The sequence below is a fragment of the Tauraco erythrolophus genome, chromosome 4, assembly GCF_009769465.1.
Source record: "Tauraco erythrolophus isolate bTauEry1 chromosome 4, bTauEry1.pri, whole genome shotgun sequence".
Taxonomy (NCBI): Eukaryota; Metazoa; Chordata; class Aves; order Musophagiformes; family Musophagidae; genus Tauraco; species Tauraco erythrolophus.
Window position 1 is genome coordinate 42,519,834 of NC_141468.1, and position 118,815 is coordinate 42,638,648.

At 38.7% G+C, this 118,815-nt stretch overlaps 1 protein-coding gene across 1 annotated transcript; it reads left to right on the forward strand.

The window, feature by feature from the left end:
- Positions 1 to 13,278: 13,278 nt before the first annotated feature.
- LGR5 (leucine rich repeat containing G protein-coupled receptor 5) lies at positions 13,279 to 107,766 on the forward strand. Its single transcript, XM_086609976.1, is given in 25 exon segments — positions 13,279 to 13,496; positions 53,730 to 53,801; positions 68,623 to 68,694; positions 70,332 to 70,403; positions 82,591 to 82,806; positions 85,543 to 85,614; positions 88,170 to 88,238; positions 91,277 to 91,348; positions 92,161 to 92,232; positions 92,338 to 92,348; positions 92,351 to 92,405; positions 92,540 to 92,555; positions 92,557 to 92,598; positions 92,600 to 92,613; positions 95,540 to 95,556; positions 95,559 to 95,604; positions 95,816 to 95,887; positions 96,829 to 96,851; positions 96,854 to 96,899; positions 98,858 to 98,983; positions 103,506 to 103,651; positions 104,651 to 104,734; positions 106,678 to 107,085; positions 107,088 to 107,294; positions 107,297 to 107,766. Coding segments are annotated over 25 exon segments (2,718 nt in total).
- The last annotated feature ends 11,049 nt before the right edge of the window (positions 107,767 to 118,815 follow it).

Sequence of the window (118,815 nt, forward strand, 5' to 3'; positions counted from 1 at the left end):
AGATGGTTCACAAACCCAAAGGAATATTGTCCCGTTTCTGTGTACCACTACTATCATGCCCACTTAAGTATCAAAAGGATAAAAAATTACAGATGTGTTATAACTAAAAGTATTTTAAGTAAATGTACATCACGCTACAAAGCAAATCTAAAAGCAATTGTGACTTCTCTGTTGATAACATCTAGAAGGTGTTACAATAGCATCTGGAAAGAGTGGCAATATCAGCTACACACCTTCCTTCACTCTTCTGATAGGCTCAATCAGGGGCACATGCTGGTACTACCATTAATCCTTTGGACTACATTGTACATTCAGCATTTTCAGTAAGTATCACTGAACAAAACAACCTGTAAATCATACACTGACTTCAAAGATAGTTTTGCCAATGATATTTTCAATGTCAGCTCTTCCTGGTAAAACAGAGGGGAAACTTGTAAAAAGAATCACATGAGGCTTCTCCAGGTTATCTCCGTAGCTTCTGATTAGGATTTTTTTCTGTTTCCTGAAAAACTGTCTAGTGTATCAACAGTATTTTGACCAGGGAGGACTGACTGGGGACACAGTCTTTTCGTCAGGACTATCATCATAGAACTAACCTGGGTGTTTTTTAACCTTCCTCCTCATATAACTTATGTTGTAGTTCAGTTCATCACTGCTAACATGTGACTGATTCAGTCACCTTGTTTCTTAAAAATTTCACACTGTTCCTTCAGAATTGCCCTTTGTAGATTGAGCTTTAACAATTCAAAAAAAACCCCCCGTCTCCATCTTGAAATATGTGCCATAACAATTCTGGTATCATGTTTGTAAAAGCAGTTTTCCAGAAGAGTAGAAAAAGCATAGTCCTTTTTTTGACCTTTTACTCTTAACTGAAATCACAACACAGGCCCAAACAAACCTTTGTCTAACATGTTCACGGCAGGATGACGGGAACCTGTTGTGGCAAGTTGATTTCACCACTTTTTCACATATAATTCAAACTTGTCAGATAACAAACAAACTCCATATCCATCCACAGCCTAAAGAACTGAGAAAATCACACTGGACACTGGAGTGAGAGAAGGAATTTCACAAAGGTTTAGTTTAGCCTCCAAAGACCAGACTTGCTAGGCTACTTTCATTGTTGTTGGAAGGAGATAAACTGTACTGGGGAAAAAGTCTAGAATGCCTAGATTATGGCTTCTACTCTGAACCATCTTCTAAAGAAGCCTCTCTCTTACGAATATTTTGTATTTCCCTGCTTTCCTCTGGCACTGTAAACTTCTTTCATATAACCTATATACTGCTGTTCAATACTTTGAGGAAGGATGGAGCGTTCACATTCATCCACTCTCTCTCCCATGCAGTGAATGGTTGTGTCAAGCAGCTCTGTTGTAACTGTTGGTCACAACACAGAGGAGTTAAAAACATTCTCTTATTTTCATATAGCCTGTGCAGCCTTCCCTTATTGTACAGGCGTGTCAGAGACTATCACCTGAACCCTCAGTCTAAGAGACAGTGTCCAAGATTCCTTTTGAAATGAGTTGTATGTGGTTTTCCACAGCTTTCTTAATAGCTATTAGTTGGTAAAGGGGACATGCAGCCATTTTTCTTAATGCCTGAGGAGCTCCCTAATCTGCAGCCTTGTACTCTGCACCTGTATTACACTTCCCCTCTTGCAAAGGCCTGCTGGCGAGCAAAGAGTGAAAGGGCAGAAACTGGATACAGGACCCTCTCTTTACACAGGTGGAATGCCATTTCCTACCTTGGAATATAAAAGGCCTTTCAAGATGAATATGGGGTTAAAGGCTACATTACACAAACTCTTCTAAGTTTAACCTTTCTCTCACATTTGGGACAGAGACGTAGAACTGTGTATGCTGGAAGGAACTTACAGAGATATCTGCTTCAACCTCCAGCCCAAGGCAGGACCAAATTCAGTTCAGGTTGCTCAAGGCCTTATCCAGTCCAGATCTGAAAAGAAATCAAAGGGTCTTGAAATAAATATGCCCCAGACTCTGGGGACAGCTAAAAATAAGTGAGAGATGGGTATGAGTTCTCTTTCGAGCTTTACACAAGAGTTAGGATTGGTTCGTCTGCATCCTCACTTCTCTTCTCTTTCCATCTCTTTTAATATTTGAAATCACAGAAAGTAAAACTTTTTTCTGCCTAGTATTTTCTTTTCTGGTCTGTCCAATGCCCTTTTACCATAAAACTATTATTACTTCAGAGTGTCTAGGCATTTCAAATGCAAGTTTTATAGTGCTGTTGTATTTTAAAGGCTAGGTTAAATATATTTTAATAGTCACTTGATTATATTTTTGCCTCAAAGCGTAAAATTCTTTAAAATAAGCTGCAATTCGCGTGTCTTCTCAAGTCCGTTGTCGGGAGCGCCCGCGGACTGTCCCGGAGAAGGGCCCAGAGCAACACCAGCAACCAGCAGAGGGAGCGCGAGCTTTGGACTTGGTCTTGTCTGCGTGGAACAGCCCAGCACGGCGGGAAAGCCGAGTTAAGCGTACAGCTCCCCCGCAGATGAGCTCAAGGGTTGGTAAGAGGCGGTACCCAAGCTACTTTTTGATTCAGGCACAAGTATCTATCTCTTGGGTGTGCATGCTTTTGGCAAAACAATAGATAAAATCCACGCCTTCCAGCAATAAGCAGTAAAAATACTGTTTGGGGAGAATACACAAATGCATAGGAATCTATTCAACTTCTACACAGATCAGCTTGGAGATACAGCTGGAATCTTTTAATTAACCCTTGGCCTCATATGCCTTTTTGCCTGTCACTACTTTTTCGAAAGTTAAAACAATGTCTTCATCTACTGCTTCATCTTCTTCAGTTCGACCACTGCGTTAGACTCCGGCCTTGCAAACAAATATATACACTTACTTCGTCCGTATGAAGAGCTTCGGAGAAGTTGTGTGATGTACAAGAAATACATTTATAATATACACCTGTGACTTTTCCAAAGAGTATTTTGTCCTTTTAACGTCCTACTGAAATCTAATTGTTTGGGTTTGTTTGGGTTTTTTTTTTTCAAATAGCTCTGTCATAGCTCATGTTAATTACTCTTTGAGTGAAGGCATTAATAAGAGGTACCATATTTTTCATATGTTATGGGTATGTTTTTACAGAAATTTCTCTGAAAAGTTGCAACTCACCTGAACACAATTCTAAACTTGTTAGATTATACTCTGGCAAAGTACTGAGATAGAAATAGGAAGAATAGTCTTTTATGCTAAATGCAACAGAACTACCACAAAATCCTCTATTATTTGGACGTATCACAGTAGATAAGTTGTATCTGAGAAACACCTGTGTACCTGATAATACATTTTCTTTGTATCTAGCAATCCAAAGCAATAGTAGAGATGAAATAACTTAGTCTCACCAGATTAGTGAATCTTCTGAACTTCTGAACCTCAAAAGAATTTAATGATAAAATTAACTTAATGTTGAATTTAATGCTGTCTCTCAGATATGTATTCTCAAGAAATATAGAGTTCTTACTGCATGGAAAAAGATTGTTTTAGAAACTACACTGCCAAAAACTTTGCCGATATACTGCTGGACAACTGTAAAACTGGCAGAAATTCTAATCATTAAAGCTCCAAAGTAAAATACACCATAAACAATCTTATTTGATCATCATAGAAAATCTGAATTTAACATTTCAAAACAGTCTAACTTTTCAAACTGTTTTTAAGCTGTTCTCCATTAAGTTATGCAAAGTTAGGACAGCAAAAACTACTAGTGTCTCAAAATTAGCAGTTACATTTTGAAAAGGTAAATAAATAGAAATACCGCTTTCTGAAGATTTCTGGGCACAAATGAGCATTGCTAAACAGTAGTATCTGATTTGACTCAAATTGACCTGTGAATAATATGATCCTGTCCTAAAAGAAGAAAAAAAAAAAAAAAGCTAATGTATACACACATACATATACATAACAATGGATAATCTGAAAACTGTATGGAAGGGTCAGATTTTGTTCTCTGTTACAAATGAGTCAAGCTGCAAGTTGTTGAAAGAACAGAAGTTTGAATAAAAATAAAGAGGACAGCTGAATTCTGCCTGGCCACCCATGAGCAGCACAGCATCCCTTACAAAGTCTTCTTCTCTCCTCAAATCATTTCAATTGTGTTAACTTCCCATGTTCAAAGAAATAATCCCTAAAATCATCAGCCAGCAGACCTGACAGCTGTGACTTCTTGCCATAATAACATTTTCTAAAATTCTGTATAAATCATTATTATTCTTAACATGAAGTGCATCAAGTATGTATTTGTTCTACAGATGAAGATGTGTTCCCTGAAAAGGAAAACCTATGAGGAAATGAAAGTGAAAAAGTACGAATACGTTGCTTTTGACTTGGTGCTTTTGAAATCCGTTTCAAGTAGTCAAACTTAAAAGTAATTATTTTTCAATACAATGCATTGCTTTCTCCTTTTGTCATTTTCTTTCTCTTTGTATATTTGAAATTCCATCTGTTTTTACCATAGTTCACAGAAATATTTCAGAGGAAAACTAAACTTGACCAAATGCTGCTTTCTATACCACTGCTGCTTCTGACAGATTCTAAGTAGCCTTAGACCAAAATGATTAGCACTCATATACTTTCAACCTCTTGTTTCACCTATCTCAGGGGCTCATATATTGAGCCAAATGCAGATCAAAAAATGTACATAAACAGAATATACTAAGCCTCGGCTTTTCATATTAGTTCTTGTTTGCCAAAGTTTCCTCTTTTCTGCATGTAACTTCTCAGGACTTCCTTCTACTCTAGCAGCAACTCTAATCATAATCAATGCAAGGATACTTTTGCATAGCAACCTTGATTTAACTATCCACAACACAGAAGATAATTACTATAGGTGCTTTGAACCACCTTTTGGATGAGTCTATTACTCTTAATCAGCTTCAGAGAGATGCCTGAGAGATTAAATTTGGGTGGTATGAACACTCTCTCCTCATCTCCTACTGTCTCCATTAATTACTAAAGAAAAGTAGCCAAACCCTCAGAGGCCTGAGTTATTAACAGAAATAAGCATATTAGCTTCCATGAAACTGTACTGATTTTGTACTGCTGAGAATCTTGCCTTTTCAGTTACTGCAACAAAATGAACCTTACTCTGGATTTGCAAGAGTTTAAAAGATCTGAACCAGGTCTATAAACTATAAATCTGAACTTCTTTCAGACAGTCTTTAAAAAAGAAAGTTCTGCAGCAACAATACGTTTGGAAATTTCAGTGCTAACAACAGCAACTGGAGGGATATTCAAGCCATCCAGCATGGGCAACTGTATTAGCCTTGTAAGAAGCTCTAAGATTCCTTTGTGTGATCTCAATGGACAGAGAAAAGACTTCTCTCAGCCTGAAGACAGGGGCCAGCAAGTGCCTTCTGTAGGTACCTCTTTGTCTTCAATGATGACAGATGAAGTCAAACGATGCAACACCCTGTTCCCCACTTTTGTAAAGATGTGTCATGGGTCTATACTGACGCTCTGTTAAGGTGGGGTTTATAAATACAAAACTCGTTCAAATAAGTTGCTTGCCTCAAAGGCAAACATATCCCAAAATAAATGTGCCTGCCCTAAAGTCAGCTAACCAGCCTTGGCAAGGAACAGAAGAGCAATTCGATGCATGTTATAAACATGTTAACGTTATATAAGGCCTTGATTCTGATATTTAGTTCAAAAATCTATCTCTGTATCTTTCAAAAGCATTTAATGCAAATACGTAGCAATTCATGGAGTATTAACACTATCGGGGCAGTGTCTGTAGACTTCAAACTTCAGAGTTCTGTATTTCAACTGTCTGAGTTTATTGCAATTACAAAGACTTCTTGCCTATTTGTCTTGCAAGTTTTTTGTGGGCCACCTTCTCCTCTCTTCTCTGTAAAGACCTCCCTATCATTCCTGAGCTCTAAACCTCTTATTAGTTCTGAGTGTCCTCATTCTTTTTTTTCAAATACAAGAGTTCCTCCAACTCATCCACTCTCATCTTCCTCTGTGCTGCAATCATTCTTCCTCCCTTTGCTTCATGCTCCCCTGCATAAAGCTCCTTCCACCTTCAGCTCTTTGGCAGCTGTAGGCACACCCTTTCTGCTAGTTGCTCTGCCAAAATTCTTGACCAGTTCCCTTCCTCCACCTACAGCAGGGGCCTCACATGACTGCCAGCCATGCAGAAGAAATAGCATTTCTGGTACATCCATGTAGGCATTCTTATCTTCATTGGGATCTTCATTGAGATCAAGTGCACCCTCAGCAAGCTTGCTGATGACACCAAGCTGTGTGGTGTGGTGGACACACTGGAGGGAAGGGATGCCATCCAGAGGGACCTTGACAGGCTGGAGAGGTGGGCCTGTGCAAACGTCATGAAGTTCAACAAGGCCAAGTGCAAGGTCCTGCACATGGGTCGGGGCAATCCCAAGCACAAGTACAGGCTGGCAGAAGAACAGATTGAGAGTAGCATGGAGGAAAAGGACTTGGGAGTGCTGGTGGATGAGAAGCTCAACATGAGCCGGCAATGTGCACTGGCAGCCCAGAAAGCCAGCCCTGTCCCAGGCTGCATCCAAAGAAGTGTGGCCAGCAGGTCGAGGGAGGTGATTCTGACCCTCTACTCTGCTCTTGTGAGACCCCACCTGGAATACTGCATTCAGCTCTGGAGTCCCCAACACAATAAGGACATGGAGCTGCTGGAGCAAGTTCAGAGGAGGGCCACGAGGATGATCCGAGGGCTGGAACACCTCTGCTATGAAGACAGGCTGAGAGAGTTTGGGCTGTTCAGCCTGGAGAAGAGAAGGCTCCGGGGTGATCTTATTGCAGTCTTTCAGTACCTAAAGGGGGCCTACAGGAAAGCTGGAGAGGGACTTTTTACAAGGGCTTGTAGTGATAGGACAAGGGGTACTGGCCTTAAACTGAAAGACGGTAGATTTAGATTGCATATAAGAAAGAAATTTTTCACTCTGAGGGTGGTGAGGCACTGGAACAGGTTGCCCAGAGAAGTTGTAGATGCCCCATCCCTGGAAGTGTTCAAGGCCAGGTTGTATGAGTCTTTGAGCAACCTGGTGTAGTGGAGGGTGTCCCTGCCCAGGGCAGGGGGTTGAAACTAGATAATCTTTGAGGTCCCTTCCAACCCAAACCATTCTATGATTCTATGATTCTACACGACCTGTGTCACAGGCAGGCTCTAGTAGAGGTTTTGTGCACGTGTTGAAGGTCACAGACCTGTATTTTGCTCCTTCCCTCCCTTTGTGTCATTTTGCATTACTACAGATGGGGCCACATCAACTTAAAAGAGTCAACAAAGGTGAGTAATGTATCCTGCCAGTTTATCACTGTGGTACAAAGTGAGGATGAAGCATGTCGAGCCACAGAAACACGGACAATTCACATCTGTTCTGACTAAGCAGATACTAAAAAGCTTTGCTGATTAATTTTGCACTGGGTAATATGCAAACAGTTTTCAAAAACTCCTTGAAAAATTAAGTCCCATAAGGTATTTCTTGTTTGATTTTTCCAAAGTCCTAGTTCAGAATAAGAAAACACTGCTACCAAGATGATAGAGATGTTTGAAATCTTTCGGTGTCACTAATGAAAAAATCTTTACTTCCTTCTCTGCAAAGAAATCTTTTGCTTCTCTGCTCATACCTCAGAAAACAAATACACAGAGACAGAAATAAAAATACAGACCCTTCCCCCCTTCCAGAGAGGAATTTACAGGAAAACAAGGTATTACACCACATCTAAAGCCTTCCAACAATTTGTCACAATTAGGTGTTTCTTTTTCAGATACATTTCTTCCTTTTGCATGGCAGCTGATCTCCAAATGACTAAAACTATTACAACCACCACAAAAAAAAAAGAGAAAAAACCATCATTGTGACCTCCTTCAAACAACTACAAAACAAAGTAATCACTCATTATACAATATCATGCAAATACACTTCAAAAACCACAGGAACCCCAGGGTGTTTGCCACACAGACACAGTGAGAGAAGGAAGGATGAAAGAATTGGACAGAATTTCTATATGAGCTGCTAAATTAAGAAATGACTCTATGCATGCACATGGTATGTATCAACTCTTGTCTTTTACCCAGAGAAGAATGCAGATCACCACAGCACGTAGAGGACACAGAAATACATCATGCATCTCCACATGCACACATATTCAAAGGTTTTATGTTTTACAAGTGTTAAGGAAAAAAAAAAAACACCCTGCAACCCTCTGTGAACTGGAGTTAACTTCCTCACAGATGTGGAGATATTGACTTTCCATAGGAGTACTGAACTTTTTTTGCACTAAGAGAACAATATATTGGAGATCTTCCTCAAAGTCTCACTGACAAGCACCACAGAATGCATCTCTCTCTGGACTTACTACTGTACTACGATGCACAGTAAAGCATTTTAAAATATTTGGCTCTGACACCTGCTATTATATGGAACAAGTAGCTATTGATTACTTTTGGGGGGAGAGAAAGTAGAGCCCCAAGACTGTGCAATTCAAGAAACGGTCGAAGGGATTCACCCATCACAACATCCTTCCAAATTTCACGTCCTTCTTTCAGTCTTTTCTGACAAAGATTTGAGCCCACTTTCCATTTAGACTCAAACGTACTATGTGTTTTCCTGTGCGTGTAAAAACAAGACAAATCAGTTCAGAGACCTGTCGCAATGATTTACGGACTCTCAGAAGGCACAGTTAAGACCACAATGTAAACACTTGACTAGAGGAAGACTACAGTCAATTTGACCTGCCTTGCTGCCACACTCCCATGTGTCACAGCTCTTAAGAAACTGTATTGTAGCTGTTGATATGATTCTCTAGGGTTACAAGTGAGACAAGCTTTGATCGGGCAGTTAGATATAGCTTGTGAAAAAAGACTGATGAGCCAAATGGAGAGCTCTTGTCTGTTTTCATATATTAGTTGTTCTGATAAAAGGTATTACTCCTCATTTCCTCTAATGCTTTACCATTCTTCACGTACCTATAGCTTACGTGTTCTCCTCCTTCTCCTTTTGGCTTTATGTGAGACGTATAAGGATAAGGTAACAGATCAGTAAATGTTAAGAGTTAAAAAGCATCATTTAAAGTATTGTTTAAAGGATATAGTTCCTATGTTGGTGAAATATCCACTTAATGCTTTTGCAGCCTGGCTGTAATTCCCTAAATGAAGTCACATCCATCTCAACTCAAAATAATAGGAGGTTCTCTTCATATAGCTTATTTCCACATCTTCACTCTCACACATGGATTTTATTTCCTAAACAGAGAATTACTGTAATGGTCAGCTTTCATTCCCTCCAAACAAACATTCACTAAATCTGCATCCTATGAATTTACATTTTTTCCTTCTTTCTTTTCCCAAACGTCTAGCTATTAAAATGTGCCTGGATAATCCTGACTTTTCCACTAATACTGCATGCTTTACTATCAGATATTTTCAGACTAAAAATAATGTTCATGTCAGCATGGATAAGTCAACTGTCACTGTATGAATTGTAACAGTAATAATATATCATTTTGCTATTTTTGTCCCCTCTTCCCATCAGCAACTTGACTATTGAAGGGTATTTCACGTGAACCCAAGTAAATCTTACCTGTCAAATGTTTGATCTTGCTCCTACCATCACACACACTACAGAACTGTTATGGGAAGAGCGCAGCTAGGTGGCAGTGTGCCAAACAAAAGAATCAATGTAAAAAGACGACTTCTAAAGATGCATGACATGAAATGCATTAAATAGAACGAAAACCTAGACAGAAACAAGTTGATGTCACATAATCCATTATATTATTGGGATTGACAGGCTGCAGCCATGTGGTGAATTGGGCCAAGGTAATTAAAACTCCTGTATTTCTTTCTGGTTCTAGGAGCGACTCTGCCCTAACCATCCCACATTTGGGGCACCAGCATTTATCACTATGTAAAACAGAAATGGTACTATCTGCCTTGGTCTGAAGGACATTGCATGGCTTAATAAAGTGATGTAAAGATCCTCAGTGAAACATGATAGATACATGATACAAATGAACATGAACGTATACTGATGGGTAAACACAGCCTATAAATAGCCTTTTGCTGTATGTATAAAAACCCTATACTGTGATAAACCTTAAGAGACATGCACCATTCACCAGGGCTTGGCAGAATAAAAGGACAAATCCGGCGTCCTGGAAAAAGGAAAGGATCCTTCTGCGCAGATCACTGGGCAGGGCTGGTGGAGCTTCACACTTGCCTAATAGGCCATTTCAGTGTAATGACTTCCACATAGCTAATGAAGAATTGCTTCTCCAATGGACAGAAAATGAAATCCCACCCTGCATAAGAGCTCTATTTTCTCCACAGCCAAACCACACAGCTGTACTGCCTTCTAGGTACTTACCCTTCATTCACAGACAGGAAAGGGAAAAACAAGCTACATTCAACTGTAAACTTGCCCTTTGCTGCTGTGCTTTTTTCTATGGCGCTGTACTGGACCTGCCTTAATATTTAAGCACTAGCTGCAAGATGTGTTAACGTTTCTGCTTTAAACTCCATTTTGGCTGGGACAACTGACCGTTTCAGGATTCAGCATAAATTTCCATTATTCAATGCTTTAGCCCCACTCTTTTTTCAAAATCAATTCATCCAGTTTAAGCTTGCAAAACAGAAATAGCAGTGAATATTTTGGATGTCTGATTTTCTTTTCACAGTCCTGTATTTTAAAATCAGATTTCACATGAATTCTAAAACCTGGCATGCTGTAAATAACAATCTAAAAGATGCATGTCAAATATATATCTGCTGTGCATTCTTGACATATGAATTGGTATGCTTTTTGTGTGCTAACAACACCTAATGCAACATATCGAGTTTTTTATTCACATGTAACACTCCACGAAGATATCTTTTATACTGATAAACCTTAGGGTGGAGGGTCGTCACATTACACATCACATTCCAAAGACAGGTTTTTTTTGCCTGAGTATGAGGAAGACAGGAAAAGATTCAAGAGCGCTCTGCTGAGATCCCCACAGGGTTTGTTTACTACCTGAAGAAAGCTGAATACCACTGATGGCTGTACCGTGGATGTCACTCCGAGTGACCAGGACATTATGCTGAGATGTCAGAACCTGCACTAAATCTTACAGTCTCAGTGGCCTTTTGGAACAGTAACAGCACCTCCCAGAGACACTACCAAACTGAGAGATGCTTTTTCTTTTTTATATATGGAGACCCAGAGACCTGTGAGAAACATGAAAATAAGATAACTGTAAAGCCTAATTTAAATGTACAAAGGTAGGAATTATCCATATCCATTCCTAGCAAATCCTTCTCTTCTTTCAAAAAATCTCTAAGTAAAATTAAATAAAAGTACATTAAATATTTCAAAGAAAGTCACTAGCTGAAAAAAATGTATTCGTGCAAAATAAACAAGATTCAAAGGAGGATTTTCACAGTTAAACCCTTGCTACTAATTAATCTATGTCTGTCTAACTTCAGATACCTTGCGCGAGCTGATGAATGCTCAACAGCAAATGAACAAACAGCACACACCTTGCTTTCTAGAGCAAACAAAATACGTGTGCAATAGCTTCAGGTTATATAAATAGTATTTAACAACAGTTATGAAAAATATTTACTTATTTGTTAACTACAACTATTCTGATGTTGTTTGGCAGCACATGTTAAGGGCTCTAGCTAGTATCATGCAGTAGAGATGCCTAATAGAAACTATTTCACTCTAGAAAAAAAGTATTCACAATTTATCAAACCATTAGCATGTACCTATTCAGCACAGCTCGGAACTTCTTAAAAATCATGAAATTCAGTGATGAAAATAATGCTGCTTCAGAGTGATATTAGACATGGGTAAGAAACAGAGGTTTTGGGAGAACAGGTCTCCTGGACAGATATCATGGTGAATAATGAAAACTGCTTCCTGCAGAATTTTTCTCCTCAGGCGTTTCTTCTGGACAATCTATGCTTTCAACCACTGTTTTTATTAGCTTAGGACAAGGTGATGCTTGGGGAAAAGGCCTAGATTTACAAAACATTCTGGCCTAATCAGCCAGACAGCAGATTCCTTTTTTATTATTTTAAATAAAGCACTTGAGCTCCAGTACAATATCCTTCTGCAGCTCAGATTACATCAAATGATGGTCCAGAGGTGGGAACAGGGATTATAAACTAGGTAGAATAAAAAAGCATGTATTTTGCCGGCCTTTTCATTACGCTCTCATTTCAGACTTAATTGTGGACTCAAAGACAGCGTAGCAGAAAACCTTTAACTAATGCTCTCCAATGCATACCGAGTAGCATGACCAACAATTTAGTCACCAGTTTAAATAGGAATTGGGCTGGGACTAGGTTATTAAACTGGTAGCTGGTCTCAGGTCTGGAGCTCGTGGTCAATTTCGTTCACACTGAAAACTGATTTGCAGGAAAAAGGTTTTAAAAAACCGCCATCCTCACCTTTCCCTCACCAACGGCTTTGGCATACCCAGCCACAGAAAAGCAGCGCGAAGGCCACTTCTCCGCACAACCTGAGGAGGGGAAACCTCTGGCAAGAAGCCGGGTGAGAGACAGCTCAGGAGCCTTTCAGGGCAGCCTCGCTGCGAAGTCAGTTTCCCTTGGCAGCCGCTCTCCTTTACAAAGCTGCTGCCTCTTGGCACGCCTGCCATTTAAATCCAGCGGGAGCGAGGGAAGCGAGCGGATCCCAGCTCCGAACAGGACCCTCGCTCGGTCTGCAGTTCGGACCGCTCGCCCCCCAGCAGGTTTCCCGACCGTAACGAACACCCGGGTTACGGCTCCCTGCCAGCCGCAAGGAGCACCCGAGCCTTCCCCCCACCACCCCAAAGACCCCCCGCGACCCCCGGATCACGCCCCGACCTCCCCAGCCGCCCCCAGCCCGCGCCGACCGACGCTCCGGAGGCGAATCCCGAGCCGCGGCTGCCGAGGGCCCGGCGGGAGGGCGGGCGGGGAGGCGGGAGGGGTTCCCCTCCCGCCTCCCCGCCCGCCCTCCCGCCGGGCCCGCGGCCGCCCCCGCCCGCCCGCTCGCACGGCGGCGCGGGCAGGGCCCGCCGCGCTACGGCGGGCAAGGCTGGGGCGGCGTCAGCGGGCGCGCAGTGCCGGCTCCAGGGCTTTAAAGCAGCGTGTAAGCTGAGATGCTACCACAGGCAGCGGCGCGGCTGCGGCGGCCGCAGCAGCTTCCCGAGCCCAGGCGGGCGCTCGCCTTTCGCCCCCGCTGCGCCGCGGGGCATGAGAGCGGCCGCCCCGCGGCTCTAGGTACCCCCCCCGGGCCCCATGGCGACGTCCCGCGCTGCCCGCGCCCTCCCCCGTCTCCTCCTCCTCCTCTGCTGCCTGCCGGGGCTGCGGCGGGGGGCGCGGGGCGGCGGGCAGCGGTTGCGGGGCTGCCCGGCGCCGTGCCGCTGCGAGCAGGAGGGCATGCTCGTCCGCGCCGACTGCTCCGACCTGGGGCTCACGGCGGTGCCCGCCAACCTCAGCGTCTTCACCTCCTACCTGTAAGTGCGGGCAGGCGGCGCGGGCGGGCCGGGGAGGTGGGCACCACCGGCGGCCGCCCCCGCGGCGGCAGCGGCGGGGCGGCTCCGCGGGAGGGCCGGGGCCGGGGCCGGCCCCCGGTGGTGACGGGAGGCGCGCGGGGCCGGTGCGCTGCCGCGCCGCTGCCTGTACCAAGCACCCGGCTTCGAATAAGTTTCTAATAGCTTTTTAATCGGCGGGCGGGTCGTAAAGCGTTTACGGGCATCTCGCTGTCTCGGTGCCCGGTCGGGCGCCTGGGGGATCTCTGTGTGATGTGCCGTTTAGAGGGTGATTAAAAGCGATTGCGACAGCAGAAACTCGATTAGATCTGCGGGGACGTTATCTTCACCTTCGCTTCCCGGGACAGGGCTTTGAACTGCGGTCGCAGCTGATGTAATCTTTAACAGATCTCCCCTCGGGCTGAGGAGGGGCGATACGCATAAAGCGAGCTCCGCGGAGGCGGGCGGCGCTCGCAGACCGCGGCGGTGCTCGGGCGGCCCCGCGCTGCCGCCGCGGCGGGCAGGTGCGTGTGCCCCGAGCCGGGCCCCGCCGCAGCCCCCCCTCTGCATCTCGGCGTACCCGCCCGCCGGACCGGGCATCCCCGCCGGGCCGGGCCGGGCCGCGGTGCTTGGAAACTCCTCTGCATCTCGGGCGCGCTGGATTACAGGGCGCAGGGACAGGGACGGCGAGAACGGAGAAACTTTGTATTAAAAAAAAAAAACAACCAACCCCGTCGCCAAACCGTGGGGAAACTTTTTCTTTGTTTCCTTCTTTTCGGCAGAAGGGTCATCGTTTAGCCTCTGTGTGTTGAAAGTGTTGGTGCGCTAAAAGTGTTATTTTAGTTCCCTCCTTACTGGTTTCATACAGTTCTTTGGGGCTGCATGTCCGGTAGTTTGTGAATTTAGTACTTATCATAACTCCGTATCCAGCATACAGTATGTGTGTTTCTGAACGTGTCTGTCCATCTGCATGTGTTGACATGCTGTTGACGTGCTTGCTACTATGGTTACTGTAAAAGATGCTTTCATTGTATTGTGTTGGGGAGCTAAAGTGGTAATTCTGAACTCGCTTCTCGGTGAATACCATACTTCAAAGGACATTAAACGTATGTTGCATCTGAGAAAGTAGATTAAACTAAACTAGAAACATCCTTTCGAGAGAAGTACAAACATGACAACATAGGCATAGAAATGACGTGCAACTCAAAAAAACCCCAAGTACTAAGCATATGTTAGGAGAAAGCTTAGTCTGGTGAAAATAGCGTTGGTTTAGGAAGAGGATGTGAAGCCGAAAGACTTTTCTAAATATTATGCATGTAAATACTGTTCTGAAATTTATCTTAAGGTCAGTTTTAGCTTATTTTATCATAAACATTTCAAAGTCAAAGCTATTAGTAATGTTAAGATGCAGGAGTCAGCATTACTGAATGACCATTTACAGTAGAGCAGAACTTGGACTCCCCGTAATAAAGATACAGTCTTTAAGATATATACAAAGTCTGCCACTGGCTTCAAAAGTAGCAGGTCAGGATTTGGGTAAAGACACAGTGTTTTCTGGTGCTTTGGAAAGTTGTAAGCAGAAAGATAGGTAAGGTATAAAGGCATACTGAAGCTATACGTACCCTGTGTCAAGAAGTAGATGTAAATTCTTGGTTGCTTGGAGGAATGCTAAAACTGGGAAAACATTGGAGAGCCCAATGTTTGACTGTTTTATGAAGAAAAAGAAAATATAAATATGCATGATGATGCCAAAATACCACTGCTGTGGTCTTCTGCTGTTGAAAAGATACGTACCTCCGGTAACCTGCTTCTCAGTAGGATTGTGTTCTGGTCCACGGTTTTGTTTTTAAATCCTGTTGCCCTTCAGCAGGGGAATGTCTTTCTCTGGTCAAGAATTCTGTGCTGTTCAGTAGCATACACCCTGAAATGAAAAAAACCCTGCTGTGGGACAGGCAGACTTTTAGATGACTAAGGCTGCATGCAGGGAGTATAATAGTGTAAAAGACATGCAGTATAAGAGCATGAAGACTGGTTCACACACATAGGCAACTACATTTACTTTTTTCTAAATTTACCAGGCTGTTATCCTTGGATTGATTAATTATTGCCTAATTATGCAGAGTTGTAGCTCTCGCATGCCTTCCATAAAGAACTGTCAAGTCTCATTTTCTGTAGATGGCTAAGCAATAGCAAATTTTAAAACATGCCTGATTTTTGTAGAATTGTTTGCCTCCTTGAGCTTAGTAGTGACCAAGCAAATGCTCTTTGATTCCACACCCAACCCCACCCCCCCCAAAAACCAGAAATGTCTTTTTGCGCCGTGACAGGTTTTACTTCAGATCAAAGCAGGAGATTAAAACTGCGTACTCACTTTCACTTTAACTCTCTTTCCTGAAAAAAACCCACCATCTTCTCTAGTCAATTCTATTCTTGCACGGTAGACATATTTGGCCAAAAATGGTCTGTGGTACTATCTTGTGTTAAGTTTGGGCTTTTAAAGTGTTTTTTTTTTTTCCTAAATTTCAGTCATTTTTGTCTTATTTGAACACTCTCATAGAAAAAAAAAGGTAAATATTTCTCTGGTGTGCATTGGAAATTATGTGAAAAGTTGAAATGCTGAGGCCGTTAAGGTTTGTTTTATGTTGGGACAAATGCGTACAGAGCATGATATTTAACAGTGACCAAATTTTGCATGATTTTTATGATGGTGCTTTTGCAGCAGAACTAAATGTAGTCTACAGATGGACCTGCTACACATTCCTGCATTCTCATTTATATTTCCAGGCAGCAATTCTTGTCTCCCATCAAAAATCTTTTTATTTATGATTATGTGTCTGCTGCCATGAACTGTTAGACTTTTTAAGAGCAGACAAGGAGAATCCAGAAGTTTCTTTCCATTCCTTTTTCTTCATTTACTTTTAGGCTAAATAATGTACTCAATGTATTTAATGCAATTCCTGTTGACATAAATGTGAATTCCATGTGCTGATGAAGGGCAGCACTGAGTGTCTGTTTCAAATTAAAAACATGTCACTTTCCTATCAGTACACAGTGAAAAGAAGAAGCCAGGATCTACAGGTCTTTTGCACATGGGACCCTCATTAATTCTCAAATCAAGCCTGTGAGTTAGTGAAATGTTGTTACCATTTACTATGATGTGGAAAACTGAGGCAAAAAGAAGGGCTTGCTCCAAGTTAGAGGTAAACTTTATGACAAAGCCAGTAATTAAAGCCAGAATGCCTTATCCTAACTCCATTCTTTAGCCACAGGCTTATCCTACTTCTCCTAAATAATTACTCATTAAAAATAGTGTAAAATCTGGCAACTCCTATTCAAGAATATTTAGTATGATGAGGATAAAAAAGATCTGTTTTCATATCTCATGTGATGATAATATAGAAAATAGCTCTTAAAGATTTTGAGGGTCTCTGTTGTGTCTGGATAGCACAGAAAAGTAAATTGATGATAAATGCTAGGGCTGTCTAAATCAGAGGCTGTGTTCTTTGTGATCAGAAACTCTCAATGATAAACTTAGTGGAATATTCTAAGTGGAATATTAAGTGGAATATTTTCGTAATGTTGCCATCTTGGATTGACATAGACATGCAAGCATCCGTGTATAATTGTATATTCCAGTATATAGCATGTTAGCTTTTACGTTGCAGTTTAGTTAATGAGTTATTTTGGGATACGTGTTATTTGCATTACAAAAGTTAAATTTTGAGTACACTGTAAATACATATAGTAACATTTTGGAAAATCTGGTTCATGTAATGGTTAATTCTTCATAGAAATAATTGATTAATAATTTTTTTCAAAAGTGTGATAATTGATAGATTTACAGTAAAACCTATGAAGAAGAAATCAGTGCATATTTTAAGGTTCCTAACATATTAGTCTTAAAAGAAATTTTGGCCTTCCAGTTGACTCATTGCCATAATATTGTATTTGATGATAAATATTCCTGCAGAGCACAGTCAAAACTCTATAGGGTATCTGAAAGTTTTTAAGACTACTAAACAGAAAGGAAAAAAAAGGACAAAGAATCTGGAAGAAAAAAAAATATTTACTTTTCGAAGGTTAAAAAGTATATTCCCAGAAATTAACTACACTTCTGAAATGAAAAAGGTAGCTGTTTCTGTGGGAGGAATACTCAAAAACATTAACAGCAACCCTTTGAGGTAAATTTTCACTATTTTAGTCATTTGGATCTCACAGTGCAAACTCAGGTCTTGTCTGTGTTTGCACCTAAGGTATCTTGGGAATGACCATAGTTTTTTCAATGAGATCAAACAGCAAAGCATCTTCTTATGAAAAAGTAAGATTATTATAAAGTCTCTTACAACTTCCAGGTCCCTTGACAAGATTTAGGTGTTAGGTAGTTAGTAAAATGTCTGCCTTTTCTTTAGAAAGTACTTCTTTACATAGCTGCAAACTTCATAAACCATTTTTGCGCCTTCCTAGTTGAAATAAATTAAGTGATTGCCATATGGTTTCAGTTAATAATGTGAGTCTTGTCCCAGTTAAGGATGAAGGTGAATCCAGGTTCTGGATTTAGAATTTAGTGTTAAATCCTCCTTTCGAAAGAAAGCAGAGAATTTCATCTCTACTCATGGCAGTAGTAGGTATGCAAAGGTAAAATGTACACATCGATAAATTAGAGGTACATAAAAACTGAAGAAGTAACAAACTATTTAAAGTTCATATTTGCCGGTTTTCAAAGGATTTGCTACAACTTTCAAAACATAATATGTCAACCGAAAGTTAGTTTCTGTATGAAAATTTTGGATTAAAAATGTATTTAAGAAGAGAGAGTCACTCTTAGCACTTGAGAATGCAGTGCTAAAAATAACTTTTTACACTGCTTCCTAAAGAGCCTTGTGCTGCTCAGAAGGTGGGGGGGAAGGCACTCACACACTACCTCTCTGCTTTGTAGCATTTGCTCCGTGGAAACACTGCGTAAATTGACAGGAAGAAGGAAACTGTCTTTAAGCGCGTAGAATATAAGGAGCTGGCAGGGTGAAGGCACCTTCAGTTTGGGTTGGTATCTGAAGTGCACAGGACAATTGGCTGGGCAGAGGGAGCCTGACTCCAGCTGAGAACGTGTGCACTGGGCTGACCTTCCCAGTCAGCATGCCAGTGGAGATTAGGCTTCCCTCAAGTGCTCCCTTGTTAACCCAGTCTTGTCTCCGATGTCATTTGTCTCTCAAATGCTTAAAATTGCTACCAATTTTGCAGCAGTCCAGACTGCTTTTTTTCATTTTGTTTGTTGGCCCAGATAGTATTTCGTCTGCATGCACTGCTTTCTTAATTCTCTATTGGTTATTTAAATGGTCTCGATTAATACCATTTATTGTATTTTCCCTGACTTCCTTCCTTGAACTGTCCAGCTGATCTGATTCTTTTCCCAGTAAAAATCACGGTAAATAAGGTGTGGCTCCTTTGGCTCCAAGTAAACTGACTGAGGGCAGAACATGATGTGGTGTTTTTGACATACCAAAACAGCTTTAGACTTCAGTTAGAAGAAAATACCCGAACGTCTTTAAAAGGAATGGGATGTGATCAAAGCATGCTTACTCCTCAGAGATTTAGCAATTCATGTGGCAAATCCTTATGCTGCATGCTCTGTACTGTTTTCTGAAAAGACCTGCGAAACTTCTGTACGATTTTACTGATCAGATGTGAGAAATCTAATGCCTGGAGAATTATAAAAGCAATGCACGTAGTTGGGGAGGGATGGGGCCTGAAATGATGTTAGTGTTGCTTATTGAAGGAGTGCTACCCCCTTCTCTCTCTTGGAATTAAAGTTTAAATGAAAAATGCACAAAGCTAAGACAATGAACAACTTCAACTATAAATGACAGTAACTCATGGTACTCCTGGTTTTAGTCCCAAGAAGCATGCTGCTTTCCTAAAAGCCTGTAGACAAGAGCTTGGATTTTTTTGAATTAGAGACCTTGGAATGAGTATTAAAGCATCAGCACCCAGTAGAAATACCATCCTGAAGTGTCTTTGCTGTTTAGATGAAAAAAAAAAAAAAACAAACGTAAGCTGCTGCTTAGAGAGGTGTGATCACTCAAGCTTAAAGAGCAGAAGCCAGCTGGTACTGTACTAGGCAGCAGCAATACCTGGAACTCCAACCAGGAATTAAATGGGATAGCAGTGCAGATCCCCAGGAGCTGGTATAGGATGTCCCCAGCTTGATAAGGTCTTTGCTAAGACAGGGCATTCTGTATCACCTTCCAGTTTTACTATTTTGCTTTGTTTTACTAAGTTTTAGCTATGAGACTTTTGTTTTGGGGGCAGTGGCCACAGCACTAAGGTCCCTCCCAGAAAGGACTAGTTGTCTTTTCATGCCTACACACTGCTGCAAAAAATAATTATTCTCAAGTGTGGTGTTATCCAACAGTGATAATTATAATAATCAGCCACTCCCAAATCAAGGTTTTATTAGTAACAAATGGGCTCTTATTTTGGGCCCAATTGTATGATTTGGCTCCAGTCCTGCAAATACTTATCCAGATACTTTAGTGTCAGGAATGGTTCAGCTGAAATCACATGTTCAAATGTTTGTCAGATCAAGGTCTTCTAAAACAACTATCCCCTTCCCCAGTTAACAACTCATTTGTGTGCAATAGTTTCACTAAGATGTTCTGCTACACTGTCTCATTACACAGCCTAAAGCATTATGTGTATCATAAATCGTTTAAAAGCCTTTCTTTCAATTTTTTTCAAAATCTTATGTAAAATGAATGTTTAGTTTAATCTGAAACATACTGTCTTTCAACAGTATTAAGTTACGTAATTGCAATTAAGTAATTTTAAGGACATGTTCTGGATAAAAAAAAATTCCTAAAACTTTCTGCAGTGTAGTATAGAAGTATAGGATTTTTCTACAGGAGATATGATATTGTGTGTGTAGAGCTGTGTGTGTATAGATAGGCTTTGGGCAAATGAAAAAAGTGTCTGTCAGCCTAAAGCAGTGCAAACAACTATAGCTCCCACCACACAAAATCTCTCCCCTTTTGCAGGCACTTGAATAAATGTTTTCTTTTTATTGAGAGTAACCATGCTTACGAATGTTACCAAACTTGAGCATTAAGTACTTAAGAAATGCAGAAGTATTTGCTGGATTGAAACTTAATTTGTGTAATGATTCTGTATAAATTTAACACTTAAAGTCTTAGGATTTTTTTTGTGCTTGTGTCATGCAACTTTTCCCATGAAATATTTACAATAATTTGATGATGGTATTTGTGGAGGAAAGGTAGGAGGTAGAAGAGTAAAGATGGTGTTTAGTACTACTACTTCTTTATTTTCTTCAAGTTTTTTGCTGTTAGCTCCCTTACCAAACACTTCAGTCTGCTTTGCTTGAGGATGGAATAGTTACACCACTGGTACTGCACAGAAATAAAACTTTCCTAAACTTCCCTAGCCCTTTTTTTCTGCAGCGGTAGGCATCTTATGATGCCAGTTATACCATGTCTTCTGGATCCTGTGATAATATAAATGCTAGCCTAAGTGAATGAGAGAGCAGATGTGAGATGATGTCAGCATTAAGGGAAGTGTAACTGCACTGATTTGGCATTCAAAGAGTTTGTAAATGAGTCTCTGTGTACCCTGAGGGGAGAAGTAGGTCATAGCTGGCAAAGGAAGCAAGATAAGACAAAGCTCTCTCTCACCCAACGCTGAGAGTTACCTGTTGCGAACCACCTTGATGAGACACTTGCCTTTGGGTCTTTTATCCTTGATCAGTTTGGCATGGAGGCTGCCTCAGAAATTAAATCGTTCTCCTGTTGGTCTCACACATGATGAAGTTGCAATTATGTTTGGGGGGGGGGGGGGGGGGGGGGGCAGACCAAGTTGTCCAGTGTCCAGAAATGAGATTCATCCTGATGAAGGCATAGAAAACAAAGTTTCTTGAACACCCTGGTTCACAGAGATTGCCATTTTGGAAGCATGAGGAAGGGGCAGGAACTGCTTCTGGGAATAGAGTATGATCAGATAGCTGTAGCTGGGATCTAGGTAATGAGACTGAGTTCTGCTCCTGGATACTGTAATAAAGTAGTTTACAAATTTAAGCAAATCATACAACTTTTCTGTAGTCTTACTCTATACATGTGGTGGCTGGGACAGCTACCTACATCTGAGTTTGGCTAATTTGATAGTGGCTGATAAATGCTGACAGAATGTAGATTAAAAACACTTAATGAGGTGCTAATTACGAGTATGACATGGTAAAATAAGGTGAAATCCTGAAGGATTTTCTTCCTCTTCATAAGGCCTGTATTTCTACCTTTAGGTTTTGCTCATGGCTGTCTATGTGGGCTGAAGTCTGTGATACGCAAGATTCTTATTGGAACAAGTGATGACTGTGCAGGTGTCTGAAAGCAGTGTTTGACCTGCTGACGAGAAAATACAGGATCCATATGCTTGGTGCAATATGGAAGTATTGCCTGCACTCGTGCTGAAGTTGTGCAAAGACAAGGATTTGGAAGAGGGCCTAAAAAAGTGCAGGTTCAACCTTGTGATCTGGCGAGTGTCGGGGAGTAAATTCCAGTCCTACAGTGTCCCTGCATAAAGCCTCACTATATTGACTTTATCCTGCAACAGGCACACACAATTACAGGCAGATTAACAGAGAAGCAAAAAATGTGTTGTGAAGAAAGGGGTGGCAGGTAGCTTGGGAATCCGTCTGTATTGGTGCTATAGAGTAGTGAAATGTGGCTCTCATCAGGCAGCTCAACTGATTTTAAACCCTCAGAAGAAGTGGCAGTAGTGCAAATCTCAGTTTACATTTGTGCCATGTGTTTGCAATAAGACTTTGTAAGGTACAGTTATCTTGGCGTAGTGTCAGAAACGTTTGTGACTACTTGGCCGTAGTGGAGATAACACCTAAGTATATAGTTGTGGTGGGGTAAAGACTAGGGGTTTGCAGTACTGCTGCTGTTTTTTTAAAAAAAAAATTGAGTGTGGGGCACTGTGGAAGAGTGAGTGGTAGCATAATAAGGGGTTCACATGGTATTACTTAGACCTAGCACTGAAAAAGGACAGTGTGAAAACTCACGATCTTAAGATAGCATCTGGAAAGGCTGTATGTTCCTCAGCATATGGAGGCTTCACGTTGCCTTTTACCCGTTGCCTCTATATATGTAGAGTACTATGAACTGCCGAGTCCCAGAACTTCTTTCTGGCCAAGACAGAAGATGTGAAAAGAAAGGGCAATACAAGCATCTTGGAACGTCCTATCTGCCTGAAGGCCAGAGGCAGTATGGAACATAGCTGAACACATTCTTGAAATCTTGAAGTACATGTTTTTAGAATAAAACAAATGCTTCCTGAATACTGATAAGGCAAAAAACTTTCACCTAGAATAGAAAAAGCCATTGTATGGAAACATATATGTGGAAGAATATTGTAGAAGAAATACTTCTTAGGTTATTTGGATGGAGTATTTAAATCATTATAGGGAATGGAAAAAAAAAAGACCCAGTGCCAGATTCATCTCTGCATGTCATTCCATGTGTGTAATTTAATAGACTTATGCCAAGAAAGACTTCAGGTAGTTTTTGCTTTGCTTATACTAATGGAACTAACTTAATTCTGTGGAGTTGGTACCGCTTAAATAAATTTAATTTGAAAAACTTGAAGATTTTGGAAAAGCATTAATTAATGTAATTAAAATGAAGCATTCACTTCAGTTTTAATGTGCCAACTCTCGACAGAAAAGCTTTTAGAAAAAAAAGATTTTAAGCGTACAGCCAAGTGATCATTATTGTAATATTTGTGTCAGGATGTAGACTCTGGCAGGAGAGTTGTGTTGTGTTAGGGAGTTGTGGTCAACTGTACAGACTTTCCAGCAGTTTGAGGAAAGAGGGATTTTCTTTTGTTTTTCAGTCTTTTTGTTGTTGTTGACAGCATTCAGTGAAAAGAGTAACAGATTTTTTTGGAGGATGCTTACACAGCGCTGTGATACATTCGTTCCATTTATCAAAGACGGAAAGAACTATCACACCAAATAGAGTTATCAAAATCACATTTCTGTACATATTGGTGCCTCAGCTGTTCTGCCTTCAATGGCTATCTCTGGTCAATCTGTGAAGAATCCTGTAAACCTGAAGCCAGACGTGATCTGTTTTCTGCATTTATCGTCAATCATGGATTCAGTATCTTGCAGTCATGTAGCTCTATGTTCCTGCTTGTGTGTCCATAGAGCAGTGCTGTAAGAGCATCAGATTTCACAAGGAATTTGTAATATCCAGATTCACTGAATGGTATTATTTACAGTGTTGTAGCTCTGTGTGAGAAGTATATAGTGCAATGCTGCATGATCTCAACATGCTGCTAGTTTAATCTATTCTGATAAGGGTTTGTGGAAACTAATTATGAGCCAATTTGCTTCCCAATGAAGCTAGAACTGAAACTCGTTTTGATGATATGGATTGAGTTCCTGATATGTCACAGCTAGTTTTATTGTAGAGGGTTCTGTTGGGTCATGGTGAGTCTAATCTAAAGGAAATTACTCACTCTTTATCCAAATATCATCCTATGTTGAGTACACAAACAGATTTGATGTTCATATTTGGTGAATGACTAATTACCTAAGTACACAATGATAGTAATTAATTGTAAATTACATTCATTAGTGGTTTTGATTATCTTAGCATGGAGAGCTTCCATTAAAGTGTTCACAGCTTTTATAAGGCAGCATTAAGGTGGTTGTTCAATAAATATGTACTGATCAAGATTAGACTGAATGAAAATAAGCACTCTGTGTATCATCATGTAACAATGTGAATTTAGTAAATGGATGGATGTCCTAGCCACAGGAAGATAATAACAGAAAGACATAAAGGAAAAAAATACTCCTTAGCAGCAAAGCATATCTATATTCTTTCAGTCAGTAATGTCAGTAATATCACTACTAGCATTAAAGATAAATAAAATACATATCTAGCTGTAACAGCGTGTAACATAATCAGATATGAAATAAGCCTTCTGTTTGTTGTCTATCTGTAAAACGGTGTTGTTTATCAGAAACAATTCCAGCAATTAAAACATTTGGTAATCTAACATTTGTTAGGTTTAGACATTACTATGATTGTTCCTCTGTGCTGTCATGTCTGTTCACAATGAAATGCCTTGAACTGGTACTAGCCAATGTGACTCTTCAGAAGATGAGTCTAAAAAGTTGACAAAGCAACTAGCATATTTGTATGTTTTTTAACTCATGGAGCAGCTCCTGGCTTATTAGACAAACTGAGGTCTTCAGTGTGACAGGCAAATGCCCGAGTCAGTCCACTTGGGTGCAATTAGAGCAGTCCTGTTGCTACTGCAATGACCTTGGGTGCACTTCGGGAATGCATGGTTCAGGATTATGTAAACTGACCTGAAAGAAACAGCCCAGGGCTGCAGCAGGTGGGAAGGATGACACAGAACAAAGGGAGATCAAAATTTTTCTTTATGCACTATGGCACCATTCTTGATGAAGATGAAATATGAGGTGGAATTTCTCAGTAGTGACAGTATGAGAAAGAGGCTTTGAAGTTGCGTACTGAGATGATTCTACAGTGCTGTTTCAGAGCATATAGTTCTTGAGTAAGTATTTTGATGACGCAATGTATGTTTTTCACTTCTAGTTAAAAAAGACAGTTTTTGAATATTTTGTCATGTGTCAGGGCAAGTATAAAGAAATAACTGCACACAGACTGATCTCAGTGCACAGAGATTTCAATGTGGAGAAAGAAACCCCAACAACATTCAGATATCTGTCTTTCCTTTTACATCATCGTCCATCAGAATAGATAATGCAGCTCAGGTAAAATCAAGAGTTTTATTTCCTATGATTTTTTTTTTATTTCTTTCGTATTTATAGTAATTTTATTGACAGGGTTGTCTTTGACTTCCAGATTTAGTAAAAGTGCATAATTAAATATTCTGATAGGCAAGATTATGGTTAGGTTTACTGCTGGTATTAGATCATAAACTAATTTTAAAATTGTGGTAAAGCACTTGGAGCACAGATTGCATTAGCGTAATATATAAAGTATTAACATAAAACTCAATATTGATGGATGAAAATTTAAATTACACACATGCAAGTACACATTAGACAATGAAATAATGTTGTCAAATGTATGGCATGGAATGAATAGACCTGCTATTTTCTCTAAATAAATAACACTTAAGCTTCCCGCTGTAGAGAAACAAGTTTGAGATGTCACCATGTAAGTACATACATGAGGCTGAGTGATACTAAAATGAGTAAAAGGTTTATTTTTAATACCTGTTCTGTACCTCATGCTACTCTCAGTATTTCACAAAGCACATGATGCAGTTGACTTTGAAAGATACTGATTAAGAAGAATTCAGTAAGGGTTACTGAAGTAGAGTTTATGCTGCTTCTAAAATCCAGGCCTGGCAGGCGTAACTAGAGGTACCTTTTGACATTTTAAAATATTTTCCTTTATAGGTTACTTAGGACAGCAACACAGCTCACAAAGATAGTAGAAAAGACCTAAGGCTGCTTTTTAGAAAAGTATCAGCTGATAGATATCCTGGGAACTGTCCTACTAGTCAGAACTATCAAGTAAAGAATTTAAGTGTCCTCCTCTGGCTTCTGAGGAGATTTGCCATATACTATTGTCTGCCTTGTCCTGAGAGGGTTTCTTAAAGGCAAGTGAGCCCATTCAAACAGATCCATAGCCGAGTCAGTGAAGCACTGTTCCTCAGTTGTGTGAGAAATGATGAAGATATGTCAGAACTGTCAATTTAGTTCAGTAGTTGAAATCATTGGCTTTTCTTGGATCTTAAGAAAACTTACATTTATGTTCTTCAACTTTCACATTTAGAAGACTTGACAATATAACTACAAGCTTTACTAGTTTTAGTCCAGTAAAGGTCTCTGGTAAAATAATTTGGTTTATTATACATATTATGTTTTCTGAAGACATAAACAAATGCAGGCTAATGCAAATGTGTGCATCTTCAGGCTAATGATTTCAACTGCAGTGCTTGTCTATAGTGCAGAACCTCCATACACTCAGTAAGTCTTACCCTTAGAGTGTAAAATATATCAAGATGTAGAAATTCGCGTATTCTTTCTCAGTATTTTAATCTCTCATTCTGTCAAAGTGGAAATACTTCTGAAGTTCTGTTATACATTGAATTTTTCCTTGGATACCAAAGTACTCTGTATTCATGGGAGTTTGACAATTATATACTTTTGGGCACAGGGGCAGACGTAGCTGTTTTGTGTTTGGAAGGAAAGACAGAGCATGGTGTGGCACCAGGCAATCCAACTGTGGGGACTATTACCTCAATATTATCTACTCAGTGCCTGATCCCTTCCTAGTAAGTCTGCTGTCTGCACATCTAGGTGCCTACACAGCTTTTAAGATCTCTGTCTTTATCATCTTTAAGCTATTGAAGTAAAAGAGTTGCCTTACACTGGAAAACAAAACTTTTTCAAGCTTCTCAGCTTACTATTCCAGATCTAGGAAGACGTTTTTCATAAGATTTTTCTAGCTATTGAGTCTGAATTACCTCTCACTTTTTCAGACATTAACTGATAAGATGAAGAAGATAATTTCCTTTCTAAGTTGCAGTCGGTAGAACACATACAGATACTGTGTGTGCCTGTATACAGGCTGAGAAAGAGGTTCTGGCCAAAATTTGGGCCTTAGAATATTTATTTTTACATTAATTTTTATGTACTATATCATCTAATTGTGCCTGGCAGTCATTTTGGGAATCTGCAAGCCTATACAACTATGTTGATTAACAGCAAGAGTATGACTGCAAGTGTACTGGCAGTAGAGAGTAAGACGCCTGTCTAATTTTGATCCTCAGATCACTGACTAGATTTCTGTGACGTTCCTAGGTCTGTCCTCTTTGTGGAAGTAGTTATTGTCAAATAATTATCTAACAATTGAGTGGTCTTGTTATCACAGTGACCTGTGTAAGCTCTGATAAAATAGAACTAAATTTTTGAGTCTACAAATTATAAAGCAATTAAAATGGTGAATATCAGAGTTGAATTATTAGGCAACTTATATGCTGAAGGGCAAAACAAGAAATTGCAAAATGGACCAGACCAAGGTGATTGAATCTGTGTCTCTAACAGCAACCACGCCTAGCTGCTTTGGAATATATTTAACTGCTACCTTATAAGTGAAAACAAATCTCTGTGTTCCATGGTATTTTAATATACTTGTGAATATTCTTATGCCTGAGAGCACACTGACCCTTTCTAAATGCTGTCAAAATACTAATGCTGCCTCAAGACAACAGTTTTTACAGATATAAATAGAGTGCTTTTTAAAGTATTAAATATTGATAGCTTTATTATTGCAGGAATCTTTTTATTATGAAGAGGATTTTTTCTCATTTTGAAGAGGATATATATGTAAAGTCTAATCATTGGATTAATCCTCTCTAAGCAAAACAGCCTTAATCTTTTTTTTTTTTTTTTTGTATGCTGTTATGGAAAGTTTTTAGAAATTCCTTCAAATTAGAGTTCTCAAAATAAATAGTGAATGTTCAGTGAATACAAAATTTCTTTTTTAAAAAAATTCTTTGCTTAGCAAAATTTAAAAATACAGAGTAATCAAAAATCAGTGCCATTGCAGAAGCCAACGTTGAGATCCATTGTTCTTCTTTGCTATAATTACTAAACCTGAAAGTACAACAGATGAGGATGTAGTGGGCATATTGGGATTGGTCCAAAGATTGTACTTGAGAGTAAGTCATGAAATCTTAAAACATTGACAGTTTAGTGAAAAAGATGAAAAAGAGGGCAGGAAAAGCTTGAATACATGCTTTATTTTCTGATACGTATTTTCTCTACACTTTCTTTTCTGGTCCTGTCAGCACAGAATCTCCTCGTACAAAAGCATTAGAAACCAAAATGGACTTTTTCTCCAAGCTGTGAAAGGTAACAGATTTAGGACTTGCTAGATCGATGAGGAAAAACAGCTTAGGAGATGTAGACCACTAAAAGTGAACTTCCAAGTTGCCAGCATGAGTGCTGACTCCTGATGCTCCTGGCTCAAGTGCAATTGCAGATTTCACTTAGTAGGGCAGGGCACTGGGAAAAGAACTTGCTTTCTTGCAGCTGAATTTCTTGAGTAGGAGCTGCTTGTCTTTGCTAACCAAGTTTCTGAATTCACAGAATTGAAAGAAAATAGTGCTCAGAATTTTCTGGAAGATTGAATTTGGATAGGAAACTCAGAAAAAATGTGCTTCCATATTAAGAGTCTCTCTGCAACAGAGACAGTTTAAGATGTTCGTGTTGGCTTTCCCTGCGTCAAAGCCAGTTGTTTCCACCCTCCTGCCGTAGGCTTCATCTCTTTCGGCTGTGCTGACTCAGCTGTTTGTTGGGCTGTGCTCCTAAGCAGATCTGTGAAATAATCCAGTTTAAAAAGAAACACATTTCTGGTCTTTGAAAAATATATATCTCATTTCATTGATCTGTTTTAGAATGTAGCTACAGAAACAGCCGAACCAGCGCAGCTGAAGGGACAAGGACAACTTATTGGGAGTACAGTGGGCAGCGGAAAGGGAGTGGAAAACTTTCCAAGTACCCTTGTAGCATTGCCGTTTCCAATGAGAAAATGAACATACAGAAAACTGTAGGGATGAGATTTTCTTATTTTTGATTTTGGTTGTAGTCATGTGCTCGCTCATGAGCTAAAGTCTTTTGCCTTGATTAATTTGGTACAGTTGATAAACATAGCATTTTGTAAAAACTCCATTGGAGGTCCTTGTAACAGGCACAATATAAATTCTTCAGACTATTCCAGATGAGGCTAGAATTCAGCGAAACTGAGCAGGTAAACATTCTCAGAGAACTTGAGTTCATTTACAGTGGTTCAATTTAGTAGTCAACAGGGAGAATATTTTTCGCTCAGACATAGATCTACAAAAACAATTGCACAGAGCAGTTCCTGAATTTGTGAGTCAAATAAATATGAAGTTTATACCCCAACTAATTTCAAAATAATGACTGGATAAAAAACTTTTCCAAAATTGGAAAAACATATCCCCTCCACTCCATATCAAAGTACACACAGGTAAAACACTTTGTCTGCTTAATGGCAGACTTCACCTAAGATATATATATCCTTAGAGTATATACCATGTGAGACCATGTTTAAGAGAGTGAAAGAAGACTCATCAGATATGACCTTACAGTTGAAAATGCCACCTTACTCTGAAATAGCTATGAAATATATCATCCAGAGCAGAACTTCAACAAATTATTAGCAACAAGACTCTAATAATTATTATTAACTCTTTGGAGAGTAGTAAGGCTTGTGTGTATATACTTGACATCTTACTACAAGAATGTTTTCATTCCTTTAGACACTGTAGCACTATTACAATGCAATAACAGAAAAAAAAAAGCATTGTAAGAAGTGACGGCAGCAGCCAATTTAAAATATATTTGCTGGTTTTACCTTATTCCGTATGCAGAAAGAGAATGTTCTTTTCTGCCTCCAGCTGCCATTGCTTGCTTTGAAAATCAAGCCAAATTCTGCATCCCCAACCAATGCTCAACCAGTAAACCAGATAAAAATACCGCAGTCACATTTAATAGGTTATCATCTCATTTATCACTTTACAAATAAAACAAACCCAAAAGGTAAACATATTTATGTTTCTAAAAAACTTAAACCATTCTCCAATTTTGTTTCACTTTTCAAAAATTCAGGAATGTAAGAAGTGGTACACTTGGACCACTAAAGAAAATGTACCTTTATTACTATGAATCATCTCATTGTGTGTCTGTTACAGTAGCCAGAGACTGCACTTTACATAACATGTACAACATGATGACAATGATCAGAACTTTTTTTGTTATTAAGGTTTGTATTTTAACACTTTCAATCTAGTTCTGTATTTCTTGATTACCAAATAGCAAATCCCCCAAATATGTTTTATTGTATTTTAAATTCTATTTTAAAACCTTTCTTCTACATAGTGTTTAAGGCAAAAAAAAACCTGTTATATATACTTCTGTAGAAAGTGTTTCTTAAAATTGACTTTATTTGTTTTACAGTTTAGAAAACTCTGCAGGTAGCCTTAAGAGCCTGTTCAATTCATTATCATTAAATCAACGACCGGAGCTTCTTTCTGCCATTCCTTGGCAGGATTAATGGATTTTGGCATGATTTGTGCTTTTAACAGTGAAAGCTCTTGCTGGGTAAGCTAGCAAGCCTGACTAATTCTCAGTTGTGCTAACTTCATAAACCCCTTTTAAGGTTTTAACTTTGGCTAAAGATTAAAGGTAATGACTTCATGCTGCTACCTTTGAATATATGATACTCTAATACGATTATGGTTAATAAGTGTAAAGAAAATATTGAATATATATTGTATGGTACACATGTGAAAATATCTATGTCATGGATATTTTACAACATCCTCTAAACTGTCATTTTTGTGGTTTAAAATTAAATTCCACAAAACAATTGATGTGTTAATGGTAAAACACCTGCATATATTTAAATGCTTGAAATACTGAATTATACACAAAATTAATAAACTCCATAGCAGGAACAGATTATTTGTATTTCAAAACAACTCACACTTGAATCAGAAAAGTGAACAATTATGATTTGGTCTGATTTAAAGCTGACTTGCTCAGCAAAGCCATTTTAACCTGTAAAGCATTGCAGTTGGTATTGGTTTTTTCACCTTTCCAGACAACTCTAGAGTCAGTATTCAGAAAAGCCTAAAGAAAGGAGAAAAAAGAAGAAAAAAAATATTTTCAGCCTGTCTGACAAGACTACATAAAAAGCTCATGATCAAAGGGTCTTAAATACACATTACTGGTGTGACAAACAACATTTTTGTCCTTTTATTAGATTTATTTTTCTTCTGAAAACTGCAGTGGCCAGTGTATAGTTTGTGAAAGAAAGCTGGCAGGGTTGTATTCTTTGATTCCTAATTAACACCTTCAGTCTCAAAAGAGAACTAACAGAAATACCATAAAATGTTGCAGCTGCATTGTTATTCCGCTTGGTTGGTTTGTTAAAAGTCGGCTGGGCATTGGCAGCTGCAAAAAAGGAAAAGCTCAATGGATGTTTTGTGTTGTGCCCACTGAAGTGAAAGAAGGCAACCATTTTATTTTCAAATGGGCAGCTGCATAGTGATGTTTAAATGGAGCTAAATGTGAGATTTACTGTTAATTTATAGTAATTGGTTATAAATAAAGTAGCAGTATAGCTTGGCTTTCATCTATTAAAGCCATAGAACACAAATTGAAGGGAAATGAGTTATGAAGGTTAAAAAGTGAATAGTAAAATACTACAGTGATAGAAAATGCTGCTTGAAGCAGTTACTTAGAAGGAGTAATGGTATTCAGCTTTGCAATGTAATGCAGCAGCCACCTTGGAAGCAGCTAGCCAAGCCATTCTTTAGATTGTGCTTTGAGAAGTAAAGGTAGACATTGCTTTGTCTCACTGTAGTGAAAACCAAAATTTTAATACTGGGATCAGAACCAAATGCAACTGTGCCTGGAGAGCATAGGCTTGTATTTTGGGTAGTAGAATAAAGCAGGCATTTAACTCTGGTCAGATAAATCTCACTCACATTCAAAAAATGCAATTAGGGAAATATGTAAATCTAGATGTTTCATCAAATGCTAGCTAAGGGGTTACCAGTTCTTTCCTTGCACAATGACTGAACTAAAGAACTTCAGTGTCTGTGTAAGAACCATTGTCCCAGCCCCAGAGTCTGTTGGAAACAGAGTCCAGACTGGCCGTGGGAAATACCTACATATTTGACACAGGCCCCATTTCTGAGAGTAAAGGGGGTGGAATAGAAAGTATGGAGATTTTACTGTTGCATTCTAATCAGCCATGATCTGCTTAATTTGCTTTGATCAGGAAGATAAACTAATTTTCCTATAGGCTGGATAAAAGCAATTAGCAATCCAATGCTTTCATGTTTTTGAAAAGGGTAAAGAAAAGAAGAGCAGAAATTGTAATGGTGGGAGCAAAGTACCCCTTTTTGGCTCATCTGAAAGCATTGTTAGTTGAAAATAGGATGGTGCCATAGGAGAGGGGCCCTGATTAAGGTGGCTTTATGGGCTGGGATGTCATTGTACACCACGATTTATAGTGCTACACAGCTAAAAGTTTCTGAAGATTGATTTCACATGAGTTTTAATATATTTAGGTTCTATTCTCCTTTATGGAAAAAAACATCCCATGTAAACAGTATGTCTGCCGTTCTCTGAGGATGCTGTTTGATTTCCCAAGGCATTTTGATGTCTTTCTCCACAATCACATTAGAATAATTCAGTGGTTAATTAAAGTCTAGATCTTCTGCTACCATAAGGCTTTAAGTTGAGTGTTTCTAAGGCTGCACAGTGAAATCAAAACTGCCATAGCCAAATTTCTGGATATTTCCATCTGCTGATTCTGTTGGGTAACAACTGTGCGGTTCCATGGGCTCGAACTGTGACTGTTATCTTGGCATATGCGCTATGATGTAGTATGCCTCAGCTAAATATTCGGGGAGCTGTTACTCCTTCTTGGCTTTGGCCGTTCCATTTCAGTATAAATCAGGATGGCTTGAAAGATACTAAGTTTTAGTATAAAACCCTTAATATGCAAACATAATGAAAGGCTAGGACACAGAACTGCTCGTTCAGCTAATCTTACTGAAGTCCACAGGCTACAGAATGCCCCATTTTTAATCCCTGTCTGTAAAATGAAGGAAATATTTATTAGCCATCCTAACTATTATTAAACTAAGAAGCTTTCAAAGAATATGTGTTCCTGTAATTTTTATGTTGGACTGCTGCCAATCAGCAGTCTAGTGGTCTGCAGTAACATGCCTATTATCATAAGCGAACAGATCTCTAAATTGTCCGTTACATATGACTTAGAAGAAATTACTGGACTGCATTTTTCAGCTTTTAGCTGTCTCACTTTCGCAAAGTGGATTTAACAGGTTTATAGAAGGTATTGGGGAGGGGCATTAGGCCCTAAAACACCCATTCTTTGCGGAGGCCAGACAGATGTTCCATAAGCATTAGGGCCTCACATTTGTGCATACTTTTGTGCTGTGCAATAATAATGCAGAGAAGAATCATGTAACCTTAGGCTGTACTAAATGAAGGTTAAGGATTATGTCTTCCTCCAGGTTTCCCCATCTTTTGTATGAATTGAGTAGTTCAGCAGGCAGTTACAGCCAGCCTGCTTACTAATTCTGTCTGCTTACATCTTTGTATTTTGAAAGTTATATTGTAAGAGTCAGATAAGCATAAGGACTCTGTTTTTCATTTGTGTTACAGTTGTATTGCAGTCCACAACCATAATTGGGATTGTGGATCCACTGTGTCAGGAACAATTAAAATACAGAGGCATGCTCTATAAAAGCTTTTGTAGGAGAAAAACAGCTATTTGTGATGAATGGGAAAACCATTTTATGGTGTGGATAGAGAAACAGGGGCATATGTTCTATTTCAAAAACGCTCCTATTAAAAAAAAATAATATCTTTTAAAGACTGAGTTTGGAAAATTAATTTCCCCTGCCAACAAGATGCATTGGATAGTATTTCGGGGGAAAAAAAACAACTATGTTCCTGTATGATAACGCTCTTAAACTGAAGTAGATAACAGATTTTTCAATTATCTTTCTATGTCCTAAAATATGTTGGCATTGTAAACATCTGCAGTATGTATATGCCAACCCATGTAATGTCAGCTGTGAAAGCTATGTTAGTTTGAATGTGAGAACATGGTCACAAAAATAAAAATTGATGGAAGAGTTACAAAGAAAAGTAGAAACATTCATTGAAGTGCGGCTGAGAGTTGCGGTTAGCCTGGGAATATTTATTGGTTTTACTTAAGGAGGCAGCACCGCCTCATAGCTAAAGCATTGATCTGAGATTCTGACCTGTATTTTCTTCCTTTTCCTTATTGGATTGCTTAGTGTCACAGCAAAATTAGTTTCCCGCTCTGCAGTCTCCTCAACTACCAAATAGTAGTTACCTCTTTCTTTATGTTGTTCTTTGAAAAGTATTGCATAATTGAGTATTTCTGTACAAAAAGCACAGGAGGGGAACGCCAGCATGCTCGTAATTACTTCAGCCCAGAAAATTCTCCCCCATCCCCTGCCAATACACATCCTTCTTGGGTATGGGTGGGCAGAAGTTGTTCCCCTGGCACTCCCAAGAGAAGAGATAACAATTCTCTCTCAGACCTTTGAATTACATCACATTTTCTGTAGGATGTGAGCTAGAGTGCAGATTCCTACAGCTGTTATTCACGAACATGAGGAAGGACAGGGGATTGCTTTTGTCTCTGTTTCCAAGTTGCACAGAAATTATTTTCCTAAATCCTTAGAGTTTTCCAGAACAAAAACCATGAGGAAATCAGAGGACCTATGACTCTTACAGGAGGAAAGCACTGATCCTAATTATGAAAGTTGTCCTTCTTCCATGGCGTTCTGTTCATTAAAAGGTTGAGGATTTTAAAAATAACATTCGTGTGGTGATACGGAAATACATGACTCTCAAAAAGGTGCAGGAAAATAGTTCTACAAATAATACTTCACACTTTTATGATGCCACTGGTTTCTAGTCCCAAAGGATTCAATACACCCATGAAGTCATATCTACGTAGAATTTGGTAGGAAGATGTGTGTGAGCTCTGCCCATGTTCTGAGCCATCTGGAAACCATCAGCAAAGCACTGAGCCTGACCCTACCTGAGCACTAACCTTACAAAAAAGGATGTTTTTTATCTAGAGACACCTAAGAATCTGCATGGGAGAGAAACCCGCTCCATCTCACTGAACCTAGAGGAGTCTGACTACAAGATAGAAACTAATGTGAAGCTCAGCTCCCTAAGGTCTACTTTCATGAAACACACCCTGAGTTACTGAGAAGAAAGAAGAAAGTATTTAAGTATTCTTACAGCCTAACTTGCATTCACTTTCATTAGGGTTTTACTAATTCTTATGAAGTTGTCCTTACTAAGTATTCTGTAGTTGTAGGAAGACCTACCTATTTATATTTTTATAAAAGAAAGCCCAACAATCACGTCACAAGTCTTAACATACACTGATGAAAGTAAAGACGACTACTCACTTTCCCACATAAAGAAAACCAGTTTCTTTTGTTAAACTAAAAGCTTGAGTAAGCAACCAGGCATTACAGTATGCTTCAGATGTCAGAAAACTTAAATTATATTGGTACAGAGAAGGAATCAAGGAAGCGGGTTTCTTCATTTAATTTCCTTGCACCACCACTAGTATAAATACTGTGCATACATTTAATCTTGTAATTTAGTTGCTCCTAAAGTCAACTGAACTCTTATTCAGCTCCAGATTCACATGCTGATCTAAAATGCAGCTGTTTAGAGTAAGCAGTGTCTCAGTCTCCTAACAGTGAGTGTAGTCCTAGTCGTTGGAGAGTATTGATGAAAAAAAGTCACTTATCTGAAGATGAGATAAATCTTTCTAGATTTAACTGACTACACTAGGAGCCCGGAAGCCTATTTAATGTGCGGACACCTAACTTAGGGATGTTCGGAGCTGAATCCCAGGCTCCGAGGTCAATACTATTGCCTAAGCATAGATATCTATCTAGTGCACTCGATTTGCCTTAGAGTATCTTAGCTGATCTTCAATTCTACCTTCAAAAGGCGGTGGGTCATGTCATAGGTCATAACATTATATTTGCCAGGCCCATATAGATGTCTTGGGTAACCAAGAATGTTTCAAATGACTCTAGATCCCTATGTTTAGCAAACTAAATTGGGTCTCCATTCTTGAATGCAGCTGGAGCTTCATTTAGATGCTCACGCGTACCTGTCTTACATCATTTAAGGTACTTCAGGTTATCTGAGGTGTCTCCATGGGGTACGTATGATATGGCCTCTGCAAGAAGCGCATCCCCTACTGTATGGAGAGTGTTGGTTGGAAGTCAGGCAGGATACCCTAAGTCATTGCAAGAAGTGAACCACAGGTAAAAATATCTGGCCTAATTTACTTTTAATGAGCCAAGAGACCCATGGCATAGTTCCCCTAGAAATCTTCAAGACACATGAAGAATTGCAGTATTATTAACACAGTAGCATGGGGGCAGGAGAGGGGGCAAGTTTGGAGTAGAAAAACTCTTCTGTTTAAACTTGTGTGATAGGCTTCATATTAGTTTTACAGTGAGTTGGGCTGAGTGTGGATGATCTGTTATGTCATATCCAAGTTGCAGAGAGTTTTCACATTTAAATTATGAGGTCTCTTCCATTGGTAGCAAAAAATGGGTGGGACATGTCCACATAGGTGGACAATAAGGCAAATGTAACAAGTAGATGCAAGGCATGGCCTTCAGTCATAGTTCATATGTTTTCACTTATATAAATCCTTGACTAAACTTCTCCCCTTCAACAGTACTATAGGGAAGGATAATCTTTGTCTGTCCTTGTGAGAGATGTAGAGTGAACTTCACTGAAACTCAGGCTTAATGTTCTTGATGTTCACAGTAAATTGTCCAGTGTGGTGAAAAAGTAGATTTGTTCAAACAATGAGATCTATCTGAATTGGAAGAAATTTAACAGGGATCTGATTTTTTTTTTTTTCCTAATATTAAAAAATTTGCCTAGCGTTGCATCACTAGCATCTCAAAATTTGCCTGGAGTCTCCAGTGTGGTTTTTTTATTATGGTTTTTCTTCTTTTCTGTGATGCATAAACATTTTGACCTGATGATTTTGATAATAATAATCATAGAATCATAGAATGGTTAGGGTTGAAAGAGACCTCAAAGATCCTCTAGTTCCAACCCCCCTGCCATGGGCAGGGACATCCTTCACTACACCAGGTTGCCCAAAGCCTCATACAACCTAGCTTTGAACACTTCCAGGGATGGGGCAGCCACAACTTCCCTGGGCAACCTGTTCCACTGCCTCACCACCCTCTGAGTGAAAAATTTCTTCCTTATATCCAATCTAAATCTGCCCTCTTTCAGTTTAAAGCCATTGCCCTTTGTCCTATCACTACATGCCCTTGTAAAAAGTCTCTCTCCAGCTTTCCTGTAGGCCCCCTTTAGGTACTGGAAGGCTGCTATAAGATCACCCCAGAGCCTTCTCTTCTCCAGGCTGAACAGCCCCAACGCTCTCAGCCTAGCTTCTTAATAGAGGTGTTCCAGCCCTCGGATCATCTTCGTGGCCCTTCTCTGGACTCACTCCAGCAGCTCCATGTCCAGAGCTGATACCTGTGGCAATATAGAAGAGTCTTTTGGTTGAATTAAACTGTGTCTGACTGTCTCCTGCAATATATATTTCTGCTCAGAGGCTTTAATTTGCAAGCTTTCAGCAGTACAACTTTTCAGTGCATGCAAGATAAACACAAGCGGCCTATAGGGTTTCCCTGCCAAATATTCACTGAATTGTAGCAGATTTTATGATGTATGGCTGTCACTTCCTAGTTTTATTGTTGTTCGTATCATAAGTGATGACCTGACCACTACTGCATCCACACAGTCATTTTTCTTTCTTTTAGCCTCTTGGTTATCTCCTTGCCAAAGCTTTCTTCTTAAGTTGCCCTCCTGTTTACATATACACACACACACACAGAGTAGGTCTCAAAATTGTTTAACATCAACTTGGAAGTATGAAATTTGGCATATGTTCCTTAGCCATTCTGGGTCAATCAACCAAATTTTTGGCCAAGATAACCCAAGAAGATTTTTCCTTGAGTATTCATCAAACCAGAAAAGCTTCATATGCCCCACATTTTTGAGGAAGCCCTGATTCTCATATCAAAAGCAAAGAGAAGGTGGAAACCTAGCTTTTTTTCGTATCATAAATCCAACTTCCCACAAAAGATCAAGACAAGCTTAGATTCAAAATATTTTTAAAAGCTAAATGATTACCATAAGTTGTCCAACCACAGTCAAATGACTTTCCAGGATATTTCATCACATGCTGAGACTCAGCAACTGACAAATCTATTATGGATGACAAGGTCACAATGAGGTCATCTGTTTTCATTGAACACTGTAAGTGAAATCTACTAGTTCGTCTTTATAAAAGGCAGTGAACTTTGCCATTCCATTATCTAGCATGCAAGGTGGATGTAGAAAAACAATTCCCAGACGCAATCAAATGAGAGTTATCACGACAAAACTCAAAAGTCAGTTTTTCTGCATCTGAGAAGACACATCAGGAAGCGTTGCATTGTCTCACTCTGTTTCTTTGTATTGCCCATCCCTCCTACTTGGCAGCTTCAGAATATTCTAAGCCTGGAGACTGTCTGCATCTTTTGTCTTTGAATTGAAAGAAAATATACTACCTCCAAAAACTGCAACCTCAGTTACAGAGGTGATAGTAATTTACATCAGATGGAAATTGTCCACAAGGCTTTTGGCTGATTGTTTGCTTCTTGCTGCAGTTGGAGGGAGTTTCATTTGGAGCTTCTGCACATTTTGTCTGGAACAGCATGGCCTGTTACTTGCTTACATGTATTTGAGTAGGAATGCCTTGGGTTTGTTCTCTTTATATCTAGGCTCACAAATCTTTTTGCTTTCTAGAGGGAATCTGCTAAAAGTGAGCCATGACCAGCTTTGGCTAAAGTAAATTTTCAAATACTGAAGCAAAGAAATTTAAATGAACACACTCAAATACTGACAGATAATAACATCCTGCTTAAACATGGTCATTCCTGAATTAACTCTAACTTTAGCTTTCTGTGGCACTTACTCACTTTGTTCAATAGGGATTAAAAGTAGCTGGGCATTTGATTATTTGTATTGTAAGAAAACGGTTCAATATGCGCTGTTTAGTTACAGTTAGAGCTGACCTTTACACTTAAGATACTCAACCAGGCAAAACTCATTATTTCTTTGTTTAATGTCTTAGCAGAAGAGCGCTGATTAAGTCGTACCACCTTGCATTCCCTGTGGCTGAGCCAGGAGTAATGGAATGCAGGCAACAGCTCCGGTGTAGGTGCATCCTTTGCTCTGAAAGGGCATCTGCAGCACACATCACAGTGCCTGGGATGCTAAAACAGCATGTCCTTTGCCTTCCATGCTCTCTGCCACATTTGAAGGTAATTTAAGGCAGTAAGTGGCCTTTGTTGGTCTCTGGAAACAGGTGAAAGGAAAGAACCCAGTGACCAATTAGCAAAAAATGTGAACTAGTTTTCCAATCAGTAAAAAGAAGAATACTGCATTAAATATTTTTCATAAGACAGACACAAGTATGGCAGATGTGTTTGCTTTAGTTATTTTTTAAATCTATTAATACGAATATTTAACATTAGCATTAGAACATAGGAAAGCTATATTAAAAATAAGCTATTACTATGTACAGACTATCATACTGCTAGCAAGATCCTCCTAGAAGATTCTTAAAAACCTGACTGTTGTAATTTCATCATTCTGGAAGCATATGGCAATTAATATCTACCAGTCTACAATGCTAGAAATTGTCAACTGAAAACTTATCAATTACTCTGCCTATTTCATAGCTTGGTAGAAAAAAATAAAATATAGATATTTTCCACCATTTTGGTTGAGGATACATTCAGAGAGAAAATTGAATGTGAAGCCTCAGACAAACTGGCTTTGACATTAGTACCTCATCTTGTGAAACATACATTTGTGACACTTGCTTACTCCATCTTTAATCCGGCTTTATTTCTCATTATCTGTCCAGTCCAGGAGATCTGGCAGTCTCCTTAGACTAACATTGTTTTCACACAACAGTCACCCACATTCATTTGACTGCTGGCCATTACAGTATTACATATGAGTTTCACAGTGATCACCATGTGTACACTGAATTTAATGTTGCAGTTTAATAAAAGGAATTCTCAGAAATTACCTTTGTGATGATAGAAATATTATCTCTTTGGTGTAGGGTTAAATAACATCTTAATAATTTCCACTCTTCATTAACTATAGGACACATCAAATTTGTCTTGGAAGAAAAAAATGTATCATGATCACCATGGAGTAAACTATGTTATTGGGATTATTTAAATAGGGAGTGCACTGAAATCTTACACACTTTGTAGCACATAAATGCTTTCTGTATTTGTACATCACCCATAAGCTCTTGGCTACTCTTTCAGATGGCCTTGCCATTATTCATTAAACAAAATCATATAATAATAATGAAATGTCTCGTGCCCTTCAAAATATCTCATACCTTGGCTTTGGTATAACTCACTGGATGCAAAATGCAAAAAAAAAAAATTAGAAAGAAGAGAACACAAATATTATTAACTTGTAAGAACAGCCTAAAAAAAGAGTTTGTGTGTGTATAGGGCAAAGGTTCTGAGGGCTTAAAGTCTGTCCATTTGCTTTATTTGGAGAAAGGTAAATTAAGAGAGTATTGTCTTAAAATGCAAACACAAGGCAGTATGTAACATATTATAATTATTAAGCCTTTCAAATGTGTAAGTTTCTATAAAATATCATAAAGAAAAAAGGTTGAATAATGATCTTTATGAAGTTCTTGTCTTTACTTTCAATATAAAACAAAGTCTTCTCATACCTGATTAAGGGAAATTTTAGACTTTCATTAGATAAAGCAATCAGGTTGTGCTTTAATCAGTTTCATTGTTGAATTAGAAGAAACATACCTTCCACTCTTAAAATAGTAGCGTAATTGTAAAGTTGTCAGTCTAGAGTTCCTATTTGAACTGATTACACTTGATAAAAATAACAAGCCATGACAAATAGCGGGGCTAGGTTTCAGTAATTCACTGAAGAATGTCTCTACCAAGTCTTTGTGGCAAAATGTCTTGTTTGCAGGACAAATGCAGAGTTGAAATAACAACCCATGAATACCACTGGTGAAATGGCTATGTACACAAGGTGAATGCTAAAGTTTTCCCTTCTGAATGGACCTTTTAATCCAGGCATTATTTAGGCTCTGAAAAAGTCTTCAGTGGCCTTACGTACAGATTAATGGGAAAAGCTGAGACTCAGAGTTGGGCTATTTGCAGAAACAGTTTTCAAGATTTACTGATGGTTGACAAATGCCATTTAAGCTTTCAAAGCCATCAATATGCTATTGAAAAGGATTTAGAGGGAAATCCTCCCACTATAGAAGACGAGGACTTTGAAGGATCTCGGTGGAAGCCCTTGGTCTCCCCACCCCTTCAAACCTTTCAGTGGCTTCCTTCAGCATATAGAGCCCTGAAACGCGTGGCTATGGGAAAGAGGGGGAGGTCCCTTTCAAAGGCGTTTGTATATAACTGAATGTGCCAATCTGCTTTTGTTCAGGCATGAGAACTGAATAGAAGTGTTTCCAGAAAAAGTCTCTTGTGCTCATGGTCAGCTTTTCAATAGGCTTTCTGCTAATAGATTTTTAATATGGGAGCTGGAAATGGCGAAATACAAGTTTGAAAATTTTATTGAATTGAAAAATTGCCCAGAAAAGGGTCTCTGCCCTATAGCATTTGTTAGTGATGCAACCATTTCCTTCTTTAACACTGGCTTTTAAAGAAAAGTAACCTCATACATTATACATTATACATGTGACAAGACAAATCACCTGAGCTTTGAGTTTCATTATTTAAAATAATTCCCTGTCTTTTTTCCACAGATATTTTAAAATCTGTTTCTATGTTCTTTCTTTTCTCTGATTATTTAAAAGCTTATTTTCAAACCACATGCCTTTATTAAAAAATGCCCATTTTGGGATTAGGTTAGAAAAAAATGCACCTTAGATGATCATGTTTTTGTTAAAGGGGTTTTAATTTAGGATCAGGATGGCTTGAAGTCCTTGTTTTTTCCTGTGCTGTGCTGAATCTGCAGGATTCAAGATGAAAATTCTGAAGAGCTTAATAAAACTACACAAGCAAAAAAGTGGCAGAACACACTGGACAGTTCTAGAGAAAGGATCTCTCTGGAATCTCCGGTGGATCGTGAAAGGATATACTGGGCCTTTGTTCAGGGAGTTCACAATGAGTTTGTGTTTTTCAGTCAGAACTGATCCCCACAAAACCCCCTTTGCGGTCCTTTTAATAGCAAGAATATCCGTGTAGAACCATGCGGTGCCGTCTTCTTCAGTCTGCTGCGAGTATGGGAAAGTTGAGGTCTACGTGCCCAAGACCATGGCTGAGAGGAGCATCCTTCACCTGTCTGATCTTCACACCACTCTCCACAAGGGACAGAAGAATGAAGCCAGCCTATGGGCCAAGGTAGTCCCTTTATACCCTGTGTGTGGTGTGAAGAAGAGCACCAGTCTCCATCCCACCAACTCCAAACCCCTAATGAAGGGACGGCAAGGCTGACTGGATTCTACAGAGTGTGGAAAATAGGATAACACCTCTCAACAGAAGACTTGCTTCTGCTTAGTGAGTGCCTTGACTTTATTTCTGTCCTATATTTTGTTTCTGCTTGCACCATTTTCAAGCTGGCATCCGTTTTGCCACCATTTGGAGGAGTGCAGCGATAGCAGTATGTGGCAGGTACTGTCTTGTACACTCTTGTGTAAGGTGAGTCCAGTGGTCATCAGCAGTTGCTGTCAGGTAGGAGGTGGGTGTTGCTGCATTCATTTGTTCTACTTGTTCATGGCAAGGCAAATTAAGCCTATAAAAGACCTCCCTGAGTGTCTAAGCCTTCTAGTTTCAAAATGTTGATTCATCTTTGCCCAGAAAGAACCCTCACAATGCAGATTATTCCGAGTAATCCTTCTGTTTTCCTGATGGAGCTGACTGGAAAGTTGAACTTCATGTGAAAGGAAAATTCAGTGAAGGCTATGGAAAAGAAAGGGTGAGGAAGGAAAAATGAACAGAATCAGCACATCACTTTGGAAGCAAAACACCAGGAATGAAAAGTTAAGTACCCAAATAATTGGAGCAGGCATGACAACCAAACAGAAGAGAAGGAAAGGCTTTAAGAGTGCACAATGTGGAAGTAAAAGAATCTGAAATAAACCACTTCCTTAGATTTTTGAACCTCTTTACTTGAAAAAAAGGTATAAGGATGATTTAATCAGCAGAAAATGTCATGCTTTCTTCTCCTTAGTGACCCAAACCAACGGCATCCTGCCTTTAACTCAACAGATTTTAGAAACAATAAAAGAGCTGGAAAAATGTATAGAAATCTTCCCATTGAACCCAACAGGACTACATTTACTACTCCAGGCAAAGCGATGTGCTGTTGCATGATTTCCACAACTGTGCAATGCTGCCTATTGGGTAGAACCTGGCATTAGGCACTTGGAGGCCTGGATTGCCATCCTCCTCCCATGGGAGTCAATGTGAGTTTTGCTACCAGCATCAGTGGAGCCAGGTGTTTACCCCCAGGCACTGTTCTAGTGCTGACATTGACTTGCTGTGTTACAAGTTTTCAGACATGTAAATAATAGGGTGACTGATTCTTTCCAGCATTTTTATAGCATTTGGAATAGCTAAAGAAAAGAGATCTTGGAAAGTTCATTCTCTGTGCAAAAAAAGCAAAGCAGACAGGTGCAGTTTAGGGGACACATTTATTTCACATATGCACACAGGTGCAGTAGAGTTGGCAGCAACAGTTTACATTTGTTAAATGTTTGTTTTGGCTACTGATGTTTTGTAATATTGTTCAATATTGTCTCCAGGAAGATCTAAAACTGGTGTTTGAAACCTGAAACTGAGACACACCAGTGGATTTGACTGAACATCACCAGTTAATTGTTTGCCCTGAAGAGATTTTCTGTTGATTATCGTAACAATCACAAGAAGTGGTGGGTCACTGGCCTCAAAATGAGGCTGCCAAACAGTGGACTATGTAAACACTGTGGATAAAAGGAAGGAAACAGGGATCATTTATTCTGGATCAGTCTGCTGCCTCTACTCATACTAAATATTAGCTTATCCTCTGAACAGCCCAGCTGATCTCAGTGGAAATAGTCCTGAAGTATTTTCCTCCACTTATTAATTGTACAACACTGATCCCAGTAATTTAAGTTACTGGAAAGGGAAATAATTTATCTGAAGAGAAGACACTTTTATACTAGAAGGAGCACAGCCGTTTTACCTGAAGATTGTGCTGGTATAACCATATGAAAAATACATGTCAGTCCAACCCAACACATGACGTTTTTACTGGAGATTTCTCCTTGGTAGGGTAAGTAAGCACATCTCCATCCTGCTCATGACTTGTTTAAAGCTAGCTCAGGTATTTCAGTATTCTGCCTATCTGAAGGGCAGCTGTTCAGTTAGAAGCAAAGAAAATGTTTGGAGACCAGGTATATGTGATGTCAGTATAAGATTGAGGACCTAGTGTTTATGTATATTCAGACTATTTTATGCCAGCCCATGTGAAGGTATCTCATGATGAAAGTGAATTTTGAACAGTTAAGCAAAAAAAAATTTTACCCGATGGAGAAATACAGTGTTTTTAAGTGCGTTATCTGTGTAAGAATCAAGATATACGTATTTCCTGGCACTTACTATTGCAGAAGTTTGGGTGTTCAATCTGTCAGTGAAAAACCTGACAGCTCCGTCATTTCTCTGAGCTCTGTAGGAGGTGTTGGAAGAGGCTGTCAGCCAGCCAGGAGCTGGCAGATCTGGGGGCCCATTGTATTTCGACAAACAAGCTCTGTCAGACGTAAAGGGAAGACGTGTGTATACTTTGTATATCTGAAGAAGATTTACGATATTTATGTCCTAGTTATAGGATCCCCGTGCAGTACTCCAAGCCAACGTTGCCAACTGAAAAAAACAGTTCTGCTTTACCTTCCTTATTTGTTTCTCATCGATATTTTAGCTTGTGGCAGCACAAACAGCAACAGAATGAACCAGCTCAGGGAACTGACTTGGATTAAAACCTTTTTTTTCCTCCTGGATTTGTTTTAATCCAGATGAGTTGCTAACTCTGGTTCAACAGCATCCTCAAAAGGAATGGGCAGTGCAGGGGTGAGGGGGAGATCAGGAGTAATTCTTTTGGTAGCAATGCTGGATGAAACTGAGCTTGCTGGTCATATAACATCAGTTGGGTTGTGCATGCAATAAAGATTTTGTAAATAATTTTTTCAGCTAAGTAGCGACACAGAAATGATCGAATTAGTAATTCAGAGTGGAACTTAGTGGTTGTGATATAAGGTAGCATCATTGTCTCTGCTGAAACTCTTCAATTACTCTTCAACAACACAAGGTACAACTAAATTACAGTAAAAGCAGAAGTGACAGTGCTGTGTTAAAACAAGTCCAATCATTCAGCACCAATGCATAGGAAACTCGGAACCTATTCTATAAGAATAGTGAAGAAGCTAATGAGAATTTTACTGAAAATTCCTCTAAGATAAAAAGATCAGTTGGGATCAAAGAGATGGACTCTTGTCTTTGCTAAATGACATTTTTACTGTTTCCTTTACCAAGCCAGAATTTCACCCAGTCTAGACTATGTGTATTTTGTAGTGAATCAGTCTGGGAATACCAAGTTTATATATATGACAAATGCTACATTACATCACACAAAGTAGCATTGTGCAGAAACCCTGTATTGTGAAATTTGTACAGTCATAGCAGCATCCTGCCGTACATGGGATAATTAGTCTGTCTGAGGGCACCTAACATCGTAATATCCAGCTCTGGATGCAGCTTGCTCATCTATACCTTGGGGACCTGTGCTCCATGCAATGTAGGATATATATTTCCTGCTCTAAATGCAGGTGCGTTGTGCACAGGTTTCCAGATACTCAGACTTACACCATCACTCTTAGAATCTGTTTGTGGCAAATGCTCTCAAAGCTGTTTGCTTTATAATTCTTCAAATCCATGCTGTGGAATTGAGTTGAGGCAAATTACGACCAGCAAAATAAATGATTTAGAGTGTATCTTTTTACAAATGATATTGGGCTTATCCTCATTCATTTCCACCCTCAGCAGCCTCACTGAAAAAATACTGGATATTTTGGTGAAGAGTTTTAAAAGTGGTTTGTGTCACATATATCCTATGGTGTGCATAACTTCCAGTTGGGTATTCAACCCAATTGTCTGTGTGGCCCGTAATACTTCATTTAGGAAAGTTGTACTTTATGACTTTAGGCTTGTATTTTGAGTTTTTGTCTACACATAGATATATTTTGAATTAGTTTCTGCTATAGTCAAGGTGTAGTATGCTAATAAGCAAACTATGCTGTGCTTTTTGTAGATACTCTCCTGTCATATAAATAACCATAATTTAGGAACAGCTTCATTGAATTCAGAAGGATGAAATTCTAGACCTGGAATTAGAAGAAATTGAACCCCAGTTTCTAAAATGGATGAGTATGTCCATTCATTCAGAAAAAAAAAAAAAAGGATGTTTTCCTATATTTTGTCATTTTTCTAACAAATAGTTGTAAAAATAAGCAACTTCTAGAGTTACAGAAAATATTCTGAAACTAAGAGAGAACAAGACAGGTTTTTTTCAGACTTGGTCACTTCTAATAAATATCTTTTCTCAATTTAACTGTACTGTTCTTCATCAAAAATAAGATAAACAGTACCTGATAAACAAACAGGTAATGATGAAAAGCAGAACAAACATTCTAGCAGTTGTCTTCATAAATTACAATAAAATCTGATATATTTTCCTGTTGTGTATTGTTTCAGTGTTTGAACAAGACAAATCATGTATGCAGTACTCGTTTAATCTATTTGAATTAGTGCAGCAGAAACAAGTAATAACTCACAAAGTGAAATAATACAGAATCTGTGGGCATGGGAGGAAGAGGAATTCCATTCAGTCTTATTTTAATTGCTCTTGCTGGCCTCTGTGTTTTAAAGTATTCCTTTAGTTATTTAAGCTTTAAAATATATGAGTTAAGTACAGTAAATAATTGACATGTTGGAATGTTTTTATAACTTATCCTGGTAATTATTACTTAGCAAACTAAGTCTTCAGCACCAAATGAGCAGCCATGAATCAGCTTTGAAAGTAAATGGATAATTTCATCTAGGGAGCATCGTGAATTTGATATACAAAAAAAGCAGAGAGCCGGAATCTTTGTACCCAAAGTGAAATGTCAGGTACTTGTCAGATTAATCCAGCACTGTGTGTGTTTGATCTGATCTTTGATCTTTACTTTCTTTTTGACCCTAATTGTTTGCTCTGCCCTGCTCCCTCTGCTGGAGTCTTGGATAAACTGAATGGCAAAATTGTTTCCTGAAAAGATTATTCATGCACGTACTGTTTGCTTTACAAATGTTCTGCAGTCCAGATTTAGGTAAGTCTTTTGATGGCTGTTTATATGACAGAATTGCCTACTATGTTCAGGAATAATGCATGCTGTTTAGAACAACTTTGTTACAGAGCTTCTGCAGTAATAAGCCGAATTTTGCTGTCTGTGACATTAGAGGAACCCACTGACAGGTGTTGGGAGTGCAGAATTTTGGCCAAAGCATTTTATTAGTTTGTGTTGAATCCAGACGTGGCCTGGTTTACCGGGATCTGGTGTTTAAGATTCACCCAATGGGTTATGGACCAATACATAACACCAGAGAAGAGGGTGTAGACAGAGTCCTCCTGACCTTGCTGGATCACCTCTGAGCCTTCCCTAAGTTTAAGGTGCCTGATACCTCCCATAGATGTCTGTTTGCGATTGCAGCGTTTATATCTTCTGAAAGCAAAATGCACTGCTGAAACAAGCAGCACTGACATGCCAAGGAAGGAGAGGACAGTGCGAGGGGGACAGTGGGAGTACTGTCCATTTACTGGCATAAAGCTCTTCGTGGGGTGCACAGGCACACGTACTCTCACTGCATGGTCTATTCCTATGCAACCATACAACGTCGTTTGCTTTTTGCAGGGCATGTTTTACTACAAAGGTGTTGGGTCTCTGGAAACAATGAACTTCAATGTCAAGTAACAGAAATTTTCTGTAAAAAAAGAGTAGCAAACAGTCCTGTTTTAGCCTTGCATCACTTATGTGTTAATTTTTGAAAGTATAGGATAGGATTAATTGCTGATAATTTGCTGTTACAAATAATATTACATGGGATAATGATTTTTTAAATATTTAATGTTAGCATTTGTCATTGTCAACTTGCAGAAGGGCAGAAATATCCATACTGTTGCCACTTGCTATTTACTGTGAATACTTTGATATAGAGATTCCCTGCTCTGTGTAACGTCTGTTATAACTCTCTCTCTTTACTGTTGCTTCTCCAAATCTACCACTTTTTTCCAGAATATTTTCCCAAATACAAAGATGTGCTGCTTCAAATGTGACTCATTTAGTGGAAATTCCCGTCTTATTCATAGTTTACTACAGAGTCCTTCAAAGAACCAGAGATGAAGTTTGAAGCTAATTGTGAGAACAAATGCTATGATTTAGTTGTCAGAAAGTGCTTACAGTGCTTACTTATGCATGCTTATACTCTGCCCTGTGCTGCTCTGCATGGGTGTATTCAACGTGCAAATACATGACTACTGATTCTCATGCTGATTTAGGAAGATAATGTAATCTAGGACCATCAAAATGAAAATATGGACATTATTTTCTGGGGCATATTGACAAGTTATGCATCACCGTTTGGAAAACCAGTGTAAATGCCATGAGGTGGACAGTGCGGTCTAATGAAAAATGCACAGGACAAATCATCGTCAGTGTTTGGTTCCTCCATGGTGTATATCCTGTTGTTTGACTGTAAGCATTTGACTGTCACTTTGCCTTTAGGTGTCTTAGTTTCCCTTCTGTAAAATGATGGTCATTATTATTCTATTTATTTATTGAGACCCTTGAATGAAAACATGCTATAGGAATTCATTTGTAAGAAATAGGAACTACTACTGCTACAGTGTTGGCAAATAGATTTACCTACTTTAAGCAGCTGTAGCAGATGAAATTGTTTTTAATATCCATAGTGAAGCATTTGCATTAGTAGATGGTGTGCACTTTGTAGCTGGTATATTCTTCCATCATACAGTGGAGCTAGTAAAGTATTCTGCCAACAGTAGAAACAAGAGTGCTATGTTAAACAAATAGACATAGCAATGGAAGAGCAATAATAATCCTCACGCCTTGTCATTATTTTGTGTTACTACATATAAGATAGTGTCCAATTTTGCTGTAAATGGGTTAAGGAAGTTGTCTTAGTTTAGGAGCTGTTCTCAGCTGGTAAGAACTCAGGGAGTGCGTTCAGTCTATTGTCAGTATTTTTATGAGTGCTTTATCTTTCAAAGACTTCCATAAAAACAATGATTAATACATATTGTTGGGCTAAGGCAGGCCTAGAGGAAACATAATTAATAATCCTAATAATAAGTCTTGATAATTTTCTAAAAATCAATCAGGTTGCAACTGTTAAAAAAAAGATAGGCTATAAAATTTATTATCTTTAGTGTTGCATTATTGTATTAACCCTGCAATGGGTAGACAAGTTTGTACCATTAAGTATAATAGAAGTTTAGCCTAGTAGTAGGTGAGCAGGTTGGTGAAAGCCAATAGAAACCTTGCACATATCCTAAAACAGATTTTTATTCTCCTTTAAAAGACATAAATGTAATGTGGAAAACTGATCTTTCAAGATGAATAGTCACTGAAAAATCTCTTGTAATAACAGCTAGTAACAGGTTAGTAACTTGACCTCCAGACTCATCTATTATAAGTTAAGAACTGGTTCACTTAACTTGTTTTACTGGCTTTTGGGCAGGGGCAACAAAACTAGGGGGAGAAAAAGACCTGTTGTATTTACATTCTTGGACTCTGCTTTGCAAATCCTTAAACTTTACCCATATAGTCACCAAGAAAAAACATAAAGATGCATGGTGCAGTTTGCAGTATTTTCTGTTCTTCAAAGATTACATCACAGGTAGGATTCCTTTTGCAAGTCACCGGAGACAGTGGGGTGATTTGTTGGCACAGAGTATAATTAAGATATCATTGTAGTGAGCTATGTTGCCAACGCAGTCATTGAAGCAAATCTTTTTATCTTTTGAAAATATAAAAGGTTAGTTTGCTGGTATGTTGCTTTTATAGGCAGCAGCTGGAAACAGGCTATAGGAGAAAGGAGAAATCAGAAAACCCATTTAATGTGCTTTTTGGAAAGAAATCATTGCAGGTGCAGGACATAAGACGTATCCATTACAATTGTTACTGTTTTTCATGGTAATAATATGTAAACCTACGATTTACCAACTAGCTCTTTATGACTGTTAGCTGGGCTTGATCTAGCTAGTGGCCATAAATCTCATCCTAGCTGTGTCGTCTTGGTGGTATGGTCCAAAGGCTGGCAAGTTTGCTGTGAACGTCCTTTATTTGTCTCTGAAGCGCTATGAGGAATTTCTACTCAGCAGCCCAAACTTTGCAGTATTGCTGACGTGAGACTCAGTGACTGATTGCATTCCACTAACTCTTGTTGTTTGTCTCAGTTCTCCGAACATCCTCCACCAGAAGTAGCTCTGGGTGATGGGACTTCTCTCTTAAGTCCCTTAGTTCCTTCAGTGAACAAAAATTGGATGAAATGCATCCTTGGTGATTCTGACCTAAGAGAGTGTTCTGCAAAAGCACAGATTAACCATAAACGATGTGAGTTTTTTAGGGATAAATAATGTCACCTCTTTACCCAATTGGTGCAGCTGGAAGAAGTAGAAGTGTTTTATTTTTGTGCCTGAAACTTTATCAGTTTTTCCAGCTGTATCAGCTAGCCTAATGAAAGATATTACCTCTTCCTACAGTAGTCCCCCTTATTTTCTTAAACCCTTATAGCTACAGCAATAACACATCACCAACGTAGACTGGAATGGCCTGTGTATTAGTTACTAGTGTGTTAAAAACTAGTTTGGAAAGGTGTTATTGAGCAAATTTGGAAATAATTTCTGTTACCTCCACCATCCCTGGAAATATTTAAAAGACGTGTAGATGTGGCATTCAGGGACATGGTTTAGTGATGGGCTTGGTGTTAGGTTAGTCTTTGGACTCGATGATCTTAAGGGTCTTTTCCAACCTAAATGATTCTATGATTTTATGAAATATGCATAGGTAACATAGTTCTGTTGCAAAAAAAATCTTTGTACTTTATGTTCCAAGAAAAGAATAATCTGAAAAAAAAAAAGAGAACCTAACAGAATGAGATTATTTAACTGGTAGGTTTAAAAAGAGCTAGCAATTACTGCAGTGTAGACTGGGAAGAAGAAGAGATTCTCCTCCATCATATGATGTGAAGCACATATTTCACCATGTGAGTGAAGTCCAAAAAGGAGATGAGGACATTGGATTTCACTGTTGGTAAATTCACCTCTGGGATTTAGTGAACATCTAAAGATGTTTTTAAGAAAAGTGAATGTATTGTTGATTTTCTCATTGTGCATCAAGGCACATGATGAAAGCTACCTTCTCTTATTCTGATCCTCTTAAGGTATTAGGTCTGATCTGTAGATTGCTTGTGACTGGTGTCATCATAGGGTCCTGTGGGTGATACAAGCAGACAAGTGCTGCCTACTACTAATAGAAATTAATACGCTAGAAAAACAGGCTTCAGGTTTCCCTGGTCAGCTAGAGCACTGGTTAATGCTGCTTTTGTAGAATGCCCTAAATATGTGTCTCTCTGAAGATAAATCACTCTCATCTTTCACCAAAGCTGGCTTTTTAAGTCTAAAATGTGATTTTACAAAAACCCATTAAGAACTGTGTTGAAAATCTCACGATCAAAATGATATTGTTAAAATATTTGGTTTATCTTAATATTCAGTAGTATATGTTTCACTACCTGGATGAGTTTTTCTTTTGCCAAATAAATACATGGTTTTGTTCCTTTGCCAGAATAAATCTTTTGAGCCTTTATCAAAGTGAAAGGGTAATAACCTACTAAACTGTAGGAGAGAATTAGGTGATAAAGTATTACAATAAAGAATGAATTTAGTAAGTACACGGTTCTCAAATTATACCTTGTTTTGAAGTGAATGCAAAGAGACCTTACCCAACAGTGATTTGGTAATTGTTGTAAAGTATTAACACATTTTCTTTATTTCAAAATCTCTACATGAAGTATGTTTTTAAATTATACATTTTAAAATTCAGCTAAAGATCAAACATCAAAATTAACTATGCTGACTAAAAACATATATTCTGTAATGTGAAACAGACTGTGAGTAATAAGAACTAGATGGAATAGGAATAGGACTTCTACCCACCAAAGTATGGATAACTTATTTACCTTGTAAGCTCTCAACAGCTGGAAGAAATAAAGTTATCTAAATACAACCCAAAGTAGCTGGAAACTATAAGCATTGCTACAAATATATATGTATGTTTAGATAGTGAGGAGTTTTAAATTATCACATAACGTTTGCATAAAATATGCAGGCCTCTGATATTTTTATTTTAACGGTCTAAAGGAATTTTGATATAGTTGCATAAGTTGTGTCTTCCACACAGAATTTTATTATGCAGTCTGTTTACAGTTTTTATAATTAATGCAAAGCAATTATGATGATTCTGTGGAATGTGGGGAAGACAATGGAAAACAATGAAAAAGTATGTTAAGAATAAAAAGATATTATATGAAATTTAGTCTAAAACATAGTTTGAATGAGCTCTGACAGAGCTGATATGGCTGGTTGTTTCCTGTGCCAGGAACTACAGTGGAACCCCACCAGGAAGTGTGCTCCAGAGCAGGATCACATTACACCCTTGTTTTATGGTTCATTTCACTTATTTAATGCAATTTGAGAGCCTACAAAAAAGAGCACTCTAAAAAGGGGATGTTTATTATTTGAAAATATGTCATTTCTTTGACTCGAGTAAGTTGGGCTTTGGAGACACCTAATGTGCCTAAGGTAAGGCAAGGCAAATCAGTACGACCATGTAGCAGGTTGTACAGCAAAAGTGAAATGTTTCCTTATTCATGAAATGTAAAGAATTATGCAGATAGTTTATATCCGTATGCTTTTACCTGTCTACTTTAGTAAACCAAGTGTGCTACAGTGCTACAACAACGACGAAAATCATAGTAGTCTTTCTTTACTACTCCAAGTGAATTTTAATACAGTACAGTGGTTTATTAAAATTATGTAGACGAAGAGAGTTGTTTAGTGTTCCAGTTGATTTATAGAGCGTGATAAAACATTCCAAAATCTTTGGAAACAAGGAACATGCTACAGCCTGTGTTTGGTTCATATGAAGAAGGATGTTTAACATGCTAACTAGATAATGATTCATCAGTTCTGACAGAGGAACTAATTTTTGTTAATGTACTACTTAAAAATGTGTGGAATGAACAGCTGGATACCACAGTTGTGGCATGCCATATTAAGTCTCTGTCTGTTTTCCCCTACAGTGATCTCAGTATGAACAACATTACTAAGCTGCCCTCAAACCCCGTGCACAATCTCCGCTTCCTGGAAGAGCTGTAAGTATCATTGTATCCTTGATGGGCATAGGCAGCACTAGACACATTCCTGTGTTTGTCTCTCATACTTACTGTGGGAACCAGATAAAACGGTGCAGGAAAGCTGTCAGCCTGACACTTTTGGCACATGCGGAAACACTTAGTTGAAAAAAACCGATTGCTTGCGATTCTGGAAATGAACTTATAAAAGAGTTACCGTGAGGCTACAACTTCTCTAAGCAGAGACAGAGCCAAACAAATTAAAATTTTTAAACAAGGGCTGTTTAAAAGAGCTGGATTGCTTTTTGGAAATAGTTAAGCAGCAGGATATTAAAAGTTTGAATACTGGTTCATGTTTATTAAAATCGCAAGTAAAGCTATAATCAAAACCAAAACCTGCTGCCTTGTTCTGCCTGTGTCAAGGACAATTGAGTCCACATTTCATAGTATCAAGGCTTCTTGTCCTAATCACTTTTAATTACTGTTTCCTTACTCTTAAATTTAGCATCCCTGAAGGCTGACTGTAAAATGCAGAATCCAGCAAAAAGCTTAGTTACGCTATCTAGTACATTCACTGAGGGGAAAAAGTACACTGTGAAAACTAGTTAATCAAGCACAACATCAAAAGAGGAATGCTGGTTTGAAGTGATGGTGACTAACCAAAAGTGAAAGTATTGTGCATTCTTCAGACCTGGATTTGGCAGTGACCCTGGTTATAATGGCCCAGGCTTGAAAGAAAATTTAGGTTCTTGAGGAGTGATGGAGACTTTGTAACTGATGAACCATAGATCTTGTGGGAAAAAGCTGGCACTTGCATTTGAATGCGTACCTCTAAAAGCTGATGAAAAGAATTGTCTAGGCATCCAGCCTCTTATGAAACACGGTTTATAAGCTTCTAAAAGTGAAGAGCTCCTTTTTTTATAGCAAGTTTAGCTGCTAACACATCATAAAATTCGCATTAGATATGCAAAGTCATGATGCTGCCCTTCTTGCAAAGACACAGTCTATTTTAAGCTATGAAATGCGTATAGTCCTCTGAAATTTTGGTAGGTATTGCACTGACAACTTTTGGTGCCCTTGCTAACGCTCATTTGAATTTTGCCACTAGGTCTTTCCAGCTGGCATCTATGAAAAAAAAAATAAACCAATTTTGGTATGCTAACTTTGAACAATACTCTATTTGCAAGCAGATTTTCCTTTCCTGTCTTATTTTTATTACTGGCAGCACTTGTATTTGAAAAGCATTATTTCTTTTAATTCTCTCTTTTCCTTTACTTACTTTTTTTCTTTGGTTATCATTATCTGTATTTCTGTTGATGCAACTTTCAAATAACATACAGATATGGACACACCAAGTATTGACAGCATCAAGTGCATAAGAAGTGAATTATGCCACGAGGACCCTGCTTTGGATTTTTGCATCATATTCATGTTTGCTTGTCCAGTCTCCTGTCAACTGTAATAGCCCTACTAAAAGCTTCTAACTCAATGATTTCTCTCTAGCCATTAAAGAAAAGAAGAAAAACAAAAGTTTGGCCTCTTCATGGGAGGAAATTCTAATGCATTTCCATTTCTCATTAGTTCTGATGCTGTTTTGTGATACCCTTCCAGTTTCTGTTCACTTTGCAAATAAACATAGAAAACTGAAGCCTTTGAAGAGGTGAAGCAACGGGTTACTTCTTAGTGCAGATTCAAACCCATTGTTTTGAGACACTCTTCGGTGTTCAACGGCATGTAATACAATTCAGTCTACTGTCACGTAGAAAAAGGTATAGACAACGGAAAGGGAACTGGTTATTCAATTTTGAAGTAGAGGGTAAAAGCCATTGTAGTTCCCATGCTCCCCTTATGCTCATTCCCAAGCAGTGATTGTACATTTGAAAATTATTTTGCCCATCCAGGCATTGCCACATGATTTTTATTCCCAGCTTACCTGGGAATTCTGTGTTTTGTTTATGTTACTCAGTTAAAGGAGACTATTGCAAAATATAACTTGGGCCATAATGCAGACATTGTAAACATAAGGTTTTACAAGATGTTTAGACTAAAGCAATGCTTCCATGAAATTAAAATGCATCTTAGAAATGTCTCTCCACTCTGAAATACAACAACAGGAGCTTAAAATGCATTTTTCCATTTTTTTGTTGTTGGTGGTGTTGTTTTTTTTTAATGTTGAAAAAAGTGTTACTAGTCCCTTTATTAGAAGGCTGGTTCAAAAATCTGATAAAAGCTGACAATTGATACACCAAGTTTTAGCTTAGATGTTAGGTGCTAGATGCATGGTTTGGCAATACTGATAAGTCATTACCCCAAAAGAACTGAGAATTTATTAAGACAGTTAAACCAATTGGTTTCACTCCAAAGCAAGGATGTATAAGCTAGGTCTGTTCAGGCAGTTCTGACCTTCTGGGCTGAATCTGATCCACTCTTCCAGCCAAGGTTAGACACCTCTGCAAGCAGCATTCTTGCAATCCTTATCATCATAGCTGGTATTTATCCTTAACCAAAGACTTTGATCGTTGAAGTACTACATACTGAAACTATGCTGTATTTTTGAGCTGCATGTTCCTCTAAAAATTTTGGAAACTATTGTAGTATTTTGAAAACTGAACTGTTGTAGCTCCTAAACAGTTCAGTTTTGAGCAAGATCTTTCATTTGTGAAAATGAGGGGCCTTTCAGGCCTAATTTTCTCTTAAAGTGCATATGATGGAACTCTCACCAAGAAAGAAATATGCTTCGGCTGGTTGATTATCAGCAAGTTGCTCTGCATGAACTTGTACAACACCATTAAGTCAAATTTTTAATTATAAATTCAAAATAACTGCAGATATTTATCAGTGTGACTGAGTCCAAGACTCAGTCTCATGTGGGGTATTTCTAGACGTATGTCATTCTACACTATATGTAGAATGCACATATTAATAGAGCAGTAAGTTAGAGTAGTGCATTAAAAAAAGATTTTTAAAAAATGTAAAGAATTTCTTAACATGGGACTCTGAAGAGCTTAAAAGGCAACTGCGTCTGAGTGTAGACATATCATTTTGTGAGTACTAACACTTCAAAGCAGTGCCTGAAACCGTTTTATTTTATAAATTAATGTCTTTGTGAAGAGTGAGGAAGAAAGCCAATAATAATTTTAAACTATTTGAATCAGACCTGACTACAAATATCTCCAACTAGATATATCTCCATGCATACATACATAGGCGTATGCATAAATACGTGCATACAGACCCATGCAGACACATATATAAGGCTTTTGTTTTAATTTTAAACACAGGAACATTCCACAGCTAAGCAAAACTCCAAGTGACTTTTAGTACGTTGTTATTTTTCAGCAACTTAAAATGAGTTTTAGTAAAACAACAACAAAGGACTGTTTTATTACAATTATTTTACCTACGGAGTAAGACTGTTCCAAATAATTTCTATTTCACAAAATCAAGCAACGAAGCCACCTTAAATTAACTGCAACCTGTGTACAGGTGCAAGAAAGCTTACTGACACCTGTATTATTTCTTAAAACCTTGAAGGAAATTAAATACCTGTACGAAGTTTTTCAGATTGATCATGGCATTATTACAGTGGTTACTCAGACAGAAGTGCCTTTAGAATTGTGCGCTGAAGTGCAGAATTACAGATACAACACAAAACAGACATAGTATGTGAATCTCACTATGATTTGTGTGGAAATCCCTTTACACTGCAGAAGTGGTCAAGAGGCCACCGTATATGTGAAAATGAAGTCCTAAATTACCAGACATGATCCATTACCATCTGTTCTTATTTACTGTTTTCCCTTTCCTTCTCTCTCTGCTCTTTCTTCCTACAAAGAGGTTTTCAAAGCTGTTAATGGGAATTAGGTGTTCTTTTCCCCACTGACTTTGAGCGGTGAGACTGAGCTCTCTGGTCGATTAAGTCTTTGAAAACTGAGAGCATTAGCTCCTGGGGTTTTGTACAGTTTTTATTTTTGTGCTAGTACAGGCATATTGTGCCTAGCACTGAAAACCGATTCTGTACTTTTTACTATTATGTAAGCTAGTAGAAAACATGAAAGTGCTGCAGTCATAGTCCAAAACATTTTGGAGAAGTGAGGGAATCTTGTAATTTACTTCAACAATCTTTGGACAGGACACTTAAATACTAAAATCTTTACCAAAGATTAATCTGCATAGATTTAAAAACCTCCAAGGCAAAAAAGTAAAAATACCTGCAACTGGCACGCATAACAAAAGTAAAAATACAGTATCATCTAGTGATCTCAAACTATCCACACATGCTTCCTCCTGATGTCACTTAAATACCATTTTTACAGTTCTTGCACAGCAGGTTTTAGTTGAGCTGTTCCTGTTGGAAATTGGCTTGTGCCACCTCCGTCAGCTAAAGTTTCAGGAACTTTCACTGCTAAATGACTTACGATCCCATAGGTAATTTCAGAGCTGCACACAATCTAACATATAAGTTGTGAATTTGATTTCTTCACATAAATTGTGAATTTGGTTTCTTCACTTCATACACGCATACATATAGAGGCAGCCTACTCAGAACATGCCACTGTGTTCGATACGTGGTGTTTGTCAGTGAGAGGTACCTGTCACCAGCCAGGCCAGTGGCCGATGGCACATTGTAAATTCTGTTGCTGTAAGACAGACTTTGTTCATAACTCAGGGCTGTGACTCCCCAGCTTTGCTTTAAGACAGCCAGGGAGGCACTCAAAGTCCTGACAGAAGAAAGTGCACCGGTCATTTTGAAAGTAACCGTATGTCAGTAAAAACAGTGAGAAGATGTTTATCAGTTAATCAGTTGGAAGCAATGACCGTAGTTTTCTCCTCTAGTTTTTGCATACAGTTAGCTTGATTCACTAGAAAAGAACAACCCCAAATGCAGATTCCTACTGTACGAGATCACAACTTGTAACCTTTACATTCACAAAACAAGGGCCCTGATGTTCTGGAGTTGTCGCTGCCTTTGTTGCTGTCCCTTTGATGCCACCAAGCGAGTAACAACAAAGCACTCTCCCATGTGGATGTGTCAGCCTGGCACCCTCCAAACGGCCCTTTTTGCTGTCTTGCCGAGAATGACAAGTTGAGGAACAAACAGAAGAGAAACAACAGAGCAAATGCCTTACTTAATTTTAGCTGCTTGCATTACTTGCTGAATAGCTTGTGCTGGCAGACAATTATTCTGGAAAAGTTAATGCAAATTGCACAGTGCATCCTTGATACTGGAACTGCTGTGCATCTGTGGTGTAAAGGGGTGGAAGGGGAGAAGATGGAGGAAGGATAAAAGAGAAGTGAAAATAGTAAGATAGGCATGCAAGCGGAAACAATAAATGTTCTAGCTTGATAGCCAAGGAGCCTTGTCAGTGCTGCTGCCTTGTTCTTACTGAGCCCATGTTGAAGTTTATTTTTGGCTTGTAACTTGTAAGTGCTTTCTGAAACTTGCAACTTATTATCCAGGAATATTCGTTAAGAACTAGTTTAGAATATCAAAAAAAGTCATAGGAAGAGCTTTTTGCGTTATGCGATCAATACAGATAGTGAAATTATACTTAATTAAACTATGGTTGAATTATGCTTTATTAAACGTGCTATATAGCTGTAGATCCTGAGGCAGGATTTTAATTTAAGTCTTACACATTCTGTGTGTACTGCAGTAGCAAGTAGGCAGAAATAATTTTCTTTTTCGTCAGTGGAAGTTCACCCTGTTTGTAGACTGGCTGATTTCAGTGCAGTGAACACTTCTGATACCTATGCTGTTAAATTTTCCATTTGCTTAGGGTTATGGGTGATGAAGTCAGCCAATATCACATTTATATCTAGTAGGTTCACAAGCATAGTAAAACCAACTTCTTCTCTCTAGGTTGTTTTTTTTTTGAATTCCCAAACAGGAGTAGCAGTAATTTCTCCAGTAATTCTTTGTTGTTGCTTCTTTGTACCACTCAGAGAACAGTAGTAACCTCAAAACTTGGCCTGCACAATTTGTGACCTTTACCTATCACACAGGAATGACAAAACAGCTTACACATTTTTCACTATTGATAGTTTGACCATGGTGCGTTGTACTGCCGTACATTTCAGCCAGTTCCCGTTATCAATTACGATTATTGTTATTAATTCTTACCATTTCTGGTGATACTGACACTACTGGGATAAAACCAAAACCAGCATCAGAAGTGTAAATAACACTGGGAAGACTCAGCCTAGGAAATTGAATGTATGTGATCCAGCATTTGTTGCTCCATCTTGCTGTAGCATTTAAACACTGAGAAAGGAATTTTAACGAATTTAAGATTGTTCTGGGAGTAGCAATTTGGCGACAGCATTCTTCAAAGACAGAAGTGAAGTCTTACGGGTTGTATCCTTGGGATCTACTGCTGGGAATCAGTGTGGGATTTCCTAGCTGATGTTGGAGTACCTCCTGACAGCTGGCCTTGCTGCAATCAGAAGGCAGGTACCTGGCTGCCTGCTCAGCAGAAGGGCCCTGTTGGAGCCTTCTAGAAGGGCGCTGCCTTCTGCAGCACGGATGGCAAAACAGCTTCTTCTCAGTGCTGGCCGTGGACAGCTTCACGAAAGGAGAACAGAGTTGTCTTTAGCAGTTATTGGATCACACTCATGCCAGGTGCAGAAAGAGTCTCTGTTTTTTGTAAGTGGAGAAAGAAATAGTACGTTTTAGACCATATTCTTAACTGACTGACAAAAATCTATGATCTGTTTTATCAAAGCCAGCTCAAGATCAAATACACACTGATTTCATTCCAACTGCCTGAGGTCAGTTGGAGTTATTCCAGTTTACACCCTATGAGAATTTGGCACATGTATTTTAAAAGGCAATTAGGCCCTAAAGCAAGAACAGACTGTGTTATATTTGAATTTCCAACTAAACTGTAAGTAGCAATAAATATAATATACAGCACAATTACGACTTGCACACTCCCCTCCCCTTTTTTACATAAAGGAGAATATATTTTCTTCTTTGATCTCTCTGAGCATCAGATTTTTTAATATATCATTCGACCCACATTTCTTTTTATATTAGTATAGTGATTACAGTTTTAATTAACATGACAGATTGAAATATAAAAAGCTAATTAAAATATAGAGTAACATATAAATTCCTAGTCTAATAAAAGTAGTTCCTCAAAAACATTTTGAAATATATATGTTGATATCAACCATTAATTAGCTAATAATGAACACAGTAATTAATCACCCATTAATTCATACATTTCTATTGCATTGGCCTGAGAATAATCACTGATAAATATCCAACTCTTATCTCAAAATTTTAATTGACTTTGAGTAAGTGCTTTATGAGTATCTGTATTGTCAAAGCTTTTTTGATGGAAGAAGCAAGAACATTTCATATTACCTATTTATAGATGTATATGTAAACTGAAGAAAATTATAGTCATAGAAATATATAAATTATATATTGGCTATATGTTTATGTAGTTGTGTGCTTGTGTATCTTGATTAAGTTTAACAGGAAACAAAATTAAAGCAAAAGACTCAGGATTGGTAATTCTTCCTTGAACAGAGGCAATTTTTTATATCCAGAACAACTTGTTTGAGAAAAAGATTTGAAAATTTCTGTTTTCCTGTTATTCTTTCACGTTGTTCCTCCACAAACAGCCATTTCCTTTATTAGAAATTGACATAATAGTCTTAGGATTGGTACTAGTGCTATTGGTACAACTGCTCAAAGAAGAGGTAAATTACTGGCAAATATGATACTGAGGTAGGATGCAGATGAGAGTCCTATTTCTGCTTGTGTCAGCACAAATTTTTCCACAGACATCAATGAGACTAAGATTTCACCACGGATCTATATCAGTTATTCAGAACAATTATGGCACTTGGAGAGGCAGATCAGGCTTTTAAGAAAGTTTCAAATTACAAAAGAGAATTTCCTATCTGTACTCAAGGTATAAAAGACACAATCCATGATTACATGAATTTTAATGGAATTTTCTACGTGGCATACTAGTGTTTTAGCATCAAATTTAGGAAGGTTAGTGCCACATAGCAGAACTGTCTCAATTGTTGGGGTTTTTCACTGTCTCAGGCCTTCTGTACTTTCAATTTCTGTTCACAAAAGCAAATTATTTTTTTTCACTAGTCTCTAGATTCTTCTATATAATTCCTTTTTAATTTTCCTTCTGGAGAATTTGTCATTTGTAGTATATAATGAAGCAAACGAGGAATGAAACATCTTGATAGGACAAGGGGTAATGGTTTTAAAATAGAGGGAGGTAGATTCAGGTTGGATATTAGGAAAAAATTTTTTACGATGAGAGTTGTAGAACACTGGAACAGGTTGCCCAGAGAGGTGGTGGATGCTCCATCCCTGGAGACGTTCAAGGCCCGGTTGGACGAGGCCCTGAGCAACCTGATCTAGTTGGAGATATCCCTGTTCCTTGCAGGGGGGTTGGACTAGATGACCTTTGAAGGTCCCTTCCAGCCCTAACGATTCTATGATTCTATGATTCTATGATCTGTTTTCCGAGAAAACAGGCAAATACAAAACTGGCTAAGTTGTAACATTATTGATGTTAACCTGCTCATCTTTAAACATACGTGTGTGTGTGTGTATATATATATATGTAAAACTAATTTCATGATAGCATTCTCTTAGCATGTGCAGTCTTTGCTCTCATTCCTTAAATAAAATCAGCAAACTAGTTAGTCAACAAAAGTAAAATGCAGAGTGAAAGGGACATCAAGGCAAGAGAGTAAATAGTTCATGGAATTACTTTTGTAGAAATCCCTCAGTGTCTTTGCACAGTCAAAGGGTGATTTCAGATTGCACTCACAATTACATTCTGTATAGGATGTTGCAGTACATGTGGACTGATTAAATACAGTGCAACGCAAGTGATGCAATGATATATAACCTAATCTTTATTAAAGGGCATGCACTGGCACTAGTCTAGAAACACTGAGTCGGTCTGGTATTGCTATTATAGTTTACTGGCATAATAGTAAGAATCCATCATATTTATCATAAGTTTGAGCGTAATGAAGTTCTACTTAACTGTATCTGTTATGAAATAGAATTACACCAGATTTCACTGGATTTTCACTTCTTAATAGTGGAGCTTGACTTCTTTTACGCTGCTTATGCCTGTCATATGTTGAGCCGTACCAAGATCCAGAGTGCTGTCTATTCTCCTACATTTCAGCACCTTGCAAGATTTGATCAGTAACTTGTTCCAGAAAATTCCATTGTGCTAATCCTGTTAGAACATGGTATGAATATTAATTAATGTAAACGTATGCTTCTTCCCAAGGAGACTATTATCTTCCTTTCATGTCCTTCCTATAGGTTTGATACTACTAGATTTTGAAATACACTTTACAGCTGCTTGTTCATCATTTGCTGGACTAGATCTTACTCAAGCAAAGAAGAAAAGCAGTCACTACTCATATCATACTGTCACTGTCTGCTGCAGACAATAAGGAGTAGCTGGGTTAGATTTGCCACAGCTTCTTTCCACAGTTAGTGGAGAGGTGCTTTCTTTATTAAATGCCACAGTTTGTTGGCTGGGGAGAGAAGACTTTTTAGTGCTTCAAGTTCACCTTCCATCCCAGCAGGTAATGAGGTGATGCTTGGTACCAGGCAAGGCTTGTCCTGATGCACAAAACATCCACGCACAAAGCAGTTTTGATTTGGAGTAAAAAAGTTATTGTGCTAGAAACGTAAAGGAAATAGTTGACTGTGCTGAGTCACAACTTAGTGTTTATTTGCTTCTTTCTGAGGAATGAAGACACAAGCAACAGTTGAAGGAAAAGTTTCTGACAAAAAAAAAAGTTTCTGACAATTTTCAGAGCTTTCTGTGAGTGTCTCATGAGTTGTATTGTCTTTGGGAATGTTCTCTTGACTTAGTGACCACCATTTCTCAGAACTATGATGCTGCATGAGACGTCAGAATACATCAAAGGGGTAAACAGACGGGGAACACTCAAAGGAGAGCCCAGACACACCTTTACTTAGATCCAACTGTAGGCCATCAACCTGACCTGCAGCACTGCAGCTATTCCAACAGTGAGCAGAGATTGCCAGCTGGGCTGAACTGCATTGAAAGATATTTTATAAATTGCTGCCATTTGAAAGGAGGGAGGCAACATGCTTCTCTGTCAGCTAATTTATTTTACATCTTTTAGAAAGAAACATGCAGTAGTATAAAAACTTAGCCTGTGCTTAAGCCAAAAGTATCCTGGTATCTTGACTCCAACAGTGGCAAGTAGAAGGTACTAAGGGAAGCATATGGTAACACTTCACCATGAACTTTTTCAGTCTCCATTAATTTTCAAGATTATGTGAAGCAGCGTAAGTAAAATCTAATTCTAAAATAATATAGCTCCAAAAATATGATCCAAAATCAGTAATGCTGTGTACTCTAGATTACTTTTTCATTAAAGAGATGTGATACATTTGAGCCTGAATGTACTTAATCAGATATTTCTAAAAATAATGTCAGCATCAGCAATGCTGGAAATAAAAGAACTAACTTTTAAAAATTGAAATTCAAAGTTGTTCATAGATTTTCTAGGTTGGAAAAGACCTCAGAGATCATCCAGTCCAACCGTCCCTAATCTCCCATTAAACCATATCCCTAAGTAGTTCATCCACCCTTTTCTTAAACACATCCAGGGATGAGGACTCAACCACCTCCCTGGGCAGCCTGTTCAAGCAATAGAAGCCAGCCATTTGGTTATGTCAGCACTATAAACAAGCTAGTTCATTCCTGCTCTCAGAAATCATTAACTAAACGCTGAACTATAGAGACAGATAGTATCCATCCTCATCTATTCAGGGAAAGCGATATTTACCCATACAGACTAAAATCATTACCCAAAGTCTATCCAAAGTTCAGTAAAATGCTGGGCAGCTTCCCTCAAATGATACAGGATAATGGAAAACAAAATCGCTGAAGTGGAAAAAAGTAAACCCTGATAGATACTTGATAGGTACTGTAGTGTCAACAAGAGCATTAATTTTCCCCTATGCCAAGACTGAGAATAGAAACACAGTAATAGCAGGAAAAACCTGCAAGGCAGGCATTAAAAATGGTTAGGAACAAATAAGCCAAACTTAATGAGCTTTGCAGCATGCCTTAGAGAACTGGTGTGGTAACTTTCATCCAAGAAGACTGAAAGAATTAGATCCAAATGAATCTTTTTTGCTGATTTTTACCAAATACCACAATGCTGAGGAATTCCAAAGGACTGGGAAGATGCTGCTATTGAGCCAGTGTTCAGAACTGGTCTCATGGAGCATCTTGGGAATAGATAGGTGATTTGCCTGAAGTCAGTTCCACAAAAAATCATGAAATGGGCATAATGAGAAAGAATTTAGTATGATGACTGAAGGTCGAACAGCATTATTGCATAGAAAATAATTGTTGCCAGATGTCTACCTTTTCTGACATTGTCAGTTTGCTTGGTGAGAGAACTGCACACCCATACATGTATTTTGGCATTTGTGATACATTTGATGTAGCCCTCTACTGAAATATGTAGGGCTATACATGATGAGGGTGATCTTCTGCTGCATAAACAGAGAAGTATCATATAAGACAGTATTAATCACTGTCTACAAAATTAGTGAGAGCTGTTTCCAAACAGAAAAATATTCAAAGCAGAACTTCACAAATGACCTGAGGTTTGAAAAATTCATAAGGAGTAAAAGTAGAAGCTGTATCTACCAAAAAGATTAAACAAGGTTTCATCTGTCTAAAGTGTTTGTACAAGACATATTTAATAATTAGGAAGTTGTGATCTAAAAGGAAAAACAGCAGAATATAAAACAAGGATTGGAATCGGGGCGGGGGGGAGGGAGGGTGAAAGAGGAAAAAATTACATTTCAGTTTAACAGTGCAGGTACCTATCACTCAGAACAGCTCAGAAACATGGCTCAGCACTCCTTGCTTACAACTGTCTGATGGCTTTGGGTATTCCTTTAAAAGGTGTTGGAGCTGGGGCCATGCGGAGGGGGTCAGGCTCTGAGGATGGTGTAATGGGGATGGCCAGATGATGCAAATGGACCCTACAGTCAGAGTGACAACAGTTTACTCTGAAAAAATCTTCTCCTGAAAACAGTTTGACAGAAAACCTGGCCACAAAAGGAAACAGGGAAAAAAGTTACATGCAGAAGTTTTAGCTGTCAGACACTAGCTCAAATACAGCCCAGTGCAGTACAGTCTCACTAAAGCCACCCGTCAGTGAGACATTTAGCATGTACATGTATAGGTGTGTCTCTGTATTTAGGTACTTCTTTCTAAATATTTTAGATATACATTAAATGTCTTTAAAATCATGACAGTCCCTTTTCAAAAAATGCCAAACATTAAGGTTACCACAGAGACCCTTGGTGATGCTCTGAAGCTGGGAAAAGAGAATTACACACTGAAACAAAACTTTAAAGCTGCATAGTGTCCCAATTAAATTGCCACAGTGCTGCATTTGGAAGAGGGAGGAGCATGCTTGGTAACTGCCAGAGCCCTTCTTCAGGAGCTCTTAAACAGGTCTGATTTTCTCAGCTAACCCATTTTATGAAGTTCAAACAGGAGTTATGAACATGTCGTGTGTTTGGCAGTTTGCACTGCAACAATTAGGAAAATTGCTGAAGCACAGCTTTTCTTAAGAAGGGATGGTGGCCTGACAAAGCACCAGCTTGTCTTTAGACATGTGGGTTTAGGCCTCTGCTCTTTATCAAGCTTTCCATATTACACTCAAAGCAGTAACTTATAGCTGTAAGTGAAAACCTCGATACCTGTACCTATTTTTTTCCAGTGAAGTTTTGCAACTCCTCACTCTGCAGTTCTTGCCAGGCTCCTGTCCAGACTCGTGCCCAGCCATACCATTGAAATGACAGAGCAAAAGAGTGCTGTGGGGGTGAAGCAGTCTTTAGTCTTTTCAAAAAATCGTGTCATAAACTGAGATCAGCATTAGATAGGTCCTGAGCTTCTACTACTCATTGATCCACAAATGGCATTTACTTTCAGGGACCCAGTCTGGTGAGTCTAACCTAGCACACACCTGCTTGATCCAGTGGCAACCCAAAAGTCATTGCCATTTTTGTTCAGAATGAGAGTTTAAGCTGAAGAAGCCCCTCACACATCTGAAAAAAAAAATAGTCTCAGCTTATGAGTGCCTCACCTTGGAGACAGAGTGAGCCAGATGTGGTTCACTCATCTGCCTGCAGGAATTCAGGTTCATGTGCCCAATTCTCAGAAGTCTGAACATCAGACTCGAGTGTACTCTGAGGTGTGACAAGCTCAGCAGCTCTGTCTGAAGCTGAGCACCTCTGCAGAGCACAATTAAATTCATTAGCAGGGAGAGGAAGAGCCACTTGCTCCGAGTTACAGGTCACATTGCTCGGCAGGTGTGTGTGTACAAGGAAGAGCCTTTTCCACAAATACGAAAATGCCTAAAAAGTCTTTGGAACTGGGATCTAGAATCCTGTTTTCTTTATGGCCCAATTTTTATTTTCTGTATGAAAGAGATGTCTAAAGAGAAGGTGTGCTCAGGAGCCTGTCGTTAGCTTGGGGCAACTGGGCTCCAAAGGAGGACAACATTTAAGGGCCGGTCAGTGCTGGATCTTTGGGACTGCAGCCATCAGCACCTGGTCTTTTGCATGAACAGGACTGGCGACTCTGGCGCCTACTTCAGTGCTGTAGGTTCCTCTCTGGCAGCTTGGTACCTAAGGCATTTTCTGGATCTAGTCCTGTGGTCTTTCCTAAAGGGCCAGAGGCCAGTTCAAATGTCAACTCTGTTATCAGATCAGCTGGTCTATGGTAACTGTTCGCAATATTGGTGTGCAGTATCTTAGCTGATGGGAAATATCAATTCTACTTGGCTTAACTTGGTCTGCAAATAGAAGAGAGTTACATCATATCAATCTGCATTTTTTGCCAGCTAAGAGCAGACACTGGCATTAATGACACAGAGTAACTTGCTGGGAATCTGACCCCTACCAGTCAGTTTCCCAGCTAGGCTGCAGGTATCGTAGCACATTCATGCTGAACTGAGATGTCAGGAGGCTAAATGCAAGATGCTCCAGAGTTGCACTCATGGGGAACATAGAAATGCCATTATTTCACATCAAATACATGATTTTTTTTTCTAGGCATAAACCTTACGGAATACATTTTTCTTTTTTGTCAGTCTAACACACTTTACAGAGCTGTACTTACCTAGTTCTGTAAAATACTTTCAGATGTTCTGAGAAGGAAAATGCTATAGAAGTAGGGGGAAAAGCCCTACAAATTTTAGCAAATACACTTTATGCCAACATATTACATGTCTGCTCACAGGGAAAACTATGATTCCAGCAGTACAGCAGTTTTATATGTAGTTATTTTAAAATGAACTATGGTCATTACTATGTGGATATATTATTATATTAGTGCAAAGGAGTTAAATGTGCACAGACATCATACATGCACAACTCCAAAAGTGCATGCCTGTAAATCCAATTATTATAATTGTTGTCAGTATGTCTGTATTTTAGTTGCTGAGATTGCTCTAATCCTTAAAAAGAACAACATGAAGAATTAGATGTGCATTCTAAACCATAAGCTCGATTTGCAGTGAAATTGCATTTTTGTCTCTGCAGTCCAGTTGTCAGTAAATCAACTGTACAGTTAAGGGCTTCTCTTTTTTTTTTTTTTTTTGCTTTTGAAAGTGTAATAATGATAAAACAAGGCTCTTAAACTACTGCCTCTGGCATCAGTCGCTCAAACATAGCTGTGTTGCACTTTTTAACAACCAAATTAATTCCACATGAAGAGAAAAAGTATTCACTCTCTTTCTTTTCCTTTTTCAAACTTTGCAGACGTCTTGCAGGAAATGGCTTGACATACATTCCTAAGGGAGCATTTGCTGGCCTTTTCAGTCTTAAAGTGCTGTAAGTAAACTGTGTGTTGTTTGATATATTTCTGATTTCCTAAATGCTCCAGGGAACTAATTAACCAGTGAAGTTTTGATCAAGTAAATTACATACACTGATCAGATCATTTTGAACAATTCAGCTGGAGTGAAGATACATATGAACATCATTAAATCTGTTTTTTCAAATAGAAAATGTCCTAAACACTAAGGTTGGAAAACATTAATGGCATTCTAAAAACAACTTACTCATCAAGTAGATGTCTCTGTACAATTTCAAAGGTAAAAATTGGTTTGGTTAATAGTTTGTTTAATTGTCTCAAAAGTTCTGATTTCAAGTCTTAGTGGACTTCTCATGGTCACACAAAACTGAGTGTAAATTGCTGTTTCCTTTTCTTGAGAGGTAGGGGGGGAAAAAAAACATTATTGTAGAACACCATGTAATTTAAAATGCACTTCATATTTCATATCTTGTTCTTTGTCATATAATTGCTATAAGATAAATTATTAAAAAAAATTACAAAAACCTGTATTATTTGAAGTAATAAGACAGTACATATAGTTACTAAAATTATTAGCTGGTCACATCTCACAGCATTTATACTAAGGGGATCTTTGCCTACGTAAAACTCACAGAAACTGTATTATTAGCAAGAAAGCCAACCTCCTAGGCAGCGTCAAGCCAAGCCAGATGCTACTGCAAGAGTATGCAAAGCTCTTCTGAAAAAATACTCAAATCGGAAAGAAGTATGAAGAGTTTCCCACTCCATCTACTCTTAAGTTGGCCAGCTGTAGCTCTTGTTGGCCTAAGGAAATTTAGGCCTGCCAAAAATTATTTCATTTACTATGACCCATTGAGTATGCCTCATTTTGAAGGCAGTGTGTACTACTTCAGTTTTACCCACACGGAGTCCTTTTATGTATGTAGAAGTTGGTCCAAACAAGGATATTAGGCTGTATTCAAAGGGAGGAAAAGATTCTATTGGAATGAAAAGTGATTTTTCAGTCTTTGCAAGCTAAACAATGTGGTATTTCAGAAAAGAGATTTGTCAGGTCATTGCTAGCAACCTTTTGTTTGAGAAAATTGACTCCATTGGGAAAAATTCAGCAGTTTTGACAGAGATAAAATTTTATTCGAACTAAATCAAACTCTTCAAACAGTTAAAAGTTCTGTTTGCCATAGTAGCATTTTCCTGAGTACGGATTTCAAGAGTCCATCTTTCACAGCTTTATCAGAATAAAAAACTGAAGTGCTTCAGAAGGAAAACAAAATCAGTACATGATGACCATTTCAGAATCACTGGAGATGATTCAGAGCTCAAGTCCTATTGAAAACAAATTGGATTTATGCTTTTAACTTCCTCAGCTGCTTTGAAAATCCTGCTCAAAGCTGATGTGTAGCTGTTAAAAAAGCTAATATGCTACATTTGTATATATACTGTAAATATAAATAAATGCTATATTTGTTTGCTTTGAAGACAGCTGACATTTGACAGGAGCAGGGTAACAGTATTTGTGTAGCTTTCCTGTGTTTGTAATCTTGAAGTAGAACCAGTACAACGGAGTACAAAGGAGGTAAGCTTGGAAGAAGATTTAAAATAGAAAGAAATTATCTTTACTGTGTTAATTCTAGTTTTTGTGCTACTCAAAATGTAGGATGCTGCAAAATAACCAGCTACGCCAGGTTCCTACTGAAGCACTCCAGAACTTGCGCAGCCTGCAGTCTCTGTGAGTATACTTGATAAATCAGCTTGTAACTTTGCATCACCGATAATACACGATTACCTATTAATTGCCTGTTAATACCACTTAATAATGTGCTGAATCAGCTTTTTCTTTTAACTCTCTTTGAGCTGCTTTTCAAGAGAATTGTACTCTCAATTCGACATCAAAAGTGACTGATTTCATTCTAGTTATTTCATGACACCAGCAGCTTCTTTGCAGCATTGCAAACTGGTTCACTGTCTGAGAAGACACTCCTTGCCCGGCAATGGTTTCTGTCTGTTGAGAAGAATATGGTCCCTTGAGCACTGTTCTTTCCCATGGTTTCTTGTTAAGATTCTTTAGAGGGGAAAAGAAAGAGTCCCAAATGACTCCCTTGTTTTTTTTCATTTGGTGTAATTTTTTTCTTTTTAAGCAGTATGGAAAACACTATTAATTCATGAAACAAAGTGTACTACAGGATGCTTAATTTATTCTGTACTTCAGGCAGGTCTCCATATTTTTAGTTCTTGACTGTGCCATTCTGACTCAGTCCACAAGCTTCAGTTTTAACAGAACTCCTGCCAGAACTGCTAGACCAGCAGTGAGGATTGGCAGCTTCGTGGTATGAATGAAATTGTTTTGATGTGCCTCTGCCCTATAACATAAGAATGGTTGTACCAGGTCGTGCTGAAAGCTGACCTAGCCCAGTCTTCTCTCCCAGAGGTTTGCACTCAGGGACTTGCTGAGCCTGTTTTGACTTATTTGGATTTAGTAGCTTTTAAATAATTTTCTTTTATGAGTTTGTACGATTGCTTTTTGAACCAGTATAACACTCATGATTCTTGGTGGCAGCATGTCTGCTGATTGGCTAGCCCTGTGTAGCATGGTGAAGTACCTCCTGTTATTTACTTGGAACTTCCCACCACAATTGTTGTCCTCTAAGTGCAGCATCAGAAGAAAGTGGAAACAGCACTTCCTTATTGATGTACACCAGATTTTACAGACCTCTGTTGTATCTCCATTAGTCATGTTTTTCAGACGTAGGCTCTTAGGATTGTTTCTCATGTGGAAGCTATTCCCTTGCTCTGGTCATCTTGTCAGTTTTACTGAATTTTTTTTAGTTCTCATGTTTTGATTTCAGACAAGTCAAGGAGGGATCAGACCTGCACAGCATGTTTAAAGTGTTTGCACACCATGGATTTACAGAGGAGAATTATGGATGCTTTATTGTTCACTTTCCTACTAACTACCCAAACTTCGTTTTGCTTAATGATTTTAACCTTTACTGAACTGTTATTTTCATACTTATTACAGCTGCGGGACCTCTTTCTAGCATGTTAGTAGCTACTCTAGAATTTGTTATGTAAAGTTTGAATTGCCTTTTCCTTAAGTGCCTGACTTGATATACCTACCTATACCAAAATTCATCTGCCACATTCTTGTTCAATCGTGTATCATGAGTTCCTTCTGCTGCAAGGACACTTGGCTGTGTTGACGCAGTAAATAGGGTATGTTTCTGAATTATCCACAGAATTCCATTGTCAGCTGATACCAAAAAAAGACTAAATTTTCTAAAGTATCTACTGATTTTGAATGTGCAGCATAAAATATCTAGATGATTGAAGATAGGCAGGCAGATTCTTTGAACAGAGGAAAAAGTCAACTGACTTTTTTCTGTGCTTTAGCTCACCACCTTATATTTTCACAGAATTATTTTGAATTAAAATTATTTTCCTAAAAAATTCCAGGAAACAAATGTGGAAGTCAGTCTGGAAGTTCAAGTAACTATCACAAAAAATGTTGCTGCAGTGTGCACTGGTCACCAAAGTCACTGGTGAATGTCTAACAATGACAAGAATAGAGTGAGCATCTGTACCAAGCTATCCAGTCTGGGTAGAGTTAAGACACGTTGGTTGAGAAATGTACTATATTGAACATTCTCTTCTTTTTTTGTGTATAAAGAAGTTCCACCAGAAGGTTAACATCTTTTGCATGCATTCAATTTAGCCAAAATCTGAAGAACAGAATTAATGAAATGAATTCATTTTCAACCAAATTATGTCATCTGTGTATAACTTACCACTACAGAGACACACATTATGCTGTATTAGCTCCCAGGTTCTTATGTCCGTCTTGAACATTTACCTCCTTAATGTACAATGCATTTGTTCAGGTTTCTAAAGGTGAAACAGCCCTAAGAATTAATTATCTTATAATTGTTATTTGGTCAGTGCCTTTTTTCTTATTGACCAGACACAGACTGAAATATCTCAGCCATATACTTTTGAGGTTACAGTTCTTTCCTTTGATCTTTGAAAAAGTCATGAGAAAATACTGGTCTAGTGACTATATTAGGTTTTCTTTCTGCTAAATAAACAAAAAAAATGTTACTGAGAACACATCACTCTATAAGCTTTTGGAACCAAAACATGATAAGCCAAGCAAACAAGAGTTCCTTTGTTGCTCTGAAAGAGACCGTTGAATTTTCAGCACAGTTTCTAAACAAAATGATAGTCTCACTCAGGCTTTGTTACAAATATTTTTTCCATTGGGTGAAGAAGCTGAAGAAGTAAACCAAACATAGTTTGTGCAGTCTATGTAAAGGACTGATATTTTGTGACAGAATTAAAACAGAAGGAGGATAGGAGTGGTCAGTGGAAGCCTTTAGACAGCTGTGTAGCAGACTCAAGATGGAATGATACGGGTTTGTACAGAAAAGCTAACATCACCTGAAAGATGATCACCACCGAAAGAGACCTCTTTGAGGAAAAGAAAACTATTATTCTTTTGTTTGCTTAAATGGGGTTGTGCCTGTCAGATAAAGGTGTGCACAGATTCAATTTCTTGTTTCATACAGTCTAGGAATTTTCTGTTCACAAGGTGGTTCTTGCATTCGTTTCTGATTTACAATAGGAATTATTTCTTGAAACCTTTGAAATAGCAGGAGTCTTTTCAAGAGTGTAATTAAGAGGTTAAAAGCCTTCACAAAGGCAATTCCTGTAAGATAGCAACTTCTCATATTTATTATGTTTAACTATGTAGGTGGCATGATTTCTGGAAGCCTCATTAACCCTTTGCTTTAGGTTAGTATAAATGTGGAAAACTAAAACCAGGCGACTGCTCAAATCTCTGCCTTTTGTGATTTTACTCAAGAAAGGCAGTTTTGTAGAGGAGCAAGCCGTACTAACTGCGTAGCTACCTTAATCAATGTAAAGAGGATTATGTTAAAATCATTTTTATCTAAGTATACATATATAATTGTGTGCACGTACAATGCGCATTATATAGGTATGTATCTGCACACACAAGTTTTCTGTGTTCCCTCATAATGCAAATTCCTGCCAAATTTTTGCACGAAAAGGTAATTCTGGGTGATATGCTCTCCTTATTATCTTATTCCAGGCTCAAAAATGACAATATTGATATCAACATTAATAGATACATTAATTGTTGTTAAATGGCCTGTGGCACACAGAACAAGAACTGATGTATTGCAGGAATGAGCAACCAATTCTTCCACTTTCTTATCAAAGTTGTAATATTGCTGGCGTGTGGAATGGCATGGCAAGTTTGAATGATAAATATTCATGAATTTCTTAAGGCTTGACCTACCTCTAGAATAGATCAGTCTTCTTCAGACAGCAGCCATTATTCGATAAATACTATAAAATGAGAAATGGGCATGAAAAAAATAACCAAAATCTGTAAGATTTGTGAATTTCGTCTTCAACAGCAAAATCTGTGAGAAAACTTTTATACTGTTGCCTGAAAACAAACAAACAACAATATGTTTTTTTCTGTCACTGAAGCAAAAAATAAGATTAAACAACATTAAAATATTCTCCAATTTTATAAAAGTCTTTGTAATTCAATAGTCAACAACAGTGGCGTGCTACTTTGATTAATAAATGAGTTCAGTTACCAGAGCTTGGACAATGATTGCATAGGACTCCAGTTCCCTTTGTGGCAGGAGGATTTAAGGAATTAACCAGAACATGTTGATTTTGAGATGTGGTTTTGATCTCCAAGTTCAGCAGAAGGATATATTCAACTAATTATATGGGCTATAATTTTCCTCTGAAATCTAGTGTGACTACAAATTTTCTGGATTACTAGTCCTAACAATTCAAATGACATTTATTTCTGTTAAGCCAAAAAGAGGAAAAAATGTTCGCAGCTACCATAATTGAAAGGGGTGAACACACCATCACTGATGTGTCACAACTTAGATCTTGACAGCAGGGTTTGAAGTGATACTCTCTTCTTCCCTGTTACTCACCTTGAGCAAATGCAAACTGCATTTGGACCTTGAGTCAAAATGCAAGGTCATTCACCTGGGTCGGGCCAATCCTAGGCACAAATGCAAACTGGGCACAGAGTGAGTTGAGAGTAGCCCTGAAGAGAAGGATTTGGGGGTGTTTATAGATGAGAAGCTCAGCATGAGCCGGCAGTGCGCTCATGCGACCCAGAAGGCCAACCGCATCCTGGGATGTATCAAGAGAAGTGTGGTCAGCAGGTCAAGAGAGGTGATTCTCCCCCCTCTACTCTGCTCTTGTGAGACCCCACCTCGAATACTGTGTCCAGTTCTGGTGTCCCCACCGTAAGAGAGACATAGATTTGTTGGAGCATGTTCAGAGGAGGGCCACAAAGATGATCCAGGGGCTGGAGCACCTCTGCTATGAGGACAGGTTGCGGGAGCTGGGATTGTTCAGCCTTGAAAAGAGAAGACTTCGGGGGGACCTAATAGCTGCCTTCCAATACCTGAAGGGGACCTACAGGAAGGCTAGGGAGGGACTTTTTACAAGAGTGTCCACTGATAGGACAAGGGGAAATGGGTTTAAGTTGAAGGAGAACAGATTTAGATTAGATTTTAGGAAGAAATTCTTCAGTATGAGGGTGGTGAGACTTTGGAATAGATTGCCCAGAGAGATTGTGATTGCCCCCACACCTGGGAGGTGTTCAAGGCCAGGTTGGACGGAGCCTTGAGTAGCCTGATCTAGTTGAGAGGCGTCCCTGCCCATGACAGGGAGGTTGGATTAGATGATCTCTAAGGTCCCTTCCACCCTATGCCATTCTATGATTCTATAATTCTAAATGTATTTCTTTAGAACTGACTACAAACAGATGGTCTCTGGATTTTGTGTTTCCCACAGCATCAATATCTCCATTCTGCTTTTAAATCAAGCAGCCTTTTAGTGATTTTGAATATACCTGTATAGTCCAAAAACCTTTTACATACCTATGTTGATTTGCTTCTCAAATATTGTTATTAATTAACAGCTTGCTTTCTGTCTAACTTTCTTCATTTAATGCATGCATTTGTTTAAATAAGTATCTTTTTCTCTCCACCGTAATTGTCTTGTAATTTCTAATGACATACTTTTTGTACCAGAATTGACATGTAATTTAAGTATTTTTGAACAAGAAGTGATTGGTAAAGCAGGTGATGACCTATCAATAGTTTTTTTATTTTTTCCCTCAACATGTTAACACAAATTTTATATTACTAGCAACTAGTAAGTTCCAGATCTCCGTTCGTGAATGTTGCTAAATAAAGGAGGAAAGCGTAATTGACATTGCTGATGGAAGAGCAAAGCTTCTGCTATTCTTCTACTGGGACTATTGTAATACAACCCTTTGCAGTGAATACTACAGATCTAATTTCACTCCCTATTATTTTCTTGTTTAGACATCATTGTTAATGAGCAGCTTTTACTGCTGCATTGTCAGACACAGAAATAATCAAAATCAAGAACAGATCAGGTGCTATCTCACTGCCCAGGCCAAACCAGTCATGAAGGACATTTAAAAGCAAGATTATTTACTGTGTCACCTGCTTTCATTCCTGTAAAATTTAAGAGGACTTTTACTTTAGTAGTAGCAATAGGGCAGAATACAACATAGCCCATCTTCCAAAGCACTGGAAACAGTTGATAGAGGGAAAAAATAGACCATCTTTTCTCCCTTGACAACCTGTAAAGTTGGAATTTAGTGAAGCAAATTAATTTGACTTTACAAGTAGCAAGATAAGAAAATAGCAAGCATGAAATTTGTTTTAAATTTCCTAACAGAATTTGTAAATAATTTAAATTTATTTGTGGAGCACCTCATGGTGACAGAGTTCTACATAAAAGATTATCTAGAAATCATCTTAGATATTCTTAATAATTGCCTGGCTCCTGGAACAGGTCAGCAAATGGATTTTTCATCTCCCTACTCCTCCAAATATTTGACATTTCAAGAGAAGTTTCTATTCTTAATCCAAATGAAGAGTTGAAGACTTTGAGGGCACAGAGTTCTGGAATGCTTCCAGTTCAGGCTTGAAATTAAAAAGGCTTTTTTCAGATGTGTTGACTTTAAACAATTTTTTTCTGTTTTGATGCTTGTGTTAATAATCCTGATTTTTAGTTAAAAGATGAAACAACATTGGTGGAATCACATTATCCCAAGAGAACTGTGTTCATGAAAAGACAGGAGCTTTAGTTGTGGTTTTCCATGTCACAGCCCATGATAATGAAGCCTACAGAAGTCATTATCCTTCTTAGGAAACCCGGTGCCTCAACAGGTACCCACAAACTCCCTGAGTAGGAATTTCCCACAATTTAAATCAAAGTTGTATGTACCCATGCGGGTGTCTGTACACATATGCAAAGATGTCTCAAAACTCACCATTGCAATCTCATCATTTTGCATGTCTTAACCATCTGAGCTACTAGATCTCGGGGGCACGCTAGGTGACAGAGAGTGGCTGAGATATTGAGCACTAGTACAATATCAGACTACCCCTCACAGTCACAGACACTTTTCTAGCTTGATAATCAACTGAGAGGAAGATAGAAGTGCAAGGTTCCCTAAAATGCACGTGCTACTATTTTATTTGGGTGCAGTCTCTAACTCAACCAGCTGTAGGGCCAGTTGCTTTCAAAGTGGGGTGCAAATAGGCTAAGCTAGATCAGCAATTCCAGGCCATTGGGTGACGTTTTCTCACATCCAATAGAAGCTACTAGACCTACGACTCTTTTCTGTCTTCTGAGCAATCTCAAAAGAAGGCATTTTTTATCGCATTTATAAGGAACAGAGAAATTTCTCAACCTCAGTACTGCTAGCCAAAAATCATCCGGCATGGCTGAAGCCCACCAGGACGTACACCATGTGTGGGAGGAAGACAAGAAGCCACTGTTGGAGTGGTTAGCAGTGTGGGGCTCACACTACATTCTGAGGAGATCCTCCTTGGGCACCATACAGCCACAGACTGTTGCCATAGCCAGCCAGCCAGCAAAGCAAACAGTGCTTCAGAGTGCTCCCAGGCACCGGCCGTGACTGTCTGTCCTGCTGCACTGTTAACAGGGTCCTTGGCACACTTTTGACCCGTGCCAGCTAATATTTGCCTGAACTGTTCCGTGGGGCCCTGACAGTTCACACACCCCTGGGACCGTCCCCCGTAGGTGCTCTGCATACAGCCTTCTCGTTTGGTACACTAGGAGAGGTCACTAGCGTAGCGTGGGCTGCTCTGAGCCAGTTGACTGCAGGATCTGGGAGCATTCCAAGCCACACCAAATGTGCCGGTCTAGCTGTGGACCTGAGTCTGCAGTCAGGTTCCTAGGATAACCCAACAGCTCTTGCTGGCCCTCACTTTTTCTCACTTGTGGAGATTGAGGGTACCTGATATCAGAGCCAATCTCTGTACAAAAAAAGCATTGCAGCTGGCTGTTTGTGCTTTATGCAACAGGCTAGCGTCCCGGCCCACCATCTCGAATGCAAGTTAACCACAACACCTGAGCAGCATGTTTGACTATGAGCAGAAATGCTAAGGATTGAAAGTCTCAGAGCTGCAGAGACCTCCCAGTGTAAAACTGAGCGGTGGAACAGAAACAAATGCTCCTGAACTGTGACTTGTGGCTTTTCTTTTTGGTCTTGCTGTTGCCTCACAGGGTTCTCTGTATCAGTCCTGTAGAAGCCCATACAAGGGCAGAGCTGAAAGTGAACTGTGGGAACTGCTGTGCCGATGTGTCGTAATTAAGCTTTTACAATAGTCCTAGCGTTTTCCCCTGTGGGCTGAAGGGGATATCCTGCGTAAAGGGCCATGTTTCAAAAACATGGCTTACAATAGCTAGCTATATTTCCATTACAGCCACTTTTCAGAGCCAGTTTTGATGTCAGTTACCATTACTTAAATGGGGCTTTAGCCCAGCTTCTGTGAACAAACCCTTGAGAGGGTTCATGTCACCACACACTAGCAAAGATGGTGGGGCTGCAGGTGAGCCCCTCCTGGCTATTACACCCTGTTACACCCAGTCAGGCCTTGTCCCCAGCCTCTGTCCATCATTGGTCAGTGCCATGTGGAGAGCCTCGTTTGTGGCTCCCTGCATAACAGAGCTAGGTCAGGAAAGGAGCAAGGTGGTAGGAGAGGAAGGAGTGCACCTCTTCTTTAATCTGCCATGTTCTCTCACCTCTCATCTCCCTTGCCTGTTACATATAGCCCCTTTTCATTTGGTTTTACCTCTCCTATTTTAAACTTAAAATGTAGGAAGAAATATTTTGTTCTTGACTTCTTTATCTGTCTTTGTGGCTTTGCTCTTCTACGGTCCCTGTGTTGTATTCAGGCCCTCATCCGTTGCAAGAGGAGGCAATCCATGTAATAGCTGTTTATTTCAGAGGGAAGAATGACCTGGGAGAAATCTCCTTCCTGAGCCCATATCTAGCGTTTGATTTAACCCTGAATGAATAAGCAAGAGACACCAACAAGACATTAAGGGATTTCTTGATCACAAGGCACATCCAGGTTGTAGCTGGGCTTGCTCTTAAGAGAAGACTCAGAAAGAGAAAAAAAAAAAAATATTCTCTTAGAAACCTACCAGTGGCGTAAAACTAAGTATCCAGTCATACTGAATTGATAAAAATAATGCAAATCAAGTATTTTTCAAACATCTACCTTCACTTGTTCCAGAGTACCAATAATGGAGTCCTGTTTACAATTCTAGATTAATATCTTTTCGTAATTTATGCACATGGTTGTAGCATTCACCAGTGGGATACAGTCCACATAGCTCAAGCATTTACTTTGAAAGGTTTGGACATTTTAAGTGAGCTCATGGCGGATTTCATACTGGCTGCTTTATTTGCGTGCTGCCTTTATCAGAAGAGATCAAGCATTCCTGTTTCCCTAAATTGGCTCTCTCTGGAATATAATAGCAGCTTTCAAACTCACTACATGTAATCTCTGTATTTTTGATTATGAATAGGGTCATGTTTGTGAGTTAACGGCTTTAGTTCTGGAAGTGCCAAAACTTTGATCACCACATGTAGTTGTGTGAATTGGCTGAAAATGGTGATTTTGATCAATGCTTTATACATCAGTGTGCATTACCTACAGTATGACAGGAAACAACCACTGCCGAAACCTTTTAATATCTGCAAGAGGGAAAACGCTACTGGGAAATTTTAAGAAGATTAGATAACAAGAGAGCACTTGATGCAGTACTTCTTATGAGTACTTGCACGATACATAATCCTGTTATAGGACCTGCAGTACAAATCCTCATAGCTTCTTGATTTCTTCCAAAGTTTGTTTAAGCAATAATCCAGCTACCTAGAATCCCATTTATATTATAGCAGTCCTATTTTTCTTTCTATGTTGTGTATTTTGTTTACGTAGCCAGTGGTGAGTTTATATTTGGAAACTTGAGCTATAAACAAAATCGATTCCTTGATTTACTACCAAATACTGGTAAGGTAAAAATGCTGGCCTCACTGACGACTGCAGAAGTATTGCCATTTCAGCCACAGGGTCATGTACAAACAACTGACTGTTGGCTTTGCCATGCAGCCAGGCATCCTGTGAGTAACTCCTGTGGAGTCGGTGGGTATGTCAGAGCTGCACAGGCAAGCTTCGTATTGAGCAAGATGTTAACTGTAATACAGTAACACATTTAGGTTGAATAAAGCCTCCATTCTTTAATCAGTGTAACTGTCAAACTAAGGCAACTGTAACTTTTTAGTTTACATACCAGCATCACCTAGGGAAGAAATTTACTTCTGACTGAACACAAAGAAACCTCATCTACTCATTCAAATTATACCTTATTTGAAAACACAGGCGTAGTAGTAGTAGTTGCCTGGGGAATGGGGGAGGTACAGCATGAGTATTTCTAAACATTTCCAGCCTCACCCATTTGTTGACAGACCCTTGAGTTATTTTGGAAGCTCTGTCTCTGCTGCCTGCCATGTCAGTTATTATATTGAAAATTTAATTGTACAAGGTCTTTGACACTGAACTTTATAAATTTGTTCCAACTGACCTTGTCTCAGTTATTTGCCAGCCTGGCGCAGAGCCGTAGCAGTCATTATTTGTTCTCATGCAGTAGGTACAAGCAGCGTGGAGCAAGCAGGAGATAGAATGGACCTGACATTTTACATGACTGTGAATGAAGAAGCAGCTTTAAATAAAGAGATTAGTGTGTCCACCACAAAAAGTATTGCATTTCTCTCAAACAGGCTGAGCTTACGTTGTACAGAATTACTTCTTTGTACCCTGGGTGTGTCTGTTTGTTCTGTAATGTTTTCAAACATCTATTTAAGTTTATTTCTGTTTCACCATTCACTTAATTACTCCTCTGGACAGACATCTTCAAGAAAAGTTTTAGAGCATGGCTTTCATGTTCCAAACAGGGTACAAGTCACTACAACACATTAAAAGCAGAAAAAGTGTATCGGAGTACAGATCACCATCTGGACCTTTCACAAAGTTTCAGAAATCTGAAGTACAGTTTTAAATATTTTCCTGAAAGCATCACAATGTGAAAGCAAAACAGAGCAAAAGCCAATTAATATAAGACATAATATTTCTAGCGCCACATCTGCAAAAGGTTCAGTAGATTTAATTCTGATTTACGCAAGTGTCTGAGCGAGGTATCACCTGCAGACTCTGAAGAGATATGATGTGCAGTTGAGCTCCCTCAGTTGGCTCTGCAGCAACTGAAGTGTATTTAATAACTTCTTTTTCAAAATAAATACGTCACATTAGCAACACTAATCTCTATTTAAAAAACATTTTGCTTCACTATTAAAAAATGTGAACTTCAGTGCTTGTTAGAATAATTGGAATAAACAGTGTGTAAAAAACAGTAAAATGGGAACAGAGACTCAAAAATGAGTTTTATGAGATGTATCAAGAGAAGCTTGGTCAGCAGGTCAAGAGAGGTGATTTTCCCCCTCTACTCTGCTCTTGTGAGACCCCACATTGAATACTGTGTCCAGTTCTGGTGTCCCCACCATAAGAGAGACATAGATTTGTTGGAGCATGTTCAGAGGAGGGCCACAAAGATGATCCAGGGGCTGGAGCACCTCTGCTATGAGGACAGGTTGCGGGAGCTGGGATTGTTCAGCCTTGAAAAGAGAAGACTTCGAGGGGGACCTAATAGCTGCCTTCCAATACCTGAAGGAGACCTACAGGAAGGCTAGGGAGGGACTTTTACAAGAGTGTCCACTGATAGGACAAGGGGAAATGGGTTTAAGTTGAAGGAGAACAGATTTAGATTAGATCTTAGGAAGAAATTCTTCAGTACGAGGGTGGTAAGACTTTGGAATAAATTGCCCAGAGAAGTTGTGGATGCCCCCTCTCTTGAGATGTTCAAGGCCAGGTTGGACGGTGCTTTGAGTAGCCTGGTCTAGTTGAGAGGCGTCCCTGCCCATGACAGGGAGGTTGGATTAGATGATCTCTGAGGTCCCTTCCAGCCTATGCCATTCTATGATTCTATGATTCTGTGATTCTTGGCGCTTAGAATGAGTGTCTAGCTTATGGGAACTCAAATCAGCTTGCAGCTCAGTGATTTATAAGTTCTGAAAGAGAATCTCTGGCTGAGTTTCTTACACTTTTTTATTCCATGCTTTCAAATAACTGGGAAAGGAAACAAACTCATACTCGTCCTGTAGAGACGCTCTGCTCAAAAATGGTCAGTGTGTGCTCTCAGTGAGTTGACGGCTCCAAAGCAGGCCTGTGTGCAGAGAGCCAGCTGACAGGGAGACTTGTAAGCACGATGTGAGGTTTCAGGGGTGAGGTTGCAAACAAGATCGAAAAGTAGGATCTCTAGGAAATGAAAAATGGATATGGCAACCCATGTCCATCCTTTGAGGTTGTGTTCTTGGTGATAACTTCTAATATCCGTTGTGTTCTTTTCGGAGAGTCAATTTTCTCTATTTCTTTTTCTCCTAGACGTCTGGATGCCAACCACATCAACTATGTGCCCCCCAACTGCTTCAATGGCTTGGTGTCCCTTAGACACCTGTGGCTAGACGATAATTCTTTGACAGAAATTCCCGTCGAAGCTTTTAGAAGTTTACCAGCACTTCAGGCGATGACATTGGCCCTGAATAAAATTCATTACATACCAGACTATGCTTTTGGAAACCTTTCTAGTTTGGTAGTTCTGTAAGTTTTATTGATTGCTTTTTAGCCACAATCTCTGCTTCTTTGCAGGACTTTGACCATTTTGTGATAAATTGCTTGAAGATGCAATGTTTAATTTAGATGTTTCCTGAGACAACCTTTAATAATTAAGTATTCCCTGTGTCCCTCCCCACTTGGCAAATGACAGGTAAAGAAGTATATACATGGGTTAATTAAATTGATATCTTTGGGCTATAAATCTGCAGTTCCCTTCTGCACTTGCACTAGGCTTAGTGATAGTCCTTTACCAAGAGGTCAATTCCATTTGCTGCAGAAAATGTTCTTTTTGAAAAATAAATTTTCTGGATTGTATATGTACTGCAAACAAAATTTTTAAAAATATCTTGGATAAACAGATTTTTTACATCTTCCTACAGTTAAACTAGCATTTGCTAAATCACTGGTTTTGATCTAGCTTAAAAGTTTCCATCTCCAATAAAGAACTATGTAAAGGAATTAAAAATCAGTCTACCTGGTCAGCAAAACAAACAGGAAGAGATGAATTGTGTGCCCTCTAAGACTCTAAGGCAATGTGTACTGAATGAGGGAAGATTAGAAAAAGGAAATAGACTGAAACCTTTCTGGGTGACTTGGAAAGAATGCCATCCAGTAGAGAAAGTATGCATTTCCCTTCATGGAAAGTATATGCAGTTTTGTACTTCTTTTATTTTTGCAAAACAGTTCAGCTAAATGAAACGTGTAGCTTGCACCAAAGTCTGGAAGGAATTCTATGGAGTGCGGTTTCAGCCTTTTATCTTCTGGGAATGTACCAAGTGGAAAAATTCTAGACTGGCTGGAGAAACTGAGGAGGAGAACTGAGGTGGAGGAGTTATTTCAGGATACTTTGGAAAATGTTAGCATTATTAAAGAGAAAATAATATATTCAAAGTTTACAAGCTGTCTGAAACCATAGACTGTAAGACACTTAGCATATTTTAGCGTATTCTATCTCCAGTGTAATAATTGAACCTGGCACACACCAGGGTTCTCTACTGACAGTCATAATCACTATCTCTGCCTAGTGCTTAATATATTCATATATGCATAGAGGGCACCAAAAATGGAGGGTAACAGCTGCCTTGTGCCACAAAATCTTTTCCTGCTGTTTACATTAGGTTTCAATCTCATTCAAGTTAAAGAGTGGATGGACTTGTCATTTGACTGAGCTTCTAGACTTATCTCAGTAGTGCTAAAGACAAAAGACTGTCTTGAATGTCATTCTCTAGATCCCTACCAGAAATATAGTGTTAAGAGGACAGTTAAGAAATGCAGAGGAAGATTATTTCTTTTCATGCCCTGATGGGTTCTGCTCAGTTAAGTTTCCTTATTTTAGATCTGCTTAGCTAATTTCTAATCTTCTGGGCTTTGTATTGATTAATAATTGAATCATTCTCATAATCTACAACATCTGATATTTTTGGCTCATTAAAATCTTTGTGTGTGGTTCTGCTTTCATTTGTTTGCTACTGTATTCAGTCTGGCAAATTTTCAACTCAGTGCAAAAATGCATAGTCAGTTGGAGCAGGTTTGAAGCTCTGTCATTAAAGATCAAATATAATTGGAATTTGGAGATGCACTCTTCGTTCTAACTAAAGCAGTAAAGGTCAGTGTAATCATTAAAAAAAAAAAAAAAGTTGATTAGGTTTCTTCCTAGGAAAGTAAAAACCCACAGAATATGTGCATTTTGCCATAAGAATCCCTGCCTTTTATGGACAGGTAGACTCAATTTCTGTCGGTTCTGCAGAAGATACAGAGAGCCTCTGATCTTTAACATTATTTTCAGAGCAGTCTGAAGCATTGAAGGGGGAGTGCCTGTCAGTCCCTCATTCACTGCCTGTCTTTTCTTTTAAAGTTCTGCTCCATAGTTTCCCCCCACTACAAGGGGGAAACTTGACTACAGTGTCAAGAATAAAATAAAAGAAAAATCTGGGAAAAAGGCGTCCTTTTTAAAAAACAACCTGAAGTGGCTCCAAGTTGTATCTACTCACATTAATGAGCTTCACACGATGTGAGGTTTTTCCATGTCAGTCTAAAAGACTTAGAAATAGCACTCTGAGCCTTTGTGCAGGGTGGTTTGTTGAAATATGTAACAAAATTAATTTCAATTGCTAAACATTTGAGAAAATAGTTTTTGATTTTTATAGTTTCAAAAGAAGGCAAGTTACAGCACTTTTAAGATTGGTTAGTTTACTCATCTCAGTGAAGCTGTGACTTTTTGGTCCTATGGCTTTCAGTCTTTTTTTTGTTCTGCAAGCCTAATCCCCCTTTCCTGTCTGCCATAATATCCATCTCCTCACCGGCTCCTGTTCTGTGCCATACCCTCTACCACCCTCTGAATATACATCTTCCAAATATACATCTCACACCCCACATACAGTTTTTAAGGCAACCTGTTAATTAACTACAATTTCACAGTGTTCAATATGCAAACTCCAATCTGGAACTCTAGCATATGACCTTTTTCAACAATCTAGGTGGTTTTAAAACAAATCCCTTCTATGAAATCCAATGGAAGCCTGCATGGGTGGGGAGATACAGAGAAAAAGGGGGGAGGGCAGCCGAGGTGCCTCCTATACATGCTCTTGCAAAAGCATGACTTGCATATAATCAGTGCATGCCTGAAAATAAGTTTCTTTTGATTTAACCATCAAAATGTTTTGCTTAAGTCCACTGTGTGCAGTGTGCTTTCCTGACTGTGTGCTTAATGTTCCTCTGCAGACATCTCCATAACAATAGAATCTACTCCCTGGGAAAGAAATGCTTTGATGGGCTCCACAGCCTAGAGACTTTGTGAGTTGACCTCTTACTTGTTTCCTTTTTTTTTTTCAGTGTTTTCATTAATATTCTAAAAGAATAAAAATAGACTAAAAGCCAAATGTAGTTTTTGGCTTGCCTAATCACTACAGGATCTAAGTGATGGTTTACAATGACTCTATGTTGCAAATCCTATTTTTGACTATAAAATTAGTTTGCCTTTTTAATAACGTTGTCATTGATAAATTGTTTGAAGAACAGTTGAAACTGTACTGAGCATTGAAAAAGAAGTGGCTATTCACGAACAGTTACATTTGTCTAGTTTAGTACTATTTATTTGTCTTGTTTAATCAGTAAAGCTAATAGCTTGATTGGGAATTGTCGAAATTAATAGCTTTAACATTAAGAAACTGTCTTGCCATAGAGGAATGTTATAAAATTAGGCAGTTTTATTTCTTTTGTCCCTGGAAAAAGCAAAAATGCCAGGCAACCAAATTATGCATGTGTTTTATAAGGGGAAGAGGAATGTTTCAGTTGTATCCAAGTTTTTGTCTTTAAAGAGCCCTGATAAAGAATAGCACTAGTAAGATTGAAATTTCCTCAAGTTTGCATTGGTTCTGTCAGACCAATTCAAATTTTCTTGAGTTTTCTAACAAAAAATACAGAAGAACACTGAACAGGAACGCAGTGCTGACGGCTAGCGCAAGTATTTGGAATAAAGGTGTTGTCTGCTAGAGTAGACTACAAACCCCAAAAGTGCTACAGGAACAGCAAAACCTTGCATATCCTTCCCCCTGACACCTGCCAAAGTCAGCTTTATCATTTTCAGAGATTTTAGATGCTTTGCTCAACCAGGACAGAGGCTAAAAGGCTTGGTGTAAGGAACAAATAGACAAAGTTCCAAACATTAATAATGCTAGTCTAAAGGTGACTATTTGCTTTCTCATCCATAGAACTATGTACTGCCTACTTTCATGTTTTATTAAGATCACAAGGCAAGAAATTTTGGGCTTTTTTTAAAATCATTAGTTATGAATACATTGGTCTCTTGCCACTGAATTGTAATTTTACAATTTTGACTTTTAGCTGGCTGTGAGTTGAGAGGAAGTCCCTTAGTGTAGCACCGGAAAGGGGGACAGGAAAGGGAGAAGGAAAATGTAATTGTTTGTTTTGGTTTTTTAAGTGAGATTCACTTGGCACTTGGTCAAAAACAGGGAAAAAACAGAACAATAGAATAAGTAATTGCAAACCCAGTCCCAGCCACCTGGTATGAGAGATGAAAACACAGAGGACAGTCAGGAACCTGTCAATAATGTAGGTGCAGCCACTTCACTGCAGTAAGAGAATGTAGCATTTACCTCAAGCACAGTAATTGCATACTGTATAGACCGGTTTCCAGATAGTTTCAAGATAATCTAAAAAGATCTCGGTGTAGATGGAGGACGCCAGCTTTAAGATCATTTGTTTGCATTGACGCATGGATCTGGAAATCACATATCACTGGAGGGCAAAACCAAACCATACATGCCTGTAATCTCTTTTTGTCAATAAGCAGGAGAGAGAGATTTACAAGCAGGAAGGAAAGCCTTGTTGAATTCAGACAGCAGTTTCCTGCCTGCATTACTTCAGCCTGATACTATTTCAATTCCAATCTATTGTAAACTGTGATCTGTGTTTTGCCTGTTCAAAAAGGCTTTTGCTCAAATTTTTCAGACTATGTTCTTCACAAAGCAGTGTCAGAGAGCATCACAGTAAACTGGCATATCACAACTTTAGTTTCAGGTTCTCCTGAATGCTAAAGGATGCACATGTCATGCTGAGGGCAGCAGTAGGCTTATAGTCCATTTAACCTACTAGAATAAAGTCTAATTACCACTGCAGCATGAGCAGTTCTTAAAGCAGAGGTCACTACCCTAGCTAAACTACTGTTTTTACAATTTATGTGGTAATGTATGAATATTGAGAAATCTTAAAATTAGCAGTGCAGTTAATGTTGAAGTTACTGTGTGTTTCCCACTTGTTTTAGCCAGAGGAAGATTTCCCCTAATCATTTCTACCCTCCAAACTCCAGTACCTCTTATTTTTACCACTTAACCATTAGGAAAAATATCTTGAGATATTTTTTTATCAGAAAAAAAAAAGACTTAATACAAGCAGACAATGAGTCAGAGGCAAATGAAGCCTTTATAGTGAGATGTATCAGCCATGTAAAATGCAGCTCACCATACAAAGTTGTTGAATATTCTGTTTGAAAGATTTTTTTTCATATTCATACTTTCAGGTAGTGAAAAGGATGGGCAATTTACAAACCAGCAAATTCCTTAGTAGTATCTGAATCCATTTATGTTTCCTTTATTGCAGAATAGCTAAGATGTAACTAAAAAATAGGATGCTGATAAAAAATAGGAAGGATAATATATCATAAATAGAGTTTGTTGGAAAACATCCATACACTTTTGAGGATTTCCTGGCTTTTGGCTGTATGTATTTATTCAATGCATGGAAGATGATATTTCGTTACAAATGCCAACAATTCTATGTTTTCCATTATGCAGTGCATAACCTAAATAATAAAATCTATTTTCACACAGAGATTTAAATTACAACAGTCTGGACGAGTTCCCCACTGCCATCAGGACACTAACAAACCTAAAAGAACTGTAAGTACAGAGCTTATATTAGGGAAGAGGATGTTTTGTCTAGTGTGTGATTATTTTTTTAATGCTGGTGATTTTATCAGTAATCCTTAAAAACTGATATGCAAGGAAAACTAATAAACATGCCAACACGTATAAAAGATAATTTTCAACATTCAGTTTAGAGCATTCAAGTTCTGACAACTTTTATTTTTATACTGCATTATGCAGTGGGTTTTTCCCAGGAACTTCATCCTTAGAATACATAAATAATAAACACAATTAATTCACTTTGAGTTGCAAACACAACAGTTAGATTTTGCAAACAATCCAATATATCACATTCTTCCACTCTAAGAGAAAGAAGACTGGCACCCTTATTAGTCCATCAGGTTTAAATGTCTTTACCTTCTTCCCTCCCTGCCTCCATTAAGTTAAAGCAGTTTCTTTTCAATATAAATAGTCCTTTGTAATGCTGTAAATAAAACACTTCTGGATGCACAGACATAGTTTGCAAAAAAAAAACAACCACAAAACCAAAACCAACAATGAAAAGAAAACAGCCAACTTTATTTATTGTAAGAAACAGCTGAATTATAAAAGAATGATTGAAATTATGTTCACACATCAATGCATATGTTCAGAATTCTTTCCATTTGAATTATTTACCATGTTACTGGTACCATCAGCATAGATTTTGGAAAAAAAAATAGGTAATTATATACTAGTTGGACACAATTTTCCCCCTGCTACATGACAAACTGATCGTAAAGCTGCTTTAAGTAGCTACCTGGGACATTTTACAAAGCAGGGATCCCCAGGCAGCGTTGACTCCAGTCAGCAGCTCCAGTGTTGGCAGAGCGCGGCTCTGGAGAAGGGAGTGGGCTATGAATTTCTCAGTCCAACTGTTCTCAGCTGCTCTTATGTTATCTGTCGGCTAAAATAATTGCTATGAAATCCAGTGGTCTGAAGGATTGCCCTTTTGCTGACCTCTGGTGTCGGTGGCCAGACATGAATAACCCAAGTTTGCAGTAAATGCACCTTGCCCAGTCCAGCAAAGTGCCTGATGTGCTTGAGGTTACTTACTGACCCCATAGGACTTCATCTCTAAGTATCAAACTTATTGTTTCAGATAGGTGCAAGAAATCTTTGGAGTGTGAAATTGCAACCTGACATCCCAAATCGAGCACAGACCATGAGACCATGTGCTTCAGTGCTTTATTTGGGCCCTGGAAGCTGATCTTACAAGGATGAGGTGTCTCTCACGAGGTTGTGCATGCCCTGCTGTTCTCACCCAAGCGGAAGCCCAGGCCCACAGACGTTCAGCTGATTGCAGGGCCACCTTAGTAAGAGTTTTTCTGGGTGGGACCTCATTTCTCTCTCAGAATTTGCACCTGGGCTGAAAATACAGACTATGGCTTTTTGTGTACAGCTTGGAGGCATTCAACACAGCCAGTCAGAGCTGAAGGTCTCTGACAAGTGGCCAGTGAGTTAGGGCCATATCCATTGATGCTACAGGGACACCGTTTGTCCCAGATGTTGTCCCACTTTATTGTCCCACCGTTGTCCCACATTGTCCCACTTCAGGGTCTCAGCTGTAGGAGTAGTTATCTCTCCAAAGGAAGTGGGTATAGCTGTTACTCAAAGTTAATGCATATGTAATGTTTTCTATACTGGATTTTGAAGATACCTATTTTTCCCAGTATAGCCTTAATACTCTTCACCCAGAGGTGCAGGTAGATTTTACTGCTCTTTTGCTCAGTATGCAAACTGGTAGGCTACAAACTGCCTTCAGTTCAGACAGAATGTATCACCTGGGTATAGTGCCCCAGAACACGGGCTGCAGCCATGAGCACACACTCTTCCAATTAGCTCAGAAGTGCATCAGGCACCTCCATGCATAAACACACTAAGCCAGCTGTTGGCAGATGTTGGGGCTGCTCCTCCACTCTAACTCAAGCCAGAATTGTGATGAGGGGCCAAATACTGCCCTGGGAAGTTGTCATGCCATTTCTTTAGCTTTTTCTGCCATGCAAGGAATCCCATTCAATGCAGCCACAAAACCAGACTACTTACTGGTTCTAGATTAAATGGGATTCTCATATTGCTTGGAGTCTGCATCTGCATGGATGCAGGTTTTATTGCATGTGAAAGAACTAGGGATTTATAGCCTTGCTCTGTAGCTCATCAGCAGTAGCACAATGCCTAAACAAATAAAATTAATATTGTGGGACTTGAACAAGTAATGGCCAAGTGTGCTTGCATCAGTGAACAATTTGAGGCTTTCTAAGTGCATAAATTTAAGCTGGGAAGCCTTTTTCATACCCGAGTGAACTAATGGGAGTTTCCCACACAAATCATCATTGTTCTTTTGAAATCTTAGTTGTTTCTTTTGTTTTCCACAATGGAGAATTGCTCATATGAATAAAATGTAATAATTAATGATGAGACAAAGATTTGGCCCTCTATCCAGCAGGCATAACTACATTGGATAGTTTGTTCATGTCTATATTTATAATATTTCAACAAAAATGTAGGAGGCTCAACATAATACAATATAATGCATAAATTCATTTACTTGATAAACTCGTGCAATTCATTATTATCCCAGGAAAGAAATAGTTGCAGCTAACAAGTACAGGGGGAAATATATATACTATTTTATTGTTATGTATTTTGTTATTAATATTTAACTAATGATGTTATTGGTTCATATGTATGTGTATATTTACATTATATCTATATACACACACGTAGATTCATAGATACATGACATACAGTTACAAAGCAGTTTCCTACTGAAGGCATCTGAATTTTAAAATGCCATTTTGCAGTTTACTTCATCTGAATGGTTTTATTCATTTCAAAAATGCAGAATGACAGATATTTCATTGATTTTCTTTTATTTTGCTTTTTTCAGTTGTGTCCTATTCCAGAAAATACGGACATACTTTTATATACAAACACTTTTCTTATTACAAACGAAAAAAGTTGTTGCACATTGTGAATGTAGATTGCACCTTCAATTTTTTTCTTACTGTGTAACCATTTTCCTTTTGTAGGGGGTTTCATAGCAATAACATCAAGTCAATACCTGAGCGTGCATTTGTGGGTAATCCATCACTTATTACAATGTAAGTGATAACAGTCTTCTCAATGATTCTTCTTATTAGAGAACATGGAACTTAGTATTGTATTTATGGCTAATTGTCAAATAGCTTTTCTTGTAAGTGTGCTGTACACAAGCAAACAAGCTCATATCTTTCCAATTTTGTGGAAAGAATGGCAGTTTACATGCCCTGCTTAAGGGAAGCGAGTAGTGGTGTCTGGCCTTTGACCTTTTATTTGAACTGTTTCTTCTAAGTCCCTTAGCATTACTGGCAATGTAGAAGCTAGCAAAAATTACTCTTGATGGATTCCAGTCAAAGTTCTCATTGTCTTACATGAGAATGCATTTAATGGCAAACCTCAAAATAAGAAATTGTAAAATAAATGTAAGAAAATAGTGACTCACTTCGAGCAGTATTCTTCTATGAGCAAAAGCAGTACGACTTCAGAAGTGCAAGGGAACTTCTTCTGAGTAGGTCAAGTTCTGACTTCTTCACCTGCTAACCTTACATTTATCTCAGGTCTTAACAAAGTTCTTCATGTTTGGATTTCTATCTTTGCAAACCTGTGAGGAAGAGATAATATTTTGTTGACTGGCTTCTGGCTTTAAAACCAAGAAAACAAAGACTACTTCAATATTCAAAATACGAAATGTGGTTGATGGATATAGATTAGTGAGTGAGAAAAGCCCAGCAGTGCACCTCTGCTACAACCAGAGGTGCACAGTCTATGATTCATCATAGAGAGTTTACTTAGTTGCTTGTAGTATAATCATTAATATATTTAGAATCTATTAAATATTTTTCAGAAAATGTCTTTTTATCCTCTTTTTTTGCAGACATTTTTATGATAACCCTATCCAGCTTGTTGGAAAATCTGCTTTTCAGCACTTACCAGAACTCAGAACTCTGTACGTGTTTACTTTTTATTTTAGTTGTCTTTATAAATTGCAATATTAGAGTTGACCCACACTTCCCTCACCACATTGTATTGAAATGATGTTTTTAAATTCTAGGACTTTAAATGGTGCTCACAGATAACAGAGTTTCCTGATCTGACAGGGACTACAAGTCTGGAGAGTTTGTAAGTGCTAGAGAAGTATTTTTACTTTGTTTTTAATTTTTTGGCTGACTTAAGAATGTCTTAAAAAATGTATTTGTTTTGCAATCTTTAAAGAGAAATCTTTTTTTTTTTTTTTTTATAAATATTTTCAACAGGACACTTACAGGAGCCACAGATAACCTCTCTCCCCAAATCAGCTTGTGACCAGTTACCTAAATCTCCAAGTGCTGTACGTTTCAGTAAGATTATTAACATTACATTAATGCAAGAGATTAATGGACAAATGAAATCATTATGATTTAAAAATTACCAAATTACTGCTATTTCTGTGTATCACGTTACTTCTTAGGAATCCAGCTCAGGGAGCAGGCCTCCGTGTTACTCAAAAGTTCACAACCCGCCTATCAGTCAGGATTTCCCATACGTTGCTGAACAAGATAATTACTTTGCATGTTTTCACTAAGGGTAAATGGTGCTTGATTTCTTTAAAAAACCAGTAGAACTACCTTATTTTCATTCATTTTGTCTCTCCTACAGTAGTCTGGGGTTTTTTTTCTCACTAAGGCAGATAATAATAATAGTGAAGTGAATAGAAAGTAAAACTCAGTAGGAGTGCAGTTTTGAGACCTTGTTATGCTCCTTTTTAGTTTCTTTCCAACTAGACATAAGTAGCTGACTGAAATTTTATTAGACTGTTCCTTGGCATAGTTGGAGCATAGTTTTTGTACTAAATATCTAATATTATTTTAGCTTGGAAATTTCCTTGGAGTTTGCTTAATCACTAACGAAAGTAATCATTGCGTCCGCTTCTTTGAGAATGAGCCAAAAGCACTTTCCTCTATGTATTACATCACTAGGAATGTATTTGGTATTAGTTTTTCTGGCCACCATTGAAATAGCAATAATTATCACACATTATTTGGATACCAGCATGGATGTCATGAACATTTTCAGAAAAAATTAAGTTTTAGTTGATGGACTCAAATAATAATTTCCAGAATGATAAATGACATAAACAGAGTCTGTTGCCAGAAGAAAGTCTGTACACAGGCTTGAGGTCAATATGTCCTGTATTATTCAAAAACCATAAACAATCTCAAAACAGAAGGCAAATAAATACTATAGTAATTAATAACTTTTACACTTCATAGCAGAGTAGGACCGTCCATTGGAAATTCACATATTTTGTATCACCCTGTATTATTAGAGCTGATATATAAAAGGGTGGGGAACCAACTTAACAGCAATTTCATATACTCAGAGATGCTCTTTCCCCATTCCCATCAGATTGGAACGAGCCCACCAAGCCCACATTTAGGTTTGCACATTAGTTTTGCCTGTGCCATGAAGTGTAATGGTCTGCTGAACCTCACAAGTTACTTGGAGACTGTGACCTTGAAGGGGCTTCCTGGCTCAGATACCTGCACAAACACTACAAGCGCAAACACTGCACGTGCAAACACTGCTTGAAAGACAATTGTGCATCCTGCCTAGCACCAGCACTTCCAAATGTGGATTAATGTACACGGAGGCCTCCTGGGTGACTGCGCACCTGCAGTAAAGGTGTATGTGAGAACATGGTCCACCAGTCCTCGAGAGACTACCCTCAGCACAGTCAGGTCAACATGGGAACCAAAACCACTTTGCCCTCTGCCACTGCCAAGAGCCTCATGTACTAACAAAGTGGGAAAAAATCCTTAAAAATAAACAGTGAAATATTCCTGGAACACTAACAGAATCTGAGAGCAGAAGGATTTTGGTTTTGGTTTTGTTTTTTTTTTTCCATGTGTGAAGAGGGAGTGTCGTCCGTACAAAATTCAAGCTGATAACATACTTGTAAGAAGACCTAAGTCACAAATCCAATGCATGACAGAACAGCCACAGTCCACCAGACATGTCCAAGATCTTTTACCTTGGCCTAAAAGCTTCCAGCTGACTTGAATTCTTCTTTGACTTCTCTGATTTGGACCACGGAATACCTTTGAAAAATATGAAACAGAGGTTGTAATCTTTCCTGCTATTACGAAAAATATACCTATATTGATAGTAGTCATTGTGTGTAGTAAAAACAGAGTGGAATACCGTAAAAACACACAAGATCATTACTTGCACCACTTCCACAAATCAAATATAGAAAATTCTAAATGCCCCTATTGGAATAGTAACAGTGAAATAAAATTTTACCAAGGAAGTAAATGGGTGGAGACGAACCAGTTTAAAGAATTTGAAACAGAAGTGAAAAGAGATTACTCTTTTATGTGATAATATGGTGTATCTGTGGAAAAGGACATTTTTCCTGATTATAGATATAAGCTTTTTTTCTATATTCTTTTCACTAGCAAATTTCCCATTCAGTTTTCCCTGAGCAAGATGTGTACATAGGATGAGACAGTTGGGTGGTGGGGGTGGGTATTTGGTTCCCTTTTTTTTTTCCCCTCCAATTTCTGCAAATTGCCTGGGCTTGGTTTTGATTAGTTATATTATACTATAAATCAGTCCAGATGTTTCAGTTGTTCTGTAATTGTTGAGTTTTGGCTCGAGTCTTTCTAAGGTTTTTTTCCTCCATGTAGTGATTGATTTCAAAGTTAGTTCCAATATTTTTTTTAACCTCTTCCCTCAGTTGTTACAGTCTAAGGATCAGAGGCATACTGCTTAATTAAAAGTGTAGAAAGGAAAGCTGATTACAGTCTACTGTGATTATTACCAGAAAATACAGGATCTTCTCTGAAAAAATATGAATATAGGTATTTAGTAGAGTATTTTAAATGGTTTAAATATTTGTCAGAATTTCAACATGATGAATATGAAGTCTGTGATGCAAATCCAATATTCCCTATGAGCAGATGGCCAATATTGGTATTGCAAAACACTCAGAAGAAGTCTACAATTAAGGCAGGAAATCTTCAGACAACGGAAGGAATTTGCAAACATAGTATATGGAGTTAATACATCTTGCCTTTTCCCCTCCTCTCTCCGCCTCAGTTAGAAATCAAAATCTGGCAGATGAAAGATGGTAACTGAGTTTGCACATTTCTATTCTTTGAGTGTGGATAAAAACTAAGTTATTTTAAATTGAGCGTGAAAGTAGACAATGAAAGATCTTTTTCTTTTAACGTTACTTTGATGTTAATGTTTTCTTTTCTTGTATATTACAGGGATCTGTCTTATAATCTGCTGAAGATTTACCCTGTTTTACTGCATGTAAGAAACTCCAAAAAATGTAAGTGTTAAACTATCCTAAAAAGTCTAAAAGAGGCATCTGTGTACAAATTTGTTTGAGCGTCATTAACTTGGTTATTGCTGGCCCATTTGACATATCCCAAATACATACCCTTACACGATATTGAAGTGGATCGTAAATGCAGTCTAAAACACCCCAAAGCATCCTCCAAGTGCCTCTGAAACTGAGGAGATTCTTTTTACTATTTCAGTGACTTGCATCACAATGAAATCGGTGAAATCAAAGCAGACACATTTCGGCAGCTGGCTGCTCTTCGATCTCTGTGAGTACAGCCTTAACAGCCATTCATCTGGGTTCTCAAAAACATGGGGTATACACTGCTTGTTATCTGCCTCAAAACCTACTTCTTTCTGTTTTTCTTTGATCTTTCACTCATAGGTCATAACTGTGAAAGCAGAACAAACATTGTGAAGTTTAGCATCTGCAGCAATTAATTCAAAGATGAAAACTTCCAGCTGTAAAAGCTGTTACTTCTAAACGTTTCGCAGTTGGACTAAATGATTGTTGTGGGTCCCTTCCAACTGGACTATTCTATTCTATTCTACTCTCTCTATTGAGAGAGATACTGAGCCAGAGCTAGTGTCTGTTGGCAGGTTCATGTAATAATCAGCTCTAGGGAGCATGAAATCTTTTTATAGAGAACAATGTCTTAAGAAATAGATTCTAGTCGTGTGTCGGTTTATTCGTTTTCACACAGATGCGTATCCTAGCAAAGTAATTTTGTCAAGAAATTACTCATGGGTGTAAGTCTTTGCAGGATCAAGCCCATACATTTTTTTAAAGAGTTCCTTTCAGCTTTTTATTTTTCAGGGGCGGTGAAGATTGAGATTAGGAAGTTAAGCTTATTGACAATGATTTGCTGTTCTTAGTCACATCATGAGGACCTCTCAGAAGTAGTCCATATACCCCACCCTTCTTTCTGCTGCCTTGGGAAGCTGTGAAGCAGACTGAAAATAACTATGTTAGGCTGCAGAAGGCATTAAGAAGTTCTAGAGAAACTGTCAGTTTAATAACTAACATCATTAACTGACTAACATAATTTAAAAACTGAAAAAAGATTTTGCACTATGAGACATGCAGAAGCTTATTGAAAATATTTGCATGTAATTAATACCTTTTTTATATTTAGGCCTCCTAATCAAGTGTATGAAAACTTCCGTATTCACTCAGTGGGTATGTAATTTTCCACTCACTTTCTTGTAGGGATTTAGCTTGGAACAAATTAAAATTATTCACCCCAATGCCTTCTCCTCTTTACCATCTCTGATCAAACTGTAAGTATTTGTATATCTTCTACATTCAACTTTTCACATTTTTCTTGCGAGAATATACAAAAGAATTAATATCTTAGTGGCCAGTGGCCCACTCAGCAGAAACAGAGGGTTTCTCTATTCTAATCTTCTGGTCTGTTGAATCTGTATTTAAATGCCTGCTTTCTTGTAGTTCAACTCCCATAGGTATTAAGGCAAAGCTGGATGTAACACTGTGTAATCAGAGTGATTTGGGGTCCATTAAGCATATCAGTGTATCTGCCTTTCTCATTCATTTATAAGCTGTTTAGTCTCTTTAGCATTGGGGAATATTTCCTGTTTTGTATCAGGATTAAGGGGTTGGATTCAAAATTAAATAAGAAACATTTTTCAGTAAGCATCTTTATTTCATTGTTCCTTATTTGATAGAATAGTTTTTCGTCTTTAGTAACTTCAGCTAGAGTAGTTAGTGGTCAAAACATCAGCAGTCCAATTTTGTAGGCCTTGTTCACAAGCACTTCTCAATCCTAACATTTTCCTGTTTCCCACTTTCGTTGTAATGCCTCTTTATGGGGAATCCCCAAGACATTGGGCGTATGGGAAGATTTGAAAGAGAAATTTGTCCGGAGTCTTCCTGCTGCCATGGCTGTCACCAAGATATGCTGATGGGCATCTGCTCACAGACAATCCAGTACCTGCTGGGAAATCTACATTTGGACAGGAGTGTTCCTTTCTGTTGATGTGCAAGCCTCCCCTCTGAATGATGCACTGAAAAAATGCCCATAAAGAGAATATTGCCTATGACATCCCTTTTTGGGGGCCCTCCTCATGACTTTCCTACAGAAGAAAGGTGAGGGAACATTATGGCTGCCAGCAATAAATTGTAGCTTTGGTCAATAGCACAGAACAGTCAGGGAGGGTTAAAGAAAAAGCCTTCTAACACACACAACAGCAACACAGTGTGGCCAGTGTTCCTGAAATGCTAGTCTGCAACCCTGGTCTGGACTTGCAGTCATGGGTTGTTTTTTGCTATTGCAGTAGGACTAAAATTTCACTCTTTGCATTTAACTATGTTATGAGCAGGAAGACACACACATGCACACGCACAAACACACTAAACCAGAATAGGTAGAAGACCAGACCATCAACATATGTCTTACTTTATATCTAGCCCTTAGATTTCAGTAGATAGTCCAGGAGACAGGAACTGCTGTACCCTTGGGCATAAAAGCATTTCAGCAGCATCAGACCCCTTTTTTCTCCTTGACTGCTGACGGTCTTAAGTATTGCAGTGTAGATAATTGTGAAGAGGACTAAAAGACTTCTAGAATAGATGGGAGAGAGGAGAAATAGAGAATGGGATACCTCTGGACTTCCCCCTCTTTAATTACTTTACCATTTCTCCTTGATCACAGTCACTTTTTCGTTCATGGGTTTTATTTTTCTCATTATGTGTCCATGTTGTGCTGTCTTTCTTCAGCTCCTCAGACAAACCTCTGCTTAGAACTGTCACCTTCATCTGCTCCAGCCCAGACCCATCCTACCCTGAAATACACATCTTCCCATACACCTGACCTGCTCCCTGTGGAGCTTTCAGGGCAGCCATGCTCTCTAGCATCGCACTGAATCTTTCAAACTGTGGAAAGCTATTCTGGTACTGGCTCCTTTTAATTCAAACAATCTAATGAACAGGTTTTAAAATAATTTGCTAGTCTCAAGACTGCCACTATGAATATTTGTAGTCAAATTTGGCAACAGACACTTAGCTAAGTGCTAGGTATTACTGTTAGCTTTCTGCTAGTCACGTAGCTGCATACTCCTGAGCAGTGCTGCAGCTTTGCTCTGTTGACTGGGGCCTCTGTTTAATGCAGTCATTTTGATTGAGTTAGAAAAGTCTTACCTGTTTTTCCAATGTGACAGTTCTAGTGCTGAAGAAAAAACAATGAAAGCCCATAAGCTGATTTTTATTTGCTGTTATGCAGGGATGTGTCATCCAACCTTTTGTCTTCTTTTCCTGTGACGGGGCTACATGGTTTAACTCATTTAAAATTAACAGGAAATCATGCCCTACAAAGTTTGATATCATCTGAAAATTTTCCAGAGCTCAAGTGAGTATATCATTAAAACTAATAAGCCACATTTGTGTTCATGTGCAATGGAAGGTGTGTCAGTGTGTAACGCATGTTACTTCGTATTGTCAGTCTTTGATCTGTGCTATTGAAACTAAGCAAATATGATAAAAATGATAGACTTCTTTTATTACGCTCACTTTTAACTGAAGAAACTATGAAACGTTTTGAAATATTAACCCCAGTACTTGCTTAATATGAGCCACATCTGCTTCCTGGTGATACGTTTCAAAAGCTGTTAAAACAATATTGCTAGCAGCTTAGCGATATGTCCTCTTCTACTGGACTGTGCTTACAGAATTTCAATTATATTTAATGAGAATGCAGCAAATATCAAGGGAAGAGTACATTTCTGAAGTTTAAAAATATTTGGTTTCTTTTGTTTGAACATGTTTTTTTTGGTAATCTTTTGATTAAGATTCAGATAATTCTTTACCATTATTATTAAAACATTTTGATGCTAGTAATTTTCTTGATGCTCTGTGATACAGGAAGGAAATGTTCTCTAGAGATCATTTGCAGCCTGCCAGTCACCAGATGACCATAGAGAAATCACAGTAAAGAGAGTTTTGCCTCTGACTTCAGGGTATTGGGAGTGTACCCTAACTCTCCCTTGGTTTTTATATTTTAGTTAGAGGATGCCAAGTGCAATATATATTTTTCCATGTTTTACTGTAAAATATTTGATATCATAAAATTTGAAACAGTTAAACAGTGTGTACATATTACAGAATCACAGAATGGTTGAGGTTGAAAAGGACCTCTGGAGGTTATCTTGTCTAACCCCCGTCTGTTCAAGCAGAGTCACCTGGAGCTGGTTGCCCAGGACCACGTCCAGACAGCTTTTGAATATCTCCAAGGATGGAAACTCCATCCTTACGTCCTCGCTAGATTTGCCTTTTGCACTGGAAAAGTCTCATGAGCCTTAGCAGGCAGACTACTCAAGGAGACATTACGGCTAATGAAAAGGACTGGAGTGTTTGGAGTTACCAATAAGGGAGTCACGAGTAGAAGTGCGGAAATGATTAAACCTCTGCATACAGCACTGGAGGGATCCACACTAGAACACTTCTATGATGGCATATTAATATAAACAGATAAGAGCTGCAAAAAATGATTCCAAGGTTAGGAAACAATTCCTTAAAAGACTTAATAAACCAAATATTTGTAGTTTGTCACAGAGGAGGTTGAGCAGTGACTTGAATGTTGGAGAGACAGCCTTGATGGAGTGTGAGTACTGCTCAGCAGTAGCCAAACACTGATGTGTTATCAGCACCTTTCTAGCTATCAGTACAAAGCACAGCACTATGAGGGGTGCTATGGGGAAGATTAACTCCATCTCAGCCAGACAAAATATACAAGGATGTGTCAGGCAGTAGTTTAAGTCTTTAAAAAAGGTACAAAAAGTATAATATATCTAGAGCTGATTAACATCTGTAAGAACAAATTACATCCAGTCAGGAGGGAATGGGGTAAAATCCTGCCCTGGAGTCTGCAGGACTTTTACCATGAATCAAAATGAGGCCAAGACTTCACACAGGATCACTACACAGACAATGCATGAAGCACCAAACTTGAACAGAGATCTAAAACAAAATGAAATTTCACCCTTTGTAATTGTTGGAACCAGACACTGGTTACAACATTAAAGACAAATTCCTGTATAAAAGCTTCCTGCTCATCTAAATGGGTCATTGCTGTTCAATACACAGACACATCAAAGAGCTGAGCATCCTCTGCCCCACCTTCAGGAATGGCACGAGAAAGCTTTACGGAGCAGAGCCCAGCCTGCTATGGCAAGCTACAAGGAAGTAAAGTCAGGCTGTCAGCGCCGCTCCTTCTTTATCTGATGCTTTGATTCAGTGCTGTAAAGAACTCAGTGATTTGCTCCATCCATCATAACCATGCCTTCCCGTTCACTGTCAACCCCAACCCCCCACCTTTGTGAGGTGGAAAATGACCTTGTGTTCTGTGCTGCTTAATCCAAAACCAGAAGAAAAAAGGCATTCCTTGCTGCAGGAAAAAAATTATGAAGGATACAGATATCATCAGTAAGATAAGCGGTATATAAAAATAAATTTAGCCAGTGTTTCTAAAAGAGTTTAATTTGACAAAGTCCAAATCTAATCACATCAAATAAGCACGAGCCGTAAAAAAGACTGCTTCTGGCACTGTATGGCTGAGAGTTCCTGCCTTTCTTTTTGTTTTTTTAAGTAGTTTTTACAAAAAAAGAGATTCCTCCATCACCAAGAAGAGCTGATACTAATTTCTCTGCATTGCAAAGTATGTTTTGTCCTCTGTATTCTGGGTCCCACTCATTCTGTGCAATTACGCTTTGCACACGGATTCAGAAGCAATTTGAGGCTTCTGAATATATATAGAGGCTTCTGTATATCCTAGTAACCAAAAGAAAGAAAAAAACAACAGCAACAACAAAAAACTGTTCAGGTTTAAAAAAGGATACTACAAAGACCTACAAAGAGGATAAGAAATTGGAGTCTTGCTCTTTAAAGTTAATTTAAAAGCAGTGGAGTTTTTTGGCTACTTCATTGAAGCAGTAGACCAGCACAATGCGAGAGGTCCACGTTTCTCAGCAGGCTGGTAGAAGTCCAACAGCATCTGGAAATCTGTCATTATTAAGCACAGAGGTGTCTGAATAACCAGAGAACACATTTTTGTTAGTCCCTTGAGCCTATAATATCCACTAGCTGTTCATTCCCCCAGCTGTATCAATGCCTTCAAAAAGGTCTGAAGTCACAAATTGCAGTGATCACCTTGCGAACTCTCGGTGTTTCTTTTGATAAGTTTTTGTTGTGTTGTGTGGGTTTTTTTCAGAAAAGGGGTATTTCTAGTTTGGGATTGGGATTGTTTTTAGCCCAGGTGACTAGCTATGGGTAAATCCAGTAATCAATGGATTTAGTAATAGTTTATGTAAGAAGGGCTTCTGGGAAATGTGTTCACAAATGTTTAATCGATATAATCTCATTTTAAAAGATGGCATGCACAGAAATGAGTTAGAAATTAAATTCTTGAATCTATTGGCATGAGGTTGCTTGATAGTTAGAGCTTGGTTACCTTGAACTTTTATTGGAGTACCTCAAAAATAGTTTATGTAGCTTTTTGTATTGGGTACAAGGGTACGGATTATTGTTGCTCATGTAGAATCTAAGTGCCCCAAAAGGCACTAATTTAAAAATCACTTTAGAGCTTAGGGTTCCATTTGTTCCCCTTTGTACCGAGCTTTTGGCTAGTGCATAAGTTTTAAATCCTGTTGGCACTGGGTCTGATTCAGACTGATTTCTTTGCAGATTTCCCAGGGGGTTGGAGGTTGCTTGGAATGTTCATTATGCTAATTCACATGATTAACCTCTCAAAAGTAATCTGATAGGAGGATATAGTTCTATTTTATTCCTTTTAAGTTAAGTCAGAATAACTTCTAATCACCTCTTTATCTTTGAATCTTTTGGTTTATTGTGCTTTTGGAACCAAGGCGAGTTGTTAGGTTTTACTCTGTACTATTAGTGAACTGTGCAAATTAAATATCTCTGCTTTCAAAGCATAAAATATGTCTAAGGAATAGAAGAAGCAGTCTACAGAACTTGAATATATGTAGTTCTTCCATGCTACCCTAGAATTTGCACAAAGGAATTAAATCCAAAAAATAAAGGAAATGAGCAATTTTCTGACAAAAGAAACCCTCAGAATCATTGAAACTCACTGACCTATACTCAGTTATGTATTAGGAATAGCAATGATCCTAAAAGAGTTAGGAATGAGCATCCACTGTCCTGCAATGAGCGTGCTCATTTCTAAGACAATTAATAAAGTAAAAGCTTTTCTTCAGTGGCATCTGTTTTCACACACAACGCCTTTCTGATTCATTCACCTTTTGGTTTAGAACACTGCTTTCTCTATCTGTGTACAGAAGACAATGTCGTTTTTGCCATCTTACTGTTAAAAGAGTTGGGTATGGAAAGAGGTGGATAAAGTTTGAATTCCAAAAATTCTCATTCTCCTCAAACTGGAGAAAATTCCATTTGGGAAGTGATGTTTTGGTTTTGCCTGTTAGGCAGGTAGATGTAGTTGTGATCTTTGGATCTGCTCTTTTAAAAGAAACCTTTAAGAAAGTAACATGGAGAAATTGTTGAGTTACACTGTAAAATCATTCAAAATCGTAAAATAGAAACACAGCTCTAAGAATAACATTCACTCCACTGCAAGGCACATACTTCTCACTTTCATATCTCCCATGAAAATGTGTAAGAAAACTTAATTGTGCCTTTACTAAAATTAGCCTAGAAATCATCTGCATTTCTGATGTGGAATTTTATTTATGAATCCTCGTTTTGTATTATCATGGCTGATGTTTACCCACCGATATTTTTACTTTCAGTCATGGCTATTTAAACAAGTTCCTTTCTGCTAACAGTAGAGAAGCAGTTCAATCCAGTAACTCTGGTGCTAAACCAGTATCACGGCATGCTTCCTTATTCTTCTACAGGGTCATGGAAATGCCTTATGCTTATCAGTGCTGTGCCTTTGGAGCTTGTGAGAGCCACTACAAAATCTCCAGCCAATGGAACAAAGATGAGAATAGCAGCATTGATGATTTTCACAGGAAGGATGCTGGGTTGTTACAGATTCAAGGTAATCAGCATGTTTGGCTTTTAAATATACCTGAAGGCTATGTGCAGTCTGGGATGTTAAACAATTCCAGTACTCTTTTACAGTTACAGAGACAGCCTCTCCCTCTCTCTTGCCCAATAATATGTCATTTAAGCATTCCTATGCTTAGCAAACTCATTTTTTCAGGTCTGCCTTTCAAAAATCTCACTCACTCATCTTTCTGTCCAAATAATAACTATAATAATGTGGGAAGTAAAATCTTCCCTTGAGTTTAGAGACAGGGAAGTGGTGCTGATATGTAACCCCATACAAGACCAGGCCAGCAAAGATCCAGTTTCTTGCCAGGCTTGGAACTAGCAACTCATCCTTGGCTCTCCTGCTGTCCACATGCTTCAGGATGAGTCACAGAGCTTATGTGGCTACCTTGGCATAGCTGCTGATATTTTTTCATGGCAATTCCTGGGCACCAGAGAGTGCATCTGCTCTCCAGGACAGAAGACTACTGTATTTTCCTTCCCCTTCAGCACAAGGTCTGTTACTTGACCTGTTACTAGATCCACACATACATATTTACTATCCTGTTGCTTTCTGTGCTATCTGTGCTCCTGCAAACCAGTAAGCTTCAGAGTTCAGGGCTAGCCCCAGCAAGAATAGAGCCAAGAATATATGGTAGCGCAATGACATAAGAAACACAGAAAAACTTGGGTTAATTCTTAGTAGCCTGGCACAACAGCAAAATTCCTATTTTAAACTCTTCCTAGGCAGTCGTCACACTGCAAATTACATAACGGAGAATGTACCTGTAAATGATTATTTTCAGAGAAGTGATGGTGCCAACTTTTAAATAATCCTGAGTATGGTAATTCAAAACTAAGTAGGCATATGTCTGCTTCTGCTCACAGTTTGCCAGACAAAGGGACAAGACCAGGCCTTAAATACCACAGACATTTTTGCAATTTGTACTAAAAGAAGTTTACCTGAAAATTGCAGTATCAAGTCTGGGTATTTTCTCCCCCACAGATGAGCGTGAATTTGAAGATTTTTTCCTTGACTTTGAAGAAGATTTGAAAGCTCATCATTCAGTGCAATGCTCACCTTCTCCAGGTATATGAAACTGCCAGACTGATAGGAATCCAAGCACAGTATCACCAGGTATTCTAGATGCAAAACAAACTCTGAATCTGAATCTAGGACATGAACATGATATTTTGCAATAATTTGATAAGATTAATACAAATACATTGCACAATAATATTAAATTTGCATTGATGTAAAAAAAAAAAACATTCAGCTACTAAATTAATCTATGAGTGTAACAAAAGTTTTGCCCAGTCCTCAGGCAGATCCTCACTGCAGATCCCTTTTCACAGGAATTGATCCCATTATTGAGAGAGTGAGAGAGCAAAGACTCTGTTCGACCAAGACACAGATGATAAAGGGGAGCAGAATCTTTGCTCACTCAGTCTTTAGCAAAGTTAAAATAATTCTTATGAACTTCACTGAGTTATTCTACACCTGAGTTTCTTGAACAACACACAGTTTAGTTCAATGTCTAGGAAATACCAAACACTACTGTATTGATGTGCACAGTCCATCACAAAGGACCTCCAGCACTATCATTTTCTTTATAGAGTAGTGCATCCCTGGCTTCCCAGTGTGGCAGAAAGGAACAAGAAAGACATTGATTGAATTGCAAAGCTATAGGCCACCAATTCTACTGAAAGTTACCTTTAAGGCAAGAAAAATATACCTGTCTTTGGAAGATCACTTCTAGCTTTAGCAGTTGTGGTGATAAGTTTTGCTTGCCTGAATCAGAAAACATTTTCCCTAGCCATTCTTTCATTGTGAACACGAACAAAAAATGCAAGTGACAACTAGTACTTCAGCATTCATTCCAAGCCAAGATTCTTGTTTGTAACAGCAAAATAATAATACATTACTAAAAGTTATGTAAAGAAGAATAGAAAAGGAAAAGGAAGAAATAAATAGAAATAGAAATAGAAATAGAAATAGAAATAGAAATAGAAATAGAAATAGAAATAGAAATAGAAATAGAAATAGAAATAGAAATAGAAATAGAAATAGAAATAGAAATAGAAGTAGAAATGGAAGCCAAAGAATTTAGAATCATTTGACCATCACATATTCTCCTATGGCCTAAATATAACTACTGAGTTCACAAAAACATTGCTATCTTCAAGGTAAGTTATCACCAGACCCAAAGAAAAGTTAGCTTCTGTGTTGATCATTGAAATGGTATCTTAAAAAATTTGCAAACTGACACAGTAGATGCTTACGCCTACTTGATGGCAACGGCTATAGTCATATGGAGCACATCTGTGGGGTTTGTGTCTTCATGGCACGCAGACCACTGTGAAGGACTTGCTTTGAGACAGCATAGCTGGCTCGTACCGAGATCAATGTTTCTCAGACTGCAGAGCATTCAGCTTCAACCGCACAGCATGTGCACCTCAGTTCTACAAGAATACACAGCAGTCTTCAATCATAATGACCCGACTTCAGCCACAGGTCATCAGAAGCCCTACCAAAAAGGTAGCACTTCGAAATGCAAGGGCAGCCTTAATTTTCTTGGACTGCATTATAAGGTAGCCAAAATGCATCTGTCCATAACCATTATCTCACACTTCACCAGGACTCACTAGCAACTTGTCCTAGTTTAGTAAGAGGTATCTTTTTCAGCTTTTTTTCCACATACTGACAAACATTACAGCATTTCTTGAAACTACAGACTGGACATTCACCTTGCACTTGTACTGCTCGGCAAAAGAAACCCATAGACTATTTGAGTTAAGGGACAATGACCCATGCGTACCAGTAATGCAACATGCATATGGAGCAGCATGTTATCAAGGTCTCGGATTACTCCAAAGGAAGAGGAAATTTCCAGCTCCCCTCTTGGACTGAAGTTCACTACTTGACTGTGCTGAGAACCTGCAAGCAGCATGAGGTTTAATGTCTTCAAAGCACACAGCTGTTTTTCAGTTTACATGGGTAAACTACATGCCCTTTTTATTTTGTCATTTCAGGTCCCTTCAAACCATGTGACCATCTGTTTGGTAGCTGGCTGATCAGAATCGGAGTGTGGACCATAGTGGTTTTGACCTTTATTTGCAATGCCCTGGTGTCTGCTACAGTTTTCCGTTCTCCATTGTATATGTCCTCCATAAAACTTTTGATCAGTTTAATAGCTATTGTAAATGCCTTGATGGGTCTGGCCAGCGGAGTACTGGCTAGCGTGGATGCATCAACTTTTGGTAGCTTTGCTCAGTATGGAGCACGGTGGGAAAGTGGAATCGGTTGCCAAGTAACTGGCCTTGTCTCCATTTTTGCTTCAGAGGCTTCCATTTTCCTCCTTACCCTGGCTGCACTTGAACGTGCATTCTCTGTAAAGCACACTACAAAGTTTGAAACAAAGTCCTCCATTGCTAGTGTAAAATTGCCATTTTCTTTTGCTTTATGTTGGCACTAATCATTGCAGTGATACCATTCCTCACTGGGAGTGAGTATGGAGTTTCTCCACTTTGTTTACCACTACCGTTTGGAGAACCCACAGCTATGGGCTACATGGTAGCACTGGTATTGCTGAACTCCCTTTGTTTTCTGGTAATGACTATTGCTTATACAAAGCTCTACTGTAGTTTAGAAAGGGAGAACTAGACAACATTTGGGATTGCTCTATGGTCAAACATATAGCCTTGCTACTTTTTACTAATTGCATTCTTTATTGCCCTGTGGCCTTCTTATCTTTTTCCTCCTTACTAAACCTCACTTTTATCAGCCCAGAAGTGATTAAGTCAATACTGCTAGTGATTGTCCCACTGCCTGCATGTCTAAACCCACTCCTTTATATACTTTTCAATCCACACTTTAAGGAGGACTTGGGAAGTCTGCGAAAGCAAACTTTGTTATGGAGGAGATCAAAACATGCTAGTCTGATCTCTGTGAATTCAGAAGACATAGAAAAACAATCTTGTGACTCAACACAAGCATTGGTAACCTTCACAAGTGCCAGCATATCATATGACAGGCCTAGCAGCAATTCACTAATGCCATCATCTTATCAAATGACAGAAAGCTGCAATCTTTCATCAGTCGCATTTGTTCCATGTCGCTAGTTTCAGTGGCACTACAGAAAATATCTGTGTTTACAAATTGTTTAGTCCTGAAAGTAAGTATAGGTGTGTGTATACAAACTAGAAAGTGCCTCTGAATTATTGTTGCACACATCAGAAAACAGACAATGACAAAACTTGCAGCAGGCTGAAAATCCAATACTTGAGCCTTCTCAGTCTGCTTCCGAAATGCTGAGATGAAGAGAGAAACTGAAAGCTGCTGCAGTTTGTGCAGTTGTATCAGCTGCTCTCTTTTAAAGTAGCACTACTCAGAAAGGGCATCAGTTGGTCAAGAGTGAAAATATCACATTAAATTGGTAAGCTTTTTTTCAAAGCATCACCTGATACAGTTTGTTTTCAGGAGATGGGTTTTTTTTTCCTGTTTACTGCAATTTGGTTTTCATAGTAGTTTTTCAGTGCCATGATTGTTTTTATAAGCATCTGTGTATGGCCCTTACTCAGCAAGGTATCTAAGTGGAAGAGTAGTCCTGTTGAAGTTCTAAAAGTTTCTGCAGAATACACTTTGATGAAGTTCCATGCTTGATAAAGCGGATTTAATAGTTTAACTGGCATTGGATTTGGTTTTTAGAAGTCATTTGACTTGACAAAGCATTTTCAATTGTCAGCTAAACCTACAAAATTAACATGGTGTGAAAGAAGTTAATCAGGATCCTGCTAAGCACTTGAAATGTGACTGTAAATGGCAAGCCATTGTCACATTTTTTGATATTTTTCTAGTGAGGGTCTGCACAGTTTGATCCTGAATAGCTACCATGCCAGTAGAATTACTGCTGATAAAATTGGCAGATGGCATAGAATTTGAGGGTGGAAAATACTACATAGAAAGTCATCAATACAAAAAGACTGTCATGCTGAGGACAATTAAAGAACACCAGAGACATTCACATAAAAGCACTCATTTAAGGTCATTTGTCTGGAATCAAAAACTGTAGTCCTGCTCATGGCGTGATCTTTGTCCTGTGAAACAGTGATTCTAGAAAGCCTCTAGTTCATGGTCATTAGTCAGTTGAAGACGTAGAGGCCACTGTTTCCTTTTGGCTAAGGATAGCCAGTATCTTCAGTCAAGGCAATATCAAGTAGGAGTGAAGAGATTGTATGATCCGTTCTTAACGCTGATGGAAGCACTGCTGGGATATTTCAGACAGTTCTTGCACTTACATGCTGTAAAGAGGATTGTGAAATTGAAAAGGATATGAGTATCATAAATTTAAAGCAGCTTAAGAAAGAAGTCATTTGATCATGGTTTATAAGTAGCTACTTCTGGGAAAAAGAAGTTTGAGAGCAGAGGACCACTGTCAAGAGGAGAAGAATCTGGTAAGATCGACTGGAAGTTGACATCAGGGATATGCAGCATAGAAATAAAGGTGCAGACTGTTGACAGTGATGGTCATTAGCTAGTGGAACTATCTGTCACCAAAAAATGTCTAAATTCAAATCGGATATATTGCTAAAAAAGGTATTGGAGCAGCTATTGGAATTCAGGGACTTGTGCTGGCTTTACTTTAGGAAAAAGTTAGATTAGATTAACACAGAGTTCCTCTCTGGCTTTAAATTTGTTAATACTTTGCCGAATCAAGGCATGTATGTTTACACATCAGAAGCATCCCAGTTAGAGGGAAGAGACTTCAGGTCTTTGCCAAGTCTACTGTCAAAATATCTGAGACAATAGAGCTGCCTTCACTTCCCTGGATTATAAGTCTTTGACCTTGGCCAAGCCATCAGGGGCTATTCCAGTATTCTTTTCACAGAGCTGGCACCTTTTGCTCAAGTAGGCTGATCATTTAAGACACAAAAGTGCACAAATTTACTTTTTTGTTGTTGTTAAAAATAGCTCCCTGAGGAGTAACATTTAATAGCCCAGTACTCACTGCTCAGTTAATGGCCACTCAGCCTCCAGCTGAATGAAACTAATTTTTTAACATCACCAAGGTTAGGCTAGCCCAGTAATTAAGATAATCAGTTACAGATGATCTCTGTTGTTCATCTGTTACTGCATATAAAACTTCCTGGGACTCAAAGGACAGATTTTCACAATGAGGAATTTGTTGCCAACAATGGATATGCCTTGATTTTCTTGTCCGTTCACACTGGCATATTTTTAGTTCTGCAGTTACAGATGGCATCGATTGACTTTGGCTGACATGTTCATCCTTCAGAAAAAAAAATGAACCAATGCCGAAATTATGTATGATAAAGTCAACTGAGTACTTATCTTAATCCTTTATCTGTTGTGGCTTTTGAAGCAGTGCAGCATACAGCTGGAAAACGATGCCACTTTGGGTTAAACAGAGGATCAGCCAATCATTGCACAATACCTATTACCATGTTTACTTAGCTTTAATTTAACTGGGGTCCATCTGTGCTGCACTGCTTGCTGTCAGTGAAATTCCTTTCAGCTCGCTATATTTAAGAACTTTGCAATGTGATTTGAGGAGCAAAATAATGTTATAATTCTAAAGACCAGTTAAAGAAAGCTTCTTTTATCAGAACTTTTTTAGCTTGCAGAAAGTCCTAAAGGCTTTGTGTCTTATTTTTATAAGCATATTGAGATATTTTGATCAGATATTTTAAACTTGAAATTGTTAAAATTCATTTAATAGATTTTTAAAGTAAAATGTGTAAATATAGAACTGTATTTATTATTATAGTGAAATGCAACCACAGTAAAGGACATGAGATTAAGCCCTGTACAGTTTCATATTGATATTTGCTATATTTTCTGCGCATATATATTACTAAATTCATTATCTGTAAATAATATAATGTAAATGTGTAGTGATTGTAAATAGATGACATGCTTTTCTATCAGTGTTCCAAACATATGTAAGTTGTAATAAAATGTGAAACAGTAAGGAGCATTTAATGAGCACCTAACACATCACAAAATGGCGTGCATCCTCAATTATCCTCCCCAAGTTGTTGTAATACTTACACTAACCTCCCCAGATGCCCGAAATTCTTGGCAAAGTATGAATTACAGGTCGCGTGCTCTCATTAGGTGCCCAGGGAGCAAAAAAGTGAAGAATAGTGATTTGTTTGAACATAGACTAAGTCTTTTACCAAAACTTCACTCACAGACCCTTAAGAACAGCTCCTGCTCCCTGTGCGCACGGTCCATGTCTCAGTGACGACCTCTGGCAATTGCCACGTGTGAGACTGGCACCTCCAGCTACGTGACAAGGGCGTGTGTGACCAGCAGGCTTCAGACCATGTTGGACCACACAAGAGATGAGGTTCTGCTGCACTAGGCTGCCTCTTCTGGTGAGATGACAAATTCTCCCATGCCATTCCTTATTTTCTCTCCGGTCCCTTATGTGAAATCCCCACCCTTTGCACAGTCCTTGCTGTTGCTGCTGCTCCACGTTTGCTTTCTGCCTTAGTGGCCTACATATACTAGACAGTAAGAAAGCTGCTGCTGCACAAAATATCAAACTATCTCCTATCCATACCATCTGTAATAGGAATTTCAACTTTACAGTATTGAGCACCACTTATTTTCTCTGACTTTTATGAAACACTGGAATAATAATCTCATAATCAGACATTTCTGTGTCATTGGTTTAGGTTCATGTATGAAAGTTAAGGTCTTGCTGAAAACCTCATTACCACTTAAAGCTCAAATAATTAAAAATGTGTGTAGCAAAATTAATGTACGTCTGTCAGGAAAGCACTGAAACATAAGGAAGTGGAAACACCAAGAATAAGAACATGATATGGGAAAGCTAAGAATAAAAGACCAGAACTAGGATCACAGCAGCAACAACAGTGTTAGAAAATCCTTTTCAGATCCAAGAGGCACAGTAATTGTGCAGATGCTCAGGTGCTGCAGGAAAACATGGCTCTCGAACTCCAGCAGAGCTGCACTCCTTCCACCAGCAAAGGATAGATCAGCATCTTGACCAACTGCAATAAGCACCTCATATTCTTTTTCAAGAACATGTGCCAACCAAGGGACAAATCTTTCATTCTCCAACAATGTTATTGTAAAAATAATATGGGTGTTATTATATATTATCTAAACTAAGCCTAGGATATTGATTCAACTCTTTATCTGTCTTTGCTTGAACAGAGTCTGAGCTACATGAGATTAGACATTTTAAAGAAAAATACAAATTTACCCATAATAAGTAAAGTAGAAAGAATTCCATGTGTTACGCTTAACACTTGCAAGCGTACTGGAAAGAAAAGGCAGTGTCGACATTAAGAACATCTTGTTCACATAACGAGAATCACAGACTTGTGCTCCAGTGACTCTGGAGACACAGGAAATATGAGTATGTTCCCTCCGTAAAACAATTTGTTGTGGCATTGTCAAATTATCTAAGGATCCAATCTCAGTCATAGGAAAAACAAACATAAAGAATATTCCTCTTGAGAGCTGGCCCACAGCCAGGATTTCTAAAAAACTCAGTCACAGACAAAGAGTCCACTCAAAATCCCTGTTTAATCTTTTCACAGGTGGCAACATTTCCCATTTGTCAAGCAAAAAATTTGCTTCATTAACAAGGGAAAAAAATTGTGCATCTGTGAATCTAAAGGCATGTAGTATTATGCATGCATGTACCAAGAGTCTTCTCCAACTGGCCTTGGAAGTCTCAGGACTCCAAAACTAATACTTGAAGGAAGTTTCAAACATCTTTTTTATCTCGTGTCATTCTTGATATGTAATCACTGTTTTGACAGGTGTCTGCAGTTATTAATTTGGTTGCACGCATAACAACAGCTTCTCAGGACTATAAATGTGTCTACAGTTATTATCAGCATTTTCAGTTTATGAACTGACCTTTTCCTGCAGGAAGGAGCTACCCCGGCCTTCTAAGAAAAAAGTAATCAGGGAGATTGTTCTGCTATAAACAGAGGTTTCATCACCTGTAGGAACTACCACAACCTTCTGTGAAATCCTTGTAGGCCTCTTTTCTGGTCAGCTATGAAAACGAACTCCAGAAAGTTTTGTGTGGCCAGGGAATGAATTCTAGGATATGAAAATCTTAAGTCTGCAACATTGACAAATGCTTCAGCACTTCTCTCCCTGAACATCATCATCAGTCAGCAAACAAAAGAGGACCTAAGATCATTGTTCCAGAGAAGGACATAGAAGAGATGATTGATGAGAATATGTCTAAACCATGACAAACTAGCGAAGTGGAAGAGCCAGCCATCAGCTTCTTAATTCATTAAGTAGGAAAATATTTCCCTGACTTAATTGAATGCCCTACTGTGAATGCAAAGCATGAGGAGTTTTGCTTTATTTGATGTATACTTGTCCTGGTATACAGACAATCCTTCATATTGTTAGATTTTCCCATGGATTGTTTGGGCTTTTTTTTTGTAGGTTTGGGCAACCGTCAATATTCTGGAGTTCGTAAGATTTCAGCATATTCCTCAATACTAAAGTGTAATTGCATATAGATTTTATACACAGATTTCTCTGAGCTGACTATTCCTCAAGGAAACTGGCTGTTGCTTGCCACTAGGGTAGCCGCGTTTGCTCTTTCGTTTGGTGATGACATGGTATATTCGATACTTGTTAAATTCAGTGTGATAGATGAGCAAGGTGGAACGCCCATTTGTAGAACTGAATGAGACAGAAAACCATTTCCTTAAAAATGGGGTTTATATACTCACCTCATGTTTCACCTACAGCTGCTTGAAAATTGTAGGAGGCTTGAAGAAAACAATAAAACAACAAATTTTCTGCTGGACTTGTCTCCATTTTGCAAATAGTCTTTTATCTAGTAATTTTCATTCTGACCCAATTTGCTAACCTAATATTTTAAAAGGTAAAATGGACTACATTCATAAGAGTCCATTTAATGTCATTCAACTCCAGTGTGAATTTCTTAAGGCCAGGGCCTCGTTCTCCCCACCTGAGGCAGGGGTTAGGCACTTCGTTTACAGTATAGTCTAACTCCAGCGACGACTGAAGTCAGTTGGAGTTTCCTGTTGGAGAACAGAAATCCCCACGTGCCTGCACAGAAACTCCCCTTCATATTTTAAAATGCCCTGATATGGTGAAAACCCTGACTGTGTAAGCCCAGTGAGGAGGGGACATACTCGGTGAATAAGGATACTTTTGGGCACTATCCCATTCATTTACTGCACGCTCCAAAATGCTGTTGCCTTGAAGGCGGCTGTGGACAATTTCTCCGTTCAGCCACAGATTCACCCAAATGCTCTATCATCTTCCTGTTCGTACAAACCTGCTTCTCCAGCTGACGCCGGTACTTCCTCACTGCCATCTCTACCTGCTTCTCTGCCCCATTCCTCTTGTGCTTCTGGCTGAGTAGTATCTAAGACACGGCTTTGGCACATTGGTTTAAATTCTAGAAAGCTTTGCAGTTTTGGGGACATGTGCGCTTGCTTGCGCTTATCCCAGTGAAGGGAACTCTATATCACTTCCTAGTTTCAATTAACTTTCTTCCCAATCTACAGAATAAGAATGTGAATTAGTAGAGCTGTTGATGTTACGGGCTATGTCTTAGCATCCTGCACACATGGAAGCAGTACCATCATCAAGTCAGAATAGGCTGATGCAGAGGCAGTGCCAGGAGTTACCCAACTCATAGATTGCACTAATACAGAGCAACTGCTGTCACAGAACAGTCAACTGGAATTTTTTCACCTGCTTTTATGGGCGAGTTTGCATTGCTGCCTGCAAAGCCAGGCTAAAACTATTTCAGGGAGCCATGTACTCTGAGGAGATGGAGACCTTTTCCATTCTGTAGTCATTTCAAGAATTTTAATTTTGCGTATGCAGAGCATGACAACTATTTAACTACATCTCTCTGCCACCCTGTTTTTGAAGAGTAAGATATGAAGAAGATCAGTCATAACATCTTCAATTTTCTTACTTTTCTAGCAAAGAGCATTACGGTTGGGGAAACCATCTAAATAGGAGAATGAAGTAAGCAAGTAGGAATCTGCACGGATGCAGAGCACAGGGACAAATCTCACAGGAACATGGAGTCCCCTGCATGGATTAAACACCCATCTTGAAATAAACTGTAAACTACATGACTAGAGAAACCAAAGAATCATCTATAGGGTGGAATCATGGAGCACAATGGTGGTAAACTGATCCTAACTGGCTGGATAAAAGTGTTTTTTGGAAAATAACTCCAATATGAAAAACTGATTACTTTGAAAGGGAGGCAGATTATCAGGACCAGGGGCTAAATCACATAATAGAGTAACGGCAACTAATACGTCACTTCTGTCCTTTGTGAGGAGTCATTCCTCTCTTATTGGAGGAGTACCTTAGGAAAGAAGGCCATTCAATGCCTGTGTTGCGAAATCAAGCACTTCAAAAGCAGAGAGGAGTCAGATGACTGAGCTCTCACTGAGTTGATCTGGAAACAGCAGCAGTCTTGAAAACCTTACCAAGGAACAAAGACCTAGCACCAAAACTTCCTCAGCCATGTACGATGACCAGGCCTTTCTTTCACTTGTTTTAACCAGAGCATTTTCCAACAAAGACATTGGAAGAACTATAACCCTTGGGCTGTTCATGTGTATCAGGGGAATAGCTGGAAGAAATCTCAGCAATGATGCCTATGCCAAAAAAGCAAGGGTGCTTCCTGTTGAGGAGGAGAAGCAGAGACAACTGGAATAAGTTGATCCTACTCCCAAAAGGGCCACGTGTGAATATGGGAGTAGATCTCAGGTATGATTCAGAAGTACATGGTTTATCTACCTGGAAATTGGCAGACTTGAATGATGTAATACACAGCCTTATTTTCTAGGCATCTGTCCTCCATAACTACCATCTCCCAAAAGAAAAGAGCAGCCCTCCTAGCATGCCGTTTTTTGATGTAGTGCGTGGTAATTGAGCTGCTCGTCATCACCTGGACACATCAGTGTGCACTGTGAGACTTGTCAGCCTTGTATGTTGAGCAGCCTGAAAGTCTGGTGTGGACACAAAGCTTTTGCTCCCCTGGAGACCCAATTCTGCTCAACCCAGCTAACAAGTGGTCTCCATCCAGAGGGATGTATCCTATTGTGGAGCACGTGAGGAGCTAAAGACACCAAGCCCTGAAACATTGTGAGAGAGTATGTATCTAAGAGACGATGACAGCCTTGCTTTGCTGATGTAAGGCAACAAAGGACACAGGGTGGAAGCATAGCCAGGAACACCTACAGCAGAGTTTGGCATGTGTTCAGTATCACAAAGACAAAAGAGTCAATATGCTCTGTGAGAGAAAATACCATTTCATTGTACTAGTTGACAAAGAGGTAAAGTCAGGACAGACTGGACACTCTGTGAGATCACCATGGGCCAAAAAGGTTGTGCAATTACCTTAGGAAAATGGAGACTACAGGTCAGAAAAGTATTCTTTTGTGTAGACTTCTTCAGAGAATATGCCCCGGCTCTCCAGCCTGAGCCCTCATGCTGAAGGCTTTTGTCTGTGCAGTGAGTGATGCCAAAACATCTGCCCCAGGAAATGCCAGCTGTGGAACTGGATGCAGCCTCCATGGCTTCCTGACCCACAGCTTTCCAAATTAAAATCTTGAGCCCTCCTTGCTCTAGGCTTAGAAGTACTGCAAGAGGAGCACGTAGAAATTTGCCCACCTCTAAGACAGCAAACTCAGAGAGGTTGTATAGGATTGAGAGGTGGAATTTGGAAGAAACTTGAGAAAAGATAACCTTTAAAGAAGCTGGAAAAAGCATTTAAAAATCTCATAGTCACCATGTGCCTCATTCTAAAAAGCAGCAAAGAGAAACTGAAATGGCAGTGGGCAGACTGTGTATGCACCCTTGTACTGGGCACAGGGGAGGACTGTTCAGTACCCTTTATTGGTGTTACAAAAGGAGGAAGGAAGATCTCCAGTCTTAAATAAAGCTATAGTTGCACATCCACAGTATGAGACTATTTGTGGAGCATCAGTCAAAGAAAGACGATAAAGATACTCATACAGAAATGAAGCATTTCCATGAAAAATATTTAAAAAACACCTTTATACAATGGTCAATAGAAAACAAACAAAAGAGTAACTCATTGTTTTTATTGGGTTCATCAAGTGTTAAGTTTGGTGAACTGACAAGCTATTCAAAATTCAAATACTTTTTTTCTTCTATTCACTCTACTTAAATAGGAATCGGTGATACTAGCTTCTATAGAACTGAAATACAGGTCAAAGTAAATTACCAGTATTAATTATTTAGTTCTGTCCCTGAATACTGCTTTTCTACCTACAAAAATTGATAGGCTTTCCCTTGGAAAACATTCTCTCTCCTTTTCCCATGCACTTGACACTATTCTTTACACAACACTTCTGGTGTACGTAGGTCTTTAAGCACTTTTTCCCTCCTTGGAGGGTTTTACAGCAGTAAGAAAGCCATTTTGTGAGCCATAGGTGAACTGTTCTCAGTATTGATCTCTCTGTACTTTTATTATAATCTGTGTTAGGAGAGCACTTTGGAGCTTTGGTCATGGACCAGCATCCCACTGCTCTAAGCGCTGCATAAACACAGAAGGAAAAAGGCTGTTTGGAAGCTCTCAAAGTTAAACTCTGAATGCAAGTAAGCATAAAGAGAAAGGGCAAAAATGGGTAAGAAAGCTCACGGCCTTTCTAGTGTGGAATTCAGCGGCTTCACAAGGATCTTCTGCACTTCAGTGGATTTCAGCAAGTTTTTATTTCCATACCAAATACTCCTTTTTGCACAGTGGAACTTCTCATGTTTGTAGGCAGTGGTCTATAGCATAGTCCTATGCTATAGATAGAGTGAGGAATTTCTCACTTTATGATAGAGTGAGGGATTTCTCATCAAATCTCGGACCTCATAAATGCTACACTAGGTCTGATTTTTTTTTTTAGAAGGTAAATAAGTGACAAACAATAAAACCATTGTCCACTAAGTACCATTCTTACACCAAGAGCCTTTCATAATGACAGCAGGATCATAAAAGTGCTTTGATCTACGAAGGATCAATATCTTTGTTTCCTATTAACATAACTTCTTTCCCAATGGAGCACAGAGCATTTCTGATAATGGCACTCTATTAGGATAATTAGAAAAAGATTGTTCAGCTCTATTTCCCCCTTAGAGCTCCCTGGCAAATTTCTCCCTTTGTGTCATTCAGATTTTCTACCCCAAATACCTCTGTCATAAGGAAAAAATTTAAAAGTTTCACATTTTATGGCTCAGAAGTTTAGGCTGCCAATGTGATGTTAACCAGCCATTAAAAGATTCTGAAGAAGGACCCAGATCGACAATTAAGCCATTACCTTTTAAAAAAACAATAATTTTTTTTAATGCGAGCAAGATTTTCGATAACTATGTCATAGATCTTTTAATAAGGTAGCAGGAATGTGCTCTGGATTTATTTGCAAGGGAGGTGTGAGAAAGCATTACAGGAAAAGCTTGCCCCAGGGGATTTGTGGGTGTAGTATGACCAGAAGCAGAATTCGTACGACAGATGACAGACAGAGGAAGACACTTGCTAAGAGAGCATTCCCAGACATCCTATTGGAAACCTAGATTTCTTACTTTGTCTTGCCGTGTGATACTCAGGCTTTTGCCTCTCCCATCAGAGATGTAGATCTGAGGTCGCAGGCAGTTAGGGCCAGCCAGAGAAAGTCAGTCTTGTTTCACCAGGCACCTAGTGCCACCATGTGCCCAAGTGTGCCTCACTGCCATTCTGAAACGCTTATTCCCCTTTTCAAAGTTTCTGGTTCAGTGAGTCATCCCTCTTCCAGAAAGCTCATAAGGATAATCTGAGGAAACTCCCTATGCAGATTTTAGGAATCTGGTGGAAGGCGTGCACCCAGGCTCTCTCACATTGGTGGTGGTGGAGATGGGCACAAGGCTGTCAATGGGAGCCCTTGGGCTTCAATGGTTTTCCATCCAAAACATAACATCTTTGATCAGCAAGAAGGTTGCCAGTCATGGCAAAACACTCTGAACTGCAGAAAGGAAATAATCAATGAAGAGATCAGCTGATAAAACTGATCAAAGGACTCCAGCATTATAAGAGAAAAGAATCTCATCAACCACACTGAAGAAAATGATGGCAGGGAAGCCAAAGGCAT